Source organism: Salmo salar, chromosome ssa11 (assembly GCF_905237065.1).
Source record: "Salmo salar chromosome ssa11, Ssal_v3.1, whole genome shotgun sequence".
Lineage (NCBI taxonomy): Eukaryota > Metazoa > Chordata > Actinopteri > Salmoniformes > Salmonidae > Salmo > Salmo salar.
In genome coordinates, this window is record NC_059452.1 from 21316676 (window position 1) to 21460854 (window position 144179).

General features: G+C 44.2%; 2 protein-coding genes across 5 annotated transcripts; both read left to right on the forward strand.

Moving 5' to 3' along the window:
• Positions 1 to 262: 262 nt before the first annotated feature.
• Positions 263 to 98839, forward strand: LOC106562248 (furin-1). 4 transcript variants are annotated; one of them, XM_014127011.2, is made up of 16 exons: positions 263 to 281; positions 7139 to 7468; positions 53875 to 53973; positions 60135 to 60230; positions 63126 to 63254; positions 63447 to 63523; positions 75182 to 75270; positions 79283 to 79455; positions 81188 to 81400; positions 82716 to 82816; positions 83649 to 83752; positions 84071 to 84188; positions 89328 to 89507; positions 89610 to 89734; positions 90789 to 90917; positions 94945 to 98839. In XM_014127011.2, exons 2-16 carry the CDS (start codon positions 7256 to 7258, stop codon positions 95556 to 95558), a joined length of 2460 nt encoding a protein of 819 aa, XP_013982486.1. In that variant the 5' UTR covers positions 263 to 281; positions 7139 to 7255; the 3' UTR covers positions 95559 to 98839. The 4 variants fall into 4 exon arrangements, with proteins under 4 accessions (XP_013982486.1, XP_013982483.1, XP_013982487.1 ...); XM_014127008.2 differs by lacking the exon at positions 263 to 281 and adding an exon at positions 700 to 1422; XM_014127012.2 differs by lacking the exon at positions 263 to 281 and adding an exon at positions 703 to 869.
• An 11456-nt stretch (positions 98840 to 110295) lies between these two features.
• Positions 110296 to 142610, forward strand: LOC106562249 (tyrosine-protein kinase Fes/Fps). Its single transcript, XM_014127013.2, has 19 exons — positions 110296 to 110511; positions 112315 to 112575; positions 113669 to 113842; positions 118482 to 118578; positions 119838 to 120021; positions 122010 to 122147; positions 122259 to 122378; positions 128442 to 128564; positions 131767 to 131962; positions 136315 to 136392; positions 137372 to 137581; positions 137699 to 137821; positions 139000 to 139053; positions 139176 to 139294; positions 139396 to 139490; positions 139585 to 139708; positions 140710 to 140867; positions 141313 to 141435; positions 142095 to 142610. Exons 2-19 carry the CDS (start codon positions 112351 to 112353, stop codon positions 142244 to 142246), a joined length of 2493 nt encoding a protein of 830 aa, XP_013982488.1. The 5' UTR covers positions 110296 to 110511; positions 112315 to 112350; the 3' UTR covers positions 142247 to 142610.
• Positions 142611 to 144179: the final 1569 nt, after the last annotated feature.

Here is a 144179-nt window from a genome sequence, read left to right on the forward strand (position 1 = left end):
ATTAAAACACTTTTCAAAATTAATTTTCAATCTATTTACTAACAGGGTTGCAATTGCATTTAGCCTTGGATCAGACAAGCCAAGGAAAGTGACCAGATTGAAAAGTATAATAATGTCGTTGATTGGCTGAGTAGGCAGGCGTAATTAGGCTACAGTTTGCACCAATGGTGCGGCCTGCATGTCACGCGGTAGGCTATTCAACAGCGTGTGCATGATTACACGCTCCATCCTTTTGCAGCCATTAAATGGCAGTGAGCATCAATATACTTCAACAGAGCCAGGTGGGTTTTCCATCCTCACTTGTCTGGGCAAAGGCAATTTAAAAGGCTGGGGTGGAAGGGTTTGCTTCGTTTGAGTTCTTGAAAGGCTCCTCAGCTCAGAGCTTTTGAAAACGAATTTGTAGTGGTGCACATTACTGTTTGTTTTAGGGTTGTGAGTGAGGGCGCTATTATTTAAAACCTAAACCATAATGTTATGCATATAGGCTATATTATGATGCATATCTGATGCTCATCAAAATGAAAACATCTGGTCTTTGCACCCCCCCTAAAAAACAATTACTAACACTGTGCAGACAATATTTTTTATAGGTTATTCCAGCAGATGGCGCTATACTACTGTGTATATTACTCTTGAGCAGTAGGTGTGTCCAAATCATGTGCATTTTCTCCTTGCCCTCGTTCGCCATGACGTATTTCCTGAGGGGCTATGTGATGTGGACCCCTCAGCTGTTTTGAGAGGGTTCATACAATCATTTTTTTAGTTTTTTTGTAACCATTAACAATGTAGTATGGTAGTTGTAAGACTATATTCGATTAATTAGTATATCGAAGAAGACAGGGGATCATGCGTAATGTTAACGGGAACTGGTAAGCCTACAGAATAAACCCTCTTAAGGCATTGGAAAGTTTCCTGATAATTGAGGCGCTCATGGGGAGTTTTGTACTGGTGTGCCTTCGTTCCTGGAAGAGGCCAGACTAGTTGCTTAGTGCGAGGAGTGTGCTTTGCCTGTCATCGGTATTGCCTTGTCCCTATCAACGGAGACACTCGGGCTGTAACTGTGTCCGCCAAAATGGCATTACGAGCCTGGCTGTAACGTTAGCTGAAACATGACGCCGTCGATTTTGATCCCGGTTGTTGTTGTTCTGTGGAGTGGGTTTGTTTGAAATTATATTCCGATTACCGTCCAAATCGGAAAGATCAGAGAAACAGAAGGCTGGGATTAGACACGGGAAATATTGTGTGAAAGAGCGCGTGCTCTGAGCGCCGCAGAATCGCAGGAGGCTACATTGTATCAAGTAGATGTAGCTGATAACGCGATACAGTGTTACTTTACTGAAATACCAGCGGGAGACGATTCAAGGAACGTCTTGTATTCGAAGTTTATCGCCCAGCTGTATGCAGTTGTCAAGGACATTTGTGGTAAGTTCTCGTTTTTTTTTAGCAATAATAAGCCATTTCTGCTATGATCCACAATTGTTGTCATAAAATATGAAACTTGAATGGTTTAGTGAAACGTGGGAACTTTTTGGGCCACGAGCAGAAGTTTTATTTTATAGCCTAACTGGGCATGTTGACTCACTGGTATAACGGCCAAAAGAGGAGATATTCACTGTTTTGCGACCAACTTTAAGAAAGACCTCTTGAAATACTTTTTCATTTGAATTGTAGCTCGGCTCCTTAGGATTTGAAGAAGGATCTATTCGGTGGAGTAAACGCTATTACTGTAGCTTTGCTAATGTATATGATTAATCATTTTTCATGGTAATTTAACACTTATGGCAGAGAATATTCATTATCTGCAAGCAACATACAGTGGAGTGTTAAAGGAGCTCAAGACAAGACAGGATATTGTAGTATGCTGTAAATGTTAAAACCTTAGGACCTGGATACTCTGTGATACAAATGTATTGTTTTCATCACGTATTCAAGTGATTATCACCTCTAAGTGTCCCTATCATGTCTCCGTGTTAGTGTGTGTCAGAGCACAGCAGTCCCCTTGGAGTTCCATTTTTCCTATCGGAAAAATGCAAATTGTGCAAATAACCACTGGGCTCTGTGAAAGTTTGTTCCTGTTTAAGATTACTTGACTTTCTAGCCATTCCTCAACTCCAGAGCCAGTGGCCATGTTTTGATTGCTAGTAGGGAGATCTGACACCTCTGGCAGGGAAAATGCTGAAGGATTCTAACCTTGGGCACTGCTCTGTGGTTTGCCAATGTTATCTCCTGTCAAGGGCAATAGCAGCATCACCACCCCCATCTGCAGTTTGACTTACACTTTGTGAAATTATCACCCTAGAATGTGATGTGTTTTCCATTTGGCCTTTGGTAACCCTTATAGATAATTTCAAGCAGTTATGAAATGTATGACTACTTGCTGATTTTGATTCACATCTATCTGTTAACACTTGTGCAGCTTTATAATATTTGCTGCCAAACCTTTTGACGTATGATATCATTTACGCTGCTAACACTTATGAGCACTGGCAGCAAAATGGCTGGTTTCCCACTTTCTGCTGCGAACAGTAAAGTAGTTGAGCTTTTGTTATTCCACGGTGTATGGTTTTTATACTGACATTAAACTCCGGCTGAACGGTTGAGTGCCCAGATGAGGTCACTAGGGGTGGGTGTACTTTGAGCCATGCATGTCTGTGAACGTTAAAGGGAGGCTTGGGGAAGGTGCACACCTCTGTCTGCGTGTGTGCTGCCTCCGCATCAGATCGGACTGCATCAGAATCACAACAACAACATTAGTCTGAAGCTCAAAGGTGAGCTGCATATCTTACAGCTTTTTTCCCCCTTGAAAGTGTTATGCTGTTAAAACTGTAGTTTTCTTTAGGGCATTCAGAGAAAACCCAGTGAGTTTAATCAACATTTCATTCAGATAAGTATTTTGTCTTGTTTGCAGCCTCTTAAATTGGAATGTTTTGGTCTCTGGGCTCAACAAAAACAAGTTTTTTGTTGTTGTTGTTGCCAGAAGCTAATTACCACTGGTGTAGCAGGTTTTAAACCAATGCTTGATCTGGACCTCTGCATTGTGTCTTTAGCATTGCAAATAATTCTGAGTGTATCCTAAATCTTTGGGCACAAAGAAGCTTTGGTGTGCTCGAATAAATAACTTAACTAACCGTAGAGAATCAGACTGATTCGTGCCCATCTCAGAGGAATGGTCTGACTTTACAGACTGTCTAACTTTGATTGCTGCTCTGATAGCACTGGCTGCAGTTGGCAGAGAACTCCTCTCATAGTTGTGGCAGCACCACAGCTCTTCTTACCTGCAGGGTTCCACATGCACTGAGGTTTAGGGAACAATGGGACAACTAGTGTATCTGGGTGTGATATAATGGCTTTCGTGTGGCTTAAATGTTTCTCATTTCTGAGCTAAGGCTTTTTCATTTTTTTGCCAGGCAATTTTTTTCTCAACCTTTTCTGTGACACTAGTAATGTCAGTCGTCATTGTGGAATAATTGGAATGTCAGTTTCTTGTTTCTTGAGCTGTCAATCCGGGCACATTCCTGCTATTGTAACGTTGTGGTTCTTTCTGCCATTTATAGTTAAAGTTAAAATTGCATTGTATTTGGTGGCTTTGGCCAAGCGTTCTGTCAGAATAATACATCCGTTCTGAAAGCTGAAGTTGTTCCATCTGAGTTTTCATACTGGTACATTTTGTAGAGTTGTTTTTTAATTGTTTAGTGATGAAAAGATTCATCACCCCCTCTAAAATATAATGATGTTGCCGGCCAGTATGACAGCAAAACAAGGCATTACATAAAGTGGAAATGTTGCTGCTTGTTAGGTGGGTATGTTTTGTCGGGCCTATTGTAACAGCTGTAACAGAACACACTGTCTGGAGCACTGGACAGGGATTTGACGGCCACTCTGCCAATGGATTCACAAACCCTAGTGACTAGTAGTATTTCAACTCGGTCTTTGAAAAGTTCTCATTGAATGAAATAACCTGGAATGCATCAAATGTTTAATCAGATAATTATTTTGTCTTGTTTGTGGCCTCTTAAACTGTAATGTTATGGTCGCTGTTGAACTCAATAAACAAGTTGTTTTGCCATAATCTAATAATCACTCTGACCATGTGGTTGAGCAGGATTTAAGACGATGCTTATCTGGACCTCTGCATTAGAGGTTGACCGATTATGATTTTTCAACGCTGATACCGATTAATCGGCCAAATGTTAATTTTTTTATAATTATTTTTTGTTGTATTTTTTATTTTTAAATAATTTTTACAAATATGTATTTTTGTAATAATGACAATTACAACAATACTGAATGAACACTTATTTTAACTTAATACATAAATAAAATCAATTTAGTCTCAATTAAATAATGAAATATGTTCAATTTGGTTTAAATAATGCAAAAACAGTGTTGGAGAAGAAAGTAAAAGTGCAATATGTGCCATGTAAGAAAGCTAACATTTAAGTTCCTTGCTCAGAACATGAGAACATATGAAAGCTGGTGGTTCCTTTTAACATGAGTCTGCAATATTCCCAGTTAAGAAGTTTTAGGTTGTAGTCATTATAGGAATTATGGAGCGTTGACTATTTCTAAACCATTTGTATTTCATATACCTTTGACTATTGGATGTTCTTATAGGCACTATAGTATTGCCAGCCCAATCTCGTGAGTTGATAGGCTTGAAGTCATAAACAGTGCTGTGCTACAAGCATCGGGAAGAGCTGCTGGCAAACGCAGGAAAGAGCCTGCTGCTGCCTACCACCGCTCAGTCAGACTGCTCTATCAAATCATAGACTTAATATAATAAACACACAGAAATACAAGCCTTAGGTCATTAATATGGTCAAATCCGCAAACTATCATTTCAAAAACAAAATGTTTTTTCTTTCAGTGAAATACGGAACCGTTCCGTATTTTATCTAACGGGTTGTATCCCTAAGTCTAAATATTGCTGTTACATTGCACAACCTTCAATGTTATGTCATAATTATGTACAATTCTGGCCAATTAATTACAGTCTTTGTTAGGAAGAAATGGTTTTCACACAGTTCGCAACAAGCCAGGCGGCACAAACTACTGCATATACCCTGACGCGAATGCGCTTTTGTTAAATCATCACACGTTTGGTGAAGTAGGCAGTGATTCGATGATAAATTAACAGGCACCGCATTGATTATATGCAACGCAGGACAACCATTTATAGTTAACTAGTGATTATGTTAATATTGATTGTTTTTTATGAGAAGTTTAGTGCTAGCTAGCAACTTACCTTGGCTCCTTGCTGCACTCGCATAACATGTGGTCAGCCTGTTACGCAGTCTCCTCGTGGATTGCAATGTAATCGGCGTAATACCGATTTGTTATGAAAACTTGAAATGGGCCATAATTAATCGGCCATGCCGATTAATCGGTCGACCTCTACTCTGCATTGTGTCGACCTCTACTCTGCATTGTGTCTTTAGTATTGCATATAATTCTGTAAGTGGATCATAAATCTTTGGGCATGAAGAAGTTTTGGTGTGCCCGAATAAATGTTTATTTTATGTAATATTATTTGTGATGGAATTAGGATACTATAGTACAAATTTAAACATTTTTGTCATGAGTAAGTGTATGAGTCAGGAGGGATTTTTCCTCATATCTATACATTTTCTGAAAGGTGCAGTCAGAAGTAGTTTTATAGCTAGATCAGTATTGAAGAGATTTTAACTGTGCCATGCTACTTTGTACTTCTGCCTGATATTTTTTTTATCTTTAATGGGTTGAATCCTCCAGGATTTTCACCCAGCTTCTCATTCAGCATATTCATGCCATGCAACACTATCTCTCTGCTTTGTTTCTGCATTTCAAGACATTGTCTTTTTTCCAGCCGATCTGTAATTTGCATTTATTGGGTTTCAATTGCCAAAAGTGCTTCAAAGGGGAGCTGAGCCTTGCATGTTTTTTCATATTTTCTTCTTTCAAATTTCCTGTGTGGAACTTGAGCCTCCAAGGTTCCTCAGCCAGAGCCCTATCCCAGCTGAGGTCTCATAACTGACTGACTGCCAATGGCTAACACTCATCCTCATAGGAGAGATTTCAGCTGTTCATCCCATCACTCTCTCTCTCTCTCGGACTCGCTCCGTGACTCATCATCATCCAATTTCCTTTTGAAAGACAGAGCTGGAAATTAAATGTTATGTTTGATGAAATATCTTCTTGGAAGGTTGAGGAACAGGTAGGGACAGTGTTCTTTGTAGCTTTTTGGGGAGGTAATGGAAGAACGGAGATCTCAAAGCAGCCTCAACCACATTCTCTGAAGTCAGCAGGCTACATTTCTTAATTGGTTTCACTCTGAACACCTCTCATACTAGTGGCTAGGGATATCTATGGGGTTGGACAGTTACTTTTTTTTCATGATTCCAGTTCAGAATGCTCTTTACTTGGAGAAGTTTGTCTGAAATTGGAGTGCCAAGTTTTCTCATGAGTGAAAACCTAGACTAGTCATTGCTGGGTGACTTCTAGTCATTGCTGTACAAAAGTCTTCTACCTTGGCTTACAGAAGGAGAGTGAGAGGGGAAGTAGAGTTGTACATGTGTGATCATAAGCTTTGCATTATACATGGTAAGAGACATCCACTTCTCCACCACCTCCAGTGCTGAGAAAAGCCAAGAAGCAAAGTTAGGAGGAAAGTAATACCGGATTTGTTATTAGTTTGTCAGGTGAACAGGCTGTTGAAAAGTCTGCCACACACAAACCATCTGCATTTGCAATCAACATTTTCATGCTATATAAATTGGTATGGACTCTGTTTCCTTCAACTAATGATTGTTGTTTTCTTTCAAAGTGCCTTTTGTAATTCCAAATACAATCCGTATTTAATTGTCGTAGCTTCACTGAAAGACCTTGGACTCCTTTAACTCAAAAGTAATTCAAGTCTGTTGTTAATCTGGTATTGTTCCCCTGTAAATGTTGATATCTTCACATCACTCTGCTCTCCTTTGGTAATGCTGTTGTCATGGTTGCAATGTAACAAGTCAGCAAACGTTGGCAGGATTGACTTCCCTCTGACATTACATGCTGCTTCAGCTCACTATTACAGCACTCTGAATAGAAGTTGTAAGAGTTGTTTTTCTCATTGTGCTGAGCGCTGCTACATGTTTAACTCTCTCTTTCTTCTTAGGTGATCCCGGTGCAGTGACTGTCCTGTGCTGTCTCTCTGCGCCCCTGTATGTCCCCCGGCCACCCCCGGCCTATCATAAAGACGCTAAGCTCAGGGACTGCGCTGCTGTAGGACCCCATGGCTCTGGGCCTTCCATCCTCCTCCATGGGCCCCTGGTCCCGGCTTGCTGAGCGGCTGCTGTTGGGGCCCCTGCTGGTCTTGCTGGTGTCTGGGCTGGGCATGGCCCTTGGTCAGAGGGTTTACACCAACACATGGGCCGTCCACATCGCTGGAGGACCAGACGAGGCTGACCGCATTGCCAGTAAACATGGCTTCGTCAACCATGGCAATGTGAGTTGTTGGGGATTCTTCACCCTCTTTTTTTGTTTGTCTCTGTGTGTTTTGTCTAAGTGAATAATTAGGGAACACCTACTGCAGAAAGTGCTGCTCTATACCGCTTTTCCCACATTGCCTGTTAGTGCCAAAATACCTGACCTCAAATTGGCTTAAGTATTTATTAGACTTGGAAGTTGCCAGCCTCTGAGGCACCTGGAACCAATTTAATTATTTCACTTTTCTAGAGCAGAAAATATACTCATCTTTAAAAAAATATTATATATCGGAGTAATATCGACAGTGTTTGGTATTTATGTCCCATATAACTTGTAAAATGCAGTGCTTCCTCTGGAGATTTAGGCTAAATATTAGTTTACCAGAGGCAGCGGTCCTTTTAGAAACCCTTTGACTGTTTAGTTTCAGTTCATCCATTCCAGAGAAAAGACTAAACACAGTTACCTGAACGACTGCAGCATTGCCTTTCTGGGTAAGATGTCTCTTCTGTTACTCTTACAGAGAGTGGCTGACCACAACCTCCATACCAATCAAATCACATTTTATTGGTCACATACACGTGTTTAGCAGATGTTATTGCGGGTGTAGTGAAATGCTTCAATCATACACCTGTGTGTGTCTGTGGAGATTTCTGCATTGTCCTGAAAGCGTCACTCATCACTCTGCTTTTCACACAGCTTTTGATCTCATTGCTTAAGGGGAGGAGGCCTTCAAAGTGTCCCATATGCTCAGCCTGCTGTTTTGTTTGTGGTAAATGAGTTCATCAGAAAAATGGCCTCCCGCCTCTCTCTGACACGTTAGCATTCTCAACACTAACACAGTCTTCCATGCTTTTTAGTTTCTGCTCAATGAAACATCCCACAAACTTTTTTCTGTGGTGGTCTTCCTTTGTCGCAGATGAGTCAAGTCATGGTACATTTCATGTGGCGTTACCAGAACTTCTTCCCTCGCGTCTCCTCAATGCGCTGTGTTGTGGCATTGTTTGCATAGCGGAGCTGTGTGTTTGTCAGGAACAGATGATCCTACAGGAGCTTCCTGACCGGAACGCCCAATCAGAGCGTGGGTGAGATGGGACTTTGAACTATGAATTGCACAGTGTGGCTGAGGGAAGTCTAACAGGCAGTGACAGGAATGAGACTCCAATCCTATGAGCAGCACCACCAGGGTTTAGGTTTTCACTTTTCCTCTCCTTCCTTCCGTTTTGAGGACAATCTATGAATAATTAAGCTCTCCTTGGGATAGTTTGTTGTTGGTGCCCCAGTGGGGGGGCGGGAGAAGAGAGAGAGAATGAAACATTTCCTGTTTGTAAGTGGGCCATTATATTCTCTGGTTGCTCCATCAGAAGACTTCAATGTGGGCATGATGAGTAGAATTACTTTGTTTTTGTTGCCTCTGGTCTTTTTGCATCCATTTCAAATGTAATGTTATAGCTTCCTTCCTGGTTATGCTGTATCCTGCTAGGCAACTAGATCTCACGTCTTCCAGTTAGAGATCATTCATGATGCATCTGGTCATGGAATAGATCTGAGTGTAAGATAATATTATTCCGGTGACATAAGGTGATACCTTTTTAGTTGGGTGTTTTATCATTCTGACATGTCTCTCTGTAATAGTTTCCATACAGATTTGTTTTGTATGCTGCCTACTGTGGAAATGTAGTGGCTGTCAGTCAATTTCCTTTAAAATGCCCTTTTGCTTAAAGGTCTATTTTTATACTAATGCCATGGGCAATAATGTTGATTTATCAAATAATGATCTGAACCACATAGTAAACATCAGCGTAGCCCTTTTTAGAGCTCAGACGGACTCAATAAAGGTTGCAAATGGGGGGGGGAGAGAATCATTCAATGGTTTCTGAAAACTCACCGGAGAGAGATTAATCCCTTTGGGGAAAATATGTTGGGAAAATAACTGGGGAGGATTGTGAATTCACTAGCTAGTGAGCGAACACAAAATGGTTTCAAGAAAATCGGATCCTTTTTAGTTGATTTCTTTATAATATGTTTACATTGCATCCATGAACAGATTATATTTTGGGCTATGGGAAGGTCAGATGATAAACCTTCCCTCCCACTGACTCCTAGTTTGTGTTTAGTGGGTGTATAATGTCAGTAATTGGTAGTGGTGTGGAATTGTAGGCTGACGTGTGGGTTACTGATTGGTTCTAACGGAAAGGGGATCCAGTAATTCTTCCTTCTGAGGGAATCGAAGGAGAGTTTAATCAGCCTGCCCTGCCAGTGTGACCGGTGACTGGCCCTAACATGTGGTAGGTAGGTTACCTCTGTAGCAGTCAGCCAACCAGGGACAGTAGTGGATATCTGGGGGGCCCGGTAAGAGTGTAGCTCCTTCTTCCACACCAACTGACCCCTCTTTCCCCTGTGTGATATTGACAGTAATTGAAGAGCTTGGTCAGACATGAAGCCAGGCTTCCTGACCTGGGGCAGGCTTGGCCTGTGGGTCTCTCTGTTGACAGATGTTAGGCCTCTCAATTTTAAAGACCCCACCACTCTTCACAGGGCATCCATTTTTGATTATGGCCCTGTATTCCGACAGCATTTCTTACCGATCATCAGGAATGTTGTTGACTAATCAGCAATCTCACTGTGAAATGTCCAATGGCTTTGTTTTTACTATGATTACTGGTAAGCCATTAACTATGTGCTGGCCATAAGGGAGTAAGGAATCCAGACATGACCATTAGAGACACTTACTCAGACTGTGTCCAGGAAACTGCGAGCTGTGTGTGGGCGTCTGTCTGTATGACTGCTGAGTAAATTTGTCCCATCACCATAAAGGGATCTGAACATGTTGGAGACTTAAAAAGCTGTTTTGAGCCAAAATGGTGAAAAGTTTTGGGCCTCTGTTCGGTTGACCAAAGCCAAGTTTAGCCAAGCCTCATTGGTCAGATCACTAACTCAGCTAATGTGCTTTACTCTGACCTTTTACTCTGGCAAAAACAACACTATTTTCTGTACATGGTTATACCTGGCCCAGCCCCAGACTTACAGCGGGAAGGGACATGCTGTAATGACAACACTTCAGCTTTTATAAGCTCTTGTCCTCCACTTTAGAGTTGTCAGAGTCTGGAAATGGAGTCTGAAATGTAGTTACATTTTTCTCTCCGCAGCAGTGTGGTATTGGAGTCTTCTCAGACATTTAGATTGCTCTTCCGTTGCCCTCGGGACTCTTCTTGAGGAATAAGGCAGCCAACTTCCTCAATACAAGCATGGCACTTCTGTGGTGTTTGCACCCCCTCTTATGGTATATATTTGGCCTTCATGTTTACTCAATTGCAGTGTGCTCCAGTTAGAGGACAAGGTTGACCCTGTCATGCTGTTAGCTTTCACACTGCAAGTGAGTACTCAGTCACTGTGTGTGATATTATAACGCTACCTTCTCCAATGTGGCTACAGGAAAACCACAGTGTTTTGACATCAGCATAGGCTGATGTAAACACATTATCTTGACATTCAGATCAGCCACCTCACTGGTAGTTTCTACATGCCTCATCCTCTGTCTCTTATCAGCTTGGTTACGCACTGCGTGACCTTAACTCTCTCAGACCCAAATCAAAAACCTGCCGGGAGGAAAAGGCCTTTCACAGGGTGACGTGGCATGAAACCTGCAAACGTAGAAATTCCCAGCCAATGTGTCCCTGGAAGATTGACCATCGCACCTAGAGCAGCACTGACTACAGCTGTGTTTTGTTTTGTGGACAAGGCAAGGCCACGGCATCAGGCAAGGTTGATGACTTGATGGGCTGTTGATGCAGCGTGTGCAGCCCCCTCCCCCTCATTAAAGTAGACCATCAGGCAAAGGAGAGGGGGCCAACTGGGCACTAAAAGTGAGCGGGAGCGAGGAGCTCTGTATGACCTGCTTGGCTGAATGAAGTGTGAGATGATTGGAGTATGGTAATGAGGGGAGCAGTGTTTTTAAATTTGGGGGGGGTGCTGTGGTGTAGAGCAGCGAGTCGAAGGGCGGGTGCTGAACTCGCCCTAGGTGGTTATGTGTGTGGTAAGGTCATGCTGGGGGTGTTCCGTCCCTCTGTATTTTGAAGGCCTTCTGGACTCATCTCATTACCATGTGGATCAGTGTGAGAATGTGTTCATCTGCTTTATCTATCTGTATAGAAGGCCATGGCTAGAGCCCACAGCTGCATGGACAGAGGGCCTACAGAACCATGACTACACCTTACTACATGGAACAGTCCCATCTGTTCAGCCAACAGTACATTTATGTGCGGTATCTGAAAGGAGATAATACCATCTTGCAGAGATTCTCTATTGAAATAGTCATACTTAATGATCTTCCTGATGCAGTGAGGCATCCATCGCCAGTCATTGTGCAAAAGCAATTGTAGTAGATCTCAAATCAAAGTTTATTTGTCACGTGCGCCGAATACAACAGGTGTAGACCTTACAGTGAAATGCTCACTTACAGGCTCTAACCAACAGTGCGAAAAAAATAAGAAAAAAAAGGTGTGTGTGTAAGTAAAGAAAAAGACATTTGAAAAGAAGAGTAGGAAGGCTATATACAGACACTGGTTAGTCAGGCTTATTGAGGTAGTTTGTACTTGTGGTTATGGTTAAAGTGACTATGCAAAAATGATGAACAGAGAGTAGCAGGGGGAGGGCACCCAATGCAAATAGTCCGGGCAACCATTTGGTTACCTGTTCAGGAGTCTTATGGCTTGGGGGTAAAAACTGTTGAGAAGCTTTTTGTCCTAGACTTGGCACTCTGGTAACGCTTGCCATGTGGTAGTAGAGACAATAGTCTATTACTGGGGTGGCTGGAGTCTTTGACAATTTTCAAGACCTTCCTCTGACACCGCCTGGTGTAGAGGTCCTGGATGGCAGGCAGCTTTGCCCCAGTGATGTACTAGGCCGTACACACTACCCTCTGTAGTGCCTTGCGGTCGGAGGCCTAGCAATTGCCGTACCAGGCAGTGATGCAACCAGTGAGGATGCTGTTGCAGCTGTAGAGCCTTTTGAGGATCTCAGGACCCATGCCAAAGCTTTTTAGTTTCCTGAGGGGGAATAGGCTTTGTCTTGCCCTCTTCACAACTGTCTTGGGGTGTTTGAACCATTCTAATTTGTTGTTGATGTGGACACCCAGGAATTTGAAGCTCTCAACCTGCTCTACTACAGCCCTGTCGATCTCTGCTCAAAGCAGTTATTCTGGCTTCCCTGGACTGATGGTGAAGGAAATGAGGGTTGCGTGAGCAGGACCTGGTGAGGAATGGCCTGCCCCAGCTGTGGTGTGGGGCTGTTGTGTGCAGGTGTTGTATTGAAGTGGAGGGAGGGCAGGGGGATCACAGGCTGCAGCTGAGGGGGTTTTATGACCCCCCCCCCCCTGATTGTCCCTGTAGAGTTCCCCTCCACTCCACCCCTGGGACTCAGCAGCTCTGGCCCCTGGCTGTTTTTTTACAGCAATGGGCCACTGATGTCTCTGTTAAAAACACAAGCACCTTTTTCTAATTTCACTGTTAAAAGTGGATTTGATAGGTGGCCAAATGGCCCGAGAATATTTTTCTCGTTGCGTGCTAGAGCTCTCCGAGAATGCAGGTGTACTGCAGTAGTTGGCGTTTCTCAACCTTAGGTGTTGCCTAAGCTCTGTCTGGCCTGCCTGAGACGCCTCTACCCCCTCATGCCTGAGACGCCTCTACCCCCTCATGCCTGAGACGCCTCTACCCCCTCATGCCTGAGACGCCTCTACCCCCTCATGCCTGAGACTTGAGTCCTGGTGTTAAACCTGTCCCTCTGCTGGAATAGTCTGCTATTTCTGGGGCTTACCTTGTCTCGTGTGGTTTACTGCCCCTGCCTGGCTTAATGGTCTCATCTCTCTGGTCCTCTTTCTATCTACTCCTGATTAAAGACATCTATCCACAGTCAATTACTGTCATTATAGAGTGATTCACCCTGGCTTTTATAACATGGGTGACCTTTTGGCACTGTCATTGGGTTGGGGTAAGTCGACTAGCAGAAGTTACACACACTTGTATATGAAGTTGAGAGCTGTTTGAAAAGCAGTGTTTGCATGATGGATGTGTCTTTTCTCCACCAACTTTCATAGTTCCCAGGAATTTAGAACAGGTTTGTGCTGTTTTCCTTTTCGAGGAGTGATGCAAATGCCTTGCTGCTGGTGTACAGATCTTTAACAAAAACTGCCTTTTCTGTCCTATTTTCTTTAATGACAACGTCATTTGATTATTAATAGACAGATGTGGGAAGGAAGCTGATTAATAAATAAATGCCTCATCGTTTCCTGCACACGCACATCAAAGTAGAATCCAGCGTTTCTCAGAACCCTGCCGTTTCCTTTTTTCTCAAAGAGCGCTGTGGTTTCTGTCACTAATGACTGATGTGAACGCTTCCTGTGTTCAGGGTGTAAGCTAGGATGAGGAAGTGCAAGGTGGGGTACTCTTATTAGAGAAGGTCAGATCTCTTCATCTTTATGATAGGAAGTACAGGAGCCTCCAGTTCATTCCACTGATTCAACCTCCAACTCTGTGCCTGTATTGTGTTAAAAGTACTCTATCCCTTCTGTACTACGTGGAACCACAGCGCACAAGGCCAACATTAAACCCATACATGATCTAATGGGGAAGGATGGTCTATCGCTGCCATCATGAGACAGGCTGATTCTAATCAGTGCTGGTACAGACCAGCACCATGACTGGGCATGACTAGTGTTACTGGGGGGCGTTTCCATCTAAAAGGACCCATGAGCATCAACATGTGAAGTTCATAGACTCTTCGCCTTCATTTGACACGGGCCTATCCTTTTTGAGAAATTAAGGCATATACATTTTTCAACCATTTTCCATCCTACAAATTAGGAATGAGCAAATGCTTATCAGTAACAGAATGACTGCAATTGAACTGGCTACAATGGGAAATGACAGTCACAAACCACAGTTGGGTCACCTGCTACTGTCCTTCCTTCCACTGGCGGACTGTTATGTTCAGCTCATAACTTTTTATTTTCTTTATTTTTAAATATTTTTGTCTGGTGGTCAAAGCAAGACTGAAAACTCTGGACAACCCCTCCCTGTCCCTCTCCCTCTTCTCTCTCTCTCTCCAGTTAAAGGGTGCATTCCTCTGCCTCCGCATTGCTGATGCCTGCCGCATCTTACAACACCTAGATAGGTATTTTATCAGCTAGCCACATATGTTATAACAATCTGTCAGTTGGTGACAGTCAATGACGTGCCATGCAATCAGCGTCTGAACTGTATGCACCTGCTACCTACACTGTTTCCATTTACTGAAACAAGCATCTTCACCGACAGACACTGGATGTCCATGGACGTTGAAAAGTAGTTAGTTGAAATTTGGTCAATCCAACCTGGCTGACCAGATCTGAACCAATCATAGACGTCTGTTTGGACAGTACAGCAGTGCACACGGGAGTGGAGTACAGTCTAATGTACTATACTGAACATATCTACTGTACTCTACTCTGCTCTACTATGATGTCCAAACTTGTGAAAAACAGATGTATATGATTGGTTCAGATTTGGTCTGGTCCGGGCCAACCAAATGTGCTCTTGTTTGGGGGCGGAGCTCTTTATAATAATAGCCAGTGTGTAGATTAATACCCAAATATTTGAAATATTTCTCCCAAATGTCTACCTTTGTGTACCAATTCAGGCTACATCACCATGAAGATAATCATATTCATATCCATAATTATGAATTTCTGTATAGTACAACTCATGGACCAATGATGTAATTCTTTCACCGGATGTGAATCCACTTCAGCTACTGTAGTTCAGTAACCAAAATACATTTTGTTACAAGGTGTCATGTCATAGCTGACAACCCATTCTTTCTGCGGACTTAATAATAATTCGTAGCAGATATATTTTAGTTTTTGGAAGAAGTTATTTTTCTGTAATTCTGTTACCAAACTTTGCATCTGCGCATTTCTTCCAGTAATTGTGTTTTTGTGACATTTTCTGTGTAAATTGTTCAAAGTAGTCCTTGTGTTTTAGAGTTATGGTTTGTTAAACATTGAAATTGGTTTTTCTTTGGCATACATTTTAAAGTGAAAAATCTGAGTCAAAGCATAATTCTGTTATTGTGTAATTGCCCTGGGAAAGATTTGACATCAATTTCCTAAAGGCATGGCTAACTATGGCAGGCTAAGGCCTATACACTACATGTAGCAAGACTGGAGGCCTATCTGTGCACAACAGGCATCCAGAGTGTTTATCTGTTAGATTCCCCATCTGTATAGTTCTTGTTTTCGCTGTAGACTTCTCTGTTCTGTTGTCAGAAGTCTCTCTGCTCTGTCTCCTTCCCAGTGCTTTTACATTTGTTTTGATCTTGTGATTGTGCGAAATGACAAGATCATTTTCATGCAAGGTAATGCAGAACACATCCGGATGCTCATCTCTTTAGCAGTTGATCTCTGGCATAGAGATGGACAATGAGGACTAGAAGATTGTAAGTGCGCATTGCAGCGGTGCCAAATTACTGTTGGTTCCAAATGTCCATGGGCATATTGTAGTGCAGTGCCAGAACTCCCTGCACCTACTGTAAATCACCAGGCCTGGTGCCAGTGAGGACAGATGAACGCTTGCCGCTGCAGAAAAACACTATGTAAGCACACACACACACACACACACACGCATGCTCTGCTATGTTGACCGAAGTTGGTTTTGATAAATAGCTTTTCCATGTCTCAAATCGGACAGAGGGCAATCTTGAACGATATAAATATAATCCAGTGTTCATGGGAACTGTGTATTTCCAACTCTTCAAGTCTTTCTACTAGCTGCTGGACCTGGGCCACTCCACCAGCCATAAATCATCTGTGACCCTTTTTGTTTTACTCTTGATGCTTTCTCTAGCCCCTAAAATGTAGCTATGGGTAATGTGGAACAGAACCTCAGGCTCAAATACAAGAGGCTGGACTCACATAGGCCATAATTGGTCCCTGGGGAGTCCAGGCTATTGACTGGGAGGCAACAGGGGTTTGAAGTGATTTGCTGGAGAGTGAGGAATGAGGAAGTTATTGGGAGAGGGCGACAGGGAGAAAATGGCGTGCTGATGGGCTTTGAGGCGCCACTAGGCAGAATGCAGCTCTATTCCACAAAGGTGCTTTCTCCTGTGCACAGCACCAGTTCAGGTCCTAAACATAACTGAACTCACCCCTATCATGCTCCCTCACCCCTCTTCATACAATCTCTCTCAAACACCAACTCCACTTCAACCCCTTGCCTCTCACGGCCTGAACACAAGGACTCTCTCATGATATGGTTTCTTGGAGAAACTGTTAGCGCCCGGTGTGGTGTGGTGGCTTTGTTGACTTACGAGTTACCACTCCCTTGGTTGGGGAGACTGTATTGCAAACACTTTGGCTATAGATCTGCTGTGGTAAGTATTGCATTATGGCTTTGCAGTGTTTTGTAACATGGCAAACTTGTGCAATTGCTGTGTCAATCTTTAACAGGCCTGTGCCTGTGCTGTGGACTCGGCTGTGGCCTACTTTAGCCAATGAGAGCTGACGGGTCTAAGGGAGCGTGCGGCTTCTATACAGCCAGAGCAGGATGCCTCTTAGACACTCTGCAGCTTTGTATTGCTGTAATGATATCACCGCGACCGTGGCTCTTAGACCTAACCATGGGAGTTGGCCCTTTGAGATGGGCGGTCTCGTAGTGTAGAGAAATGAGACTTTCTCCTCCCACCTCTGAGGTGGTTAAAAGTTTACCTCTGCATTGTCTTTGGCCTTTGTTGCTCCCTATAGACGAGTGCCCCCCGTCCCCGTCCCCCCCGTCCCATCCCCCTCTCTGCTGCGCCCCCTGACATGCATATTACACTGTAAAGATATTCATCAAAGTGTCTCTGGCATCTTGCGAATGGTGGGATCAGCTTTGTTTTGCTCCGGAGTTGAGGCATGAGACATTTTGATGGTTTTGGAACGCGTATAACTTTTCGTAACCTTTTTGGTGATGAGCCTGAAGACGGAGCATTATTTAAAAGGTAAATGACATTTCATCATCTGCAAAACCATCCTCAACTTGGCCCGTGAAAACAGTCAGTAGTCGAGGGAAACGCATTGCAATAGCTGCTCTTGTTTGGTGCTGCTTAAAGAGACATGACCTGAGGTATGAAGTAAACCTCTGGACCGAGCCGGGCTGGGATGGCCGCACCCGACTCCCAAACAAGAAAAGCCAGCTGGTCAGCTCGTCAGCCTACATCAGAGGAGTGGACATCCAGATCGCCAGAGACGAGCCAGGGGAACTCCAGTGTCTGTTATTCCCCTGTTCTCCCTCAGGACAGGGATGGGTCAGGGCTGAAGGACTGAGGTGAACCACTCACAGGTCACAAGGGCTGTAACTAGAGCCAGATGTGCTGAGGGGACACAAATGACCGCACACACTTACAAACACACGAAACAGGCTGGGCCACCTCTCCTCACATCTGACAGGGATGTGTGTAGAAGGCTGTGACAGTAAGTGAATAATCGTGTAACTAAAGGTTATGGATAAAGACCTTCATGACCATTTAAAATAACCGTCAAAACGGTTTAAATAGGCTTACATCCATTTTAATATGTATTTTATTTTCATGTAGATAAAGTTGTCCTAATAGCAGGAGTGTGCTAATGATTTAAGCAATTATTTTGCTAACTTTTATGTGAACATTCTTTTATACAATGCACTTTTTCATTGCTTGCTAGAAAATAAATAAATCGGTCAAAAAAATAAAATAATTATTCAACAGCAGTCGACAAGGTTGTTCTAGCTCTGAGGCATATAATGAACTAATGTTGTGTCGTGGACAATGCGCCAATCCTCTCCAACCTGGCATGATATAATTTGATAATGAATGGTTTCTTATCCTGTTAGGGCTAGGGGGCAGTATTGACACGGCTGGATAAAAAACGTACCCGATTTAATCTGGTTACTACTCCTGCCCAGTAACTAGAATATGCATATAATTATTGGCTTTGGATAGAAAACACCCTAAAGTTTCTAAAACTGTTTGAATGGTGTCTGTGAGTATAACAGAACTCATATGGCAGGCCAAAACCTGAGAAGATTCCATGCAGGAAGTGGCCTGTCTGACAAATTGTGTTTCATCTTGGCTCTTTTTATTGAAGACTGAGGATCTTTGCAATAACGTGACACTTCCTACGGCTCCCATAGGCTCTCAGAGTCCGGGAAAAAGATGAACGATATCGAGGCAGGCTGAAACACTTTATCGCTTTTGGCAAGTGGCCGATCAGAGTACTATGGGCTTAGGCGCGTGCACGAGTCGACCAAATGCTTTATTTTCTTTTGTCTGTTTACCTAAACGCAGATTCCTGGTCGGAATATTATCGCTTTTTTATGAGAAAAATGGCATAAACATTTATTTTAAACAGCGGTTGACATGCTTCGAAGTACGGTAATGGAATATTTAGAATTTTTTTTGTTACGAATTGCGCCATGCTCATCACCCTTATTTACCCTTTCGGATAGTGTCTTGAACGCACGAACAAAACGCCGCTATTTGGATATAACGATGGATTATTTTGGACCAAACCAACATTTGTTATTGAAGTAGAAGTCCTGGGAGTGCATTCTGACGAAGACAGCAAAGGTAATAACATTTTTCTTATAGAAAATCTGACTTTGGTGAGTGCTAAACTTGCTGGGTGTCTAAATAGCTAGCCCTGTGATGCCGGGCTATCTACTGAGAATATTGCAAAATGTGCTTTCACCGAAAAGCTATTTTAAAATCGGACATATCGAGTGCATAGAGGAGTTCTGTATCTATAATTCTTAAAATAATTGTTATGCTTTTTGTGAACGTTTATCGTGAGTAATTTAGTAAATTCACCGGCAGTATTCGGTGGGAATGCTAGTCACATGCTAGTCACATGCTAATGTAAAAAGCTGGTTTTTGATATAAATATGAACTTGATTGAACAAAACATGCATTATTGTATAACATAATGTCCTAGGGTTGTCATCTGATGAAGATCATCAAAGGTTAGTGCTACATTTAGCTGTGGTTTGGGTTTATGTGACATTATATGCTAGCTTGAAAAATGGGTGTGTGATTATTTCTGGCTGGGTACTCTGCTGACATAATCTAATGTTTTTCTTTCGTTGTAAAGCCTTTTTGAAATCGGACAGTCTGGTTAGATTAACAAGTCTTGTCTTTAAAATGGTGTAAAATAGTCATATGTTTGAAAAATTGAAGTTTTAGCATTTTTGAGGAATTTGAATAACGCGCCACGGGATTACACTGGCTGTTGCGTAGGTGGGACGATTTGGTGCCACCTAGCCCAAAGAGGTTAATTTATAGACTAATCAATGCTGATCAGGCCCGGTTCTGGCCGATATGTCGCCTTAGGCGAGAAAGAAAAATTGCCGCCCTCCTATCCCTGCCAAGTAGAGTAGTATCCTAGGCCTGTGTCGGCCTGCAATGCATTTTTACGAATGCCCATGTGGTAGCCTCACGTTTGAAAAACAGGCAATTTAATGTTAATCCCTGTCATTTGGTTATATTCATTTCTGTGAATGCATGTATTATTTACCGTTCTCATGCCTGCTGCGTGCAAAATGTAGGAAAGTGCCCATTTGGCAATGTCTGATTTCTTTCATAATTCACCACCTCCACCACTAATAAGCTGAGCTTCCCAGTCATTTTTTCTTCACCTCACACAATGTTAACGAAGTCTATTTCTCACATCTGTTGCAAAAGATAGTTCCTTAGTATTTGAAAAATCTTTCCAACACTCCTGGGCCTCTCTAATCACCAAGCCTCAGTGTGAAAGAGCAAAATATCATGATCTGAAAATTCCATATCCAGTGGAAATGTCATTAAAAAATGTAATCTGTCTCGAGCTCACTGGTGCGGAAAACTCTGAAGGCCCAGAATAAGGTAGTTGATACAATGTTTCAAGTTTGTTAGCACCAGCTTCTGGCCGGACCCAGTTGATGATTTGATACAATGTTGCACTTCACTAGCAATAGCTCAAGTCAAAGTGAGGCAGGGAAGTGGAGTAGAGAGATGAATGTGATAACCAGAAAAATAGTTTTTCTTCTGTTTTTCTTTGTCTGCTTTAGGCCTATGTATTTTACTTAGTTCACAGTGGAAGTTATAGGCCTACTGCTGCACTGGCCTAATATGCCATCTCTGAGTTCTATGCGTTCATTTCTTTAGCCACCAATGGACCACAGTGTATCAATGTGTCCAAATGGCAGAGGCTGGTGCTCTCGCCTTAGTTGAATTTGAACATTTGAGATTCTTTTTACATTTTACTTCATAATTTTATGATTAACCACGTGACAATGATTTTAGAAATAAAAATGTTATTGAAATGAAACTGTTTCACAATAATGTACATAATAAATAATAACTGTCATGCAGATCGGTAGAAATGGTAGGATACATTGTAATCTTCTCCAAACTTCCCCTGAAAAGAACCCGCGTCAATCAAAGCCACCAGCATATGTCAGACACGAGCAAATATTTATCCTTTCCTTAAAACGTATGAAAAAACCTAGGCCTACCTTGGGCTTTCCGGATAGGCTATAAGATAATGAATCGACAAGGAAAGTATGAAGGCGACAGCTATGTTGTAGTATGAAGATGAAGTTGACGACAATTAAAATGGAAACAAATACACGCAACATGTCCATAGCCTATTTATCAGCGATGCTGATTATTGAGGGGGAGTATGTTGGAAAGATGTTTTAAATACTGTAAGGAAATATACTGCTCAAAAAAATAAAGGGAACACTTAAACAACACATCCTAGATCTGAATGAAATAAATCATCTTATTAAATACTTTTTTCTTTACATAGTTGAATGTGCTGACAACAAAATCACACAAAAATAATCAATGGAAATCCAATTTATCAACCCATGGAGGTCTGGATTTGGAGTCACACTCAAAATTAAAGTGGAAAACCACACTACAGGCTGATCCAACTTTTGATGTAATGTCCTTAAAACAAGTCAAAATGAGTAGTGTGTGTGTGTGGCCTCCACGTGCCTGTATGACCTCCCTACAACGCCTAGGCATGCTCCTGATGAGGTGGCGGATGGTCTCCTGAGGGATCTCCTCCCAGACCTGGACTAAAGCATCCGCCAACTCCTGGACAGTCTGTGGTGCAACGTGGCGTTGGTGGATGGAGCGAGACATGATGTCCCAGATGTGCTCGAATGGATTCAGGTCTGGGGAACGGGCGGGCCAGTCCATAGCATCAATGCCTTCCTCTTGCAGGAACTGCTGACACACTCCAGCCACATGAGGTCTAGCATTGTCTTGCATTAGGAGGAACCCAGGGCCAACCGCACCAGCATATGGTCTCACAAGGGGTCTGAGGATCTCATCTCGGTACCTAATGGCAGTCAGGCTACATCTGGCGAGCACATGGAGGGCTGTGCGGCCCCCCAAAGAAATGCCACCCCACACCATGACTGACCCACCGCCAAACCGGTCATGCTGGAGGATGTTGCGGGCAGCAGAACGTTCTCCACGGCGTCTCCAGACTCTGTCACGTCTGTTACATGTGCTCAGTATTCAACCTGCTTTCATCTTTTCGAAGAGCACAGGGCGCCAGCGGCGAATTTGCCAATCTTGGTGTTCTCTGGCAAATGCCAAACGTCCTGCACGGTGTTGGGCTGTAAGCACAACCCCCACCTGTGGACGTCGGGCCCTCATACCACCCTCATGGAGTCTGTTTCTTACCGTTTGAGCAGACGCATGCACATTTGTGGCCTGCTGGAGGTCATTTTGCAGGGCTCTGGCAGTGCTTCTCCTGCTCCTCCTCGCACAAAGGCGGAGGTAGCGGTCCTGCTGTTGGGTTGTTGCCCTCCTACGGCCTCATCCACGTCTCCTGATGTACTGGCCTGTCTCCTGGTAGCGCCTCCATGCTCTGGACACTACGCTGACAGACACAGCAAACCTTCTTGCCACAGCTCGCATTGATGTGCCATCCTGGATGAGCTGCACTACCTGAGCCACTTGTGTGGGTTGTAGACTCCGTCTCATGCTACCACTAGAGTGAAAGCACCGCCAGCATTCAAAAGTGACCAAAACATCAGCCAGGAAGCATAGGAACTTAGAAGTGGTCTGTGGTCCCCACCTGCAGAACCACTCCTTTATTGGGGGTGTCTTGCTAATTGCCTATAATTTCCACCTGTTGTCTATTCCATTTGCACAACAGCATGTGACATTTATTGTCAATCAGTGTTTCTTCCTAAGTGGACAGTTTGATTTCACAGAAGTGTGATTGACTTGGAGTTACATTGTGTTGTTTAAGTGTTCCCTTTATTTTTTTGAGCAGTGTATAATAATCTGGATGTTGACTTACTGTGTGAGGTGAAGACAAAATGGCTGAGAAGGCCAGCTTATTAGTGGTGGTGAGTTTAGACAATCAGACATCCCCTAAATGGGCACTTTCCTACATTTGACATTTGCATGAAGCAGGCCAGGTACTTCTATGCATGCTCAGGCGCGCACGCCCCATCGACATTAACGAGACAGAGAAACCAGACATGCTCATTGCTCACATGGAGCGCTTAAATGATGGTATGAAATAAACCAAAATGTGTTTCTCACAATTGTAGCAAACGATGTCTCCTCAACGAGAATGATAATGGTAAATAACTGTAGTTAATGCATGCATTAACAGTAATTAATGTAACCAAATGAAGAGGGATTAACGGTACATTTACTAGGCCTACTGGTGTCATGTAATGGGGAATTGATTAAAAAAAAATAAACCATCAAAGGGCAAACAATTCACACAATGAATACGCAAGAATTGGCAGAAGACGGCTGAGCGCATGCATTCTGGAGAGCGATGCCATTCTTTGCCACCCCCCCATTCTTCTTGTTGCAACATCTTAAATTGTACTGAAGACACATTTATCTTCACATTTTAGATGCTTTTTACTGACAGCCGCAACTCAATCAGCTAGACATATTGCAACACGTGCTGCGCAAATTGCAGGCTTCCGAAGTGGGCATAGGTTCTACACACTTGTGACTTCAAACAATCCACAGCTGTTTTTTTTTAAATAATAAGCCAATGATCCTCTGTGGCTCTGGTGAAGTTTTTATTTAGACTGGAGTAATTATATAATTTGGGCAAAACATCAATTTACTTTAGGGGAAGCCAGCACCCTAACAGTGCGCTGTGCACCCGCTAACTTTCATTTCCAATTCGCAAGAGGCTGAAACCAGAGATCATCTATAATAATGAGATGCTCATGTCTCCGCTCTAACAATGGGAGTCGTTGTCCCAAAGGCGGGAAGGCAGCTATGATCCCTTATGAATGTAATTTGTGTGCCATTCAAAGAATGAATGGGCAAGATTTGAAGGGGTGTCCAAAAGATGGCACCCTATACAGGGCAATGATTCCATTCACTGCCCTAGGGCATTGGGATAACTTTTTAGGCCAGAGGAAAGAGTGCCCCCTACTGGCCCTCCAACACCACTTTCAGCAGCATCTGCTCTTCCGACCAGGACCCACTGCTTAGCTTCAGAGGCAAGCCAGCAGTGGGATGCAGGGTGGTATGCTGCTGAATAGTTTCCTGTGTGTATCAAAACTGGTCCACCACTCAAGGACATCCAGCCAACTTTACATAACTGTGGGAAGCATTGGAGTCAACATGGGCCAGCATCTCTGTGGAACGCTTTTGACACCTTGAAGAGTCCATGCCACAATGAATTGAGGCTGTTACGATGTTGGGGTGGGTGGTGCAACTCAATATTAGTAATGTAATGTAATATTAGGAAGGTGTTCCTAATGTTTGGTATACTCTGTATGCCCATTCAGAAAGTTTCCTGAAATAGCCTGTCTGGACTCCCATCTCTTTAATAAGAACGCTCCTGTCATGATTTCATCTTGTAAAAAGCCTATTTTCAGTAGCTTAGGCTACATTATTTCTGTAATTTCGGTGTCCTCTTTGAAGAACATATGCTAATGCCACTGCAATCAAATGACCGCAGCAGCAGGGTTTGTGACGCAAATATTTCGGGAAAAGAGGAAGAAAACCCATCGGACCTCAGCCCTATGGGTGTGTACTACACCCATAGGTCTACTACTACCTTCTAAAGATATTAGATGGAGTCAAGGTTACAATGAAGCTGAAACTAATCACCCAAACCTCTTAGTACATACTTGTTACACGAGCAGGTGTCCACATACACATCTCTTAAAAAAAAAATCATGGGCATGAATATGGAGTTGGTCCCCCCTTTGCTGCTACAACAGCTTCTGCTCGTCTGTGAAGGCTTTCAACTAGATTTTGGAACATTGTTGCGGGTCTTGCTTCCATTCAGCCACAAGACCATTAATGAGGTCGGGCACTGATGTTTGGCGTTTAGGCCCAATCAAGTTCTGCCACACCGATCTCAACAAATCATTTCTGTATGGACCTCACTTTGCGCACGGGGACATTGTCATGCGGAAACAGGAAGGGGCTTCCCCAAACTGTAGCCACAAGGTTGGAAGCACAGAATTGTCTACAATGTCATTGTATGATGTAGCGTTAAGATTTCCCTTCACTGGAACAAAGGGGCCTAGCCTGGACCAAGAGAAACAGCCCCAGACCATTATTCCTCCCCCACCAAACTTTACAGTCCAATGGCGGCGAGCTTTACTCCACTCCAGCCGAAGTTTGGCATTGCGCATGGTGATCTAATGCTTGTGTGTGGCTGCTCGGCCATGGAAACTCATTTCATGAAGCTGAAATTGCCGAATCCACTAATTTGAAGGGGTGTCCAGACTTTCAGAAAAGTTCCCATGCTGGAGGGCCAAGGAGACTTGAGACTTCTGCTGAAGCTTGTTTTTAATACTCTGAGCTGTTGAAATGAAAACTATCAATCACGCTGATACAGTTTTAAAAGGATATTCCTCAAATATTTGGTTGTAAAGGATACAGCGTGTGGGAAGGGAAACTTGGTGTCTTTTTTGTTTCTGGCAGCTGGAGCTGGGTTCATTGTTCACTGTTGTGCAAGCGCTCAGGGAAATGGTGTTGGCTGGCGTTCAGCAGATTGAATAACTCCTGTAGGTCGCTGATGCTGGTGCATGTGGCTGGATCTAATGTCACGGACCGTCTACCCGGGACAGGAACCGCTGCCCTCAACCAGGTCCGCTTGAAACCCTGCCTGCCAGCCATCCCCTGGATGACCCAGTCTCTCACAGCCAAGCGCACACACACACACACACACACACACACACACACACACTTTGACTGTCGGAGGTGGAGCGACCGCTTGGTGTGTTTTCAAAAGGTTAACGCTTAGATCAGATAAGACTTTTACAATGACGTCTGCCTTAAAAGCCTTTTAACCAGTGTTGTGGTGGTGTAGGATGAATGCAGGGTTTGGGTGGGGTTTTGATGGTGTTTTATTGTAATAGGAGTCATGGTGGTGCGTGTGTGGGTGTCAGATCTTAGTGTAGATTTGAGCTGTCTGCACAGCACCGCTCTGTAACACTGTAGCAGAGTAGCTGGGCTCACATTTCAGCTCTCCTGTCATCATTTCCACAGAGAGATGTAACCTGGGTATCACTTTCTGCTGGGCTTATTGTGTTATGGACGTGCTGCTGCTTTATTGTAACATCATGAATGAATCAACAGGTCATACATTGCATTAAATGCTCTTACACCACACATGCACACACAGGCCTGTGTTGTGAGGAGGGCTGCTGCATTAGTCATGCCATGCTGTGTGTCTCTGGTCTCATCCTGCCCACTGCCTACACCCCAGAGAAGGCTGCTGTAGCCACACTGATACTGGCATCCTCCCTACTTGTTACACTGTCTCCCTATCTCTTCCCCCACTCTCCACCTCTCTCCTCTTACCTCTCTCTCCCGCTCTCCACCTCTACTGGCCTTCTGTGTGACACTGTCCTTTACTCCACTCTCCCCTTCTCTTCCCTATCTACAGTACTGTTCTCTACTCCGCTCTCCCCTTCTCTTCCCTATCTACAGTACTGTTCTCTACTCCGCTCTCCCCTTCTCTTCCCTATCTACAGTACTGTTCTCTACTCCGCTCTCCCCTTCTCTTCCCTATCTACAGTACTGTTCTCTACTCCGCTCTCCCCTTCTCTTCCCTATCTACAGTACTGTTCTCTACTCCGCTCTCCCCTTCTCTTCCCTATCTACAGTACTGTTCTCTACTCCGCTCTCCCCTTCTCTATCTACAGTACTGTTCTCTACTCCGCTCTCCCCTTCTCTATCTACAGTACTGTTCTCTACTCCGCTCTCCCCTTCTCTTCCCTATCTACAGTACTGTTCTCTACTCCGCTCTCCCCTTCTCTTCCCTATCTACAGTACTGTTCTCTACTCCGCTCTCCCCTTCTCTTCCCTATCTACAGTACTGTTCTCTATATTCTGAACTTTACTCTTCTCCCCTTTCCTTACTCTTCCCCCTCTTGTCCCCTATCACCTTCCCTCTCTGTTGATCATTTCACATCACACACATCACGCCATTACCTCCACACGCCACCGTACACTCACTAAACTTTGATTTGTTTTTCTATGGTTCCAGTAATGTCTTGGTATTATGCCAACTCCACAGAAATCATTATTTTAGAGGACATTTGCTCCTGAGTACACCAACTGTACAGTAGTTTATTTTATTCAGCGTTTCTTTTTGAAAGTGTTTTAGTCTTAGTGCCTTGTCGTACAGTCATCAGACTGCTGTATTAAAGCTGGCAACTTAGTCAGGATGCGACTTGATTCTGTTCCTCTGAATTCTCATTACATTTCACTAGAAAGCGTTGAAATTATTTTGATCTTGACAGCACAGTGACGAACAAAGAAAGACATGAACCCAGTCACTAAACATACCAGTAAAAACTGCTTGTATGATCTAGGAGGCTGTGTGTCTGTTCTTGTGGGTGGGTGTTTGTCTGCCTTGGTCTTTTTACAGTATCCGTTGCAGTGATGCATTTGACTGCTTGTGAATATGTTATTATCAGAGATGCAGGTTTTCCATGAAGGGACCACAGCCAAGCACCCCCCCCCACCGCCCTTTGTTTCATCAGTTGTTAATGAAAGTTGACTCTCCACTCCACATGAGCAAATTGCTTTGAAGACTGTTCTCATATTCCCTGTTTTGATTTTATTTGTGAATTCCACTCAACTTAGCTATGACAGCAATATATTTAGATTACTTTGTGTTTGTCTGGGCTTGCTATCAGTAGCCTATAGCCAGCCAGCAGCCCTGGGTGGAGAGTTGCACCCTGGGAGTTAAAATGCACTCTGGGAATCGTAGTATGCTGTGTAAAATCCATTACATTTTTATGGCGTGTAGACTATTGCAATAAAGAAGCTTCAGAAATGAGCTTCAGAGTTTTTGTTGTTTTGGAACTAAACTATTAATTTAATACAATAAATGATTTAGCTGTAATGAATAATGAATCTTAGGTCTAATGAATGTCATTTGACCAAATATTATGGCCATGAGAACTAACCCTGATAAGTATCAAATTACAATTTAAAACGGATGTAATTGTACCTTCTTTTTTATTTCTTATTTTTTTTGTATGACTCTCAGATATGATTTTTCATAAGGAAAATTCTTCTGTTAATATGGTGTTAGATTTTTGAAAAGTTATAATAGAAGATAAATTAGTTTTTCTACCCGTTATCAACATTTTGTTCAATGTTATAAATAATAAAGCCCTATGGTTATTTTGTGACTTTAGCTAATGCTGTTTTTTGCCGTGGTATGTCTTCAGTATCGATTATCGTTTCGGTATCAACTATTGGAATACAAACCTGGTATCAGTATTGAAGTCAAAATTCTGGTATCATGACGTCATAAATATATTTTGGTTGTTATGACGGTTATATTATTTTCATGACGGTCTTCATCCATAACCATCGGTTAAACGGTAATTGTGCCAGCCCTATCAGGGTCTGAAGCTGGTTTGGCTGAGAGGCAACACCACAGACTAGGACAGAAAGCTAGCAAGGTTATAATTGGTAGGCCTCAGTTCTCTCTCTCTCTCTCTCTGCTCTCTGAGAGATTCAGACTGCAGCCTTTCTCTGGAAGTCCAGCTCCCTTCCATTCCTCGACTTGCTTGTACACGAAGTAGACCACAAGGCCTGCAATTACGGTGCATGTGAAATAGCTGAGCAATGCGGCCGCCTGCGAGGGAGCTTTCCCAACCAGTCGGTTCAGTCCTCACTTCACACAGCCAAGTCAGTCGACCTCCCGCTGCTCTGCAGGCCCATAACACTGTCCCCTCAGACGCAAAACCTGCCCTCGACAAACACACTGAGACTGTGAGTGGCTCAGCTGAGACCAGAGAAACCTCTCATTGTCTGTATCAGGTTGGCTTGTTTGCCTATTTTATAACCACTGCTTCTTTGGAAGTCAAACTTCGTCTGTAAGTTGAGCAATAAGTTAGCTTACAGTAAAGAGGCTGATGAGTCATCAGGCTACAGTAAGTGTAACAGTCCTGCTTCCATCCCTCTCCTTGCCCCAACCTGGGCCTAACCAGAGTCCCTCTGAACACATCGACAACAGTCACCCACCTATCGCTCCACAAATGCCGCTGCCCTCGCAGAGCAAAGGAAACAACTTCTTAAAAGTCTGTGACGACACCGATTTGAAACGCTACGAGTGTGCACTGCTAACTAGCTAGCCATCACACACGCATATTAATGCACACTTGTACATGTGTGAAATAGGACAAATATAAGCACCCACCAAATTATGATTATTATTATTTCACACCAGTTACATAAGCAGCATTTTTCTGTTTGCATGTTCAAGCTCAGCCTCAGAGGAGGATGGTGAAGTATATTTCATGAAGGTTTGATGTCGGAGGATGAGTGTGAACTCTGATGACTGAGAAAATGGTGTAAATGTGCAATCAATGCTGTCTTTTAATGGGGGTGCTGGGCCTGCACATTCAAATGCTCCAACACCATCACTTAATTGGTTAGTGTTTTGATCCAAATGTGTCAGTTACGGTAGGTGTTGGAGCTTTTGAATGTACAAGTTCTGCTTTATTATACTACTGACTACAATAGTCTCTGAGTGGTGTTAAACCCTTAAGTTTTGGTTGGCCCTCCTGACATCTCTCACTGCTGAGCAGGAGGGTGGCTGGGGGCCAACAGTGACCTGTGACCCTGAAGCAGTTGCCATGGTGACCGGCTGGCTGGCCGCAGGGCTCAGAGTGGGGGTGCACCCTTGGGGACAGAATGGAATGTTCCCCCCGTGGGGTGACTGACCTGGCATGCCTGTACAGCACACTCCAAGTCTGAACGCCACAACCTCACAGAACACACACTACAATCACTGCCAAGAACTTTGTTCACAATGGTCTAGTACCCTGGACAAGAACATCATGTCACCGTTTTAAATAAATAAATACACCTTGATTTAACCAGGAAATCGATATTGACATCTCTTTTTTTTTGAAGTGAGTACTGGAGTTTGTCTATGGACTGCTGCTTTGACTGTGTGTCTTGTTTTCTGTTCTTGGACTTTGTCTGCTGATGAGGGGTGTCAGGTGAGGAGGCTGTTTGGCAGCTGTCTGGAGGAGAAGAGGAGAGGCTGCCAGGTGGCTCTGTGTGCTCAAGAGGACATTGAACACATCCTGTCACCACTAGGGAAGGCTCTGCCCTGCCACCCTGCTCCAGGCTCCATACCCCGCTGCCATGGTGTTTGGCAGAGCGGCAGGCTTTAGACTACTGCTGGGAAGACACCTGATTCCAGTTCTACTGAGAGACAGCAGAGCGTTTGGCTTGACTGAGTTAACAGTATGCACACACAGCCCTATCCAATCCCCACACCTCTGTGATTTTACAGGGACAAAAGCAACATGAGCTCAACTCCTGTGTTGTTTTAGTGATTCAGTGCCTGCTTGCTTTAGCTGGGCTGTGCATCTCATTTATGCGTGCTCATGTCCTGGTTCGCGCCTGTGTCTGCCATGCATCCCGGAAACAGTGTGTCTGATTGGTTTATTTGACGTTGGGCCCAATTCCGAAGTCGGTGACATCGATCTGAAGTACACCCATGTTATTAGTGTTCAGTGGGCTCCTCAGACACCAGACACTCAGTGTAGATGATGAGACTGGGGTTGTCCTCTGCTGTGCACCGCTCTCTGTATTAATAATTTTGTGTCCCTCTCCTCCCCACACAGCTCCCGTTGCCTGAATTATTTGGTTGGATGAATTTATTTATTCATTCCGGCTGCTGAGAGAAAAACTCTGTGGAAATCAAAACAAAATTGACCCAAATATGCTGGAAATGCAAATGTTTTTTCACACCGAGATGAGAAATGTGTTGATTCTCTCGGAAATAGCAATAGCGAGGTCAAGTCCTGTACCATTATCGCCCATCACTCTACCGGTTGGATGAAGCCTCTTTCATTTTAGTTTGATGAACAGCCATTCCACTCCTCCTACCTGGCTTGTGAACCAGCAAGCAACCCATTATAGGCGCTTCCTAAACATTGCATGGCTCTAAAAAACATCCTTGATGTTTACCCAGTACAGAACTGTTTGACTAATGATCAACCGATATGGACACTGCTATGCATTGTGGTTGCCCAGTGCACAAGAGGAGCAGACCAGTCTGTCAGTTTGGTCTAGTTTCCCCTGCAGCTCAGTCTATAGGCCTACACTCCCAACCAACACCTCCCCATCACTTGGCCCTCCTGCCCTCTCTGGTCTCTGTCAAAGGTTGTATTAACCAATCAGACCTCTTTGACAGTTGGCCTCCAAATGTTTCATGAACCGTGAGGCAACCGGAGCATATGTTTTACCTGCAGGCCGTGTGTGTGTGTGTGTGTGTGTGTGTGTGTGTGTGTGTGTGTGTGTGTGTGTGTGTTTGCACGCGCCCAGCTCTCTCTCAATCAGTTATCTTACATTGTGGGATTGATTGTGTTAATCCTACTGTGGATGTCAGGCAGGTGTACCACAAAGAGCTTCCCCATGCAGTGTCCTTCGGATCCAGCCCTCATTGTGCCCGGGCTAAGAGCTGGAGTTCCCACCACACCCTCTGGTATCCAGGGAAATTATCCTGTACTTACAAGATGTGCTTTTATTTCCTCCGACAGATAAATCTCCACAAAGTGCTTCTTGAAAATGACCCTCGCTTATCTATAGAAACACTATTTCCTGGAGCTTTTCCTTTGCCAACAACGTGTGATTTAATGCCACCCTGTTTGATATCTATTACAGTTTTGACTTTGGGGAGGGACTGGCGAACGCTGGGCCAACAATGCCATCCGGTGTGAGAGAACAGCCTAAACATAATACCCTGTCACTTCCACCTCCAGTCGATCATCTTCTGCTTCTGTCTCCGCCAGGGGGGTCATCAAATTACCCCAAGGCCCATCCGCTCTCACTGTACTATCACTGTAATGTTGTATGTCACCGTCTCTCTGTAGATGGAGGGGTAATACACTGAATCATCCAAATAGAGCAATGGGTTTCTGTCAGCGTCTCCGTTTGTTAGTGTGTTTTGGCTCACTCAGAGATCGCGTACGGGTGGTTTTAATGCTGAGTAGGATTATGAGTTGGATTAGTTTTGACATAACTTGTTTTGAAGACCAGACACAAACATGAGATCACATGCAGTGTGGCAGATGAATAAGCTACTACATGTTTTGTACATGTAGAGACGTCTTCTACAATCCATCTGGTGACTGGAACTTGTAGGACCAACACATCTGATGTGAGTAATGTTAAGCCTTTTCAATTTCCTCACTGTCTGTGGCAGGAAGTTCAGTTTTTGAAGTGTTTTACTTTAGATTTTGACACCCCCAAACATCCAATATTGTTGTACATAAACAATCATAATAATGTTTTAAGTCTAGCAGCTATTCTACCCCCGCCCCGCTTAACAAAGACCACACCGTTCAAGATTTGATCATAAACTGATTTTATCGTTGCAGCTTTGTCTCCATGGGAACGGGAGTAACAAACAGTCTTGGAAAGCCCATCTCCCATCTGTTGCGTACTGGGGCAGTGTGGGCAACTTTCTTTTGTCCAACTTTTCCTTCCTTCTGCCCATTTTTTACTTGCAGTGCAGTCAGAGGGAACACAATGTGAGCGGCTCTTGGAGAGGGAGGAGCACACATTGTAATGTGGGCGTAGCTGCGTGCCTTGGCAGCAGTGGAGTGGACGGACGGACTGACGGGGGGTTGGTGGGTGTTGCTCCATTTCATGTTGACTCTGTTCACCTGCAGTCAGAGGGCCTCCTGTGATTGAGATGGTGGAAAGACTAATGAAGATGGGTCATGTGGAGAGATGGAGAAAAGGAAGAGTGCTGATGAAAGAGACTGAGGAAAGGACAGACTTTTAAGACACTGCATACCTGTATATGCAATTGTTGTTGGATCGTAGGGTGAGGGCTAGGGCCATTCCCCCCAGAAATGTCCGGGAACTTGCAGGTGCCTTGGTGGAAGAGTGGGATAACATCTCACAGCAAGAACTCATGGACTGCACTAGATTTGCCAGGAGGAGATGCACTGCAGTACTTAATGCAGCTGGTGGCCACACCAGAGACTGACAGTTGCTTTTGATTTTGATCCCCCTTTGTTCAGGGACACATTATTCAATTTCCGTTAGTCACATGTCTGTGGAACATGTTCAGTTTATGTCTCAGTTGAATCTTGGTATGTCCATACAAATATTTACACATGTTAAGTTTGCTGAAAATATTTGCAGTTGACAGTGAGAGGACGTTTCTTTTTTTTTTTCTGAGTTTAGTTCAGTCACATTTAGTCTGGGTCTGCATTGGCATCCATCACTTAGTTTGAGCTCATTAGCGACTCGCTGGAGGAGAGCAGTGGAGAGCCTGTGAGACTAGGCCCATTCTAACTGTTTCTCACTCAGGGCAAGCTGCTTTTCAACTGCTTTTAATTCCCAGGGTGACGGTGACACTTCTGGAGAGCCATCTGGAAAGTCTATTATAGCTGGTCCAGACAGGGGGACCAGTTTTAGCTCCCCAGAGTAGGAGCAGTAACAGAGGTAACCTACCCCTCTGAGGAGATGGGGACGGACTACTACTTTAGAGAACTGTTAGAGGCTGTTAAGTCTCTTCCCTCAGAGGGCCCAGTGCTGCTTCCATGTTGCTGTTCTAATCCTGTTCTGTATATCCTCCTGCTCTACTCTTAGAAAGTGCCGAGGAGTGGAGAAGGGAGAGCGGAGAGCTATAAATAGATCCAGGAGTTGATCTCATTAGGCTCTGGTCTCCCCGGCCTATCATTATGACTGAACCCACCTGAGAGTTGACCCACTCGGCTCTGTGTTGGGTGATAGGAGGGGAAATTAAGTGCAACCCTGGAGAAGGAATGGGAGCCATGAATAATGAACGAGTTCATCAGGATGGCTTTAATGGCTTCTGGTCTAAGAGGAACAGTATAGTCGCCATGGATATAGTGACCAGAACCCTTCTACTCCTATCCACACACACAGTGCAGAACTCACTGTAGTGCCCTTACTTGCTGGTACCTCTGTCAGCATTGTTGCCATCTTGTGTGCAGTAATGGTAACCTTTTAAAATGTTTTTGGAATGTTGAACACTCCAGGCCACAATGACAAGTGATCAAACTGTGACACTGTTAGTGTATTTTAAAACACTCTGGTTCCACTGGCATTGCTGTGACTCACTCCTGCATTCATATTATCCCTCATGTTTATTCATCAACACACATTCATTCTGTTGAACCCAGAAGCATCTATAGCGTTACGCTGTGTATGTGCGCAGTCCCGGGAGGTACTCTCTCCATGCATGTCTACACACACAATGCCATTTGTGCCAGCGCTATAATTTCCCTGTTGCTGTGGGACGTGGCGGGCTGCTCCATGGTAATTCAGAGAGGAGCCTCGGCCTCATCTCAGATTAGATTTAGTGCTCCCTCACAGAGACCTGAGCAATCATCCAGCCTGCCCTGCTGCTGATGGGGCCAGTTCCCTGGTGTCAGAGCCTGATGTCCTCTCTCTATCTCTCTCTCTGAGCAGTAACGTGTTACTGGCTCAGGTTTAATGAAATAGAATTCCAGACATGTCAAAGTTGGAGCTTGCCCACCAGGCTGCATGAGAACATACACATTTGAATAGATTATCTCTGCACAGGGTGGATATGATGGCAATGAGGGTGACCTTTCATGTCCACAAGAATGAACAAGGGATGCAGAGCAGCTTGACTGACTTGCAAAAGACAGATTTGTAAGGCAGTCTGGGAATTGCCTCACGATACAATATTATCACAATACTTCCTGTAGGTGCCGATTATGTATTGCGATTTTCACGATTAAAATGTGCAGACCCCTTGACCTTTTCCACTTATTCTAAAATTGATTAAATTGTATTTTTTCCCTCATCAATCCTAACACAATAATCAAAAATGCCAAAGCAAAAACAGGGTTTTAGAAATGTTTGCAAATGTATTAAAAATAAAACACTGAAATATCACATTTACCTAAGTATTCAGACCCTTTACTCAGTACTTTGAAGCACCTTTGGCAGTGATTACACCCTCGAGTCTTGTGTATGACGCTACAAGCTTAGCACACCTGTATTTGGGGAGTGTCTCTCATTATTTTCTGCAGATCATCTCAAGCTCTGTCAGGTGGGATGGGGAGCGTTGCTGCACAGCTACTTTCAGGTCTCTCCAGAGATGTTCTATCGGGTTCAAGTCCGGGCTCTGGCTGGGCCACTCAAGGACATTCAGAGACTTGTCCCAAAGCCACTCCTGCGTTGTCTTGGCTGTGTGCTTAGGAGTGTTGTCCTGTTGGAAGTGGAACCTTTTCCCCAGTCTGAGGTCCTGAGCTCTCTGGAGCAGGTTTTCATCAAGGATCTCTCTGTACTTTGCTCCGTTCATCTTTGCCTTGATCCTGACTAGTCTCCCAGTCCCTGTAGCTGAAAAACATCCCCACAGCATGATGCTGCCACCACCATGCTTCACTGTAGGGATGGTGCCAGGTTTCCTCCAGAAGTGACACTTGGCGTTCAGGCAAAAGAGTTCAATCTTGGTTTCATCAGACCAAAGAATCTTGTTTCTCATGGTCTGAGAGTCTTTAGGTGCCACATTTTCATACTTGAGTAAAAGTAAAGATACCTTTTAAAAGAAAATGACTCAAGTGAAAGTCACCCAGTACAATATTACTTGAGTAAAAGTATTTGGTTTTAAATGTCCTTAAGTATCAAACGTAAAAGTATAAATCATTTGAAATTCCTTATGTTAACCTGTTGGGTCTAGGGGGCAGCATTTGCACGTCTGGATAAAAAAAATGTACCCGATTTAATCTGGTTACTAATCCTACCCAGTAACTAGAATATGCATATACTTATTATATATGGATAGAAAACACTCTAAAGTTTCTAAAACTGTTTGAATGGTGTCTGTGAGTATAACAGAACTCATTTGGCAGGCAAAACCCTGAGACATTTTCTGACAGGAAGTGGATACCTGATGTGTTGTATTGACTTTAAACCTATCCCATTGAAAAACACAGGGGCTTAGGAATATTTTGGCACTTCCTATTGCTTCCACTAGATGTCACCAGCCTTTACAAAGTGTTTTGAGTCTTCTGGAGGGAGATCTGACCGAACAAGAGCCATGGAACGATGATGTCCCATTAGACACCTGGCGCGCGTGTTCATGTTGGGTACCCTCGTTCCAATACGTTATAAAAGAGTATGCATTCGTCCACCTTGAATATTATTCATGTTCTGGTTAAAAAAGTCCCTAATGATTTATGCTATACAACGTTTGACATGTTTGAACGAACGGAAATATATTTTTTCCCCTCGTTCATGACGAGAAGTCCGGCTGGCTTACATCATGTGCTAACGAGACGGAGATTTTTGGACATAAATGATGAGCTTTTTTGAACAAAACTACATTCGTTATGGACCTGTGATACCTGGAAGTGACATCTGATGAAGAGAATCAAAGGTAATGGATTATTTACATAGTATTTTCGATTTTAGATCTCCCCAACATTACGTCTAGTCTGTATCGCAACGCGTATTTTTCTGGGCGCAGTGCTCAGATTATTGCAAAGTGTGATTTCCCAGTAAGGTTATTTTTAAATCTGGCAAGTTGATTGAGTTCAAGAGATGTAAATCTATAATTCTTTAAATGACAATATAATATTTTACCAATGTTTTCTAATTTTAATTATTTAATTTGTGACGCTGACTTGACTGCCGGTTATTGGAGGGAAACGATTTCCTCAACATCAATGCCATAGTAAAACGCTGTTTTTGGATATAAATATGAACTTGATAGAACTAAAAATGCATGCATTGTCTAACATAATGTCCTAGGAGTGTCATCTGATGGAGATTGTAAAAGGTTAGTGCATCATTTTAGCTGGTTTTATGGTTTTGGTGACCCTGTCTTTGACTTGACAAAACATTACACACAACTCTTGTAAATGTACTGTCCTAACATACTCTAAATGTATGCTTTCGCCGTAAAACCTTTTTGAAATCGTAAAACGTGGTTAGATTAAGGAGATGTTTATCTTTCAAATGGTGTAAAATAGTTGTATTTTTGAAAAATTTGAATTTTGGCATTTATTTGGATTCAAATTTGCCGCTCTTGAAATGCACCTGCTGTTGATGGAGTGCACCACGGGTGGCACGCTAGCGTCCCACCTAGCCCCAAGAGGTTAAGCAAACCAGACGGCACAATTTTCTTGGTTTTTATTTACACATTTTCAGGGGCACACTACAACACTCAGACATCATTTACAGATAAAGCATTTGTGTTTAGTAAGTGTGGCAGATCAGAGGCAGTAGGGATGACCAGGGATATTCTGTTGATAAGTGTGTAGACCATTTTCCTGTCCTCCTAAGCATTCAAAATGTAACAAGTGCTTTTGGGTGTCATGGAAATTGTAAAAAAATTAAAATAATAAATAGGAATGTGGTGAAATAAAAGTTGTCAAAAATATAAATAGTAAACTACAGATACCCCAAAAACATATTAAGTAGTACTTTCAAGTATTTTTTTACTTAAGTACTTTCCACCACTGTCTGGAGGTCTGTCAGTGACCATTGGGTCTTTGTCACCTCCGTGACCAAGGCCCTTCTCACCGGATTGTTCAATTTGGCTGGGCGGCCAGCTCTAGGAAGAGTCTTGGTGGTTCCAAACTTCTTCCATTTAAGAATGATGGAGGCCACTGTGTTCTTGGGGACATTCATTGCTGCAGAAATGTTTTGGTACCCTTCCCCAGATCTGTGCCTCGACACAATCCTGTCTCGGAGCTCTACGGACAATTCCTTTGACCTTGTGTCTTGGTTTTTGCTCTGACATACATTGTCAACTGTGGGACCTTTTTATATAGACAGGTGTGTGCCTTTCCAAATCATGTCCAGTCAATTGAATTTACCACAAGTGGAATCCAATCAAGTTGTAGAAACATTTCAAGGATGATCAATGGAAACAGGATGCACCTGAGCTCAATTTGGAGTCTCATAGCAAAGGGTCTGAATAATTATGTAAATATGGTATTTCTGTTTTTAATTTTATGAAATTTTCAAAAATTTCAAAAAACCTGTTCACTTTGTCATTATGGGGTATTGTATGTAGATTGATGAGGAAAAATATTCATTTTATAATTAAAAAATATTTTCGACCATTATTTAACTAGGCAAGTCAGTTAACAAATTCTTATTTACGATGACAGCCTAGGAACAGTGGGTTAACTGCCTTGTTCAGGGGCAGAATGACAGATTTTTACCTTGTCAGCTCGGGGATTCTATCTTGCAACCTTTCGGTTACTAGTCCAACGCTCTAACCGCTAGGCTACTTGCCGCCCCAGAATAAGGCTGTACCGTAACAAAATGTGGAAAAAGTCTAGGGGTCTGAACTTTCCGAATGCACTGTATTGCGGTAAATTTTTGTTGCGATTAAAACTGCTATTAACAGTTGGCTCACTATTTAAAAAGATGGAGAACAAGCTATTGGATGAAAAATACTGTAATTCTGACGCAGGTACTGCTGACCAGCGCTAGCTAATGCTACCTACCTACCGAGTTGAAGTATCGATATAATATTGCAATATGTAACTGTATGGATTTTTGACTTGATATGGTTGCGACTGCGAGCGAGGGAGTTTTTTTGTTTTTTGCGTTAGACGTGTGGCTGTGATTTATATAAAGGACTCTTCAGACAGACTCCTTTTAGATTTCATGCACCATGCTTGTTATATCGAAGGTTCTTTGAGTCCTTACTTCAGGCATTCCTTTCCTTATTTTTTGATTTGAATGAAAAACATGCAAATCTCAGACAGAATGGCACAGCAAGAGAAGAAAAAAGTCTCTTCCTCTTCAGATACTGCTGTTTTGAAGCTCCAGTCTCGTAAAGTAGGCCAATGGCGTGGTGGGGAGTGTTTGTGTAGTGGGGGAGTGGTAGTCTTTGTAGGGTAAGATTATGGTATATTTGTACTGTAGGCCAGGGGGGGATAGCTAGTCTGTGTAGGATGAAGATTCTATTTAGATAATTTTGTATACATTTTATAAACTGTAGTCACTCAGGTTGCGCTGGGCAAAGTAGAGCTGTGAGGCTACATGAAATGAACCCCCCCGATTCTCAGAAGGGGTTGTTATTGACTAAGTCTAGCATTCCAGATAGGCTCTTATTATATTACCTGCCCATTTAATATCAGTCACCACCACTGGGCTGGGTAGAGCTGATCCCCATTGAAGGGGCTGTGTGCTGGGTTCTGTCTGCCAGGCGTGCTGGTGTAATCTCTCGTGGACAGATTCTCGTGGACAGAGGGTTTTCATCATTGATTATTTGGATGAATCAGGATTGGGTGAAGGTGGTGCTTAAACTGATGCATTGATTTTCAAGCTTGTGTTCAGATGATAAGCGGTTTCCACTAGATTCCACAGCCACAAAGTCAGATTCATTTGAAAAAATGTGCTTTTTGGCCATTTTATCAACACATGGAATTAGTGGAAGGGAGAGGTTTGGACGAGAATTTCCGTTTGCGAGGGAGATTTCGCTGCCTAATCACAATTGTTAATGGAATTCCCCCCAGAAGTAAAACAAGAAATGACAAACTTTCGCAATATAATTTTACTTCTGGGTAACCAAGATTAGTTGTGGCGAGGTGGTTGTGTGTGTGTAGTGGTCCGGCACTTCTCAATGGAACTGGTTTAGTTGGTGTCATGTCTCCTTTGGACCTGTGTGTAGGTGTTTGCGTGGGTGGTAATGTTTGTTGGGTGGTAGTGTTTTGGATTGTGTGTGTGTGTGTGTGTGTGTGTGTGCCACGCCCCCTTTACTGCAGCTTGTTAACTCGCTGATGCACAGGCCCAGTTAATGGGGCGTCTCGGCAGAAGTGGCCCTGTATCTTTTCCTACTGTCTAGAGTAAATATTAGCTTTCCTCTGGCCACATGCTCTATCCTCATGTCTCTTCTCCTGTCTGAAGCACTTCATCCTCACTGGGTTCACAAGCGGAGAGAAAGTACAACATCTGTCCTGTTTGATTGTTATTATAATGCACCACACACATACTCTCCCATCTTGAGAAACTTATTTTATGTTCCCTATTTGGAGAAAGTATTTTTAGTGTGTATTCTTCTTAGAGCTTCTCAGTACTGCATGGACATTAAAAAGTTCAGCCTAGATAACAGAACCTCCGATGCAAGCTCCAGTTGCAAGAGGAGTATCATTTGTTTTCATGCTTGAAAATCCAGGGCACTGAATGTTTATTTTTCAGATACGGCTAAGATGGTTCGCCGTCAAACTGTGACATGAAAGTCATGATTTGATTTTATGGAGCTCTAGAAATGGTGATTCCATTCTTATCAACAAGCAGATTAAAAACAAAGGAAGGGAAACCAAGCCATGTTTCTTAGTTATTTACTTGGAGGAAACATTGAATTTATAGTAGCAGCATGAAGCCATATGTCTGTCTTTTCTGTCCGTCTGGATCTTACGCTGAAAAAGTGTGGTGGAACCGATGCCATTTCATTTTTTTTTTACATTTAATTATTTCCACTCTCAACCCCTTCACACATGTGCACACACATACGTGCATTTGCGGTCTATTATTTAAACATTGCACCTCAGGACTCAATGGCTGAAATTGCATGTTAATTTTGAACAGCAATAACTTTCCAATCTCATATCTGTGCTGCACGCTGCCTCTGTTCCCAAGGCGAACGACGGTCCAGCATTTCTAGAACGTTTGTCTTGCTTAAATGGGTCCTGGGGAGTGTGACTTAATTAAAAGCTTAAATGATATTCCCTCCTAGTGAGCACTAGGATTAGTTTTTCCTGTGGCTACTGAGCTACACTCCACCAGCTCTCCTCTGTTCATAGAAAGTCTGTTTTCTCCTTGGTGATTTGAAGTGTTCAACAGAGACTTCAGCACGTTTTGTGCAAGCTCCATTGAATTGTGACCTCCGTCTAACCATTTCAACTGTCAAAAAGACAGAAAGAGGACGTGCTCCTTTTTAAAAGGCTTTTTAGATTTAATTACGTTTTTGATTGAGGCCATTGATGTGTGGCTTTATAAAACTGTCTTACATTTTCTCTGATTCATCTTTAAAATCAAACTTTCACTCATCTGGATATTTATCCAGTGAATGTAGCCTGAACCTCCAAGGACAGTTCTTCATTTGTATTTAGAAAATGTAAAAAAAAAAAAAAGTTGTCTGTCTGTCTCTGTCTGTCTCTGTCTGTCTCTGTCTGTCTCTGTCTGTCTCTGTCTGTCTGTCTCTGTCTGTCTCTGTCTGTCTTAGGTAGGCAAGATAAAGCAAAGCAGTTTGACACATACAACAACACAGTTACACATGGAGTAAAACAAACATACAGTAGAAAAATAAGTCTATATACAATGTGAGCAAATGAGGTGAGATAAGGGAGGTAAAGGCAAAAAAAGGCCATGGTGGCAAAGTAAATACAATATAGCAAGTAAAACACTGGAATGGTAGATATGTAGTGGAAGAAAGTGCAAAGTAGAAATAATGGGGTACAAATAGAGATAATGGGGTGCAAAGGACCTAAATAAATACAGTAGGGGAAGGGGTAGTTGTTTAGGTTAAATTATAGATGGGCTATGTACAGGTGCAGTGATCTATGAGCTGCTCTGACAGCTGGTACTTAAAGCTAGTGAGGGAGATATGAGTCTCCAGCTTCAGAGATTTTTGTAGTTCGTTCCAGTCATTGGCAGCAGAGAACTGGAATGAGAGGCGGCCAAAGGAGGAATTGGCCAAACATCTCAATAGACCAGCTATTATTCTCAATACTGTTCAATTTCAGACTTGTATGGGATGTTAACGCTCGATACAGCAGTCAACTGGTCAAATCTGGTCGAGATGATAGAACCTTTGTGGGAGTACAGATGGTCACATTAGTCTGATACGTTGCTTGGTCATGGAATATTCTAAACACGGTCTTGTATAAACTTTTAATTTACAATCCAAAATGGGTAAATAACGTTTGAGTTGTCACAAAGTCAGTATGCTCATTAAAGAAGTATTTAACACTCTGGGCCTTTTGTGAATTTCCCTTAGATTACAGCTGTCACCTCTGTACAATTTAGAGTAATCTCCCGTAGTTGTTAATGGTCAGTGTTTGTGCGAGGCCAGCTGTTTGAGCCCTCAAAGGACCAGTCAACTTTAACCTTTGACCTTTACTCACCCCCTAACTGTAATGCTCCTGAAAACACTATGCACTTCAACATTGGAGGACGATGTATTGGGTCAGTGTCAGTTATTTAAAACGTGTGTTGAGTCAAGTTGCCTTTATGTATCGTTTCCCCTTATCACTTGACTGGCCACAGTGTTCCAAAGCACAACACTGGTGATGTAGAAGTGTCCCATCTGCTGAGTTCTCAGGTGCTCAGCCGTATTGATCTGGCTGTAATTGATTATGATGGAGTCTGAAGATAAAGGCTTCTGTTAAACCGTGGCTGGGCTTTTGCAGGGCCCCGTAATTGCATATGCACGCTGTCCCTGTGCTTATCGCCCTGCTTTCTCCCAGCACCATACAGCTCGGTCAGCTTAAAGACCTCGGCAACACGGCGAGTTATACCTCCAAGGACACTCCTCATCAACACCAGAGACCGACAGCCCCTGCAGCAGTTGTGCTACAACACTGTGAACTTTTTACACACCGATCCACTCCATAAAGTACACTGGTGCTCCTGCTGTCCTCCGCATGAACTTAAATAAACCCAGTGGGTTTGGCCACACGACATGCTAACAGATTGTGTGTGGTGTAGCTGACAGTGGGCTCCCACTCTCACCCCCAAACCATTGACCACCACGAATCGGAACACTTATCTTTTACCCGCAACTATACACACAACAGTTACTAAATACTTTGGCCAGAGTTGAGTTATTATTTGGTTGCTGTGGTTATTGTCATTAAAATGGCAACATTTTATCACCCAAGTCATATCTAAACCAGTTGTTCTTGTCAGCGCTATTAAATCCATTACTGTAAGCTGTTTTCAGAACAACACAGGCAGGCAGTTTACTGTTCTGAGAGTGATAAGCCCTGTCAGACAGTGCAGAGAGGAATTTGGTATCTTGTCCGGAATGGGCTGGTATGTGGATAAATCAGTGTGCTGTAGAGGGCCATATAAGGTTTCATAAACACACAGTTTATCTGGCAGGCGGACGGATGCAGTAGTATGGTACTGCCTGGCATCTCCGGGTGCTGCCGGAGTGAAGGAGAAGTTCTGTCAAAGTTGTAAGAAAATCAAATAAAGTTTTATTTGTCACATGCGTCGAATACAACAGGTGTAGACCTTACAGTGAAACGCTTACTTACAAGCCCTTAACCAACAATGCTTTAAGAAGTGAAGGAAAAAAACAAGTTAAGTAGAAAATAAAAGTAACAAGTAATTAAACGGCAGCAGCGGCTATATACAGGGGGTACAGGTACAGAGTCAATATGTGGGGGCAGCAGCGTAAGAGAGGGCTCTGGGTAGCCCTTTGATTAGCTGTAAGAAGAACAAAATGCATGTCCCCTCACTGTGTATGGCTCCCAAACCATTTATCTCAGGTAATACATTCATGTTTTGACTGGCATGCTCATCTAAATGGAAGTTTGCATGTCTGGGCCATGGTGAATGGAGGGAGGAAGGTTGGTATTTATTTGTATAATCTGGTTAGATTTGGTTGATTGTGCTAATCTGAGAGGCGTATAATCTGAAGTTTGGGGTGCTCTAATCTGGAACCAAAGACAGACCCACATTAACAACCCACTTGAGCAGACTGGAAGGAGAGCGTAAGAAGGAAAGACCGGTGGATGGTGGATGAGAGAGAGAAATGACTCCGGAAAGAGATGATTGAAAAGAGGAACCAACAAGGAGGAGGATGAGGAGAAGGCGTATTATTCTGGCAGACTGAATGGCAGAACAGACCCATCTGCCGTGTGTGGGCATATGGGCCCGGCTTGGCCCAGCCCGCCTGCCCATTATTAAGGGAAACTGCCTGTTAGCACCAACTGCAGCGTGGCCTGGATCTCTCTCTCTGCCCCCTCCGCTACCTCCCTTAGCCCCTGCTCTCAGAGCAGCAGCTGAGACAGGGTGTGGCTCCCAAGACATTCTCTAAACCTGGAGGAGGCGTTAATGTTGTAGCGCAGAATGTAAATAAGGTGGGAAATCATTTCTGGGAGATGTGTTTTTAACTTGTTCCTCTACTGGCAAGTATATGTATTTCAAAGTTTGTTGATTTTATAATAAACTTAATCTTAAGAGGTTGTTTCTAGAAATATTGGCCGTTGGCTGACCTCTGTACTAATCAAGTGATTCTATTGCGCTTCACTTGGGAAATGAATGTAGAAAATGGAGGCTGTGAATCATTTTAGATGTGTTGAGTCAAACACATTGTTCCAGATCCATACCTGTCTTTACTCTTTCCACATGCGCAGCTCTATAGCCATTGGAGCCACTCTAATCACCAGAGGTATTCCCTTCCTGAGCTCATAACTCCTCCTGGAATAGAGAAACTTTTACTTCACTTTGTTCCCATTATGCCTGCCCCTCCAATTTGTCTCCAGACATTGGGCTTTTTGTAACGCCTAATTGTGTCTACAGTCTGAAGACGCCACACCTAATGATAAGTGCATTCCCACAAGGTAAACTTGGCAGGGCTCGAGTAGAACGAACAAACAAACAACCCAACAAACATGCAGTTATTTCGGAGCCTGTTGCTCTGCATCCCAATGAGGCTGATGGATTAGCGCTCCGCTTCAGTAATGGGCTGAGAGGAGGAGTGCCAGAAGTCCCATTCTGCTTTCATCAGTGGCTCGCTGCTTCTCACATTTGTAATGGTGTCTGAGCTGGCTGTTTTCCACATTTTCCTTCCTTATCTAAACTTCTTTGGTGTGTAATTGCAGTAAATGGCCTGTTTCCCCCACAACCAACTAGTTAAAGTTTACTGCCCGAACGTGGATGCCAGATTAGATGGATGACAATAAGGATGTTATGTTTGGTTCACATGCTTACACAGAGCTAAAATAACCCAGGGGGCTTTTAGTTGTGGTGGAATGGGTTTGTGAGTCCATCCGTTCGTAAGTTTACGCGTCTTTCCAAGAGTGTGGTGTATTCTTGATGTATGTGTGTGTGCTCCCTCTCCGAGAGTGGAGTCCTCTGACTTCTACTGAAGGGTCAGGGGTCGTCTTTGAACTAATTGGGTTCGCCTCGCTCTGGTCATGACATTCTGGGGTCACACTGCTTTCAAATGTCAGCCTCCAGCCGTGTTCCATGCCAGCCAGTCCTGAGAGCAACAGAGCATCAATGCCACAGCCTCTCTACCCTTTCAACCATCTCTGCCGTAAACCTTGCCAAGGACCGTCCACCCGCACATTCTTTTGAGAACCATTCATGAATTCACCTTTTGTATACAATGACCGTACATTTCTCACATCCCAACTAAAGTCAGCGGTGAGTGTTAGTGTTAGGACATTGTTATTGCAGTTTTTAAGCTCTGTAGTTAAGAAGTTGTATTGTAAAGGCTCTTCAGTGAACTCACTTCTGATGTAGCGGAGGAGATGGCTGGGGTCTTTGTGAATGGTGGATGATCTAGAAAGGGCTGTAACATTCCGCTGCGTCAGTAGCTCTGTGATGTAGGACAGTGTGGCGTGATAAAGGGTGTTTGAAGGTAATCACAGACCGGCCATAGTGTACGGCAGCAGTTAGTCAGAGACTACGCCTGGCAGAAACCTGAAACCCCTAATTGATTCCATGGTCATGTTTTTGAGTTGACGTTTACTTTATGGCGTGCTGCTGTGCGCTTGTCTTCCGAAACATTCCACACTCTTTCAACTGTCGCCTAGCAGCAGTGAGGTTTGGCACGAACCGTCAAGACTTCAACCACTACCCATTATCTGATTTTATCAGTGTCAAACTCTCAGGCTTAAACCATTTCTCAGACCTCTATTGAATTATAAGGCCGCAGCGTTAGATAATTCTTAACCGTAATTTCCAGGCTAATGAAGCACGGTAAAGCGGATGGGCAATCACTTTAGCTGAATCAATCCGAGCTGCTTTGTTTCACGTGTCCCTTTTACTTGGCGTTGATGTGATTTAAGAGCTGCCTTAATGGACCCTGCGGCTCTCTGTTGAAGCCATATCTACATATCTCCCTCCACCTCCCTCAAGTCTTTGATCGAAGCCCACCCTCTCAGGCTGTTATCTAGGCTCACACACAATGGGGCCCTCAGCGCTCCAGGTCTTCTTCCCTTCTTTCTTTAGCTTCCTCTCTCCCCATCTCTTCCCTCTCTCTCCCTCTCTCTTCCCTCCCCATCTCTTCCCTCTCTCTCCCCATCTCTTCCCTCTCTCTCCCCATCTCTTCCCTCTCTCTCCCCATCTCTTCCCTCTCTCTCCCCATCTCTTCCCTCTCTCTCCCCATCTCTTCCCTCTCTCTCCCCATCTCTTCCCTCTCTCTCCCCATCTCTTCCCTCTCTCTCCCCATCTCTTCCCTCTCTCTCCCCATCTCTTCCCTCTCTCTCCCCATCTCTTCCCTCTCTCTCCCCTCTCTTCCCCATCTCTTCCCTCTCTCTTCCCCATCTCTTCCCTCTCTCTCCCTCTCTCTCCCTTCTCTTCCCTCTCTCTCCCCATCTCTTCCCTCTCTCTTCCCTCTCTCTCCCTCTCTCTTCCCTCTCTCTCCCCATCTCTTCCCTCTTCATCTCTGGACGGGACAATGGGCTCTGTGGAGCCGCTGATGTCAGCATTTTATTCCATTTTCAACCTGCTCTCTCATGGGTCTACATTCTGTTCTTATTCTCACACACACACACACACACACACACACACACACACACACACACACACACACACACACACACACACACACACGCCCCCTCTCCCCATCTCTTTGTTGGTGTTTGTGGTGGTGGGTCGGGCTCTGGGAGGCATCTCATTGTGAATCATGTCATATGCTCTTTCTGGGTTATTGCCTCTATTTTCCGCTGGCTGTGTTCTGAGAGGGGGGATATTTGTGTTGACCTGCTTGGAGCCAGCCTGTTTTCTGGGATTTAAATGGGAGCAAGAGGCTGAACCCCCCCCCCCGGAGTGGAGGAATGGTGTTCTATTTCCCCTCCACTGCAGCGTCTAAACGGTACTGTACTGACACTGCCAGCCAAGACAAAACGGCACAGTCACTATGTGGCCTGAAATACCCCAGCCTAAATGGGTAACTTGGTTATATAAGGGCCATACTGTAGCTGGGTCATGCTAGGCCTATTTATTCAGAATAGTCCTTCCTAGCCATGTCCCAGCCCTAGGCTTTGTCACAGCCAGGATGGACATACTGTACTATTTATTATTACATAGTCTGCCAAGATTCAGTCTGAAGTCAATCTCTGGTTTTCTAAAGCAGTACCCTCATTTGGTGTAGACCTGTTATGATCCACCTACAGTAATGTGTTAATGCTGTAGACATGTTATGATCCACCTACAGTAATGTGTTAATGCTGTAGACGTGTTATGATCCGACCGGGAAAGCATGTTTACGTTCAAAGAGAGAGAAAGTAAAAACATGGGATTCCCTCGTGCACGAGCCTCAGTCTGATGGTACTCTGACCGGCCACTATCCAAACGCGCTAATGTTTTTCAGCCAGAGGCTGGAATTACATCATTCAGCTTTTTCCCGGGTTCTGAGAGCCTATGGGAGCCGTAGGAAGTGTCACGTTACAGCAAAGATCCTCAGTTTTCAATAAACAGAGCCAAGAAGAACAAGAACTTGTCAGACAGGCCACTTCCTGTAAGGAATCTTCTCAGGTTTTGGCCTGCCATAGGAGTTCTGTTATACTCACAGACACCATTCAAACAGTTTTAGAAACTTTAGGGTGTTTTCTATCCAAAGCCAATAATTATATGCATATTCTAGTTACTGGGCAGGAGTAGTAACCAGATTAAATCGGGTACGTTTTTTATCCAGCCGTGCAAATACTGCCCCCTATCCCCAACAGGTTAATGCTGTAGACATGTTATGAGCCACCTACAGTAGTGTGTTAATGCTGTAGACATGTTATGATCCACCTACAGTAGTGTGTTAATGCTGTAGACCTGTTATGATCCACCTACAGTAGTGTGTTAATGCTGTAGACATGTTATGATCCACCTACAGTAGTGTGTTAATGCTGTAGACATGTTATGATCCACCTACAGTAGTGTGTTAATGCTGTAGACATGTTATGATCCACCTACAGTAGTGTGTTAATGCTGTAGACATGTTATGATCCACCTACAGTAGTGTGTTAATGCTGTAGACATGACACGTCTAACTGGCAGGCTTTAGTTAGCTACAGTGATTTATACACTTCCATTCTTTCTAATGAAATCATTAATTGGCCATTCAGAACCCATCAGGCTGCCATTAGGTTGAGCTCTGCTCCTTCACAAGGTCTGGGTGGGCTGTTCAGCACTCTCTCGCTCTCTCTCTCTCTCTCTCGCTCTCTCTCTCTCTGAACATTAAGCCTTTTTTCATTTTTGATTGCTGAGGGCCTCGTTTGGTCTTTCTGGTCTGACAGTGCTCCAACTTCACACTTCCTGGCTCTGTCATTCTTAGCGGGGGAGGGATTGATGCCCAGCCACACCACCAGCCTACCGTCTACCATCACATGCTGCTCTGTCATTAGGAAAGGTGCAGAGGGCATACGGAAGGTTGACTCATCAACACTGTGTGTTTTCACATATTTAGCGCAGGACTAGAGGTGTTACTGTGTGGTTCTAATAATATCTGCGCCCGCAATGACTGGACTTAGAGCAGAGGATTATGGGACAGACATGGCCTGTGCCCTGTTTAACCAGGTCTCTGTGTGTCAGACAATTTCTATTAAACATACATGGACTGTACACACACTGTGTACCAAACCATCGTACTCAGTGAGGTCGAGGCCAGGGCAGCAGCTGTGATCCTGTCGTTGACATTGTTTTAACCAGGGCCCGTAGCGCTCCACTACCCTGCGTCTGGTCGTTAGTGCAGCTCGTTCTCAATTAGTGTCGCTGTAATGCTGAGCTGTAATGCTGAGCTGTAATGCTGAGCTGTAATGCTGAGCTGTAATGCTGAGCTGTAATGCTGAGCTGTAATGCTGAGCTGTAATGCTGAGCTGTAATGCTGAGCTGTAATGCTGAGCTGTAATGCTGAGCTGTAATGCTGAGCTGTAATGCTGAGCTGTAATGCTGAGCTGTAATGCTGAGCTGTAATGCAGCGTTGTTAGGCCCTGCTGGAGTACACCAGGTTAGACTGTTCCACATCTGCCTCCCTCCCTCACTGGCTACTGTACAGGATCAGCCTGATATCATTTCTCTATGCTATTTTCCAACTGTGTGCTTTCCTTGACTTCTGTTCTGAACCAGTCCATGACTTCTGTTCTGAACCAGTCCATGACTTCTGTTCTGAACCAGTCCATGACTTCTGTTCTGAACCAGTCCATGCACTTGTGGCAAGAAACTTCTCTACATTGCGGCACTTCCTTTTTTTCAACTTTGTCTGAGCTTTCTAGAAAAGGTGTCAATGTGGGGTAGGTAGTTTCCTACTGAGCTCTGAGAGCTGCTGAAGTGTGTGGGTGTTTTGTGGTACAGTAACTCAGACAGGGTATGTTTACTGCAGCGCTGTCACCCCCTCAGAATCTCCAGGAACTTAGCTGTAACTCATGAAAATAGCTGTATAAACAGTGCTAGAGGGATTTTATATATACTGTTTGATGAATACTGGTGATCAAATTCCTTGACTTAATGGAATCACAATGAGATGAATGGATTCCTATGTATATTTTCATGAATCCATAAGTCAGAATGAATTGGATGTTTCATCCTCCAAACTTTAACACACGTGTCAAACTTATTCCACGGAGTGCCGAGTGTCTGTGGGTTTTCGCTCCTCCCTTGTAATTGATTGATGAATTAAGGTCTACTAATTAGTAAAGAACTCACCTGGTTGTCTAGGTCTTAATTGAAAAACCTGAAGACACTAGGACCTCCATGGAATCAATCTACTTTAACAGGGCATATTGTCTGGCTTCACACCCCCTCATGTATAATACGGGTGGATTTACATTTGTAAAGTATCTAGTGATCTATCCCTCTTCAACATCAGATTTGCAATTTTTCTGTTTACACTAGCCACACCACATTCCTGCATCTTGTGAGTGCAGCTATTAGCATACCGTAAATATCATAGTATATAAACAAACAAAACAAAAATTGCAATTCAAACTATACAGGTGCTTCTCAACTAAACTGTGTTGCACACTTGTTTTAATGCAATGATTCACAAATGTGTGGATACTTTTAAAAGCAAAAATGCTTCCTACTGGTATAAATGTAATTCTTGCAGGTTCGTGTGGTGTGGGAGAGCCGTTCTCTTTGCACTGTACCACTCAGAGGGGGCTAAGTCTCCAACACTACCCCCGGAGCAGGATTCCCCTCAGGGTTCCCCTTTAGGAAAATGTGGTGCCGAACATTTGACCGGAAACATTTTGAATATACCGGACATTTGAGAAATTCTCTGGACCCATATGTAACCTGATTAAGGCGTCCACCCACAGTGCGCAGAATGACAGAAATCACATTTAGAATATGGTAATTGATATTAACGGAACATGTAAGTTGAGGATTCAACGATGTGCTGTTCTTACCGAATTCTGATGTTCACTTTGAACATGTTAGAATAACTGTTCACGTTTACTTTTCCTCAGCCAACAAGACGAGTAACAAACAGCAAAATCACTGGCATATGTCATACTATAGTAAATAAGTTTAGGCTACATATTCTATTGGTCAGCTTGTCGAGAAAGAAATAACCTATTTCAAACGGACTCTGGGACAGTTGTGGGACGATAGATCCCAAATTCATACAACCAGTAAGCCTAGGCTCAGTGGCGATTTTAGAATGTAGATCTTGGTGGGGACAAAAAAATAATAATTTGGATCCATGCCAGCAAAGCCACTACACAACACTAAACAATACATTCATTGCACTATAACGGTGACAAACAGTGCCCACAAACTGTTAGGGCCTACATAACTGTCCCAACAGCAGATGGACTTAGTCAATATAACTTTGTTCAGCACTTTTGAAATGTACAGCGACAGTATTCATGTACACCGAGGAACTTAACTTTCCACCTTATCCACTGCTCTCCCGTCGATGTGGATCGGGGGTGCTCCCTTTGCTATTTCCTGAAGTCCACGATCATCTCTTTTGTTTTGTTGACATTGAGTGAGGTTATTTTCCGGACACCACATTCCAAGGGCCCTCACCACCTCTCCGTAGGCTGTCTCGTCGTTGTTGGTAATCAAGCCTACCACTGTGGTGTCGTCTGCAAACTTGATGATTGACTTTGAGGCGTGCATGGCCACGCAGTTGTGGGTGAACAGGGAGTGCAGGAGAGGGCTGAGAACGCACCTTTGTGGGGCCCAAGTGTTGAGGATCAGCGGAGTGGAGATGTTTCCTACTGTCGTGTCTTTGGCTATACCGGATTAAGTGATATGACATGCTATTCTATAAAATAATTTCTCTGTAATTAATATTACCTGATTAAGCTAATCATGTAGATGTAATTAACTAGAAAGTCGGGGCACCACAAAATAATGTTTTATAGAGCTGTTATCTTCCGAATAAACTCTTAAAGACCTGGTCATCTTTTACCTCAATAACAGTCAATATTTAATCGTCGCCTTATTCAGTCTCATCTGAAAGTTGTAATTTCTTGGTTATCTTCACGAACCCTGGCTAACAAGTTGAATCAGCAATACAAAATTTGGTTTAATTATTTATTTACTAAATGCCTAAATAATCACACAGAATTACTTCTACACAGAATGGATCATACATTGATTACAAATGATGTCATAAAGGAAAACGTCCCTAGCGGACGGAACAGATATGACGGCTGGTTACACAAAGAAAGGGGGTTGGGTTTTGAATGAAAGAGCGGGAAGACTGAGGAACAAAAAGATTTTGTCTCTATCGGGCCGTAGGCAGCTATGCTATCGTAAATACAGTATCTTAAGCATTCTAAATAACCGCCCATTTGAAAAAGGAAAAATGCAATAAATGTTTACTCTGAGCTGCGCTTCGGTAGATTGGTCATAGATTGAAGGCTGGATTGTCCAGCATGGATTTCTTGTCCTCTGAAGAATGTCTAGTAGTGAACTGGAGTGTGGTAGAATGGATACTCTGTCCGTCCTCTACTAGCCCACGTTTACAGCTGCTGTTACTAACGCAACGGTTAGTAGGTATCACTTCTTTAGTGAATAAGAGTTCAAAGTTCATACCAAGTTGCCATACTTTAAGCTCATGCTATATTCTGGCTGGTATAGTCGAAATTCATCCTTTCGGCGTGTTGATCGTCAACTTCACGTTGAAATTAGATGCTAATTTTGTTAGGTTCTTGTCGTTCAACCAGAGCTCACGCTGAGGTTGGCTTAGTTCTGTTGGTGATCTTGTCCTTTTAACGCAGGGACCGCAAGTCCTCATGTCCTTGGAACAGGAAGTTGAATATTCGTCAACGGGTTTATATAGTGGTGAAAGAAGGGCGTGTTTCATAGTTTACAACCAATGTCTGTTCACTTGGGCGGGGCCTCTGAGTGAGCAGAGTTTCTATGACAAACCGTTCACTCATTTAAGAAGCTAAAATTACATTTCATCTTTTCACAAATAGTTTCATATTTAAACATTTAAATTGCACAACAATTCCATGTGAATCTGATAACTAGAATGTCGACTTTCCAAGATACAGTTTTGTCATCTTGTCATTAGTAGTAATGTCTCAGACAACAACTGATCTGAGATCATATTCATTAAGTACCAACGCATATTTTCAACTGGTTGGATTACCGAAATATGGTTCCGCTATTGTAAACCCATTGTTTGCTTGTTTGCAGACAACGTTAAAAAGCAATGAGATCAGATCAAAATGTTTAGCTTAATGTTAATAACCTATTATAAGCGCAGCAATGCGCACAAGGCAGTAGGCTACGCAATAATGTTTGTTCCATAATGCAATTAGTGGGAAAACACCATTGTCAAAAGGGCACTGAACATGCAAGCAGTTTCATGTGAAAATATCCATTAGAAATGTACAAAGTGAGGCGACCTAATAGAGGCTACTTTGAAGCAAGGTAAGACATGCCTCGTGTATTAAAACATTTCAGGTTTCAAACGATTAAGTATATGTTTTCGAAATGCATACTGCCTCCAGCTTATTGCAAAGTAGTGTGTGGCACGCCGATGAAGCCTGCCTTCCGTTGCAGTTTGAAGCCACATTCAAGACAACTTGAAAAAAAAACAAGCTCCGACTGGGGGAAAAAAAGTAAAAATTCTAACGGTCATCCAACTCGGAATTCGAAGATCCCTGAAATCATGATTTGACCTCCTTCCCAGTTGTCTTGAAAGCACAAGACCTCAGCAGCAGTGCTTGTGCTGTATGACAGATTTTCCACTCAAAGGCTCTGTATCTGTATGCTGTACGGGTGTGATAAATAAGATACATAATGAATTTAATGTACACACACCAATTCAATTCCACTCAATTATGCAAAGTAACCTATAGACCAATTTTTAAGCATGACCAGTCTAATGTATTTACATGAACTGGTAATTCCGTCAATGAATAGGCTGAAAAGCATTATTTTACATGGATTTTTTTCTCCTACCTGCGCCAATTTTATTTATTGGCTTTTCTATTTTTTGATAGGACGAAAGCCAGCTATTACCGGGTAATGGAAAACTTGTCCCGGAGGTAGTGTGAGAGACATCCCTTAAAGAGATTCTCTTGACAATTTTTAACTACACAAGTATCTATCCTGGACCTAGTTTGTGTCATAGAAGTAGTGTAAAGAGGCCTCTTGCAAATGGAATGCCTTATCTCCCTAACATCTCCCTAAGTGATGCTGGGATTAATGACTGTGTTTGTGTGTGTCTGCAAGTATTGGGTGATAGGATTAATAATCCTATATGTATGTGTCTGTCTGCAGGTATTTGGTGACATCTATCACTTCCGGCACCGTTCTGTGGAGAAGAGGTCTCTGTCGGATCACCGAGGGGGACACGTCCGTCTACAAAAAGAGCCCCAGGTAAGACACCTTGGGAGGAGGTGTGACTGTGTGTAGATGATGGTGGGTGGGTGGGTGAGTGTATCAAAGCGGATGAGGAGGTTGAGAGTGAGTGTGCAGCAAGAGAGGGTGGAGGGATGTGAGTGTAGCGGAGGATGGGTTATATCAATAACATGACTTCACCAGCCGCAACAGAGGGTGGGGGTTGGATTGGGCTTGTTGAAAGAGGATTCATTAATCTAGAGTCATACTGTAATGCACCTCCCATTAACAACACAGGCAGTGTGAGAGAGGTGAGAGGTGATGGAGGGCAGTATGTGAAAGAGGTTGAGAGTCACTGTACTGTAGCTAGGTTGGATTTGTTAACTTACATTCCATAACATGACTGGAGGAGCCGTTGGTACTACATCACCACCTGTGGAGCGGCCATTAGGCAGGCAGCGGGGGTGAGGGTCGACGCAGAGGGGACCGCGGTGAGCTAACATCCGCAGGGCAGAGTGCCAGAGACCTGAGCTCTCATTTATCACCCGCTTTTAATGGATGTCTCTGACACCCTACATCTGCCTGGTTCGTTTCCTTTCCCTGCTTTACGTTAGGGCTGGGAGGTGAGAGCATGCTAAACATGCTACTCACATACACACACGTATACAGTGCTTGGCTATACTGTGGTGTCTAATGAGCTCATTCTCAAGCCACCTCTGAATAGATTAGGTTTAGATTAGATTTCTAATGCCTGTCATGTCTGATTTCTCTTCCACTCCTATTGTGTGTATGTAGTGTGTACTGTGGCTGTTTGAGTGATGGGGCCCTGTTTAAAAGGTCTGGGATTTAAGTGTCGCTGGGGCTGTGTGTAGTTCACTCCTCTGTGGTCTCCTGGTCTCGTGTTTCCCTCTGTAGCTCTTTATGCTCTGGCTGTGTTTCCATGGCTGTGAAAGGCGAGCGTTTGAACTGCGGCACAATGAATGTTCTGCCATCTGCAGCAGCCGCTCAGAACCGCTCCGCTGTTTGTCACTCAGCGCAGCTCAGGTCTAGATGGGAAGATCAGAGAGAGAGGGCTTGTAATGCAAACCCAGACTCATGTCCAGGAAAAGCTAACATGCACGTGCAGATATGCACACACAGTCACACTCACCGCTAGTTCCTCCCCTGACTAACTAATGTTGGTGCTGCTGTGGGCTTGTTCTGCTAATGGGGGCGGCTGGCAGTTCACATGCTGTACAAAACACAGCTTTAAAGGTATGCAGGACCTGCTGATTCAGAGGTACTCTTCCCCTCCCATGTACAAAGAACAGAGATGTGTGTGATTGAGTATGGGGGTGACTTGGTGTGAATGAACAGGACCGGTGGTACTGACATCCCCTGGGAACCCCCAATTGAAAATCCCCTGTAACTATGGAGTGTCATGGGAAGTCCATTGTGTGTTAAGGGAAGGACTAAGTGCTACTGCAGTCTGCCAGTGGACACCTCCCCTACCCAGTCCCGTTCCTGCCGACTGCAGAGAACCCATGTTTTGGTTTCCCAGCGTTATGGGAGGTCATTCAGCCAGCGAACTGTGTGGCCAAGTCTCACTGCTGTTTTGTCTTGAGCAGGCGTACAGGCCACACAATGCTTTTCCCACTATCTCCTCTTACCCTTAGCAGCACAGCACCAAAACAACACTGCTCCCGCCCCAACCCCACTCCTCCCCTCACCACTCAACTGACGGGATTTCCTCTCTCGCCGCCGCTCCATTTCCTGTTGTTGAATTCCTTTTCTCCCAGAGCACCTCAGAGAAAGGGGAGCCTCCTCTGCTCAGGTCAGGTCAGCCCTGTGGCCCACAGCAGTCACACTGGGGAGATGGATCCCAAACAAAAGCAGCAATAAACCCTGCTCAAAGACCCTCACATTACTGTGGACTAAACGGCCAGGGACTCTGCCAAAACTCAGTCTGGCTGACAGACCCCGCTGATCGGGGAGCTAATGCCTGGGCTTGGCCCGGCTGCTCATTCACATCTAATGGTGATGCATTGCTCTAATATTGTGCTGCTGTTGTAAGACTATTGCTGTAGTGAAATTGTGTTAGTTAAGCCTAAACGATATACCCATAGAAATGCCATCAATCCAGCCATCAGTATTACCACAAGTTATTCCTGGTCAGGGAAAACCCCTGGACCTAATCATTTTACAATCCATACAGCTACCTTTACTACAGCAATGTAACACTACAGCCATGCTCTGCCATGGTAATAGTACTCTAGCTGTGGTTGTTGCTTTGGTGTGGGCCAAAGGTTGTATTTTGTTTGGTTGTGTTCATGTTTGTATATGGAGGGGAAGAGGGCAGGAAGGAAGGCACAGAGACCTGTGTGCTCAGTATCTGCTGGACAGCAGTGTTTAACCAAGCAGCCGGGGTCCTGTATGTGAATGGTCTGGAGCGAGGAGAAAAGCCGTCTCAGATAGCTGGCATCCGGACCCATTTATAATGGAGATCTTATCTGTTAACTGCTAGCTGGTTCTCTCTGTTCTGTTCCACCTCACTCGGTCTGTTTAAGAATTCCCGGAGACTCCCTCTCTGACTCGCTCCAATTTTTCCCTTTTCAAACATTTGCTTAATTATCTCTGTTTGCGATAGGGAAACTCTGGCAAAGGCCTTTAAGCGTAATGAACATTGGAAACGTCTGTCTGTCTTGACTGAGGATCGGATGGTAATCTGTTGTAAACTATAAACTCAGAGACAAAGTTAACTTCTCTTGTCTTATTGTGTTGATTTTAAATCCATCCATTCAAAATGTTTATTCACTCCCTGTCTCAAATGAAAAACACAAGCCTCATTAATGCTGTCTTCTGGGGGTGATCCATTAGGCTAATTTCAAAAGAGCAGTGCTATGGAAAGGATTGGTTGCGCCATGTGAGTTTTAGCCTTCCCATCCTCAAATCAAATGTTATTGGTCACATAGACATAGTTAGCAGATGTTAATGCGAGTGTAGCGAAATGCTTGTGCATCCTCTATGCAGTCAGGTGCTACTGATAACCCTGTGCATCTTAAGAGCGAGGATTTAGCTACTCTGGGATGCTCTCTTTCATGACTGACCTGTTTTGATCAATAACCTAAGAGATACTGACCCCCCCCCCCCCGCTGCCGCTGTCTGAGCTTAGCAGACGCTTCATTAACAGTCTAGAACCTCCCCTGGTTGAACTGGATGGAGGTTTTCCATCTGGAGCATCAAGGTAACAAACTATCAACAGTTATTTCTGGTGGTACTGTGGTTGGCAGAGTTCATGAAAGCAGTGACAGGCTCCATTGGTCAAATGCAGACTGTAAACAGTGTTGCCCTGAGTTACCATTTAGACTGTTGATTTCATGGAAAGTGAGTTTCTCTCTAATGTGCTTTGTGTGTTCTCAGTACACACACCACATAGTGAGCCCAGTACCAGCAGCTAATCTGCATGCCTGACTGAGTGTGCTAGAGCTGTGATTAAGAGGTCTTGTAGCAGGCCTTGTTAATGCCTTGTTTGCAGGAGAACGAGTCCAGACTGTGGCATGGCACAATTACAGGGGTCCTCTCCCTCCCTCGTTTGGCCCTCTCACTCTCCGCATGGTTGACCTAGCCTCATTCTGTGGCCGCCAGTAAATCGCGGAGTAAGAGACTAACAGTAAGGGGAAAACCATGTTCCTTCTGGCCATGCAATATCACTGTTTCCTTTTTGAACGTTATTTTTGATGTCGCCTCAGTCGTCATTATTCTGTGGGGAGCTGGTGAGTGGAAAGCTGACTGGTGAGTGGAAAGCTGATGACTGGTGAGTGGAAAGCTGATGACTGGTGAGTGGAAAGCTGACTGGTGAGTGGAAAGCTGATGACTGGTGAGTGGAAAGCTGGTGACTGGTGAGTGGAAAGCTGATGACTGGTGAGTGGAAAGCTGATGACTGGTGAGTGGAAAGCTGATGACTGGTGAGTGGAAAGCTGATGACTGGTGAGTGGAAAGCTGGTGACTGGTGAGTGGAAAGCTGATGACTGGTGAGTGGAAAGCTGGTGACTGGTGAGTGGAAAGCTGGTGACTGGTGAGTGGAAAGCTGGTGACTGGTGAGTGGAAAGCTGATGACTGGTGAGTGGAAAGCTGATGACTGGTGAGTGGAAAGCTGGTGACTGGTGAGTGGGGAGCTGGTGACTGGTGAGTGGGGAGCTGGTGACTGGTGAGTGGGGAGCTGGTGACTGGTGAGTGGAGAGCTGGTGACTGGTGAGTGGGGAGCTGGTGAGTGGAAAGTGTTGCTTCCTGATAGGAAGCCACATGGACTCATGGGTAATGGAGTGAAGTCGGATGGTACATCTCAGTAGTCTAACGTAGCTTCCTCATCTCCTTTCCATTACCTGAACTGACATTAAACTCGGACAGCAAATTCCTGGTAGGCATCCTGTCATTTGGCTTTCACCTACCTTAGCGTCAGTGCAGAGACGAGGAGACATGGAGGAGAAGCCTCTTGTATTGTGATGCCCCCATAGACTGACCTGGGAGAGTGGTTCAGCCTCCCTAAACCTCTTCTCCTATCCATGCCCCACTATTTCATCTGATATCCCCTGCTGTAGGACACAGACAAATCCCGCCTTGTTATCTATGTTTTCATATTGCTGCTGTGAGTACAGTAGCGCCCCACCCCCAGTCCCCCATTCTTCTTAATGTGTTGACCTTGTGAAGGGGCCACCCACTGTGGAAGCATCTGGTCCAGTGTGATTCTGTACAACTGCCAACCAGCAAGGGCCTTTCAACACTGATTCATGTAAACACATCCGATTTCTCCCCCCAATTTTTATTTTCTACTTCTGTACACCAATTATTGGTTGGAGGGCAGCGCATAAAGGTGTGTGTTGTGTCGGTAGTAACCTTGGTGTTATTGACACTTGTGGTTTGAGCTGTTGGCAGAGAGGGGGCTACTGTGGTTCCTGGTTGACCTTCATGCCTGCCTCTCTGTCCTTGCAGCAGTCTCGTCTCCCTGCTGCAGCTTCTCTTCCACACCCTTCTCTCCACTTCCCCCTCTGCCTGCGTCCCTTTCAGCCACTCCACTGTACGGGGAGACAGCAGCCCGTAGAGGGGGTGTCGTTGTGTGCAATCTGCCTCTGTCCACACTTTCTGCCGCACGCCGGATGGAACTCCCAGAGAAGAATCGCTCAAATCAAATCACATTTTATTGGTCGTTTACAGTTTCTAGCTCCAACAGCGCAGTAATACCTGGCAAAAATAATAAATAAAACACAATGAACACGTAATCCAGAAAAATCCCTCCCTGCTTACTGTTATTACCAAGGCTTTGTGTGGGGAGGCAGAGCACAGCGAGGAGGGAGACTGAGGACAAAGACTGGGTGTCGTTGTGTGTGTGTGTGTGTGTGTGTATATCCTCCTTTCTATGTTGTGTTTTTTTGGTTTGTGTGTCTGTCTGCGTTAATGTGATTTTTTTTTGTGTGTGTGGCCCCCTATCTGACCTCATCTAGCAGTTGTAATTAGTCTCAGCCTAGGCCGTCGTTAGGCTCGGTCTCTAATGAGGAGCTCCTGAAACACATGTTAGAACTGCTGTTGCCTTTATCTCTCTCTGCTGTCATCCTGCTCTGCTTGCTGAAACTAGATTTCTCTTTCATTCGGGGCAAACGGTGACCCTCATGTTCCCTCCTGCTCATCGTTATTCCTTATACCCTGTACTAATGGTCTTCCTCTGGTATATTGAGTGCCGTATTAGCACGGTTACTTCAGTAATGGCCCTCCTGGTTGAAATCCCTGTTACTAGTGGAGTAGTGGCATTCCCATCCGCATATTAGCATGGTGAGCGAGTCTACTTAAAGATGGAATCCGCAGTAGGGGAAACGGCGTCTCTGTCTGCCCCACGTTATTGTTATTGTTTTTGTTTTGATGACGAAGTGGATGTGAGGAGTGTCGCCCAATGTGGTCCAAAAATTGCAGTACACATTGCTGCTTCTCACTAGTACAATGTCTAATGAAGAAAAAAATAACAGTTTGCAATAACTTGTTGTAGTTTTGCGAACGAATGTGGTCGTTTCACCATTAAGGATTCCAGCTTTAATGGAGTACCCAAGCTGAATGTAATCACGTCTCTCTGTTTGATGTCACTTTAATGGAGTACCCAAGCTGAATGTAATCACGTCTCTCTGTTTGATGCCATGACTGATGCCTCTCTCTCCGTGTGTGTGTGTGTTCCTCAGGTGACATGGGCAGAACAGCAGGTGGTGAAGAGTAGGAAGAAGAGAGACATCTACACAGAGCCCTCAGACCCCAAGTTTACCCAGCAGTGGTACCTGGTGAGTAGACCAAGTCTGGCTGACGTTTAACAGTCTTTATCGCTTTATTATCTCTCAATAGGAAAAATATGAGGAAGAATGTGTCTCAAATGCGTAGGGAGAGAAATCAATACCCACTCTCAGCGCTTCATTGCTGTCATAAATAAGCCACAATGGCTTCCTCAGTGTATGGACTGACATTTCAGAAACATCCTCTCGGACAACTTCAGACTACTGCCCATCACTGAAGCCACGGTGTTGTCAGGAGACACAGTTCAAACCTCTTCTCAGTTGATCAGTAATTCCTCCTGCTCTATAGAGCCAGTCTCTTTATTAAAAGGGAAATGACATAAGAGCCCATACAGTGGCACAGCAGTGCCCAGCGCTCTGTTTGATCGCTCTGCCCGTTCTCAATAACTCAGTGGATAGTTCCCTGTTGGCTGAGTAAAAAAATAAACTTTGCTCTATTCAATAGACTGTATTAATACATGGCGGCTCTTTGTCTGAAGGAGTGGATGCGATTAAGCGTCTTGGTTGATGCAGAATGGACTGCTTAATGACCATGGTCTTTTAGGAGTCCATTATCAGAACGACATACACATTTGGGTTTCCAGTCTTAAATTGAATTCATCTATTTATTTTATTCCCCAGACAATGGCACAGTCCCCGAACGAGGCAGTGAATACAAATAAAGGACTGAAAGTAAACCAGTCTCAGTTATTGACTGTATGCATCATCTTAAATGCAAAGTGATGCACTTTGACTTAGAGAAGGTTACACAGTCTGATCCAGTGGTCCGTGAACGAAACGGTGAGATAAACAAGTTGTGATTTCTCTTCACTTTGCTCCACCTTTAATTAGTCTCGAAGAAGGTTCAAGGCAATATAAAAGAGTTGATTGTAATTCTCAACAAACAAACATTCCTCGCTTATTCTACAACACGCTCACGCTGGAGCTGAAGCAAATCCAATTTCGCCCCATGTCCCCGAGCTGTTGTTGGGGGGGGGGGGCGGCTGACTTCACCAGTGTGACTAGCTACATTTAATTCCCCTCCGGTGTTCACAGCTCTGTCGCACACAGCTCTGTCGCACACAGCTCGCTAGCGAACTCTCCAGGCACACTGATTTGACTTAAGCAGTTTACTATCACACTACAGAGGGAGGCAGGGAACCCGGGGCCCTGCGATGGAGAAGTATGGAGAGGTACAGCTGGTGCTGCTTGTGGTTAGTGGGTTTAGTAAGGCTACTGTGGAGTGAGGTATGAGGAGTAGAGAGTATGCAATGAGATGGTTGTGAGGGTGTAAGGAGTGTAAAAAGGGTATTTAGTTTTAGTGGGAGCATGTAGCTGTAGCAAAGGTATAATGTTGTGGTGTTTATAAGGGTGTAGTGTGCATGTAACAAGGGTGCAGTCAGGCAAAGCAGTGTTCTAGATGGGGTGCTGTTGTATGAGCATCTGAGAGCCGAGTCTGGGAGCCGAGTCTGGGAGCCGAGTCTGGGAGCCGAGTCTCAGCCCAGGTGGTTCTCGGTGGCAGATAGGATCTATGTCATCAGTTTACACTGTCTCTCTATGATAAGGACTTGGATAGACTCTGCTGCTACTTCCTCTGCTTATTCTTATGTATGACCTCAGCTCATATCACTGGTCTGTCCCTCATGGATAAAAAAAATGCTCAAGGCACAGTGTGAGATTTCGAAGGCAGGAAAGTTTGTTCATGTGCCAATATTTAATGCAGTAAGAATGGTCAATTTAGGTATAGGAAAAATACAGAAATACCAATGTCCAAGACCATTACAAGAACCTGGAGAATTTTCAGGGTAATTTCCAGATTTGAGCAGGATTTTCTGAGTGAGACGACACTGAGGGGGTTTGGTATCCGACACTGAGGGGGTTTGGTATCCGACACTGAGGGGGTTTGGTATCCGACACTGAGGGGGTTTGGTATCCGACACTGAGGGGGTTTGGTATCCGACACTGAGGGGTTTGGTATCCGACACTGAGGGGTTTGGTATCCGACACTGAGGGGGTTTGGTATCCGACACTGAGGGGGTTTGGTATCCGACACTGAGGGGGTTTGGTATCCGACACTGAGGGGGTTTGGTATCCGACACTGAGGGGGTTTGGTATCCGACACTGAGGGGGTTTGGTATCCGACACTGAAGGCCTTGGATGAGAGGAAAATAGTAGGACAGTTTTCAGACAAATTACATTAAATTGCGGCAGCATTCTAGAGAAATGGCTGTGAACTGCAAGGCATCAAACATGGTATTTGACCAAAGGTCAAGTATGATGTGGAGAGAATACCAAAAGGCTTGTGTAGAAGTCTCTGTACCATTACCCTGCTAGCTGGTTGTCCACTAACAGAGACCCTCGGGGTGGCTCTGATGAGAGATGTATGCTGGGTCTGGTCTGGGACTGATGCTACATGCTGAGTGACGAGTCTGTCTGCCTGTCTGTCTGTCTGTCTTTGTCTGCCTAGCACCACAGGATGTTGTAAGCCTGTCTAGTGCCACAGGATGCCGTCTGCCTCCCGTGGGGATTTAGTCATATTCTGTTATGATTGATGTCTAATGCAGTCTGACACATTTCTCATGGGACACACCACCCAAACACTCATCTATATATTTCTGTTTGGAGACGATCGCGGTATATTTTTTTCATTTCATATAAACAATTATAAACTGGGTGGTTCGAGCCCTGAATGATTGGCTAACAGCCGTGGTATCAAAACATGTATTTTTACTGCTCTAATTACGTTAGTAACAAGTTTATAATAGCAATAAGCTACCTCAGAGATTTGTAATATATTGCTTAATTTGATGATGCGAAGATATGTTTGATCATTTTTGTCATCTAACATGTGTCTTGTAATGGATCTTTAGACTCCATTGACTGTTCTTGGTGTTTTCTACTCCACAGTACAATGCTAATCATCGTGACCTGAATGCTAAAGGTGCATGGGAGCTGGGCTACACTGGGAAGGGAGTGGTGGTGTCCATCCTGGACGATGGTATAGAGAAGAACCACCCAGACCTTATATCAAACTATGTGAGTATCACCGTCATATTACTCCTAGCTTCAAGGCTGGGGCTGCTGCATCTCAATAGTTTAAGGTGGCTTCCTTTCCATGATCCATGTTGATGAGGAGAGGAGGCCATTTTGGACTATTGGTATTCACCCCTAGACTTTTACTCCTCTTATCATAGATGAGTGATTCTGATTGTCTCTGTCTGCCTGTAGGACCCAGACGCCAGCTATGATGTGAATGACGGAGATCCAGACCCTCAGCCACGATACACACAACTCAACGACAACCGGTAAGACCCTGATTTTAAAAAGACACTGTTTCAGTGACAGCAGAATTTCATCTCCCCGTGCCTAACTGGATTCTTTATACAGATCTACCATTGACGTCAATGCATGATTTAACATGGAAATACGAGTCACGTCGTGTGCCCATGCCACATTATGATTCAGTTCTGAGAGAAGAGATGTGTAGGATGGTTCTTATATTAGGCAATACTTAACGCAACACACAGGAAACGTCATGCCTCGACATGAATAGGTTGTTTCATTGTGGTGTCCTCCATAAAAATACTGTCATTTCTCATGCAGTCAGCTGGGTGTGTGGTTCTATTGGAGAGAGGAAGGGAGCTGGAATAGCTGGGGGGTAATGGAGTGAGTTATGGGCACCGTCACTCTGGCTTGGGTCCAGGTCTGTCAGCTGTTAGAGCAGAGCTTCTCTGAGTGAAAAGAGAAAGGGAAATGCACTCAATGAATGTGTTGAATGTGACAGTTGAGATATTTTAATAAACCGGGAGACAGATTGAAGTAGTAGACTCTTAGAGGGTCGGAGAACATCTCAATGGGTTTTGGGTCTCCCCCCCAATTGAGAGCAAACGCATGTGCTTTAGAGTCTTAAATCACCCAGCTGCTACCAGGGCATTTCTGTGGCCTAGTTAAGTGGAGTCAATCTCCTGGGATTAAGTGAATTTGAAGAAAGCAGCTTTACTGCAGTGGCCTGAGCAGATGGCATTAAGACTTGTTTACTACTGCCCCCGATGTCTTCTCTGCTGCCCCCGATGTCTTCTCTGCTGCCCTGAATTGATTGAATTAATTTCATCAGTGTTAACGAACACATCAAATCTCCTGGCTCTGGAAAGGCCTGCTCCTCTCATTCAACTCCCCTGCATGCTTCCCCTTTCTGACTTAAATTTGTGATTTTCCGTAATCTGCTGTTTTCGGGCTGCTAGCCAAATCCCCTTTTTTTTATCTTGAAGCTAACCATGCTTGGTGATGACAGGCAAAGAGGGTTATAGTTAGACGCTGGTGGAAATCAAAGGTCTCCAACTGAGACTGCATGGGTCTGGAGCAGGCACTGTCCACATGGAGGCCAGACTGGTGTAAGGAGAGATGGAGATGGCCTTAAGTAAAACGACAGTGCATATATTACTTCCTACACTAGTGTGTATAGCCATGGATCTTGAGCCTCCTGCTGTCAAGGCGAGAAAGTGAAACGGTGGAGTAAGAGCTAACGCCAATGGAGCTCTGCCACTTACCACACACACACACACACACATACACACAGAGCCATCCATTATAATTCCCCCAGCATACACACAGAGCCATACGTTATGATTCCCCCAGCATACACACAGAGCCATACGTTATGATTCCCCCAGCATACACAGAGCCATACGTTATGATTCCCCCAGCATACACACAGAGCCATACGTTATGATTCCCCCAGCATGCACACAGAGCCATCCATTATGATTCCCCCCAGCATACACACAGAGCCATACATTATGATTCCCCCAGCATACACACAGAGCCATACATTATGATTCCCCCCAGCATACACACAGAGCCATACGTTATGATTCCCCCAGCATAAACACAGAGCCATACGTTATGATTCCCCCAGCATGCACACAGAGCCATCCATTATGATTCCCCCAGCATACACAGAGCCATCCATTATGATTCCCCCAGCATACACACAGCCATCCATTATGATTCCCCCAGCATACACACAGAGCCATACATTATGATTCCCCCAGCATACACACAGAGCCATACATTATGATTCCCCCAGCATACACACAGAGCCATACATTATGATTCCCCCAGCATACACACAGAGCCATACATTATGATTCCCCCAGCATACACACAGAGCCATACATTATGATTCCCCCAGCATACACACAGAGCCATACATTATGATTCCCCCCAGCATACACACAGAGCCATACATTATGATTCCCCCCAGCATACACACAGAGCCATACATTATGATTCCCCCCAGCATACACACAGAGCCATACATTATGATTCCCCCCAGCATACACACAGAGCCATACATTATGATTCCCCCCAGCATACACACAGCCAACAGACAGTTGATTCCCCTGTCCCCCACACACAGTGCAGTAAATGCCTTTGGACTGAGAATCCTCCTGGCTTGTACTCTCCTCCCTGCCTAGCTCACCCCATCCCTTATCTCCAGCCGCCCAGCTCTGCCTCGCTTCCCCGTGGCAGGACTGAGGTGTGTGTAACTGCGTGGGGTTGGTGTAGGCGTGTGTAAACACCCTGTGGGCAGGCTGGAGCTCTGTAAGGCTGTGTAAGGGTCTGTTCCCTGCAGAAAGCCCAGCTCTGTTCACCTCCATAAAGCTCCCTTTCTTCCCCTGCGTGAGGAACACTCCTCTGCAGCAATGTGGCCATTCAGTCCCGTGTTTGTCCAAGTCAACATGTGATCTGGCCCTGTGGCTCTGCAGCCATACTGTCTTAGACCAGGATGCTCAGTCTCTCTAGGGTACTCTGCTGCGAGCTAAAATTGGAATTGAGGGGGTTTTCTTTTTATGTATTGAATGTTTCCCAAAATGCCCATCCTCAGCTGGGAGTGGCAGGCTTTAAAGCTAGGTCTAGCGCAGGATAATTTCTATAAGATTTGAACTGAGGTTCTCTTGTTATTGATTTTGCCAATGGAGGCTTTTCTGTTATTTGAGGTATTTTGGTAAAGCAGTGGGAAGTAGACTTGAGATTATTTTTTTTACATCCTGGAGGAAGTTGATTTTATCACGCGGTGCTGTAACTGCTGTACTATGGCTGATATCACGTTATTCATATTTTTAATTAAAAAGAGCCAGGGAGTTTGACTCGTGCATTACATTAAATTGGCTTGCTGCAAGATACCATCAAGGACAAGAAACTTAGATTAACTGTACTGTAGTTGTACACACATAGTAATGTAGCTGTATATTGGGTGAACATTGTGGGGATATTGCTGGTAGCAGTAAGTGCAGGTGATCATCATCTGATCACCTTTTCTCAGGCCTCCAGGGTGCCAGCGCTCTGTGTCTGTTAGTGCAAGACTGAAATACCTCTTGCTTTGTAACAGGAGGCATGTGTGTTTGTGTAGTCTTTGCTTTCAGTTTCCGCTGTATCACTGTCACATGTCAGGTTGTGTGCTCACGGCTTGAACTGTCTAGTACACACACATGTTTGTGTCTGTGCCAAGGCTGCAGGGGCCAAGGAAAATAGTTCAATTGATGTTATATAAGGTTGCATTCTGACTTATCAAATATTGCTATCAGTTAGAGGAGGAGAATGCTTGTTCTTCATTACAGCCCATCCTTCCTTTGGAACGTTAAATCCCTCTTCCTAATGTGACCGGTCGTCAGTGTTGGGAGGAAGGCTCTTTATCAGGAGCACTCCACAGAACAACCCAGGTTGATTCATTTTACAGCGTCTCAGATTAGTTACACAAGATGTTTGCTTTGTATTCCCCCTCTGCCTCTGTTCCATAAACACTGAGAGACCTTTTGTCCTGTAGGTCAACTCATTAGTCAGCTGATTAAGTAGGAGCGGGGCCAGAGCAGTTGTCCAGATTTACCTCGGGGCAGGCAGGCAGGCTAATGATCAGCTGGGGCCACTGGCCCAGCCTCAGAGAACACAAATGATTTTCTTCTCAGTAATTAATTCATGTTAGGAAAAACAGCGAGTGGAAGGAGCACCTTGTCAAGCTATCAATAGCCCAATATGGCATCTGAGAGAGAAGAGCTCTCACACAAAGACAGTCTACGGCCCAGGCTCAAATGGAACCCTATTCTCTATGTAGTGCACTGCTTTTGGCACCATTAAAAACTAGTGCACTATGGGTAATAGGGTGTCATTTTGGATTTTGAACCAGGACTTCTGTGGACTGGATGGTATTTTACAGCTTCCAATTGGACCTGCCTTAGGAAGTTTCATCATAATAGGTCTAACTTCATGTATGACCTGAAAGGACGTAATGGCTGTTAGCACTGTGCTTCTGCTCTGTAGGAAACTTTAAGTTCCACCTGTAGTTTTTCCCACATAAAAATATTTGTCTCGCTAATCTCTTTTCTTATGGTTCCGTTTGAAATATTGTGTCTTTATGGAAGTTCCACCTGTGGTTTCCCCTCGTATAAACATTTATTGTGCTAATGTTAAGACCTTTCAGGAGGCAGCTGGTTGCCATGGGGATGTGAGCACCAAATTGGCTGCATCATCCCGAAAGTTCATCAAACTGTAGCCTTATGGTTTCAGCACAACAGTATGGGAGCCATGTTCTTTCAAAACTGATAACTATGAAATATGAGTTCCAGCTAAGGAGAAAGACAAATCAGCATTCTCACAGCACAATGATGTTGTTTTAGCTTACCATGGAAATCAGCTTTCTTGTTTTATTTTAATATGCCCTTCGGTTAAGTTAGTCCAAACTTCTGGGAGGTTTGTCTCGTTCGTCTCCTAGTTTATCATTCCAACACCGTCTACAGTATCCTATCCTCAGTTTACCTTTATGTATTACTTTCTGGCCAGTTCAGTTGAAAACTGGCTTTGTCAGTGGTGTTAAGACTAGCGATGGAGATGGACGTGTCTCTGCTCCAGTAGTTCTGGTCAGGCTGACTTGCAGCTCCTCAGGTACCAGCCTCATTTCCTGCTCAACTGCAGCCCAGATGAAGGAAGGATGGAGTTGCCCATTCATACTGAGCTTAAGCTTCATTTTCCCCCTACGGGTGAGGTTTTGGGCATGGTAAGCTCATCCTAGATCCGTGCCTAATGGTAAACTCTGCCAGGAGGAACGGCCAGCTAGTGGTCTGACGGAGATGGATTATTTGACCTACTGCAGTTGTCAATTAAAGCAAGGACAAAGACAATTGACCCAACGTCATTACATAAGAGTAGAATTAGCACTTGGTCTAATTCATTGTCAGTTTTGAGTTCTAGCCTAGGATTGGGGGAGCTGATCCAAGATTTGTGCCTATCTTCCAGACTACAGTAGAGCAATTACTCAGAGTTAGTCTAATGTTTCAACGTGACTTTTGTGAGGTATTACCCTATGGGTGTACCGGAGTGCCTGGACACTGCCTGTCTGCTTTCAGTTGAGTCAGTGTTTAAGAATCTTTGAGTAGAAGGTGTTTCCTCCACACAGTGATGTGATGCAAGTAGGGCTGTCTGTTCTTTGAATGAATGCTAATCTAATGGTTAGCTTTGGGCTGGCAGCCAGCTGTAGCTGTGTGTAAGTCTGAGTCTTCTCTCCAGACATGTGTGTCTGTAATCAGATATTGCCTGTTGTGTTCAACTCATTGACATGGCTTTTTGTTGCTCTTATCCCTCTAGATAAATATCACCGTTGTGTAGAGACTGCAGAGCATTGTTACACAATTAGTCAAAGATTCAGAGGATATTATTAATGCTGTGAATAGAGTTTTGGCTCCCGCCCCTCCTTGAAACCCTAAGGATCGGAATCCCGTTCTGCGCATTTGTTATTTTACGCGCGCAGTTTTCTATGTTGCTGCTGCTCACACTCCCTTCACATTTCTCTCTTTTACTCATCCTCTTCTGAACCATGGTGATAGCCTCTGCCTCATAGTTCTGAACAGCTGAAATAAAAGCCCTGCAGCGATTTGAACGAACATTCAAGGCCATTAGGAAGGCTACAACCTTCTGTCTGTTGTAACGAATATTACAGTTCCACAAGCAGGACGCAGTCCCTACACATTGCATTGGAGCAAAAACAATTAGCATTTTGTGTGATGTAGGCTAATCTTTGTAGTTGCTGCCATATTGTAGCCACAAGCCAGAGTTGCTGAAAAAGAACACTACTTCTTTGACTGCCTGTCCGCCTCCTGCTTAGCCGATGTTTGCAATGATGACGAAACAGGAACATTAAAATCGCTAATTCGACTGCGTGTCTGTCTTGTGTTTGATATGCTGCCTAAATGGCGACATGTAACTCCCCACTTGTTGATTGCTTTTTGCCCCAATGCAAAACTCAAGTTTGTACGAACATGTTGATCATTTCTTTTTTTGTACAATGCAAATAGCTACATGTAGCCTAACTCCCCGACTGAAAACAGAGCATGAAATCACTCTTATGCTTAATAACCTACTGAGGCATGGAATGCAGTAGTTGGAACATGTCCTTTGTGTACCACATGAAGTTTGTTGGCTACACCAGACAAAGGCGTTCACCGCTGATCAAGGAGATGGAAGCGGCAGTAGAGCACTGAGCAGCAGCTAGGAAGGCAGCGGAGTGGGCGGCAGCTAGGAAGGCAGCGGAGTGGGCGGCAGCTAGGAAGGCAGCGGAGTGGGCGGCAGCTAGGAAGGCAGCGGAGTGGGCGGCAGCTAGGAAGGCAGCGGAGTGGGCGGCAGCTACCTTTTAAAAAAATCCAGCACATAAGCAGAGATCTTTAGCCACAGAAAATCGGGTTTCCAGAAAATCCAGAACCGCTGCCACTATTTTTAACCTCAAATATGAGACCATCTCGTGTGTGTGTGTGTGACTCAGACAGAGATTATAAACATTGTTATTCAACATGCCTGTAACAGATGGTCCAGGGATTGGATCAGAGCTGATCTCATTACAAACAGTAACCGTAAAACTGAAGGGAACTATAATCTGTTACTGATGATACACCTCCTCTCTACATACTGTAGTTTATCATCCCAGCACGGTGTGATTCAGAGTCTTTGTGTTGAACGTGAGTGTCAGTGTATTCTTTCATGAAATATAAGATGGAGGCCGACCCACTCACATGAGTCAGTGTCTGATCCCAGGCAAGTACATTTAGTTCATCTATATTATATAGCATTGATGGTTGTTTTATGGAAGGCGTTTTTAACTGCACACTTTACAGCAGTAATATAAAGTAGTTAAACTTTCTGTCCTCTGGTCTGTGACTGATGGTAAGTGAGTCTGCCAGTGTGTCAGATCAGTCCAGACTGTGTGTCAGGGGTATATTAAGGCTCTGTGATGTTAATTTATCTCACTGTGACTTGATGATGAATGATGCCCTCCTCCCCTGTGTGAGTGAGAGACGTCACTTTGTTCTGCCAGAGTGGAGCTCAGTGTGTTTTGATAGGCCAATTCATCTGAGCCCCCTCATATAGCCTACACCAGAACTTTGCTCAGTAACAACCTTTGTAACCACACCACAAGGTTGGGTTCAATCCCATGTCAATGCCAGGCTGAGGAAATGCAGGAAATCGAATCAATTGAAATTCAATTTTGCGGCAGGTAGCCTAGTGGTTATGAGCATTGGGCTAGTAACCGAAAGGTCACTGGTTTGAATCCCGAGCTGGCTAGGTGAAACATCTGTCAATGTGTCCTTGAGCAAGGCCCTTAACCCTACTTGCTCCTGTAAATCGCTCTGGATAAGAGTATCTGCTAAATGACTAAAATGTCAAATGTAAACTGATCATTGTCATAGAAAATCTTGGGAATGTTCTGTTTGTTTGTGTGCTTCCATTGCATCAGGAAATTAGTTGGAAGTGACCTTGACTCTGGCCAACTGGTTGAACCCCCAGTGGTTATTTGGCTGTAAGCCTGAAACATAATATTATGTCAAGACAATCATCCAAAACACACAATCAAATTTGAAGTTTTGTAATGGCCTAGTCAAAGTACAGACCTAATCCCAATTGAGATGTGACAGGACTTGAAACAAGCAGGTCATGCTTGAAAACCCATAGATGACGCTGAGTTAAAGTAGTTCTGCATGCAAGTGTATGCCTAAATTCCTCTACAGCGACGTGAGAGACTGATCAACGACTACAGGAAGCATTTGGTTGCAGCGGTGGCACAACCAGTTAGAGTGTAAGGGGGCAATTACATCGGAGCATGGACTCGACAAGGTATCGAAAGCTTTCTACAGCAATGCTGCCCCATGTTGACACTGCTTCCCACAATTGTGTCAAGTTGGCTGGATGTCCTTTGGGTGGTGGACCATTCTTGATACACACAGGAAACTGTTGTGTGAAAAACCCAGCAGTTTTGCAGTTCTTGACACAAACCGGTATGCCTGGCACCTACTGCCATAACCCATTCAAAGGCACTTAAATATTTTGTCTTGCCCATTCACCCTCTGAATGGCACACATACACAATCCATGTCTCAATTGTCTCATGGCTTAACAATCTTTCTTTAAAACCTCCCAAGGATAGGCGTCCCGCCAGCGGGACAACTTTCGGTGAAACTGGAGGGCGCGCAATTCAAATAAATAATCATAAAAATTATGGATAGTAAACATTTAGGAACATGAGTGTCTTATATCGGTTAAAAGCTTAAATTCTTGTTAATCTAACTGCACTGTCCGTTTTACAATAGACTTTACAGCGAAAGCATGCCATGCGATTGTTTGAGGACGGCGCCCCACATCAAAATATTTTTCCACCAGCACAGGTTTCATAAATTCACAAATGGCGATTTAAATATTCACCTACTTTTTAAAAATCTCTCTGATTTGTCATCCAATGGGTCCCAGCTACAACATGTAGTGTTGTTTTGTTAGATAAAATCCTTCTTTATATCCCAAAAAGTCTGTTTAGTTGGCGCCATTGATTTGAGTAATCCACTCGTTCAACATGCAGAGAAAGGAATCCAAGAAGCTACTGCTAAACTTTGTTAAAACGAGTGAAAATACATTTCTATTTAATCCTCATATACCCTAAAATGTAATTAAACTGTAATATTTCATAAGGAAAGAAGTATGTTCAATAGGAAAACGATATTAGCAGGTGCGCGTCCTCTTCGTCGCGCGCATAGTCTGATTTCCAAGTCTGTATCCCAGTACTGAAACTCATAATTCTTCCTCGTTTAGGAAGAAACAAGCCTGAAACCTTGAACAAAGACTACTGACATCCAGTGGAAGCCATAGGAATTGCGTACTGGGAGCTAGATTACATTTTTTCCCTATACGTTCTATTGGAAGAGCATGGGCTCTCCCCCCCCCAAAAATATCTGCTTGGTTTTTCTTTGTATTCTCTCCTACCATATCTATTGTGTTATCGTCTCCTACATTATTTTAACATTTCTACAAACTTCAGAGTTTTCTTTCCAATGGTACTAATTATATGCATATCCTGGCTTCAGGGCCTGAGCAACAGGCAGTTTACTTTGGGCACGTCAGTCAGGCGGAAATGGGGAAAAATGTACCTTAGCCTGAATTAACCTGTCTCCACTTCATCTACACTGATTGAAGTGGATTTAACATGTTTCATTAATAAGGCATCATAGCTTTCAGCTGAATTCACCTGGTCAGTCTGTCAGTGTTCATTCCTCCATTAAAGAAGACTTCACAAACCATTTCTTCAGCAGTTCCAGCACCTCCAAAAGCCCACTTTCACCCTAGACCAGACTGGATGACCGCAGCATGTTTGCTTTGTTCCCTCTCCATTGGCGCAGCAACCCACAGTCTGTAAAGGCCCACTCACTCGGAGGATGTGATTGACTGGGCTGCTGACCCAACCAGTTATGTCTTTCACATTCTCTGAATGAGGAGGCCAGATAAGCACATTGTGTGGCTCTGAGATGGACTGCTGCTGTGCTGCGTTGCTGGCCAGTCGACACGCCACCATTGTGTGATTCCTGGCCCTAAGATGTCTTGCAACACGAGTGACACCAAATGGTCTCGCCTGGATCATTTTCAACCTTTTTAGATATGTTCATACGCCTTTAGTGGTGCAAATGGATCAAAATGCACTTGTCTCGTGGAGAGAACATTTTGCATCAAAAGGATAGCATGTCTTAGATTCTGGAAGGTGCTCAGATTGGGATATTTTCCGTGTCCTTTGATTTTACACTAGCAACATCACATGCCAGAAGAACGTGTCAGGTCTAGGTGGATATGTATTTGTCAGAGGCAGATATGACTGGGCTCAAGACAGACTGGTGTTATAAGCTTGGGCTTGCCCTACATCCTTTCAGACATCTGAGCTGTGCCTTATCTGCTGCATCGCTGGCCTGCTTTCCTACCACTACAAAGGGATGGATCACTTACAAACATTGCCTGGACAGACTAACATACCTGCCCTGGTATGAAAGTGGAGATTAAGTTCATTGCCAATCTTCCATTGTCAGTTCACACTGATAGCGGTGTACTAGCTGCCAGCCTACATGTGTGTTTGTGTGTGTGTGTGAGTGAGAGAGTCATTCTTTAGGTGTAATCTTCAAATTTTCTTTAAATTACTTCTACACATTCTACCCTTCACTATTCAAGCATGTCGTTAAAAGGCCCTCTGGTCCTGCAGTTAATCCAGGTTCCATGACACTTGTTAGCACTCAGGGGTAACTCTGACATTAATCTTTGACTCGCAGCTCATAGCTGTGTCTAAAGAGATCTCAGATGGATTGGTTGATCCACTGCCACAGTGCAGCGTTCTCTGATCCTCTTGTTTAACGGGGCCTGGTCTCCGCCCTGTGGGTTTAATGAAGGGAATACATTAGCCTAGCCTATCGCCCATCAGTCAGGCCTGGATAAATGAGGTTAAAGTGTTGCGGAGGTTGTTTGAGTACAGCTGACCCCCCAGAATTAAATGGCAGTTACTAGACGTCCCACAGGTACTGGAGGCATTAAGTCCCTTTCATATTCTTTAATTGCTCATCGAGGGCCATGGCTAACAGCTTGCATATGCTGCTGCTTTCATAGAGCTCTGGTGGCTCAGTCTCAGTGCTCCATAGAGCCACATGCTGAGACCACATGCAAGTTATCAATGGAGGATGTCAGTCTCTTTCAGCCCACTGGGGTATTTCCCCTGGGCTATGATAGAACACCATAGTACTGGTTTATTTACTCACCCTGAATGGGAGCCTGCTGGCTGGGCTGTGTTCCTGGGCAGTGGAGCTGCTCTCTGCTGATCTTGCGTATCCTACCCCTGGCATTATCCGCTCCCACTGATTGTCCTGGGGAGCTGGTGGTTTGGAGGACGTTTAGTGTCCGTGTCCATCCGGTGGAGCAGAGCAAGCGGAGGAATGAACCTGACTGGAATGTGGTGGTCCACATTCTCCACCGATCCCCTGCAGCGCTGAGAGGGAGAGATCAAACCGGAGAGGCACAGACCCAATGAAAAGCCCTTTTGTGGAAATGGCAAATCTAATTTGTTTCCCCCACCGTAAGATGGTAGCATGTCAGCTCATTTTGCCTTTCCTTGTTGCCGGCAGGCCCCGCGGCCCCAGACTCAAGGTCAGGCCTGCTGGAAGGGAACAGTCTAGTGTTTCATGACCCTTGCTCACTGACTGACTGACTGACTGACTGACTGACTGACTGTTTTCCTCTTGGCTACAGCTGAGAGGCAGCCAGAGCCAAGGACTTGTCTACATGAGTTTGTTTTTTGTCGATGGCCATCTCAGACCACAGTATCGCAGGGAGTGCATTCCTACACAACCTCCTGAATCTGTTAATTTACTCTCTCCAAGAGCTCCATTCATAGATAATGCACACTGCCTGGAGACAATTATGTAGTTTGTAGCTAATGTACACTGTGTTTATATGGATAAATCACATCAAGATGAGGACTTATATTCTCTCCTTCCCCCCCGTTCTCTCCATCCCCATGTTCTCTCTCTCTCGTTCATTCGCTCTCTCTCGTTCTTTGTCTTTCTTTCTCGGTGTCTGTCTCTTTCCCTCCCTCCCTCCCTCCCTCTCTCCGCCTCCTTCTCCCTCCAGGCATGGGACTCGTTGTGCTGGCGAGGTGGCAGCGATGGCCAACAATGGGATCTGTGGAGTCGGGGTGGCCTACAATGCCAAGATTGGAGGTACAGTACCGTAGAACAGAGGGTGATTGATTGTCATCTCTCTCTGTTTCTCCTCCATTTTATCTTTCAATTCTTCATGTTTTCTGACTGCTATGACAGCTGAAATACGCATGTGTGCTGCCTCCGTACTATTCTGAGCTCAGTTTGAGCAGGAGTTGCTCAAGGGTAACTCTTCCTCCTCCACTTCTCGCCCGAGATGACAGTGAGGCTCACATTAGGTGTGTGTGATAATCGGTGTGCAGCGTGGCTCCTCTGAGCCCATGCCTCAGTGTAAGCGTGTGTAATCCCTTTAATTAGAGCCATCTCTTTTATCCAGTCAGTTCATGCTCATCTCATTACCCCTCTGCATGTTTTATCTCTCCATGCCGCTGCAAGTTTCCAGCTGTCACAGCCCGGCAAAATCCAACTCATAGTTTTAGTCCTTATTGGTCACATCCAATATCTGCCTGCCGCCTCTTCTCTACTGTCAGGAGTAGTACCGCCTCATTTAAACCATGAACATACATACAAGTCTTATTCGGTTAGTCGAAAAAGAAAGTCTAACAACAGAAGTTTAACAACAGTGTATGCCTCCTGCATTCAGCCTCTTCAGCACGGCTACTTCCTTTATAAAGGTAGACTCCACACTGGGCAGTGATTAACAGTGTCTGCCTTGGAACCTGCGTGTTAATGAGATGGTTAATGAGCAGCAACTTCTGCTCACCTTCCCTACTCAGAGGACAGAAACTTTCTGACCAACCACAGTCCTTCCAAGACTGCAGCAAGGGTGCCCTGTCAGGCGTAAAGGAGAGTGAAGCAGAGGAACAGCAGGGTGTGTGTGTGTGTGTGTGTGTGTGACCTACCCGCAGGCTTGGCCCAGTCTGGAAGCTGCCTGTTAATAAGTGAGTAGAAATACCCACTGCTAGAAATAAATATTTGTTTTATTTTTTTATTTCACCTTTATTTCACCAGCTAGGCTAGTTGAGAACAAGTTCTCATTTACAACTGCAACCTGGCCAAGATAAAGCATAGCAGTGTAACACAAACAACAACACAGTTACACATGGAATAAACAAACATACAGTAGGAAAAAGTATATTTACAGTGTGTGCAAATGAGGTAGGATAACGGAGGTAAGGCAATAAATAGACCATAGTGGCGAAATAATTACAATACAGCATTTAAACACTGGATAGATAGATGAGTGTACAAGTGGAGATACTGGGGTGCAAAGGAGCAAAATGAATAACAATATGGTGATGAGGTAGTTGGATGGGCTATTTTACAGATTGCTTATGTGATCTGTGAGCTGCTCTGACAGCTGATGTTTAAATTTAGTGAGGGAGATATGAGTCTCCAGCTTCAGTGGTTTTTGCAATTCGTTCCAGTCATTGGCAGCAGAGAACTGGAAGGAAAGGTGGCCGAAGGAGGAATTGGCTTTGGGGGTGACCAATGAAATATACTTGCTGGAGCACGTGCTACGTGTGGGTGCTGCTATGGTGACCAGCAAGCTGAGATAAGGCGGGGCATTACATAGCAAAGACATATAGATGACCTGGAGCCAGTGGGTTTGGTGACGAATATGAAGCGAGGGCCAGCCAACGAGAGCATACAGGTTGCAGTAGTGGGTAGTATATGGGGCTTTGGTGACAAAATGGATGGCACTGTGATAGACTGCATCCTGTTTGTTGAGTAGAGTGTTGGAGGCTATTTTGTAAGTGACATCGCCGAAGTCAAGGATCAGTAGGATAGTCAGTTTTAGGAGGGTATGTTTGGCAGTATGAGTGAAGGATGCTTTGTTGCGAAATAGGAAGCTGATTCTAGATTTAATTTTGGATTGGAGATGCTTAATATGAGTCTGGAAGGAGAGTTTACAGTCTAGCCAGACACCTAGGTATTTGTAGTTGTCCACATATTCTAATTAAGAACCGTCCAGACTAGTGATGCTGGGCGGGCGGGCAGGTGTGGGCAGTGATCGGTTGAAGAGCATGCATTTAGTTTTACTTGCATTTAAGAGCAGTTGGAGGCCACAGAAGGAGAGTTGTATGGCATTGAAGCTCGCCTGTAGATTAGGTAATAGTGTCCAAAGAAGGGCCACAAGTATAGAGAATGGTGTCGTCTGCGTAGAGGTGGATCAGAGAATCACCAGCAAGAGCGTCATCATTGATGTATACAGAGAAGAGAGTCGGCCCGAGAATTGAACCCTGTGGCACCCCCATAGAGACTGCCAGAGGTCCGGACAACAGGCCCTCCGATTTGACACACTGAACTCTATCAGAGAAGTAGTTGGTGAACCAGGCGAGGCAGTCATTTGAGAAACCAAGGCTGTTGAGTCTGCCGATAAGAATGTGGTGATTGACAAAATCGAAAGCCTTGGCCAGGTCGATGAATACGGCTGCACAGTATTGTCTCTTATCGATGGCGGTTATGATATCGTTTAGGACCTTGAGCGTGGCTGAGGTGCACCCATGACCAGCCCGGAAACCAGATTGCATAGCGGAGAAGGTACGGTGGGATTCTAAATGGTCGGTGATCTGTTTGTTAACTTGGCTTTTGAAGACCTTAGAAAGGCAGGGTAGGATAGATATAGGTCTGTAGCAGTTTGGTTCTAGAGTGTCTCCCCCTTTGAAGAGGGGGATGACCACGGCAACTTTCCAATCTTTGGGGATCTCAGACGATACGAAGGAGGTTGATCAGGCTAGTAATAGGGGTTGCAACAATTTCGGCGTATAATTTTAGAAAGAGAAGGTCCAGATTGTCTAGCCCAGCTGATTTGTAGGGGTCCAGATTTTGCAGCTCTTTCAGAACATCAGCTAACTGAATTTGGTTGAAGGAGAATTCTAGAAAGGCCATACGGTAGAGGGCTTATTGCACTGCCCCTCCACCAGCTCTCATACCATACACACTTACACAAACACAACTATGTCTTACTACACACGTGAGGACTTTTTGTGGACCAACAATTGATTCCCATTCAAAATCCTATTTTACGCCTTACCCTAAACCTAACCCTAATTCTTAACCTAACCCCTAAGATCCTTTTTTTTTTTTTTTAACAAGTGAGAGACAGAGAAATGTCCTCACTTCTCTGAATTTTATTGGTTTATTATTCTTGTGTGGCATTCTGGTACTCACAAGTATAGTAAAACATGTACACACACAGGGAGAGATTAATCTAATATCCTATCACTCTATGGCAGTGACTACCAATGAAAGGCAGGTCTTTGTCATCCCACCAGAAATCCTACCACTATTCCAGAGCACAAACTGTAAGCTCAAGCTTTGACCTTAAGATTTAGAAAGCTGTGTTGGCTTCATCCCACCAATAGAAGAATCCCTGTGTGTTGGTGGAGCTAAGGGGTAGCAGAGATGGGCGCAGGTCTATCTCCTCCTATAAAACTATTTGCTTGTTTCGTTCTGAGCTCTACGGGAACCCTGAGTCAGTGCCCTCGCCGCTGGATGCCTTTGGAGAACTTCAAAGGGCCGAACTTTGTTTACTTTAACCGGTATGAGAGCAGTATGGATAGCTTGACCCTCCATGCATCAAAGCAGCCAACACGTTTGTTTTGAAGATGTCTGCCTTCGATTTCTCAGCTTTCTGTCTGCTGGGATGGGGGTGCGGAGAGAAAGAGGATGAGGAGGCTCCGAAAACTGCCCTAGAGGCTGGCGCTAGAAAACGTTCTAAATTAAATTCAGAATCGATGGCTTTAATATACAAAAAGCGCTGGCATATCCCAATTCAAGTGTCCCTCTTCTGCAGAGGGGATTTGTGCAAAGCAAAGTCCACCCGGATTCAAACTTTTCATCTGTTTTCTTGGGAGGGAAACAGAATGTTCTCATTTATCACCTGTAAACGAACCTTCAGTATCAGCGCTTCTTCAGATCTAAGGCTTATTTATCACCAACTCTGCTGCTGACTGTTTGTTTTTCTGTGGAACACTTCCTACCAGTGGCTTTGGTATTTGAGTTTAACCTCACCTGCATTTCTCTTCAAAGAAAAGGAGTAGATGGTTATTTGTGTGTGTGTGTGTAGGAGTGCGTATGCTGGACGGCGAGGTGACCGACGTGGTGGAGGCCCAGTCTCTCAGTCTGAACCCACAGCACATCCACATCTACAGTGCCAGCTGGGGCCCCGAGGATGATGGGAAGACGGTGGATGGGCCCGCCAAGCTCGCCAAGGAGGCCTTCCTGCGTGGAGTGACCGAGGTGTGTGTGTGTGTAAATATCTGTGTGTTCTGGGCCTCAGTTGTGTGCTGCGTTCCCCCATTTCAATGCCTGCCTCACCATCAATAGTTTGTGTGTGACTTCCTCTACACACAGCCAGTAATTATGTAGTAAACTATTCAACCATTTTGAAGGACAAAGGTGGCTTGAACAACGCAAGCGCACTTCATGACCCAGTCGATTATGAATGGGGAAATTTGATTTGGTCACAGTGGACGTATCAAGCTTTCTAAACTCCACTAAGGATAAAATAATAAATGGCCTGAACAAATACTGTAGGAAAAATAATCCTCAATACAAAGCACTGAAAATATTGTACATTCATAACCACCTAAAGTGCACTTTACACAATAATTTCCCTTCACATCACTACTGTACCACAATTGTAGAAGTGATTTCAGAATCTGAGTGGGAGGATATTTGTGTTATGAGAATATCTCAATAAAACGCCAATGAGCTCAGGTCACGTGCACAATTTTTAATTTGAATGTGTAATAACAGATGTAAATAGTTGATGGGGCTTTAACGTTAGTGTGGCACGATTCAGAGAGACCGAAGTCTTAGCTACAGCTCCTCCATCTCACATGGGCATCCGGGCAGAGCATTGGCATACTGCCAACCCTGAGACAGTGACATACTGCCAACCCTGAGACGTTACCTGTGTGTGAGAGAGACAACCGCTTTTAGGCATTTTGATAACTACTTAAAGAACAGGATGCTTACTGGTCCTGGTCTTTAGTGTCAATATGAAACAGTAGCTGGTTTGCTGAAGGCTCTGTCTTTAATGGGCTTCTTACTGTATACAGCCTCCACCAAAAAAATGGGATTACAAACGCTTATACTATAGTTAAGCAATAAGGCACGAGGGGGTGTGTTTGGTCTTTGTATGTGTGAGTGGAGGGAACAGTAAGCATCCAGACTGCAGACGTATAGGGACCATATGCCAGGCTCTCTGTAGTGTACACATGGGAGCCTGCATCCATCTGATCCCAGATCTGAAGGTAAGAGGGTGTGAGAGAGCCAGTCATAAAGTAATGTAATTAAATGTAATGTAATAAAGCATAGAGCCAAGCCAGGGCCAACGGGCCATTCAGACAAAGAACCATCAGACCTTATGGGGCAAACCCCATCTGAGGGCCGTTACTGGTGCTCTGTCTGCCTCCCTTTATTACAGGCCTGTCAAATAAAAAGCATATGGCATGTAAACACATACTATTCTATAGGGAGCCATGGCGTCATCAGTAGCTCCAGTCTGTTGTTTACACTGTTCATGATGGTTGTGTGTGATGGTCAATGTGCAGAGGCTGCACCACCCAGCACAATGGAGCATTCTGTGGGACTTTGATATTTATTCACTGTGAATGCTGAATAGCACAGATGATTTATTGCTCCGGGTTTGTTGACATACGGTCCCTGTTGTGTTGTATTGCTGCCGTGGTACATTAAAGCTCTTTGGATTGAAAGCGTCTGAGTGATCACACGGTCCTGTGATGTATGGATGAGCTGAGGCAGGCCTTTCAGAGATGGACCCTGGAAATAGTTGTGCTGTAGTATCAATGGGAATCTAATTTAGATTGAATGACACTGTTCTCCCTTCTTTCATTAGCTGCACCACACCAAGATGCATGTGGTCATGTACGTCAGAAAGGCCCGTCTAGAAGTGGTTGTCTAGGTTTGTTATTGACTCTTCTGTCGGTCCCTCTCCCTCCTCTAGGGTCGTGGGGGCCTGGGCTCCATCTTTGTGTGGGCGTCAGGGAACGGCGGGCGTGAGAAGGACAGCTGTAACTGTGACGGCTACACCAACAGCATCTACACCCTGTCCATCAGCAGCTCCACCCAGAACGGTAACGTGCCCTGGTACAGCGAGGCCTGCTCCTCCACCCTCGCCACAACCTACAGCTCTGGCAACCTCAACGAGAAACAGATAGTGAGTTCAGTAGACACGTGCTCGCGCACACACACACACACACATATACACTTACAGTGGCAAATGTAGCGGGAAACATGGATTTTGATGAATAAACATGCTGAACACTCTCATTCACTCCCAGTGTGAGCGTCATGAGGAGAGCGGGAAGCATTCGTCTGTACAGTCTGAAAATGGGCATGTCAGAAAGCAGAACATTAAACTGAGTGGTGGTGTGCATGCAGGGTGGAGGAGAGTGTGAGTCGGGGCTCCTGTCCTGTGAGAGTCTTGTGCTCTGTGGTTCCAGGGCCTCAGTGGTATTATGTTGCTAACTACAATGGGAGATCACACAGCTTCCACTGAGCTTTGAAGAGGAGGAAGTCTATTTTACAGCATATTAGTCAGGGGAATGATGTGTGTGCGCTTCAGTGAGATGTAAGAATGGATGCATGGAAACTTTTGATGTATAGCCAGGGTGTGGATGTATAGAACCAGGTTGACTTGGCTCCTGGGATCCTTAGAGTATCTCAGATGGTTGAATCCGGAGCCAAAGCACTAGTCCAGACTCTCTAGCTGTACTCTAGAGGTTTGAGCGTTTCTAGATGTCCTAGTTAGCCTGTATCCTGTTGCACTTCTTTGTCGGTGTTCCTATTGGTTTTAGTGCTCCTCCTTCCAGTCAGATCGATTCTAAGCCAAATGCTTACTGGACTGTTTAGTGCTTCAAGGCAGGTTTTGTGTGTGTGTTCAGTCTAGAGGGATGACTGAGTCAGTTCTCACTGGCCTGCCTCACAGCCAGGGGCTGCAGTCTTCTCACATTGAGCAGTGACACTCTCTCTTTCCTGCCTTCCTCCTTTTCTCTCTCTTCATAAACTCTTTCTCTTCGCACTCTTTCCCACCCGCCCTCTGAGGCCCATTTGAATGAAGAACTATAAAACGTTAAAATCCCATCTCCATGTCTCCACACACACACACACACACACACACACACACACACACACACACGGGAGGAAGGAGAGCCTCTCACTAGGAGAGATTACAGTACAATACTGTATAATGGATGTTCATCCCAACCTCTTGCCATGAGGCATGCTGTGCACACATGATTAATGAATTGGTGTATGTTTCCACATTCATGATTAATCATGTTAAGCATGTGTTGATACATAAACATCTATCAAAGTAGATGGGGCTGAGTAGAATATGATTTTTATAGTGTATAACTTACTCTTACTGATTGCGTCAATAGAAAGTTCTTTATTTGCCCATATATTAGGTGTTAACATTTCAGCCCGGTATGGGCAGCACCATATCTAACTGTAAACTCTCTTCCTGTCAGGTGACAACGGACCTCAGACAGAAGTGTACTGACACCCACACGGGCACCTCCGCCTCGGCTCCACTGGCTGCTGGGATCATCGCCCTCGCACTGGAAGCCAAGTGAGTGACTCTTACCACCTGTCTGTCTATTTCTCTCTGTCTGTCTTCCTTTGGTTGTCTCCGTTTGTCTCAATGTCCCCTTGCTTGTTCCTATTTTCTTCTCTCTGATCTTGCTCTGTCTGTTTCTCTCCCTCCTTTGTGTTTTTTTTTGTCTGTTCACAAATATTTGCCATCTGAGCACACACACACACACACACACACACGCGAGATGTCTCAGAAGTTCGACAAACTCTTGGGGGAATTATTACAACTGTCTTGTAATAATGCATTGTGGATCAGAATAGATTAGTCCGTTATCTCCTATCATTCTGCTATGAACGTGTCATCAGCTCAGTACTGTAGTCTGGTTGGGGAACGGGCCACTTGTGACCAGTAAAAACCTCTAGTTCCCTGTCCATTAAAAGTGTCTGACTGTACTGCAGGGCTTTATGCAGAGCTGATGAGGTTAAAACTCACTGTTTCGCTGGGGTACTGTACACTATTTGACTGTTTTACTGTAGGCTTTTACTGTTGCTCTGCTGGGTGGAACTGCAGTAACACAGGGTTTTATACGGAGAACAGAGGAGAGTGTGGGAGAGCAGAGATGTGACTGACAGAGGGATCTCTGGTCTCAATCTTTTCAATGCAGTAACATTAAGCCTGATGTTCAACTCTTCTAGCGCACTTGGGCACCTAATGCCAATTCCTTTGCAATTTGTCGCTATGCTTTGTGGTACAGTAGGATATGTTGTAATGTCTTCATAATCATGTTAAGTGTATTTCAGATCTGGAATCTTCTATATTGATGAAAGATATGGTTTGTGTGTGTGTGTGTGTGTGTGTGTGCGCGCAGTAAAAACCTGACATGGAGGGACATGCAGCATTTGGTCGTGAGGACCTCTCATCCTGCCCACCTCCTCACCAACGACTGGAATACCAATGGGGTCGGCCGAAAAGGTACAGCGAGGCGTCCCATTAGCTGAGCTCGGCTGACCATCACTCCCGTGCCCTGCCAGTTGCACAATGGAGACTGATCTATATTGTATTTACATCAATTGATTTAAAGTTGCCTACATTAAGCAATTACAGAAAGCCAAGGCTCCAAAGTTCAAGGAGAGGTTTTACTGGGCACACAGCAGGGCACATGCAATAATCTAATAGTGAAGAGGCCCTTATTGAGTTGAAACTGGAATCGTGATGAAGTAGCCTTTCAGCAGTCTATCGATCTCTCTCTCCTTTTCCTTCTCTCTCTCTCTATCGCTCGATCTCTCTCAGTGAGCCACTCATATGGGTATGGTCTGCTTGATGCCAGTGCGATCGTGGCTCTGGCTGAGAACTGGACCAACGTTGGGCCCCAGAAAAAATGTGTGCTGTCCATGGTGGCAGAGCCCAGGTGAGCTGCACACACACACACACACACACACACACACACACACACCAGCTCTACCTGTAATACCACTCACTGTTTGGCTGGCAGGAGCACCAGTACTAGCTCTTAGGGATTCCACTGGTTTTGAGTATAGTACAGTTCACCTACCAGGTGATTAACATATAATAAACCTTTGTGATCCTTATTAGAATAGGATGCTTCAGATTGTGTGTGAGAGTGTGTCTCATCTGGGGGGGTGTTGGCTGTAGAGGTGATGAGCGCTGCTGTGTGTGGGCTGGTTTGTGATGGGCTGTAGGTGTGACAGGTGCTCATGTGGGACCAAGCTGTCATACCCCAGTGTGACTGCATGTCATGTTTCCATTCTGAGCCTGGCACCGGGGGCCCATTTGATATGCTCTGCTGGGTTCTTGTGTGTGTGTGTGTGGTAGGGTGATGATCTTTTGAGCCTGGGGGAACATGTTTAAGGGAAATAATCACTTACAGATGAGTCTCTCTCTGCTTCCATGTTCTCCACGCTTCCCTGACTGTCTCTAAACCTCTGTCGATATTTTACTCTTTCACTCTCTCACTCCTTTGCTCTTGCTCTCAGTCCCTCTCTCTCATTCTCTTTCCCTGTCTTGTGCTCCTATCTCTTCCTCTCACACTTTCTCAATATCTCTCTTTCTCTCTCCCACTCTCTCCTGTCTTTAACCCTGCCTCTGCTACATACAGTAGCTGACAGGATCCCAGCCCTGTTGTATTCTCTATGTACTGGTCCCCAGATCACAGCCTACCACTGGAGCCTGTGTGCATTGTACAGTACAAGAGGTGTTGCTTCTCCTTCACACTCTCTGACTGCTGCGGATTGGATCCTAACATTTTAAGGGCTTTAATTAGGAGGACGCGGTGTGTTTTTACACCCAGTTCACCGATTATGGCCCGTATTTTCTATTAGCTGGGCGCCACGGCTTTTGTAAAGCCTCATGCCCTCCTCTCTCTCCCCAGCCCTCCTCTCCTCCTCTGGGTTCAGTTGTTGTGGATGTGTGTAAGCTGCTAAGCGGATTGAGGGGAGTCTAGGGAGCCTGGTACTTTTCTCCTGTAGAGGACAGGGCTGCTAATCCTGTTTCAAGGCCGCAAACCCTGTGCCCTCAGCAGTCTCTCTCTCACACACTAGTCTCTCTCTCTCTCACACACTAGTCTCTCTCTCTCTCACACACTAGTCTCTCTCTCTCTCACACACTAGTCTCTCTCTCTCTCACACACTAGTCTCTCTCTCTCTCACACACTAGTCTCTCTCTCTCTCACACACTAGTCTCTCTCACACACTAGTCTCTCTCACACACTAGTCTCTCTCACACACTAGTCTCTCTCTCTCACACTAGTCTCTCTCTCTCTCACACTAGTCTCTCTCTCTCTCTCACACTAGTCTCTCTCTCTCTCTCTCTCACACTAGTCTCTCTCTCTCTCACTAGTCTCTCTCTCTCTCTCACTAGTCTCTCTCTCTCTCACACTAGTCTCTCTCTCTCTCTCACACTAGTCTCTCTCTCTCTCTCACACTAGTCTCTCTCTCTCTCTCACACTAGTCTCTCTCTCTCTCTCACACTAGTCTCTCTCTCTCTCACACTAGTCTCTCTCTCTCTCTCACACTAGTCTCTCTCTCTCTCTCACACTAGTCTCTCTCTCTCTCACACTAGTCTCTCTCTCTCTCACACTAGTCTCTCTCTCTCTCACACTAGTCTCTCTCTCTCACACTAGTCTCTCTCTCTCACACTAGTCTCTCTCTCTCTCACACTAGTCTCTCTCTCTCTCACACTAGTCTCTCTCTCTCTCACACTAGTCTCTCTCTCTCTCACACTAGTCTCTCTCTCTCTCACACTAGTCTCTCTCTCTCTCACACTAGTCTCTCTCTCTCTCACACTAGTCTCTCTCTCTCTCACACCTAGTCTCTCTCTCTCTCACACACTAGTCTCTCTCTCTCTCTCTCTCCACACTAGTCTCTCTCTCTCTCTCCACACTAGTCTCTCTCTCTCTCTCCTCACACTAGTCTCTCTCTCTCTCTCTCACACTAGTCTCTCTCTCTCTCACACACTAGTGTCTCTCTCTCTCTCTCTCTCTCTCTCACACACTAGTCTCTCTCTCTCACACTAGTCTCTCTCTCTCACACACTAGTCTCTCTCTCACACACACTAGTCTCTCTCTCACACACACTAGTCTCTCTCTCACACACACACACTAGTCTCTCTCTCACACACACTAGTCTCTCTCTCACACACACTAGTCTCTCTCTCTCTCTCTCACACACTAGTCTCTCTCTCTCTCTCACACACACTAGTCTCTCTCTCTCTCTCACACACACACTAGTCTCTCTCTCTCTCTCTCTCTCACACACACACACTAGTCTCTCTCTCTCTCTCTCTCTCTCACACACACACTAGTCTCTCTCTCTCTCTCTCTCCTCTCACACACACACTAGTCTCTCTCTCTCTCACACACTAGTCTCTCTCTCACTCACACACTAGTCTCTCTCTCTCTCACACACTAGTCTCTCTCTCTCTCTCCTCACACACTAGTCTCTCTCTCTGTCTCTCACACACACTAGTCTCTCTCTCTCTCTCACACACACACTAGTCTCTCTCTCTCTCTCTCTCTACACACACACACTAGTCTCTCTCTCTCTCTCTCTCTCTCACACACACACTAGTCTCTCTCTCTCTCTCTCTCTCTCTCTCCACACACACTAGTCTCTCTCTCACACACACTAGTCTCTCTCTCTCTCTCTCACACACTAGTCTCTCTCTCTCACACTAGTCTCTCTCTCACACTAGTCTCTCTCTCACACTAGTCTCTCTCTCACACTAGTCTCTCTCTCTCTCTCACACTAGTCTCTCTCTCTCTCTCACACTAGTCTCTCTCTCTCTCACACTAGTCTCTCTCTCTCTCACACTAGTCTCTCTCTCTCTCACACTAGTCTCTCTCTCTCTCACACACTAGTCTCTCTCTCTCTCACACACTAGTCTCTCTCTCTCTCACACACACTAGTCTCTCTCTCTCTCTCTCTCTCACACTAGTCTCTCTCTCTCTCTCTCACACTAGTCTCTCTCTCTCTCTCTCACACTAGTCTCTCTCTCTCTCTCTCTCACACACACTAGTCTCTCTCTCTCTCACACACTAGTGTCTCTCTCTCTCTCTCTCTCTCTCTCACACACTAGTCTCTCTCTCTCACACTAGTCTCTCTCTCTCACACACTAGTCTCTCTCTCACACACACTAGTCTCTCTCTCACACACACTAGTCTCTCTCTCACACACACACACTAGTCTCTCTCTCACACACTAGTCTCTCTCTCACACACACTAGTCTCTCTCTCTCTCTCTACACACTAGTCTCTCTCTCTTCTCTCACACACACTAGTCTCTCTCTCTCTCACACACACTAGTCTCTCTCTCTCTCTCTCACACACACACTAGTCTCTCTCTCTCTCTCTCTCTCTCACACACACTAGTCTCTCTCTCTCTCTCTCTCACACACACACTAGTCTCTCTCTCTCTCACACACTAGTCTCTCTCTCTCTCACACACTAGTCTCTCTCTCTCTCACACACTAGTCTCTCTCTCTCTCTCACACACTAGTCTCTCTCTCTCTCTCACACACTAGTCTCTCTCTCTCTCACACACTAGTCTCTCTCTCTCTCACACACTAGTCTCTCTCTCTCACACACACTAGTCTCTCTCTCTCTCACACACTAGTCTCTCTCTCTCTCACACACTAGTCTCTCTCTCTCTCACACACACTAGTCTCTCTCTCTCTCTCACACACTAGTCTCTCTCTCGCTCTCACACACTAGTCTCTCTCGCTCACACACACTAGTCACTCTCTCGCTCACACACACTAGTCACTCTCTCGCTCACACACACTAGTCACTCTCTCGCTCACACACACTAGTCTCTCTCTCGCTCACACACACTAGTCTCTCTCTCGCTCACACACACTAGTCTCTCTCTCGCTCACACACACTAGTCTCTCTCTCGCTCACACACACTAGTCTCTCTCTCGCTCACACACACTAGTCTCTCTTCTCGCTCACACACACTAGTCTCTCTTTCTCTCGCTCACACACACTAGTCTCTCTCTCGCTCACACACACTAGTCTCTCTCTCTCGCTCACACACACTAGTCTCTCTTTCTCTCGCTCACACACACTAGTCTCTCTTTCTCTCGCTCACACACACTAGTCTCTCTTTCTCTCGCTCGCACACACTAGTCTCTCTTTCTCTCGCTCGCACACACTAGTCTCTCTTTCTCTCGCTCGCACACACTAGTCTCTCTTTCTCTCGCTCGCACACACTAGTCTCTCTTTCTCTCGCTCGCACACACTAGTCTCTCTTTCTCTCGCTCGCACACACTAGTCTCTCTTTCTCTCGCTCGCACACACTAGTCTCTCTTTCTCTCGCTCGCACACACTAGTCTCTCTTTCTCTCGCTCGCACACACTAGTCTCTCTTTCTCTCGCTCGCACACACTAGTCTCTCTTTCTCTCGCTCGCACACACTAGTCTCTCTTTCTCTCGCTCGCACACACTAGTCTCTCTTTCTCTCGCTCGCACACACTAGTCTCTCTTTCTCTCGCTCGCACACACTAGTCTCTCTTTCTCTCGCTCGCACACACTAGTCTCTCTTTCTCTCGCTCGCTCACACTAGTCTCTCTTTCTCTCGCTCGCTCACACACACTAGTTTCTCTCGCTCGCTCACACACACTAGTTTCTCTCGCTCGCTCACACACACTAGTTTCTCTCGCTCGCTCACACACACTAGTTTCTCTCTCTCGCTCACACACACACGAGTCTCTCTCCTCTCTCTCACACACACGAGTCTCTCTCTCTCTCTCTCTCTCTCTCACACACTAGTGTCTCTCTCACACACTAGTCCAGAGTGACAGTCACACACTCATGCAGCATCACTCACACTCGGAGGACCATTATAGTCACGCACACAGATGCTGTCACATGCTCACTCCCAGCTGTGACATCTTTCTCACAGACACCAGAAGCCAGCAACATGAAAACACAAGCCACCCCAAGCCAATTGTCATCTTCAATCACTATGCTATCTTTGTGTAAATGTATGTATTTGGTCCATATATGCTGATGTGCTGTTTATCTGTGTCAGGAACATTGGGAGCCACCTGCTGATCACCAAGACAGTGGACGGCTGTGTTGGGACAGCCAACCATGTGAGCTCCCTAGAACATGCCCAGGCCCAGCTCACCCTCTCCTACAACCGCAGGGGCAACCTGGGCATCTACCTGACCAGCCCACAGGGCACCCGCTCCACACTGCTCGCTCCCAGGTACGTACAGACAGACAGACAGACAGACAGACAGACAGACAGACAGACAGACAGACAGACAGACAGACAGTGTATTACATACTTCCTGTCTCTCCTCTCCAGGCCTCATGACTACTCATCAGAGGGCTTTAATGACTGGGCTTTCATGACCACGCACTCCTGGGGCGAGGACCCCCGGGGGGAGTGGACCCTGGAGATGGTAAACGTGGCAGGGGCCAGCGACTATGGTAAGACACCTCTCATTTACTACCTTAACATATGCTATTGTTATGTCTGGAACATTGTCTGGGAGCTCAGAGAGAGAAAGAGAGAGTGACAGGGCTTCTGTTAGTGCAGCCGTGTCTGACTAGCAGTGTCACTGAAAGAATGTGTGTGTGTGTGTGTGACGGATGTATGCTTGTGATTGCATTTATCTGTGCATCATATGTGTTTGATTCATTGATGTACTGCTTGTGAAAGAGTGTGTGCATGCGCAGTAAGTGCTTGATTTATGTGTTAATGGATTTGTGTATTTCATAGTGTGCGTCAGTGCATGTACAGCATTCATGTGTTGATGATTTTGTGTGTGTGTGAGATGCTTCCAGACCGCTAACAGGGAGTGTTTTATACGCGGGGCAGCAGTGTCTGTGCCTGCAGAGCTTTCCTTTTGATCCCTTTTATACAAGCTGTCAGGCAGTCTCGCTCTAGCTCCACACACCCACTTCTAAATCAGCTTCATTAAACCAGGGAGGGTAAATCAAGCAGGGGAGTGGAGGGCCCTGCTGTCTGACCCATGCTGACCTAGGCTGAACCAGGCTGATCCAGAATAACTATGACCTAAGGCCCATCCAGGCCCTCTCAGACAATCTTTTTGGGGTTTATTTGTAGTTCTCTCTCTTGCTTTCATTTTGTTTTCTCTCTCTCACTTCTCTCTTTCTCGCGTTCCCTCCCTCCCTCTGGCTGTAGATCTCTCAGCCCCTCCCCCCCTTTCTGGGATTTAGGAAGTTGGACCCTCTCAAAGGGCTTGTCATATAAATGGCTCTCCCGGGAAGGGTTGTTCTTAACTAACGGGTCTATAGAGAAACACCTGAATGTATGCTTATACATGTAATGCTTTACTTCGAGGAATCTTTTCCTGTCATTCCATCCAGGAAATCCAAGAATATAGAAGGAGCAGGATAGAAGCTGCAGTTACAGAACCCTCCCTGAAGAGTGCCAAAGCCTTGCTGGCGTAGACGGTGGCTTGGAGATCTGTGCTGTTGTTGCTTATGTGTAACACTCTCTCTCCCTCCCTCTCTCTAGGCACTCTGACTCAGTTCACCCTGGTGCTGTATGGTACAGGCTCAGACTCTCCCAGCTCCACAGCCAAGGACCTCTCTCAGTCCAGTAACGGCAGCTGTAAGACTTTTGACCTACAGCAGATTTGCATTGGTAAGAATATTACTGTTGGTTACTGTAAGAGAATGCAGATTCTGTACCTAGGGTCTCGTAGAGCTGTGGTCTGCCCAGGCTTTTGTTTCTGCACAGCACAAATGCACCTAATTCAATCCATCATGGTCTAATGGATCAAAGTCTGCCCCACTGTGGCTCTGCAGGCCTCAGTTGCCTACCCCTAGCCTAAACCTAACCATTTAATGAACAGGTACATTTACACTGCACACTGTACAGGTAAGACCGGAGAGATGAAACTCCTATGGAAAGTGTATGGCTTGTATAGGTTAAACCCTAGAGCAGGAGGCTCCAACAGGTAGATTGTGAGCTACCAGCAGCTCGCAGTCCACCTATGATAAACTTGCCAATTAATTCTGAAAGTACATGCATTTATTTCATGTGTTCCATCGCAATCTGTCGTAAACATAAAGCTCCCGGCTACTATCCAATCAAAGGCACATTGACATTATCCCACCCCTGGTTAGCCACTGTTGACTTAAAAATCCAAATGTAACACAATATCTGGCAATTCTATTCCGGCAATATTGTTTGGTGCGCCCGTTTGTCTAATGATAGCCGGCGTCTTGTGGGTAGACAGGACTTTCCCCATAAACCTTCTCAATTAAATGTGAACAAACATTTAACCTCACAGAACTAGGCCATATCATGATTGGTTGGCCATTGCTTTGCAAACTCTGCCATGTTCTATAGATATCAAGACTTGTCTTCTGATGTGGTGTAAGCATTGACATGGACTCCATTTTTGTTGTTTCTTTATGAATAATTGTTATATTGACAGTAAAAAATACAATTAAACTGCTAGAAATGAATTCAGAAAATACAAAACATAATTTTATGGGGCCTGTTTATTAACCATTATATTACCCGGGTATATTGACAGAATGCACAAATCTTGTTCACTAAGGATCTGGGGAATGGTAGAGGAGAATAAAATAATGTGCCTATTTGAAAGCTCTAAAAAAAGAGTAGCTTGTGACATGTTTACGTTTTTAAAAGTAGCATTCATGCTAGAGGTTGGAGACCACTGCCCTAGAATAAGACTGGGAGAGACAGGAACAGTCTGACCCCTGCAGGATCCCCTGGGTATCACAATTTAACACTTGTTGGTATACTGTATCAGATAGTGAGTGGCGTAATGGCATAGATGTAGGTTGTGAAGCAAGAACTCTGGATGGTTGAGTTTGTTGATCAGCTCGTCCTCAGAGACATCTACTGCGATAAATTAAACATGGGGGCAGATTAGCGAGGACTGCATTTTCCCAGCTAAACTGACTAAGACGCACCTCCAACAACACATAATTCTGTCCCAAAACAATACTAAAAACAGGACAGGTAAAACAAAAAAAATGACATTAAGGAATGGACAACCAATGGGTTACATTGGTTTCAAGTTTGAATCCGTACATATTTGACGAGCTGATCATAGTGAAAAAGAAAATATTTCTGCGTTTGCCGTTGTGTAAACACATTGATTCTCATTGCAAATAGGCCCAGGATAACTCCTGATAAAGTTGGGTAGCTTAGTCATGGGAATCAGGACTAATAAAGCAAATGCAACTGCCTGTTTTAGGAACAGTAGGCCTACCAAATGGATGGGCATTCATAAAATTCCATTGCAGGCTGACACTGACGGCTACGCTCCGCCGACTGACGGCTACGCTCCGCCGACTGACGGCTACGCCCCGCCGACTGACGGCTACGCCCCGCCGACTGACGGCTACGCCCCGCCGACTGACGGCTACGCCCCGCCGACTGACGCCGACTGACGGCTACGCCCCGCCGACTGACGCCGACTGACGGCTACGCCCCGCCGACTGACGGCTACGCCCCGCCGACTGACGCCGACTGACGGCTACGCCCCGCCGACTGACGCCGACTGACGGCTACGCCCCGCCGCCGACTGACGCCCCGCCGCCGACTGACGGCTACGCCCCGCCGACTGACGGCTACGCCCCGCCGACTGACGGCTACGCCCCGCCGACTGACGCCGACTGACGGCTACGCCCCGCCGACTGACGCCGACTGACGCCCCGCCGCCGACTGACGGCTACGCCCCGCCGCCGACTGACGGCTACGCCCCGCCGCCTGACGCCAACGGCTACGCCCCGCCGACTGACGGCGACATCAATTAGGTGTCTTTTTTTGGTCCTGTCCAGACCAGTCTTATTTTTTATTTTTTCACACCCACGGATGTAGATTTTTGGTCGGGACCAAATCTGAACTAATTATAGACGTCTATATTTGGTTTGCTCTGGGCCTCCCGAGTGGTGCAGTGGTCTAAGGCTCGGCATCGCAGTGCTAGCTGTGCCACTAGAGATCCTGGGTTTGAGTCCAGGCTCTGTTGCAGCCGGCCGTGACCGGGAGACCCATAATTGCCCCAGCGTCTTCCAGGTTAAGGGAGGGTTTGGTCGGCATGGATGTCCTTGTCCCAACGCGCACTAGCGACTTCTGTGGCGGGCCGGGCGCAGTGCACGTTGACATGGTCGCCATGCCCTCTGACACATTGGTGTGGCTGGCTTCCGGGTTAAGTGGGCATTGTGTCAAGAAGCAGTGCGGCTTGGTTGGGATGTGTTTCGCAGGACGCACGGCTCTCGAAATTCGCCTCTCCCGAGTCCGTACGGGAGTTGCAGCGATGAGACAAGACTAACTATTAATTGGATACCACAAAGTTGGGGAGAAAAACGGGGGTGGGGGGGAAGAGACTAACAAGTTTAAACATTTGGTTTGGTCTGGACCGACCTTCATTTGGTCCAAACATAGACGGCTGGCTATAAATTACGTTTTTTCAACTTTCATTAAGAACTGAAATTTTACCTGATTTCAACGTCTGGAAAATATGTATTTTCACCTTTCATTCAGAACCTAAAATGAACCTCACTTCAACGTCTGGAAAATACTTAATTAATGGGACTATTCTAGTTTTGTGGGGGTATAGGAGGTGGGCAGGATTTTTTTTTTGGTCTCATCTAGAGCAGCAGAACGGCCAGGACCGGGCCTGGCTGTGATCAACACATTCAGCCAGTTAGCCGATGACAACTCTTATTAGTGCAGCCAGACCAGCTCTGTAGACATACTGTGTCATTTGTTGGAATTTAGTCCCTACTCCTCCCTCTTGCCTCTGTCATCAACCCCTTCTCCCTCAACACTCTGTCACTATTCCCACCCTCTTCCTCTCTCTCCCTTCCTTTTTTCCTGCTGTCCCCTTTCATTTGATCCTTCCTCTCTCTCCCACCCACTTCAACTCTTTCAACAGGGAGAGAATGACAACTGATTATGAACCAAGTAATTAGATTGGGATAATGGTCTGTCTGACCGTGTAGGCTGGGGGGGAATGGGCCTTGGGTGGATGCGGAGGGGGGGGGGGGGGGGTGGGGCCTCAGTAGCTGTGTGTGTGAGATTAGCTTTCCAAATCATTGGGGGAGATAAGGAGTTACAGGGTGCTGCTACTGAAACTACTGCGGTGATAACACACCGACACTAATGCCACTGCCAAACTGTCCACGTGGATGTGCAGACTTAGTACAGATAAATGCTTCAGAGCTTATTAGAAAGTCCATATATCTACGATATTATTTCCAACTGGGTTGGCAAAGCACTGCTCAGGGCATAGATATGCTACAGTGCATTTCTCCTCAGACTGATGAGGGATTTACACACGCTGCATTTGTCTCAGCACACAATCTGCACAGCTCATCAACACATTCACACTCTAAACAGTTTGCAGCAGGAAACTGTTAATTCTAGCAGAAGCTACATGAACATTATGCAGCTTAAGTTGAGGGAACATTCACAGGCTCATGATTTTAATGCTCCAGAATGAGGCGATGCGTAATGTGCTGCATGATTGTCATGGCAGACTATTCAAATACAGTTCACATATTTGAAGCTTTGTGCGAACTATATCCATTTATTACCGGTGGTTGTGCACTAACCGTGTTAAATGAAGAATTTGAACACCAGCAGTACTAAAATATGTCTGTTTCTCCTCTTGTCTCCTTGTATGCAGAGTGCAATGGTGGCTACTACCTCTTCCAGCAGGGCTGTGTGAGGGACTGTCCAGCCGGCTACACCGCAGGCTCCCAGCTCCTCAGTTACACCATGGGGAACTCTGTGGATCCAGCCTCGGTCCCCTCCTGCCTGCCCTGCCAAGCCCCCTGCCTGACCTGCAGCGGCCTCAGCCCCAGCGCCTGCCTCTCCTGCCCCCCTCACAGCCACCTGGACCCTGTGTCCAGCACCTGCCTGCACCTCAACCAGATCCAGAGGGAGTCCCCCGGCAACTACATGGTGGGCCAGGGCAACACCAGTCCCCGCCCAGAGCTCAGCTCGCGCCTGCCCGTCACCATCGCCGTGCTCAGCTGCATGATCATCATGGCCACCTTCGCTGGGGTGTTCGTTCTGCTGCAGCTGAGATCTGGAGTCCTGGCCAAACTGCCCTCACTGGAGGAGGCCGGCTCAGGCCTGAGGGGGGGCTTCGGCCTGGGGGGCAGCAGCAGAATGGTGTCGTACCGCGGTATCCCTACAGTGTGGGGCGACGAGGGGGTGAACACTGACTCCGACAATGATGAGTTTGACGTCCACAATGAGAAGACTGCCTTTATCAAAACACAAAGTGCTCTTTAACCCCCTCCTGTCTTCGTATTCCTGCTTTCTACAGCCTTCCCCCAATCACTCTGAGTCGTCTAATTCCGGGCTCCCTGTCCTCCTCATGGTCCCCTCTGGTTTCTCTTTCCCTGTTTCGCTCCCTCGTTCTTCCTCTCATCGGGTTTCATCCTCCAGGTTTAGTGTTCCACTCTGTAGTGGGTGACCTGATGGGAGACTGGAGTCACGCGGAACAGGGATGGCCTGGGCGTGCTCAGCGCTCGCTTCACACTCGGGTGCTTTTCTATTAAACTGTCTCTCTGTGCCCTTTCGCCCTCAATCACCATCAGACAGAGTGTTTTCTGAACACAGCCCATTTCCCGAACGGCTCCAGGGTTTCCCTGTCACAATAAACAAACCATTATTGTTTGCTCTCTCCCTGCTTTTTTTCTTCTTCATCTCCAGTTCCAGTGCAGTAGCCAGATGAGATTGTAAATTGGGGGTACACTGTGTGTGTGTGTGTGTGTGTTGAGTGGACAGCGAGATCGGGGTAGGGTCAGGTTCTGAGAAGCCACAGCAGAGTCCTCAAAGTCCCACTGTTTTGGTGAATCAGCCCCAGGCCCTCCCAGAGCTGCTGAGTGTGTCCATGCTGCAGTATGAGACTGTATCTCTCTCTCAGCTCTGGCTGGATACAAGGCTATGAGTCCATGAGACTAGCAACGCCCACTCTACCCCCAGCATGGGGGGATGGGGTTCGGGCCGAGTGCTCGCTCGTTGCCAGATCCCCAAAGATAGGTCAGCAGTTCACCCAGCTACGCCTCCACACTTTACTGGGACTCAGAATTTTGACCAAAATAATATTGCCTCTATGATTAAAACCCCATTCCCAAGAAAAAAGTACCTAGGAATAATTAAATTGGCTTTCCACTTTAGTCTTTTAATTGCTCAGCTTCTGAGGGTGAGAGTGTTAGTGAGATGCATTGTGGATGGGGCTCAGTACAGTAGAAGTGACTTAACACAAGGGCTTCTCTGAGTAGCTATACAGGTAGTGAGAGGACTGTGATAGAGAGAAGGGTTTTACGCACTGCAGAGGAGAGAGAGAGAGAATAACAAAGTCTGGCCATGATTACCAGACGGGGCACTCCACTCTCCCTATTCTGCTGCTCTTTTAATGCTGTTCATCACACACACTTAGCACTATGTTGGTCTTGTGTGTTTTTGTGTGTCTGAGTGTGTGACGGCCAAGTGTGTGAGCAGGTGTCCAGTTGAGCAAAAGGAAGGAATGAGCACATTAGGAATACTAAGGATGTGGTTGTGTTTGTAGGCTGAGTTATGATACTGGTTGGTCGATGTTGTGTCCCTGTCTGCTGTTCTTTAAAGAACTGAGGTTGGCTATAATAAGCAAACTTCTTTTAAAATGTTTTATCTGTCATTGAGACTTATCACTGCTTCTCTCCAGTCGTCATCAGACTTATCACTGCTTCTCTCCAGTCGTCATCAGACTTATCACTGCTTCTCTCCAGTCGTCATCAGGGATGTCGATGCAAACCAGAGATAATCTGTTTCATATACTTGCCAATGAATTATATCCTGAATGACACTACAGCTCAGATGTGTTCCAAGGGATTTTTTTTCTATTCAAACTATCTTTATTGAAAAACTTAAGTGAATGTTTGGCTGCATATCTTCCTTCTACAATCTGTACCTCATTAATTCATCCATTGGACAAATATTGGATCCATCCATCTTTAAAAAAAAAAAAAATTGTTGAAGTTATTGTTCATTTCCAGCAGATAATAGGGGGCTTCGCTGAGAGGGGTTGTCATAGTGACAACATGCATATAAGATTGATGCAGCTGCTCATCCCGTCCTCACTCAGATCACACAGCAACGGCAGCAGAGTATATGTGTTCCATAGCTATGATGAAGGATTATATAGGTCAAAGAGAAGGATATTTCTTTTGAACCGTAGGAGTTTTCCTTTCACTGATTTACACTTCTACAGTAATAATAAGACTGAAATGTCTTTATCTACAGTGCCAGGGCTGTAGGGCTGCGGTCTCGCTCATCTTTTTCTCTCTCCTCCCCTACTCTGTCCTGGCACAACTTAAATGTAATTTAATATATCCTGATTTATGCCCTCTGAATGGATTGTTTTTTAAGGGGGAGGGGGGGTGATCCCTATGCTTTAAATCTTATGTAATTAAAAGCATTGCTGAGGAAGAATTAATCTTCAATACACAGATTGAGGAGTTGCTATCCTCTGAGAGCAAAGTAATGACGGCCAACTTTGAGCAAAATATGTAATTATTACAAAGATGGAATAGTGTGCCATTTAGCCCTGGCTGATGTAAGGTGCTGTAATGCTGTCATTGATGATAATTTTAAGGGAACAAATTAAGAAGTAACAGAAATCCTAAGAGATTTTTCTTCCCACCAGAATTATATTTGAGCCGCTGCTGAGGCAATCATTTGAATGACCCAACGTACTTTCCCCATTTACATTGTTTCCTCTAAGTTGGTCACGCCTGAATGTGGAAATCTCTATTGCATTATAACAGTATGTCTAAGGAAACGGACAGTTGCTGGGAAAGAGGTTGTGTCCCTTGCAGTGCAGCCTCAATACTACATCTGACTGCAGCAGAGTTTCTGGCATTACCAAAGACAGGGCAATTTAGAGTTGTGTTCAGTACAGTTCTGCTCCAGATTGCTGAGCCTGAGTTAGGGAGATGATGCAATCTGCGGTTTTCTATATGCATTGATTCATAAATCAGATGAATATGTCCTTTTTTTAAGCTCTTTCTGTTATTCCTGCTTTTTAATGCAGCGAGACCTTTCCCTCTCCACCCCCTGCTTGGTGACGGTGGTGGAGCAGAGACATTCTGATGCTGAGATACAGCGTTGGATGTGGAGGGAGCAGATTGAGAATGTGTCCCATCCCCATACACTAAAGGGCTGAATGAGGCTGTGTGTGTGTGTGTGTGTTTATAACTACAGAAGAAACACACTCTTGGGGGTTAAACAGAGCTCTGGATACACCGCCCATCCAGCTCTGTCCACCTCTCCACACCTCTCCTTATGAAGTCTTTGGCCTGGGACTACATATTATACCTTACAGAAACCGTGACCTATGAATAATGTCAAAGAATGACTACCTTAGATGGGACATAACTCTAAAATAAGGCCTATTTTTGTACTATATATATATATATGGTGCAGTGTAATTTTCTTGTAATTTAAAGATTTCTTTTTGCTCTTGTTAAATTTGTCCTTTTTATTTAATTGATAGATTCTATGAAAAATAAAGATCTATGCAAACTTCAGGATTTGTCATGTGCTTTTCTATGTGATTAATGGTTGGCTGTATTTCAAGAATCAATATCTTCTGTCCAGCTAGATTGAATTGAGTAGAGTACTTTATTTCATCTGAGTGCTGTGCTCCAAGAGGGTACAATGGCAGTTCATATATAGAGTCAAAGCATAGCTCTACAGGAGTTGGACAATTGTGGTAAATGAAAGTAAAAGTATAACCTGTTTCTTACATCCGCAGTACTGTGTATCGCACCAGAAGAGCTACAGTCAGTGTCCTCGACCCAGGGTTGGGTAGGTTACTTTCTTAACAGAATCCGTAAATTACTAAACTCAGCAAAAATAGAAACATCCCTTTTTCAGGACCCTGTCTTTAAAAGATAATTCGTAAAAATCCAAATAACTTCACAGATCGTCATTGTAAAGGGTTTAAAGACAGTTTCCCATGCTTGTTCAATGAACCATAAATGAACATACACCTGTGGAACGGTCGTTAAGAAACTAACAGCTTACAGACAGTAGGCAATTAAGGTCACCGTTATGAAAACTTAGGACACTAAAGAGGCCTTTCTACTGACTCTGGAAAAACACAAAGAAAGATGCCCAGGGTCCCTACTCATCTGCGTGAACGTGCCTTAGGCATGCTGCAAGGAGGCATGAGGACTGCAGATTTGGCCAGAGCAATAAATTGCAATGTCCGTACTGTGAGACGCCTAAGACAGTGCTACAGGGAGACAGGACGGACAGCTGATCGTCCTCGCAGTGGCAGACTACGTGTAACAACACCTGCACAGGATCGGTATATCTGAACATCACACCTGCGGGACAGGTACAGGATGGCAACAACAACTGCCTGAGTTACACCAGGAATGCACAATCCCTCCATCAGTGCTCAATCTGTCCGCAATAGGCTGAGAGAGGCTGGACTGAGGGCTTGTAGGCCTGTTTTAAGGCAGGTCCTCACCAGACATCACCGGCAACAACGTCGCCTATGGGCACAAACCCACCGTCACTGGACCAGACAGCACTGGCAAAAAGTGCTCTTCACTGACGAGTCACGGTTTTGTCTCACCAGGGGTGATGGTCGGATTCGAGTTTATCGTTGAAGGAATGAGCGTTACACCGAGGCCTGTACTCTGGAGCGGGATTGATTTGGAGGTGGAGGGTACGTCATGGTCTGGGGCGGTGTGTAACAGCATCATTGGACTGAGCTTGTCAATCTCAACGCTGTGCGTTACAGGGAAGACATCCTCCTCCCTCATGTGGTACCCTTCCTGCAGGCTCATTCTGACATGACCCTCCAGCATGACAATGCCAGATACTGTTACTTTTGACCCCCTCTTTGTTCAGGGACACATTGTTCCATTTGTTAGTCACGTCTGTGGAACTTGTTCAGTTTATGTCTCAGTTGTTGAATCTTATGTTCATACAAATATTTACACATGTAAAGTTTGCTGAAAATAAACGCAGTTGTCAGTGAGAGGATGTTTCTTTTTTTTGCTGAGTTTAGTTGTCCAAAACTGTAATCAGTAACGTAACTTTTTGGCTAACGTTACCCAAACTCAGTAACGTACATTGTTACTTCTGGAATACTTTACCCTTAAGAGGGACAGGTTAACGTTTTTCGTCATGAATCTTGTTCTGGAGGCAGCTATGCAGAGTGGTCACTAATTGCCACAGTCATAAAATATGATTTTAAACCTAACATTAACCACACTGTTAATGCCGAAGCTTAAATTAAGAACTAAAACATTTTTTTTGTTTCATTAACTTGTACAATATTGACTGCAGCTGACCCATTTAGCGGAAATCGCTCAGCTCTGCGTCGAGGACAAGACTCATCTCAATAAACGTCAACCTGTTAAGATGCATTAGAAAAAAACAAATGAATATTACCAATTGAACAACATCCATTGCAGGATAAATTACAGAGTTGGCCATAAATGGATGCTGCATTTTACTTAATGGGTTGGTTACGTAGGCTTCCTCTAACCCATTGCTTTCTACTACAGATAATACGATTATGCTATATCTTTACATAAAAAACACCAGTCTGTCGGATTTCCGGTCATTCCAATGAATTTAATACCCCTTGATCTTCAAGAATAGGATTTGGAAATATAGATTAGCCAAATTGTTTTACCTCAGCATAAACCCAAAACTAAGGACTAATTAGCCTACTCTGTTGTCTATGATTTATTTTGTTGTCATGGAGGATTAATTAGGCTCATTGCTTTGAGTTGAAAAATAAATGCTGCTCTTGGAATGGCATGCTTTGAACACTCCCGAAAAGCGCTTTTTTGCATGTGAAAAATGGAACTGAGGTAAAGACAGTTTCAAGTTGGATATTCACGCTTTCAAACCATTTGAGCCCCAGACTCCAAATAAGTGTCATGATGTTGGAAAATTTGCGCACAACTTTGCACAGGTCTTATCTTCACGATTTGGACATTAATTCGCATTCCAAAGCTAATAAACATATGGAAATGTGAGCAGCATTTTGTATTCCTAGTTGAATTAGTTAGGGAGCATAAACAAAGTACAAACTTTTTATACATTCAAAATTCAATAGCTCCTTGGTCATGTGACCTGACTTTAAACAAGGTTCAATGTACGCTGACTACCCTTATATATTGCACAACCTTGAGTTTGTCCATTTTCATCTCACTCGATTTTACATGAATTTTTCAAACTAAAATGTCAATAGCTCCTTGGTCATGTGACCTACTGACCTCCAAACAAGGTTCAGAATGTCCACCGACTATGCCTTCATATCGCACACTATTGTTTGTCTACTTTCATCTCATGCTATTAGACTTAAATCTGTAAGCCTGAGACCCAGTGGGTGTGGACATTGCTGTACAGTGGACACCCACACTCAGAAGTCATTTGGAGAAAAAGAGAGTATCTGACTGAGAGTAGTTAACAGTGATTACTATTATCTGTCTAACACTCTTGTACCCTCAAACCCTTCCAGGATATTACAATCTCACACCACAGGATATTCCATGGTCCCTAGACTCCTTTCTAACAGTCCTCAAGCTTCAATAGGATAGTCAATGACTGTGTAACTGTTGAAATTCAGAGTCAATGTTATCCTTTTAGTAAGTCTTCTGGTCAGGCATAAAATGTTATCTCCAGTTTCTTGCTTTCTCAGGTCCTGCTGAGTGGACGGTATTGATGCCTTTTCAGTCTAGCTCCAGTTAGGTGTCGTCATGTGATAAGCACCACGCCACCCCTCTCCCGTTTCATAACACCCTCAAACCTTCTACCATTTGTCTACACTCCAAGAACCATGAGAACCCTCTAGCTGTAGACGCCCCCAGATCCATGACAACGGAGATTCCCATATCCATAGCCTTCTTAGCTTGTAGGTCTGAAAGCGTTTTTGTCAATATTATGTTGAAATATCAAAGACTAAGCTTTTCCTTTCAAGTCAAAGCCTTGTTTGCCTTTATACATACACATATACTACTAACTAGTTCTGTTTATTTTGACTTTGCAACATAAAAATCTTGTTGGGAGCTGTAAAAACACTTCTACAGATGTATGTTAATAAAGAAATACTACAGCTCAGTGCAATGGTAAATGTTAAGTCAGCTGTGGGATATGGACAGTAGAGGGGGATGCTGTTGTACTGACAGTCAGCACTATTTTCAGGACTTTTCTTTATGAGGGTCACAGCACTGGAGAATAACCTGGTTCTGATCCAGATGTACCAAACTCATTTGCCTGAGGGTGGCCTCATAACTGTATTTACTATTTTAGTTTGCTTGTACACTGGTCAACCTTAGGCACTGCATGCAATACTTGCTGTTGTTTGTAATAATTAGTCATGTTTTTGTCCACATTTGTTTGGAAATACGTGTAACTGTCTTTTGTCGTTGGCAAATTCAGCTGCATGGTACTGTGCCGTTAGTTGTCATGTTGTCACTAAGCTGGTTGTTGTTAGTCTAAAGCATACTTTTACAAGTTTGTTTAATATTTGCATTTATCACCCAGCTCTTTGCCTCAAGAGTCCAGTCTGCCTTTCACGGCCCTTATCGAAAAAACGACATTGTAATTACTTTGGTGTTCGAACAGAGGTGCTTAAAGGAAGGTGCACAGGTAGGCCTCATGAAAAACAATGTTTCATATGCTCTTTTTAATCACAGTAATAGGCAGTGATTTGTCAGAGTGAGCTTGATAATGTGAAATAATCCTTTTCATAGCATCACTTTCATATACTGTACATTAAGACAAATCCTTCTACTGTGAGTATTAGCACTCAGTTTACATAACTTATCCAATTTGTGAGTGTCTGCTAAATGACGTAAATGTAAATAACCTGATAATGACTTGATATTTGAGTGCATTCACAACAAGCCACCTGCAGACAACTTACAAAATGCAATAGTGCATTTGAGGGTTCCTTTTTCTGATGAAAATAGTTGTTTGATGCATGGCCTACTATTTCTAACTGGGAAAAATGAATTCCCACATCTTTTGTGTAACACCAAAATGTATAACATTCACACAACTACACGTTGATAGCTACAGTTTTTTTCCTGTGCAGTGATCAACTTACATTTTGATATCTTTTTGTATTTCTGAGTGACGTAAAGGTATCGACATAGTGATGAATTAAGTTTTAATGTCATTACAGAAAACATACAACAAAATGAAGGAGTTAACAACACATTACAAACAGAGCATGTCATGAAACTGGCAAATAAAGTTGACAATGGAAAGGAAATATTGATGATGGACAGAAATTCAGTCAACACCAACTAGATCATTACTCCAGAGACAGAGGGACAGAAGGTGAGGCAGAGGCTCTAGAGGACAGGAAAGATGACATACAAGGACGAAGAGTACTCCGGCGACAGGGACAGAACAAGTGAGTGATGCTAAAAGAATGACCAGACCAGGGGCAAAGTAATTTTACATTTCTATTAAGATGGACAGGTGGAAGAAAATAAAGCCCTTACAGGTACCTCAACTCTACAACAGCCATGGACAGATGTGCTTTATTCTGAATGTAGTAAGGTCAATCCATGCTGCACCTTGGCATTCAAATACCAGCAAATCAAAGCTAGTCACAGCCGGAAAAAAGCCTCACCTTACTTCTGTGCCTCGGCCACCTGCACCTTTCAGTCGTGTAAAGCATAATACATGTTTAAACAACAAAAAAGACCTAGCAAATATGTCAACATTGTATTCTGATTTGGTGAGGTGACACCAACGAAGTGAGAGAAGATGTAGGCCTGTAAGATATAATCGCAGAGGTGCAGTAGCAAAGGCAGCACAAAAAGGTGTCCGCAGCTACCACTACAGAGAGTTTAAAAACACATGTACAGAAGAGATGTTGGCAGGCAACATTACAAGAAGCCCTTCAAAAGATATTCTCAGTGATTGGGGCTGAAATCAGAAAGAGCACAAGGCTGCACGATGACATGATGCTAGAGCTCATGCTTGCACAAAAGGTTTTGAAGGGGTGTGCCACAACTTCAGCTACTACATCTGGATACATGCAGCACCTCTAAGTCGAGCCATTTGGCATTCACTTGTACACAGAAGAGGGTTTGAAGATCCTAGTTGAACATCTGAGAAAGCGCAGTCCAGTGTCTCTTCATCTTGATGCCACTGGTGAGGTTGTGTCTAAGATTAGCAATCAAAGTAAAATAGTTCTGTACTATGCTCTGTTCCTGCCCAGAATGGGCAAGGATAAACCCCCCTCTCCCCGTATCCGAGATGATTAGTGTTCAGCACTCCATCCCAACAATAACCTTTTGGTTAATGGAGACAGTACGCAAGGTCTCACAAATGACAAGCTGCAAGGTGAGACAGGTGGAGGCTGATTTCATCTGGGCGCTGATTGGAAGTGTATTTCTCTCATTTAACAAAGAGCTTCACTTCTTATCTAAACTGAGCCCACAGCATAGTTTGCTTGGAGGAAAAAGAAGATTGCGAAGACTTCAGTGCTCCATCTGTGCTCTGCCCACATCCTTAAGGCTGTCGGCCAGGGATTTGGGAAGAAAACAAATGACAAAGGGCTCAAAGAGTATGAAACGTTTTGCTTTGCCTTGTTGCTCAACAGCACCTCTTTCTTCAAGGCACTCAATGCCTTTAGACAAGTGTGTGCTTTTCAAATCACAACATAAAAGTCATCTTGTGGATGAATCGCAAAAGCATTTAGATGAGAGTATTGAAGTCAGACAAGGTGAAAGTGGAGGACGTGATGAGAGATTGCACTTTCTTCATAACTGTCATATCAGCAAAAAATAAAACTATGTGGACAATCTCCCTTCACACGTGAATTCATGTCAGTTCTTATACATTCGCAAAGTCTTCTGCAGGAGACACAGGCAGGGCCTGAAAATAGGTTTTTCTGCCCTGGGATAATCAATGTTCTAAAGGACACTTACATGGCCATTTTCGCCCCTATGGAGTGGGTTACTGCTGGGTGACCTTACAAGATATTGTAATGTGACCAACACAACATCGCAATCAGTGAAGTCACGGGACACCAACTGCTATGTGGAACAGTGGTTCTGGATCCTGAAGCATTCCCTTTTGCAAAAGAAGAAATTCCTCTGTCCAGCTGAATTCATTTTGAAAATGCATGCCACCCTCCAAGGAAGGTATAGGGAGCACATAATAAAACATGATCTGCCAGAATCACTGTTCACCAAATCCTCCTACCACAACAAGTCGTTGGACCAGGAAGAGGAGCAGTGGGCCATGAGACAAAGGAAAGACTCACCTCACAAGTCCAGGTCAAAGTATTCCCAGCCTCGCAGACAATTACCTGAGCCAAAGAAGAAGGGTAAAAAGAAACCAGCAGGGAAGGCACACCACGAGAAATATGAAAGCAGGGATGAGGCAACATCACTCCAAGACAGAGGCTGCAGGCCAGGTATGTTTTTTTTTTCAAATGTTAAAGGATTGTGATAGTTTGTTTTCAGTTCTTGTTTAAGCAGACAATAACTCATGCAAATGAAACACATTTAGAAATTGCAGGTCACAGCTCTGTGGCGAAGAAACAATTGCAAGGTGGTGGTTGCTGTTGTGAGGTCTACAGACAAAAAGTCCTCTTTCCTTCTCCATCATTCAGAGTTTAAAACTCTGCAGCCCCATAAATGGCTTGTGGGTGAGGTAAATACTAGTCATAACATGACAATAAGCATTTTTTTCAATCACAATTCTAAACATATCGTGGGAAAAAAATTCATACAGTATGAAGGATGAACATAGAAGTACACTGCTCAAAAAAATAAAGGGAACACTTAAACAACACAATGTAACTCCGTCAATCACACTTCTGTGAAATCAAACTGTCCACTTAGGAAGCAACACTGATTGACAATACATTTCACATGCTGTTGTGCAAATGGAATAGACAACAGGTGGAAATTATAGGCAATTAGCAAGACACCCCCAATAAAGGAGTGGTTCTGCAGGTGGGGACCACAGACCACTTCTCAGTTCCTATGCTTCCTGGCTGATGTTTTGGTCACATTTTAATGCTGGCGGTGCTTTCACTCTAGTGGTAGCATGAGACGGCGTCTACAACCCACACAAGTGGCTCAGGTAGTGCAGCTCATCCAAGATGGCACATCAATGCGAGCTGTGGCAAGAAGGTTTGCTGTGTCTGTCAGCGTAGTGTCCAGAGCATGGAGTACAGTACATCAGCCAGTACATCAGGAGACGTGGAGGAGGCCGTAGGAGGGCAACAACCCAGCAGCAGGACCGCTACCTCCGCCTTTGTGCAAGGAGGAGCAGGAGGAGCACTGCCAGAGCCTTGCAAAATGACCTCGAGCAGGCCACAAATGTGTCTGCTCAAACGGTCAGAAACAGACTCCATGAGGGTGGTATGAGGGCCTGACGTCCACAGGTGGGGGTTGTGCTTACAGCCCAACACCGTGCAGGACATTTGGCATTTGCCAGAGAACACCAAGATTGGCAAATTCGCCACTGGCGCCCTGTGCTCTTCACAGATGAAAGCAGGTTCACACTGAGCACATGTGACAGAGTCTGGAGACGCCGTGGAGAACGTTCTGCTGCCTGCAACATCCTCCCGCATGACCGGTTTGGCGGTGGGTCAGTCCTGGTGTGGGGTGGCATTTCTTTGGGGGGGGCCGCACAGCCCTCCATGTGCTCGCCAGAGGTAGCCTGACTGCCATTAGGTACCGAGATGAGATCCTCAGACCCCTTGTGAGACCATATGCTGGTGCGGTTGGCCCTGGGTTCCTCCTAATGGAAGACAATGCTAGACCTCATGTGGCTGGAGTGTGTCAGCAGTTCCTGCAAGAGCAAGGCATTGATGCTATGGACTGGCCCGCCCGTTCCCCAGACCTGAATCCAATTGAGCACATCTGGGACATCATGTCTCGCTCCATCCACCAACGCCACGTTGCACCACAGACTGTCCAGGAGTTTTATAAAATTTTTGACATGCGTTTTTCTGGATTTTTTTGTTGTTATTCTGTCTCTCACTACTCAAATAAACCTACCATTAAAATTATAGACTGATCATTTCTTTGTCAGTGGGCAAACATACAAAATCAGCAGGGGATCAAATACTTTTTTCCCTCACTGTACATGACTAGAGGATATGCAATATGGGTGTATATCCACTGCATGCTTCTTAGGTGTGTAATTGACATGACCAAGGAGCTACTGAAATTTAAAACTATGAAAAATGTACGTTACTCCATGTGATTTTACAGTACACAAACAGTGTGCAATTTATACAGTTGAAGTCGGAAGTTTACGTACACTTAGGTTAGTCACAGCCCTGATCAACTGGGCTAATTGATCAGTTCAGTGATTGCCTAAATTCAATACACCTGGTCTTCCAGATTGGTTAAATTGAAAACATGAAGTGCCTGCAGCCTACCCCTGCCCTAGAGGTATTAATCAATGCCTATGAACTGAATATTGTATGTGAATTTCCATATATCAGTGACACTAGGGTTAAATTGTTCAGCAACATGTGCAGTAAATGCTAACATGGCTTTGGTGATGAAAGGTACATAATCCATTTATTGTCATCTTCCTATCAGGTCACTGCATGCTGTGACATGGACCTGGATGGTGACATCTTCAAGCTGCCTGGCTGAAAACTGTGGCCTTCAATGGTACCAGAAGCAGGGGCCTTATGTGGGAGTACAGCAACAGTCTCTCTCTCCATGCTGTTAACATGTATTGTATGTAAATTCATACAAACAGCTACGGACGCAATCACTGACTTACAGTTGAAGTCGGAAGATTACATACACTCTGGTTGGAGTCATTAAAACTCGTTTTTCAACCACTCCACAAATTTCTTGTTAACGAACTATATTTTTGGACGTCGGTTAGGACATCTACTTTGTGCATGACAGAAGTCATTTTTCCAACAATTGTTTAGACAGATTATTTCATTTATAATTCACTGTATCACAATTCCAGTGGGTTAGAAGTTTATATACACTAAGTTGACTGTGCCTTTAAACAGCTTGGAAAATTCCAGAAAATGATGTCATGGCTTTAGAAGCTTCTGATAGGCTAGTTGACATCGTTTGAGTCAATTGGAGGTACCTGTGGATGTATTTCAAGGCCTACCTTCAAACTCAGTGCCTCTGCTTGACATCATGGGAAAATCAAAAGAAATCAGCCAAGACCTCAGAAAAGAATTGCAGACCTCCACAAGTTTGGTTCATCCTTGGGAGCAATTTCCAAACACCTGAAGGTACCATGTTCATCTGTACAAACAATAGTACGCAAGTATAAACACCATGGGACCACACAGCCGTCATACCGTTCAGGAAGGAGACGCGTTCTGTCTCCTAGAGATGAACGTACTTTGGTGTGAAAAGGGCAAATCAATCCCAGAACAACAGCAAAGGACCTTGTGAAGATGCTGGAGGAAACGGGTACAAAAGTATCTATATCCACAGTAAAACGAGTCCTATATTGACATAACCTGAAAGGCCGTTCAGCAAGGAAGAAGCCACTGCTCCAAAACCGCCATAAAAAAGCCTGACTACGGTTTGCAACTGCACATGGGGACAAAGATCGTACTTTTTGGAGAAAGGTCCTCTGGTCTGATGAAACAAAAATAGAACTGTTTGGCCATAATGACCATTATGTTTGGAGGAAAAAGGGAGACGCTTGCAAGCCGAAGAACACCATCCCAACCGTGAAGCACGGGGGTGGCAGCATCATGTTGTGGGGGTGCTTTGCTGCAGGAGGGACTGGTTCACTTCACAAAATAGATGGCTTCATGAGGAAGGAAACTTATGTGCATATATTGAAGCAACACCTCAAGACATCAGTCAGGAAGTTAAATCTTGGTCGCAAATGGGTCTTCCAAATGGACAATGACCCCAAGCATACTTCCAAAGTTGTGGCAGAATGGCTTAAGGTCAACAAAGTCAAGGTATTGGAGTGGCCATCACAAAGCCCTGACCTCAAACCTATAGAAAATTTGTGGGCAGAACTGAAAAAGCTTTCAGGGCTGTGTTCAGCACTTAAAAACCTAATAGAACGTTAAACGGAACGGAGCTCTACTGAACGACCAGTTGAAAAACAGGGAGGGGTTGGGTTGTGGGTTCAAAACGCACCGCTGCCATTTAATTATGTCACTCATTGCTTCAAGCCACACCCACTGAATGGCACAAACGTATCTCAGTCTGTTTAAAAATGTTTTGGGAAAACGTGTTCAGTACAAACCGTCCACAACTTCGCAAACGTTCAAGTGAAGTGAACGCAAATCTGGTGTACGGCACTTCAGGAACAGGGTTGCCTACCCCTGCTCTAGGGTCCTGTGGTGCAAGGTATTGGGCAACAGCTTTCTTCCAGGGCCCATATTCCCAAAGCATCTCACAGTAGGGATAATGATCTAGGACCTCCCCCTTGTCAATGTAAACTTATCATAAAATCAGTACTCTTTGTGAATATGGGCCCTGGCCTGTCAGCAATGTCCCTTCACCTGAAATACAACAAAGAAGTCATCTTTTCCTAGAGAGATTTACACTTATCAAAACGTCACGCCAGGGTAAACCTACATGAAACTCCCTTCGGGAAAATGAATGGAGGACAACGATTGGAACAATTTCCCTGTTTGCCCGCTAGGTTTTATGGTTATTATGACTCATACTGTGGTGCCCTATTCATGTCATTAACAAGTCCTTTCATTTATATTTATGGTGCATTCTTATGCATGTACATTTCATACTAATACATTTCATTGTGCTGTAGGCTGGTGTTCTGTATGTGTTGCAGGTGTTCTACAGCATTTTCAGAAAGTATAATTTTGGATCACGCGTGTCACTAAGGCAGGTAACTCTAGGCCAACCGCTGCTCAAGCTAATGATGCGTCCAATTTAGCCACCTGCTTACCTCAATTATTGTCTTCGTTTATCCACCCAGTTAATGAGATGTTATGTTCTTGAACTGTGCTGTACCAAGCCTTCCGTCCCGAAGAGGACGCAGTCACTCACCTCCCCAGTCAGTCCCGCTGTGGTAGGACAGCGCTAGCTTCCTGCTTTTATGTTTCTGATGCGAGTATGGTCGCGGAGCCAGACCTGTGATATCAGTACTAACTCACTGTAACAGTTTCTGTCGGCACAATTAATGTCTCCTCGATAAGAATCGTCATAGCCTTAAATATGCTATAAATCATTGAAACGTAGGAGTGGACTGCTTGCAATAACCTGAGGTGAGAATATTTTTTCGGACAACGTAAACTCATAGTACACTACAGTATACTTTATTGAACTATTTTAATGATAGCCTACATGGGCTATTGATAATGATACAATTTGTATCGGATTCAACAGCAAGCTACACATGCACATCTCCCTATGTAGTTAGATAAAGGATTTCGTGTGATCGAATTTAGATCAAGGTAAATTCATCAGCAGGGCGGGTTTACATGTTCAGTTGTAGGTTTCTTCAACATATTACTCATCCCTGCTGTATGTACGCAGAACAAATGTATGAATTCAACGTGCAACAATTTCAAAGATTTTACTGAGTTACAGTTAATATAAGGTAATCAGTAAATTGAAATAAATAAATTAGGCCCTAATCTATGGATTTCACATGACTGGGAGTACAGATATGCATCTCTTGGTCACAGATACCTTAAAAAAAGAAGGGGCGTCTTTTTTTTTAAGGTATCTGTGACCAAGAGATGCATATCTGTACTCCCAGTCATGTGAAATCCATAGATTAGGGCCTAATATATTTATCTGGTGTGACCATAATTTGCCTCATGCAGTGGGATACATCTCCTTCAAATAGAGTTGATCAGGCTGTTGATTGTGGCCTGTGGAATGTTGTCCCACTCCTCTTCAATAGCTTTGCGAAGTTTCTGGATATTGGCTTGAACTGGAACATGCTGTCATACACGTTTCTCCAGAGCATGCCAAACATGTTCTATTTGGTGACATGTCTGGTGAGTATGCAGGCCATGGAAGAGCTGGGACATTTTCAGCTTCCAGTAATTGTGTACAGATCCTTGCGACATGGTGACATACGTTATCATGCTGAAACATGAGGTGATGGCAGCGGATGAATCATATGGCAATGGGCCTCAGGATCTCGTCACCATATCTCTGAGCATTCAAATTTTCCATCAATAAAATGCATTTGTGTTTGTTGTTCATAGCTTATGCCTGCCCATACCATAACCCCACCGCTACCATGGGGCACTCTGTTCACAACGTTGACATCAGCAAACCACTACCCCACACGACGCCATACACGTGGTCTGCGATTGTGAGGCCAGTTGGACTTACTGTCAAGTTCTCTAAAATGACATTGGAGGCGGCTTATGGTAGATAAATGTTCTCTGGTTCAGTTCTCTGGTTACAGCTCTGCTGGACATTCCTGCAGTCAGCATTCCAATTGCACGCTCCCTCAATTCAAGAGATCAGTGGCATTGAGTTGTGTGACAAAACAGCACATTTTAGAGTGGCCTTTTTTGTCCTTGGCCATCAGGTGGATGGATTATCTTGGCAAAGGAGAGTGGTTATGGATGATGCCAGAGTTCTACAGTAGGCTGCATTATGTTAAGCCTCAAGTCCAACTTATTTTACCGTTCTTCTCTGTAATAGTATAATAACTCACTTAGTAAAATTATACTAAAACGAAAAAACAGTTTAGAGCCATGTCACACTTCTCAGCACTTCTGTATTTCAAGAGGAAGTGTTGCCTAAATGTTTTCTCCCTTTGAAATAAATCACCCAGAAGTGAAAACCTCCACATGCCACGTTTGCTTAGTTACACAAATACAACTTGTTTAAATAATCAGTTGTGTAGTTTTGGAATTATTATTTAAACACCTTAGCCTCACTAAGTTTAACTAATTCAAAGAAAGTACACCCAGAGTCTAGACTGAGAGGATAAATCCCATGCATTCTCTTTCAGTTTTTCTTTTCATCTTCCTGCACCTTATTAGCCAGGTCACGTGTGTGGTTCATTCTCTCACATCCACTCCAATGTCTACTGTCTACAGTTTGACTGGGCTCCCACTGCTCTGGGTGCAGATCTGATGGGGTTTGGGGAGGACCTGTGGTGTCCCCAGGCCCACGCGGCCCTGATGCGGCTGCAAGACTCAGAGCTACGTCTGATGGAAGTGATGAAGAAGTGGATGAGCCAGCGGTCCAAGAGCGACCGGGAGTTCTCTGTTCAGCTGCATCAGATGGCTGCCATGGTTGAGAAACTGGAGGGGCCCCAGCCTGGGGGAGGACTGGACTACATCAGCCAGCTCAACCAGGTCCTTTACGGGTCCTTCCATTTGATTGACATTTTGTTGTTGACCACACCTCTTTTGTTTTGAATGAAACTTTTTATACATATTTGCCCATCATAGAAGTGGTCAGAAAGTAACTTTTTGGACCTGAATGCCAAAATATTTAGAAGATGGAAGTGCTCAGTGTTGACCCATTTTGCATACCCCACCCCAACATGAGACATCCATGTCTTAATCACTGGAAAATATAAACGGTTGGGTTTGATAGTGACAGTTGTTTTTAAATTATACGGTCAATCTTCCATAGGAAACCTATTGAATATAGACAATAGAATAGCCATTCCTATTTAAGTTGACATTCCACGGTGTGTGGATCAGTGGCCATCTTTGTGGTTGTAATAGGAAGTATTATATTTCAATGATGTACCATCTAAATTGCAGTGGTCTGGGATATGTCCGTTCTATGAATTCTATTTCTATAATTGAAATGACACCCACCCTGTATACAAAAGTATACTGCGTCTCAACCGGTGGCGGGCACAATATAAACATCTCAGATTATGTAAAATAGGGTCTAAGCTACAACATAAACCAAAATAAAAAAACAGCGTAATTTCCTTGTTTGTAGGTAATTGATGTTAAAGGATAAAAAAGGACATTATTTTTTGTTTGACAACCCTGTTTACGTTTTTAAATTATGTCAAACTCAACCGTTTATCTTTTCCAGTGATTAAGACATGTACAGTATGCCTCATGGTAGGGTGGGGTAGGCAAAATGGGTCAACTTTGAGCACATCTCCTAAATATTTTGGCATTCCGGTCCAAAAAGTCCCTTTCTGACCACTTACTTCTACCGTGAGCAAATATGAATGGGAACTTTCATTCAGTGATTGAAATCAAATGGAATGACCCCTACACTATATCACTGGTTTTAGCAAACTCACTGGTTTAGACATTCGACCACATCCACCCCCAGCTGCAAAGTGGACTTGACATTTCAACAGTATTGATGAATTAGCATTACGTTTGATCAGTAGATAGTGATACGCAGAGTATTCTCTTTATTAATTCTATCTCTCTCTCTCTCTCTCTCTTTCTGGCCTCCTTCCTCTTTCAGTCGTGGGGTGTACTGGTGGCTCAGACGGAGAGTTTGAGTCGTGTGATGCGGCGGCAGTCTGAGGACCTGCAGGTTGGGCCTCTCAGCAAACTGACCCTGCTGATCAGAGACAAGCAGCAGCTCAGGAAGACATACGCAGAGCAGTGGAGCCAGCTCAGCCAGGAGCTCAGCAGGGTCAGACACACACACACACACACACACGACTGTACACACACACACACACACACACACACACACACACACACACACACGACTGTACACACACACACACACACACACACACACGACTGCACACATACACACACAAACAGATGAACATATCACTCTGTAAAACTCAATTTGCCCTGATAAATATTACCAGGCACTTTGTAGTCCTCCACCAAAACACCTTGTCAGTTTGCTTTCAAAATGGGAAGTAGCTTCCACTTTCACATGCTGGCTTTCAGCTATATGCTTGTGCTGGAGAAATATGCAGTAGCCTACAGTGTTGAAAAAAATCACACAAATTTACTGAGAGTGGTGCTATTTCTGCGTCTTGTTTGTACAGTGCCTTGCAAAAGTATTCATGACCCTTGGCGTTTTTCCTATTGTGTTGCATTACAACCTGAAATTTAAATAGATTTTGGGGGGGATTTCAGGTAATGGACATACACAAAATAGTCCAAATTGGGGAAGTGAAATGAAAAAAATGACTTCTTTCAAAAAATTCTAAATAAACTGAAAAGTGGTGTCTGCATATGTATTCACCCCCTTTGCTATGAATCCTCTAAATAAGAGCTGGTGCAACTAATTACCTTCAGAAGTCACATAATTAGTTAGATTGTACACAGGTGGACTTTATTTAAGTGTCACATGATCTCAGTATATATACACTTGTTCTTAAAGGCCTCAGAGTCTGCACCACCACTAAACAAGGGGCACCACCAAGCAAGCGGCACCATGAAGACCAAGGATCTCTCCAAACAGGTCAGGGACACAGTTGTGGAGAAGTACAGATCAGGGTTGGGTTATAAAAATATCTGAAACTTTGAACATCCCACGGAGCACCATTAAATCCATGAATAAAAAATGGAAAGAATATGGCACCATAACAAACCTGCCAAGAGAGGGCCACCCACCAAAACTCACGGACCAGGCAAGGAGCGCATTAATCAGAGAGGCAATAAAGAGACCAAAGATAACCCTGAAGGAGCTGCAAAGCTCCACAGCGGAGATTGTAGTATCTGTCCATAGTACCACTTTAAGCCGTACAATCCACAGAGCTGGGCTTTACGGAAGAGTGGCCAGAAAAAATCCATTGCTTAAAGAAAAAAGTAAGCAAACAGGTTTGGTGTTCGCCAAAAGGCATGTAGGAGACTCTGCAAACATATGGAAGAAGGTACTCTGGTCAGATGAGACAAAAATGTAGCTTTTTGGCCATCAAGGAAAACGCTATGTCTGGCACAAACCCAACACCTCTCATCACCCCGAGAACACCATCCCCACAGTGAAGTATGGTGGTGGCAGCATCATGCTGTGGGGATGTTTTTCATCGGCAGGGACTGGGGAACTGGTCAGAATTGAAGATGGATGCTGCTAAATACAGGGAAATTCTTGAGGGAAACCTGCTTCAGTCTTCCAGAGATTTGAGACTGGGATGGAGGTTCACCTTCCAGCAGGACAATGACCCTAAGCATACTGCTAAAGCAACACTCGAGTGGTTTAAGGGAAAACATTTAAATGTCTTGGAATGGCCTAGTCAAATCCCAGACCTCAATCCAATTGAGAATCTGTAGTATGACTTAAAGATTACTGTACACCAAGTTATGTTTTTTTGTGTTATTTCTTGTTTGTTTCACAATAAAACATATTTTGCATCTTCAAAGTGGTATGTTGTGTAAATGAAACGATACAAACCCCCCAAAAATCTATTCCCATTTCCAGGTTGTAAGGCAACAAAATAGCAAAAATGCCAAGGGGGTGAATACTTTCCCAAGCCACTGTAGCTCATACTGTATTTGGTTTGTTTGTTATGAGTTCTGATGGTTTCTTTGGTTACCACTCTATTTTAGAGACCGTATACATCTCTATGTAGAGCCTTTTGCCACTGATCTTGTCAAACAGGAAATGTACAAATAACAATCATCAAAGATCCTGTAGCACAAAGGGCTATTACTGTAAGACTATTAATATTACTATTATTAAGGCTTATTGCGCCGAAAGACCTTACTTAGGAATACTGTTATCACCTGAAACAAACAGTCAAAACAGACGGTCACCTTGTACTAATCTCTGTAACATGATGTGCTTAATACGAAGATCATGGCATAGGTTGCAAAGAAAGCTGTTTTAAACTTTGGGCTTGAAATAGTTAAATTAATCACAAATGTGTGAATTTAATGCATTCCCTTTTCACCAGTGTGGATATGCAGTAGGCGCTCCTTTTTGAGATGCAGAGCTGCACAGTTATTGTAACTTCATTAACAGACAGCACTCAGTTGAAATGAAAGCCAATGGGCTGTAACTGAGTTTGGCCATTGTTGTCTAATTGAGAATTGCTCTTGCATAGCAAATGCATTTTGATGAACAAAAGCCATCGGGGACTTTAATATGACAATAGTTTTTGCCCTTTCCGTGGTTTCTATCATTACCATATTACGGCGAGCAAATTATGTGTTCATCTTTAATGAATTCCTGGTTTATGGGTTGCAGTTTGTACATTTCCTGGGTCAGGTTTTGCCTTAGTACCTTGTACAGTGCACTACAAACAAGTCACAGGCCTAATGCAGACATCCTCTGCACTTTTGTAGTGCAAGGTATAATTAACCTTTTGTGAACTTTTGTGAAACGTCACAGCACAGTTGAAAAATATATGGCAAATAGAAATCAACTGGATGGTGTTCAGAGATAGATGGGAGGGGTTGAGTGGAGTTGAAGGATGGGATTAAAAACAAACAAGATAACTATTGTAAAATATACTGTGTCCGTAAATCAATCAATCAATCAAATGTATTTATAAAACCCTTTTTACATCAGCCGATGTCACAAAGTGCTATATAGAAACCCAGCCAAAAATCCTAAATGGCAAGCAATGCAGATGTAGAAGCACGGTGGCTAGGAAAAACTCCCTAGAAAGGCAGGTATTTAGGAAGAAATTGGAAATGATGCAGACAATTACATTGATGGAAGCCACAATCTATCTGCAATATTAAAGCTGATCTACCCCCTAAAAAATCAAAAAATCTAAAATAGTTATAATTAACCTTAGGTCAGTGGTCACCAACCGGTCGATCTCAAGGCATTCCTCGTCGATCACCAAACATTTCTGTAAATAAAACTACGATAAAGCCTTGTTCCTATTTTTTTAAGATTTGTTGGCAGTAGGTGCACTTCATTTAGCAGACCCAGTCCCGGGAAGGCAAAGTGTTCCCATTTTGAACCATTTCATGTCTGAAGGTAGAACTCTGCCTACCCGGCGGGCCTAGAGAGCAAATGAAGTGCACCGGCGTCTTCACAGAAAAGTTGATACCGTGAAATGTAAAACTTTTAAAACGATGACTATGAAGACTCAATGAGTACAGCAAAGAGCTGCTGTTTTCATGAGTAAGTTCTTGTTTAAGTTGTTATTCAGCACTGTCAACACTTTGTTCAACACTTTTTTATAAGCCATAAAATACACTTTCTCCCTACTTCCACTCATGCTACAACCAGCACTGCAGCTGCAATGAATGAGTGTAGCAAATTTTTGATAAGCTTGCATTGTTGTTATTATTAGCGGCTTGTGTCTTTTTTAATATCAAGGAATATTTATCTTTCTCTGGTCATAGGAAGAACAACATGAATTGGTACATGAGGCAGAAATAATGCAGTGTGACTTGAGTTTTGCCATCAGCTAGAAGACTGTCCTCTTTTCTAAGCGGAGGGACTGCTGCTCCCTCCCTCTCCTCAGACTGACCATCAGATGCAGGCCATCAGTCCAGTAAAAAATATATAATAATATTATGTTCACTCAGCTCACTGCCCTACAAGTACTACAACAAATGATCTATTACCAGTGTGATTATATACCTACATTTTTTAAATATAATTTCAAAATTGTCTGAGAAGAACATAATTGGCAGGGCAATTCAAGCAAAGCCAATATGCAGTGACAATGTATTGGGCCATCCAAGCCTACTGCACAAACATCATTGCTACAGAACTGTTTTTAATTGGTTAATGTTACGTAGGCTTATCTTTTTAAAGTCATGTTTAAACAGTATTTTTACCATGCATGCTCAACTTGCATTTAGACTCAGAAAGTGATCTTGACTCAGAAAAGGTTGGTGACCACTGCCTTAGATGGTGGCTAATAGAAATGTTAAGGGTAAAAAAAATGCAGTCAAACCAGTTTCTGTTACCAGGGCCTCTCTGACGTCACCGACTTCCTGTGTGCTTCTACCTCTGAGTTGAGAGGTGTTGGGACTCAGGCCTGTAGGGTCTGGGTCCCGGTCTTTCCTGTCTGGTCTTTCTCCTCTCTCTTGTCTGTCTGTGTTGTCTAAGAGGTGGCAAAGCTGGGGTCAAACAAAACCTTGCATTGTGAAGGCACTCCCGCTTTTAACAAACCACACCCGTATCACTTGTTTGTACAGTATCATCTCCACTCCATCTCCCCTCCTTTCCCTCTCTGAGGACAGTGCTCTGTGGTTAGATCACAGGATGAGTAGAAATGTATTTGAGGACTCTCATTGTCCTCAGAGAGTGGCTGAATATCTCTCTACTCATCCCATTTGTTCTTCAATTTATGCACCTTGTTTGGATGAGGTAACACTAATATACCCTTTCCATTTGTCAGGTGACCCAGACAGAGCTGGAGAGGCTGAAGGCCAGCTACAGACAGCTGGTGAGGGATGCAGCGCAGGCAAAGAGGAAGTACCAGGAGGCCAGTAAAGGTGGGGAAGCTCACTCTGTCTGGCTCTGTCTCATTTCTCCAAACAGCACAGAGATACTCTCACTTTGACTGGCTGAAAGGATTACATTCTGGACAACAGATGCTCTTTACCTCCTGACAGGGGCGAAAATCTGATATCAACTTTGGAGGGGACAATTACATGAAATTTTCTCAAGAGCAATTCCTGAGGGGGACACCAAAAGTAGTGCTGTAACACATAGCCTACATTGTAATATGGTAAATGTATATTGAGGGACCAAAGAAATAAGGTGTTTGCCGTACTCCTAACTACCGGTACCCAAAACTACACAACTAATCACAACAGCAATACCATTGCCTTTAACAAATCTTAGTTCAGTCACCAGTTTAAGTTGAGAGTGGGGGTATCCATGGCATTTTCCAATTATGTTCCTATTTTACAAGTCAAAAAAATTGAGAACCTTTCATAATGTTGCCAAACAAAGACTCAACAAACTTACCTGAGACTCCCTGTCTCTGCCAGTCTGTCCCTGCATATCTGTCCCCAACTCTGCTGTCTGTGTGCCATCTGTTGCCTGCTCTGCCTAATGACATCATTGTGAAACATTTCCATTAGAATTTCATCTGACTTACATCTTGACTTACATCATCTGCATGCTGATCTTGGAATAAATTGACGATAGCAAAGATTCCATCTTTGACGATGCCACATAAATGGAATAGGTACTAGCTAGCTTAATAGTTAATATTTGCGCGCTAGCTCTGCATATTCAGCTAGTGTGTGTGCACGATTGACTGGATGAACCTCACGTCAGTTACGTGCATTGAGTGCCTTTCAGACAGTAGACACGACCCCTCTGTTATCTTGCCAACTAAGGAAATGGCAGTGGATCAAACCATTGTGAGGCAAAGGGTGGGGGGGTCGCAATCTTTTGAAACTTAAAAACGCGCTATTAAGTGTCTATAATCAGCACAATTGCTTTCATTGCGTATTATTAATATTATTTAAGTTACATAGTTATGTTTCAGTGATATATTGGGGGGGACAAATCATATTTTTCCCAGGATGGGGGGGTCGTGTCCCCCCTGACCCCCCCGGGATTTCCGACCCTGCCTCCTGATAGTTCTGTTTAGACAACTGGTGTCCTAATGATTCACCAAATTAACACAGTTGATCATATTAGTAGTGACTATTTGTCATGTGTATTGTTTTTCCATTCTATGCTACATTTGTGTGTGTTCTACTGATATATATATATATAGTGTCTTATGTTTGTTTAGATAAAGAGCGTGAGCGTGCGAGGGAGCGCTATGTGAAGGCTACTCTGAGGCTCCATGAGCTTCATAATGAGTATGTGCTGTCAGTCAGAGCAGCCCAGGTGTACCATCAGCACCACTACAGCCAGGCCCAACCTGCCCTGCTCATGGCACTACAGAGGCTACAGCAGGAGATGGTACTCGTACTGTAAGTGTGTGTGTGTGAGGGGAAAGCACAACTCTGTCAGTGATGATCATATTGCGTGTGTGTCCAGCGTGGAAGGAAAGTACTGTGACTATGGTCATCCCATTGTTACACTGCATGGTTTTGTATCTCACCTAATATCCTTCCCTTTTGATAAGAATTCAAGCACTCTCATGGGAAGTTTGATATAATCGTTTTTGGCTGTTGTCCAAACCCACGTAATGTAGTCAATACTGGCCCTGGAGACCCACAGGGTGTGCAGGCTTTTGTTTCAGCCGAGTACTATACATACAGTGCCTTCGGAAAATATTCAGACCCCTTAACTTTTTCTACATTTTATTACGTTACAGCCTTATTCTAAAATTGATTAAATAAAACAATTTCCTCAGCAATCTGTTTTTTATACATTTTTGCACAATAAAAACTGAAATATCTTATTTAGATAAATATTCAGACCCTTTGCTATGAGACTCGAAATTGAGCTCAGGTGCATCCTGTTTCCATTGATCTTCCTTGATGTTTCTACAACTTGATTGGAGTCCACCTGTGGTAAATTAAAATGATTGGACATGATTTGGAAAGGCACACACCTGTCTATATAAGGTTCCACAGTTGACAGTGCATGTCAAAGCAAAAACCAAGCCATGATGTCGAAGGAATTGTCCGTAGAGCTCTGAGACAGGATTGTGTTGGCACAGATCTGGGGAAGGCTACCAAAACATTTATGCAGCATTGAAGGTCCCCAAGAACACAGTGGCCTCCATAATTCTTAATTGGAAGAAGTTCGGAACCGCCAAGACTCTTCCTAGTGCTGTCCAAACTGAGCAATCGGGGGAGAAGGGCCTTGAACGGGAATGTGACCAAGAACCCGATGGTCACTCTGACAGAGCTCTAGAGTTCCTCTGTTGAGATTGGAGAACCTTCCAGAAGGACAACCAACTCTGCAGCACTCCATCAATTAGGCCTTTATGGTAGAGTGGCCAGACAGAAGCCACTCCTCAGCAAAAGGCACATGACAGCCCGATTGGAATTTGCCAAAAGGCACCTAAAGACTCTCAGACCATGAGAAACAAGATTCTCTAGTCTGATGAAACCAAGATTGAACTCTTTGGTCTGAATGCCAAGTGTCACGTCTGGAGGAAACCTGGCACCATCCCTACGGTGAAGCGTGGTGGCAACATCATGCTGTGGGGATGTTTTTCAGCAGCAGGGACTGGGAAACTAGTCAGGATTGAGGAAAAGATGAACGGATCAAAGTACAGAGAGATCCTTGATGAAAATGTGCTCTAGAGAGCTCAGGATCTCAAACTGGGGTGAATGTTCACCTTCCAACAGGACAACGACCCTAAGCACACAGCCAAGACAACGCAGGAGTGGCTTTGGGACAAGTCTCTGAATGTCCTTTAGTGGCCCGGCCTTGAACCCAATCGAGCATCTCTGGAGAGACCTGAAAATGGCTGTGCAGAAACACTCCCCATCCAGCCTGACAGAGCTTGAGAGGATCTGCTGAGAAGAACGGGAGAAACTCCCCAAATACAGGTGTGCCAAGCTTGTAGCGTCATACCCAAGAAGATTGAGCCTGTAACCGCTGCCAAAGGTGCTTCAACAAAGTACTGAGTAAAGGGTCTGAATACTTATGTAAATGTGATATTTCAGTTTTTTTTGTTGATGAATTAGCAAAAAATGTCTAAACAGTTGTTGCTTTGTCATTATGGGGTATTGTGTGTAGATTGATGAGGGGAAAAAATGATGTAATCAATTTTAGAATAAGGCTGTAACCTAACAAATGTGGAAAAAGTCAAGGGGTCTGAATACTTTCTGAAGGCACTGTACCTATTTAATAACGGATCTTCAAGCCTTTGATTAGATGAAGCAGGTGCGTTAGTGCTGAGCTAGAAGAAGCCTGCACACCCAGTGGGTCCCCAGACCAGGGTTGAATTATACTGCCCTGACCTCTCTACCTGACCTTAAACTTTTTCCCTGTAACCCAGGAAGGAGATCCTGCAGGAGTACTATGACATGTCGAGTATGCTCCAACAGGAGGTAGTATCTGTCCACGAGGAGATGTCTACTGCTCTGAAGGCCATAGAGCCACACAGAGAGTACGAGAGCTTCATCCAGCAGAACAGGTATTCAGCTGCAAGTTGCTCTGGATAAGAGAATCTGCTAAATGACTAAAATGTAAATATTCTGATCTTAGTGCAGTCAAGAGGCTGAAAAGTTTCACCATGTGTGTTCAGGTCTGTAGGGGAGGTTCCGGTGTGTGTGGAGTTTGACTCTGGTCTTCTGGAGAACACAGATCGACTAAAGACTGGAGAGCTGGAACTAAATGAGCTTACAGTGGAGGGGATCCAACACAGGTTAGTTTATACGCACACACAGAAACAGCGCAATCAAAAAGTATTCAGACCCCTTGACCTTTTCCCCATTTTGTTAAGATACAGCCTTATTTTAAAATGTATTCATTATTTTTTCCCCTCATCAATTTACATACAATACCCCATAATGACACAGTGAAAACAGGTTTTTATCATTTTTTGCACATTTATAAAAACAGAAATACCTTATTTACATAAGTATTCAGAACCTTTGCTATGAGACTCGAAATTGAGATCAGGTGCATCCTGTTTCCATTGATCATGCTTGAGATGTTTCTACAACTTGATTGGATTCCACCTGTGGACATTATTTGGAAAGGCACACACCTGTCTATACAGTATAAGATCCCACAGTTGACAGTGCGTGTCAGAGAAAAACCAAGCCATGAGGTCGAAGAAATTGTCCATAGAGCTCCGAGACAGGATTGTGTCGAGGCACAGATCTGGGGAAGGGTACAAAAACATTTCTGCATCTTTGAAGGTCCCCAAGAACAGTGGCCTCCATCATTCTTAAATGGAAGAAGTTTGGAACCACCAAGACTCGACCGAAAGCTGGCCACTCAGCCAAACTGCGCAATCAGGGAATAAGGGCCTTGGTCAGGGAGGTGACCAAGAACCCGATGGTCACTCTGACAGAGCTCCAGAGTTCCTCTGTGGAGATTGGAGAACCCTCCAGAAGGAGTCTCTGCAGCGCTCCACCAATCAAGCCTTTATGGTAGAATGGCCAGACGGAAGCCACTCCTCAGTAAAAGGCACATAACAGCCCGCTTGGAGTTTGCCAAAAGGCACCTAAAGACTCTCAGATCATGAGAAACAAGATTGTCTGGCCTGATGAAACCAAGATTGAACTCTTTGGCCTGAAGCATGATGGTGGCAGCATCGAGCTGTGGGGATGTTTTTCAGCAGCAGGGACTGGGAGACTAGTTAGGATTGAGGGAAAGATAAACGGAGCAAAGTACTGAGAGATCCTTGATGAAAACCTGTTCCAGACTGCTCAGGACCTCTGACTGAGGCGAAGGTTCACCTTCCAACAGGACAACTACCTTAAGCACACAGCCAAGACAACGCAGCAGTGGCTTTGGGACACGTCTGAATGTCTTTCAGTGGCCCAGCCAGAGCCCGGACTTGAACCCGATCGAACATCTCTGGAGAGACCTATTCTCCCCATCCAGCCTGACAGAGCTTGAGAGGGTCTGCTGAGAAGAATGGGAAAAACTCCCTAAATACAGGTGTGCCAAGCTTGTAGCATCATACCAAGGAAGACTCAAGGCTGTCATCGCTGCCAAAGGTGCTTCAACAGAGTACTGATTACAGCCCTTTAGGGATAGGGGGCAGTATTGACAATTTCGGGAAAAATATGTGCCCATATTAAACTGCCTCCTACTCAAACTCGGAAGCTAGGATATGCATATTATTAGTAGATTTGGATAGAAAACACTCTGAAGTTTCTAAAACTGTTTGAATGATGTCTGTGAGTATAACAGAACTCATATGGCAAGCAAAAACCTGAGAGAAATCCTACCAGGAAGTGGAAATATGGATGCATGGGCTCTCTTCAAGTCATTTCCTATTGAACACACAGTGACGTAGTAATAATTGTGCACTTCCTAAGGCTTCCACTAGATGTCAACAGTCTTTAGAAAGTTGTTTGAGGCGTCTACGATGAACAGAGACCGAATGAGAAGGCTGGGAAGTTGGTCACCCAGGGAAGGACATCACTTCATTGGCGCGCATTCACGAGAGAGGTAGCTCTGTTCCAAAACGTTTTTCAAGACACAGGAACTGTCCGGTTGAAATATTACTGAATCTTCACATTCTAAAGGCCCTAAAGATTGATGTTTTACAACGTTTGACGTGTTTGAACGAACGTAAATATAACTTTTTTTTAACTTTTCGTTGTGACATTGTCCGCGCGCTTCCTACATTTGGAGTAGCTGAACTGAACGCGCGAACAACAAGGAGTTATTTGGACATAAATTATGGAGTTTATCGAACAAAACAACATTTATTGTGGACCTGGGATTCCTGGAAGTGCCTTCTGATGAAGATCATCAAAGGTAAGGGAATATTTCTAATGCAATTTATGATTTTAGATGACTCCAAAATGGCGGCTATCTGTATTGCCTAGTATATTTTTCTGAGCTCAGTACTCAGATTATTGCAGAGTGCTTTCCTCGTGAAGCTTTTTTGAAATCTTTCACAGCGTTAGCATAAAGGAGATGTTCATCTATAATTCTTTGAATGACAGTTTAATATTTTATCAACGTTTATGACAAGTATTTTTGTAAATTGTGGCGCTGATTCACCCTCAGTATGAGGTAAAATATTTTCTGAACGCGCCAATGTAAAATGCTGTTTTTATATATAAATATGAACTTTATCGAGCCAAAAAATGCATGTATTGTGTATCATGATGTCCTAGGAGTGTCATCTGATGAAGATCGTCAAAGGTTAGTGCTGCATTTAGCTGTGTTTTGGGTATTTGTGATGCATGTAGTTGCTTTGAAAATGGCTGTGTGGTTATGTGTGTCGATGTACTCTCCCAACATAATCTAATGTTTTTGCTTTCACTGTAAAGCCTTTTTGAAATCGGACAACGTGGTTCGATTCAGGAGAAGTGTATCTATGTTTGAGAAAAATAAATTATTAGATTTGTGGTTTTGCATATGGCACTCTGATTTTTCACTAAACTCGGTCCCGGTTACGGGATTGTTGTCGCAAGAGGTTTTAAGGGTCTGAATACTTGTGATATTTCTGTTTACATTTTTTTATAAATTAGCAAACATTTCTAAAAACCAGTTTTTGCTTTGTCATTATGGGGTATTGTGTTTAGATTGATGAGGATACTTTTTTTTATCCATTTTTGAAAAAGTCTGTAATATAACAAATATATATATATATAGGGAACACTTAAACAACACAATGTACCTCCAAGTCAATCACACTTCTGTGAAATCAAACTGTCCACTTAGGAAGCAACACTGATTGACAATACATTTCATATGCTGTTGTGCAAATGGAATAGACAACAGGTGGAAATTATAGTCAATTAGCAAGACACCCCCAATAAAGGAGTGGTTCTGCAGGTGGGGACCACAGACCACTTCTCAGTTCCTATGCTTCCTGGCTGATGTTTTGGTCACTTTTGAATGCTGGCGGTGCTTTCACTCTAGTGGTAGCATGAGACGGCGTCTACAACCCACACAAGTGGCTCAGGTAGTGCAGCTCATCCAGGATGGCACATCAATGCGAGCTGTGGCAAGAAGGTTTGCTGTGTCTGTCAGCGTAGTGTCCAGAGCATGGAGGCGCTACCAGGAGACAGGCCAGTACATCAGGAGACGTGGAGGAGGCCGTAGGAGGGCAACAACCCAGCAGCAGGACCGCTACCTTCGCCTTTGTGCAAGGAGGAGCAGGAGAAGCACTGCCAGAGCCCTGCAAAATGACCTCCAGCAGGCCACAAATGTGCATGTGTCTGCTCAAACGGTCAGAAACAGACTCCATGAGGGTGGTATGAGGGCCCGACGTCCACAGGTGGGGGTTGTGCTTACAGCCCAACACCGTGCAGGACGTTTGGCATTTGCCAGAGAACACCAAGATTGGCAAATTCACCACTGGCGCCCTGTGCTCTTCACAGATGAAAGCAGGTTCACACTGAGCACATGTGACAGACGTGACAGAGTCTGGAGACGCCGTGGAGAACGTTCTGCTGCCTGCAACATCCTCCAGCATGACCGGTTTGGCGGTGGGTCAGTCCTGGTGTGAGGTGGCATTTCTTTGGGGGGCCGCACAGCCCTCCATGTGCTCGCCAGAGGTAGCCTGACTGCCATTAGGTACCGAGATGAGATCCTCAGACCCCTTGTGAGACCATATGCTGGTGCGGTTGGCCCTGGGTTCCTCCTAATGCAAGACAATGCTAGACCTCATGTGGCTGGAGTGTGTCAGCATTTCCTGCAAGAGGAAGGCATTGATGCTATGGACTGGCCCGCCCGTTCCCCAGACCTGAATCCAATTGAGCACATCTGGGACATCATGTCTCGCTCCATCCACCAACGCCACGTTGCACCACAGACTGTCCAGGAGTTGGCGGATGCTTTAGTCCAGGTCTGGGAGGAGATCCCTCAGGAGACCATCTGCCACCTCATCAGGAGCATGCCCAGGCGTTGTAGGGAGGTCATACAGGCACGTGGAGGCCACACACACTACTGAGCCTCATTTTGACTTGTTTTAAGGACATTACATCAAAGTTGGATCAGCCTGTAGTGTGGTTTTCCACTTTAATTTTGAGTGTGACTCCAAATCCAGACCTCCATGGGTTGATAAATTGGATTTCCATTGATTATTTTTGTGTGATTTTGTTGTCAGCACATTCAACTATGTAAAGAAAAAAGTATTTAATAAGATTATTTCTTTCATTCAGATCTAGGATGTGTTGTTGAAGTGTTCCCTTTATTTTTTTGAGCAGTATATATACATACATACACACACACACACACACACACACACACTAACACACACACACACACACACACACACACACTCACTCACTCTACCGGTCAAAAGTTTTAGAACACCTACTCATTCAAGGGTTTTTCTTTATTTTTTACTATTTTCTACATTGTATAATAATAATGAAGACATCAAAGCTATGAAATTGCACATATAGAATTATGTAGTAACCAAAAAAGTGTTAAGTAAATGAACAAATATTTTAGCTTCTTCAAAGTAGCCACCCTTTGCCTTGATTACAGCTTTGCAGATTCTTGGCGTTCTCTCAATCAGCTTCACCTGGAATGCTTTTTCAATTGGGTTGAGGTCGGGTGATTGTGGAGGTCAGGTCATCTGATGCAGCACTCATCATTCTCCTTCTTGGTCAAATAGCCCTTACACAGCCTGGAGGTGTGTTAGGTTATTGTCCGTTGAAAAACAAATGGTAGTCCCACTAAACACAAACCAGATGGGATGGCGTATCTCTGCAGAAACTGTGGTAGCCATGCTGGTTAAGTGTGCCTTGAATTCTAAATAAATTACTGACAGTGTCACCAGCAAAGGACCATCACACTTCCTCCTCCATGCTTCACGGTGGGAACTACACATGCAGAGATCATCCGTTAATTTACTCTGCATCTCAAATTTGGACTCATCAGACCAAAGGACAGATTTCCACCGGTCTAATGTCCATTGCTCGTGTTTCTTGGCCCAAGCAAGTCTCTTCTTCTTATTGGTGTCCTTTAGTAGTGGTTTCTTTGCAGCAATTCGACCAGCAATTCGTCTGATTCACGCAGTCTCCTCTGAACAGTTGATGTTGAGATGTCTGTTACTTGAACTCTGTGAAGCACTTATTTGGGCTGCAATTTCTGATGCTGGTAACTCTAATGAACTATTCTCTGTATCAGAGGTAACTCTGGGTCTTCCTTTCCTGTGGCGGTCCTCATGAGAGCCAGTTTAATCATAGCGCTTGATGGTTTTTACGACTGCACTTGAAGAAACTTTTAAAGTTCTTGAAATTGTCCAGATTAAAGTAATGTCTTTGCTTATTTGAGCTGTTCTTCTGTATACCACCCCTACTTTGTCACAACACAACTGATTTGGCTCAAACGCATTATGGAAAGAAATTCCACAAATTAACTTTTATCAAGGCACACCTGTTAATTGAAATGCATTCCAGGTGATTACCTCGTGAAGCTGGTTGAGAGAATGGCAAGAGTGTGCAAAGCTGTCATCTAGGCAATGGGTGGCTACTTTGAAGAATTTCAAATATAAAATATATTTTGATTTGTTTAACTCTTTTTTTTGATTATTTCATGATTCCATATGTGTTATTTCATAGTTTTGATGTCTTCACTATTATTCTACCATGTAGAAAATAGTTTAAAAAAAGAACTGTTATAAGTAGGTGGGTTTAAACTTTTGACTGGTACTGTGTGTATATATATGACACACACACACACACACACACACACACACACACACACACAATCTCAACACCAACAACACATTTCACCCCTTCATCCCCTTTCTCTCCCCATGTCTCTCCCCCTCTACCAGGTTGACTGCAGTGGAAGAGGAACTGCTGTCTCTTGCTGGTAATGTGGTTTCCCAACAGGCCGCAGTCAACCAGCTGGAGTTGGAGCTGGAGGCAGAGGAAGAGGGCATCAAACGGGGTCAGAGGTGAGGTGATATCCACAGGAAGGTCCAACTTTACATGGGCAAGTGTACTTGGTAAGCACTTAGGCAGATGTAGTGTAATTAGATAGTACTTACAGCTGTTATACATAATAATATGATAATTTATCCTGGGTAAACAGAATAGAATTCTATTTCTTTGGTCTGAACCAGGATAAAGTTGGCTCTGGCTGCACCAAACCACTGACTGGGAAAAAAAAGAGTAATGAATTTTGGCATTGATCTGCATCATTTTTTGCAGTGTGTTGGTATTTTTGCAGTGTGTTGATCTCTCAACGGTGGTGTTCATCTGCAGAGTAGTTTAGGCTGCTCTCCGCTCCTCTCTGCTGTGGCTGGCTAAGCTGGCTGCTCTCTGGGGACAGACTCATTATGCCTTATATATAACATGGTGGGTGATATGAGGAGACTTTTCAAGTTCTCCTCTCATTTGTCTTGGTTTAGATGCCTGTCCGTTGTTACAGTGAGGGGAAAAAAGTATTTGATCTCCTGCTGATTTTGTATGTTTGCCCACTGACAAAGAAATTATCAGTCTATAATTTTAATGGTAGGTTTATTTGAACAGTGAGAGACAGAATAACAACAACAAAAATCCAGAAAAACGCATGTAAAAAATGTTATAAAATGATTTGCATTTTAATGAGGGAAATAAATATTTGACCCCCTCTCAATCAGAAAGATTTCTGGCTCCCAGGTGTCTTTTATAAAGGCAACGAGCTGAGATTAGGAGCACACTCTTAAAGGGAGTGCTCTTAATCTCAGTTTGTACCTGTATAAAAGACACCTGTCCACAGAAGCAATCAATCAATCAAATTCCAAACTCTCCACCATGGCCAAGAGCAAAGAGCTCTCCAAGGATGTCAGGGACAAGATTGTAGACCTACACAAGGCTGGAATGGACTACAAGACCATCGCCAAGGTGCTTGGTGAGAAGGTGACAACAGTTGGTGCGATTATTCGCAAATGGAAGAAACACAAAATAACTGTCAAACTCCCTCGGCCTGGGGCTCCATGCAAGATCTCACCTCGTGGAGTTGCACTGATCATGAGAACGGTGAGGAATCAGCCCAGAACTACACGGGAGGATCTTGTCAATGATATCAAGGCAGCTGGGACTATAGTCACCAAGAAAACAATTGGTAACACACTATGCCGTGAAGGACTGAAATCCTGCAGCGCCCGCAAGGTCCCCCTGCTCAAGAAAGCACATATACATGCCCGTCTGAAGTTTGCCAATGAACATCCGAATGATTCAGAGGACAGTGTTGTGGTCAGATGAGACCAAAATTGAGCTTTTTGGCATCAACTCAACTCGCCATGTTTGGAGGAGGAGGAATGCTGCCTATGACCCCAAGAACACCATCCCCACCATCAAACATGGAGGTGGAAACATTATGCTTTGGGGGGTTTTTCTGCTAAGGGGACAGGACAACTTCACCGCATCAAAGGGACGATGGACGGGGCCATGTACCGTCAAATCTTGGGTGAGAACCTCCTTCCCTCAGCCATGGCATTGAAAATGGGTCATGGATGGGTATTCCAGCATGACAATGACCCAAAACACACGGTCAAGGCAACAAAGGAGTGGCTTAAGAAGAAGCACATTAAGGTCCTGGAGTGGCCTAGCCAGTCTCCAGAACTTAATCCTATAGAAAATCTGTGGAGGGAGCTGAAGGTTCGAGTTGCCAAACGTCAGCCTCAAAACCTTAATGACTTGGAGAAGATCTGCAAAGAGGAGTGGGACGAAATCCCTCCTGAGATGTGTGCAAACCTGGTGTCCAACTACAAGAAACGTCTGACCTCTGTGATTGCCAACAAGGGTTTTGCCACCAAGTTCTAAGTCATGTTTTGCAGAGGGGTCAAATACTTATTTCCCTCATTAAAGTGCAAATCATTTTATAACATTTTTGACATGCGTTTTTCTGGATTTTTTTTGTTATTCTGTCTCTCACTGTTCAAATAAACCTACCATTAAAATTATAGACTGATCATTTCTTTGTCAGTGGGCAGACGTACAAAATCAGCAGGGGATCAAATACTTTTTTCCCTCACTGTATTAGAAGTTACTAATAAGCTCTTAGTGCATAGATGGAGCAGCTGTGTTGACTGACACTAGCCTAATGTTCACCGGTGCTGAGGGAAACATGCCTCTCCTTAAGGAGTCATGGGTTTGATGAAACACTTTGGAAATCAACAGATACAGACTGAATGCTTCCTGGATTAGTAAATAACTGTTTTACCCAAGTGGTGATGTTAGTTAATGTAGCAGTGTAATATTTGAATGCTAAGTAAGGAAGAATTTTGTCCACAAATATACACACATTTCTATTATATGTAAAATGTTTATGATTAGTGAATGCCATCATGTATTTATTTTGTTAGATACTCCCTATTAGCTAAAATGTATATTTTTATTAAGCCATTTTAGCTGTCGCGCTAGCTGTTTGGTTCAAACAGATTCACAAATCATGGGAATTTGTCACACTATGAAGACGTCTCTCTACAAGGCACTTGCCAGGGCTGGTCTGCTCCCGCCATAGCTAAAGCCAGTGTGAGAAACGTGCTAACAAACATTTGTGCTTTGAACTAAATAAATACTGCACTCTGACCCAGAAAACCTCTTCACTAGATTCATGATAGTGTTGTTAGACAAAGCAAGGAAAGTGAACTTCAAAACCTGATGTAGTTTTATTGGAATTTGCAGCTGTTGTTAAGTAATACATCTGCTACCTTCTGACATGACTTACTGCATCTTTAATCCTACTTCTCCCATATAGAATATCTCATTTAAACTATACTGTTGGTGACTGCCCTGCGGAAGTGATATGGCTAAGGTGTAGGAGATGGGCCAGTTAACCAGCATTCTTGTGTAAAAACATCGGGCATGTCAGTTATGCTGTAAATATGTTGACAGTGAGGCGACAGTTGCTAAACATCACTATGGACCGCATTGCATCATGTGTTTCTCGATCATATACCTGCATCAAATTATGCTCTTATTTGGGTTTCAGATCTTTTTTAAATTACCGCAGTTTCTTCACTTGTGAAGTTGATTGATCCATACCTCATTGAAAATGAATTTGTGTATTTTGTAGAATTGTTGCTATATGTTGTAATGGAAACACATTGTTCCACAGTATCATCACAATGCTTTAATTGATGAGCTGACAGGCTGCTTCTCTCTCTGCAGGGTTTACCAGTTCAGTAAGAGGCATGCGCTGGAGGAGAGCCGACAGCAGGTGATGCTGTCCCTGGGAGCTAGAACCAGGCTGGAGGCCCAGAGGTTGCTGCTGAAGGGGAAGCTGGAATGGCTGGGATCCAGTGAACCCCCACCTGCCCTGGGGCTGGAAGAGGACCGTATCTCCCTCTCCTCCATCACCTCTAGTGTAGGTCTCCTCTCTCACTCTCTCTCTCTCTCAAACACACGCACACACACCCTCTGCATATCTGATCCCTGCCACTCATCTGAAAGAGATACCATGCTTCCTGTGGTTGAGATGATCTCTGTCCCTTGCGTCTGTTTCATTGTCTTGTCTCGTATGGGAACCTGACCTGTGATTGCACTCATTGTGTAAGATGTTGTAAAACATGTTGTTATTGGCTCTTGTTCGTTTCTAGTTCTCCATTGTGTGTTCAGAATTCAGGTTCTACTCATTCATTACAGTGCCTTCCAAAGTATTCACCCCCTTGGCGTTTTTCCTATTTTGTTGCATTACAACCTGTAATTTAAATGGATTTTTATTTGGATTTCATGTAATGGACATGCAGAAAATAATCCAAATTGGTGAAGTGAAATGAAAAAAATAACTTGTTTCAAAAAATTCAAAGAAATAAAAAACAGAAAAGTGGTGCGTGCATATGTATTCACCCCCTGTGCTATGAAGCCCCTAAATAAGATCTGGTGCAACCAATTACCTTCAGAAGTCACATAATTAATTAAATAAAGTCCACCTGTGTGTGTCACCTGATCTGTCACATGATATCAGTGCATATGTACACCTGTTCTGAAAGGCCCCAGAGTCTGCAACACCACTAAGCAAGGGGCACCATGAAGATCAAGGTGCTCTCCAAATGGGTCAGAGACAAAGTTGTGGAGAAGTACAGATCAGGGTTGGGTTATAAAAAAAATATCAGAAACTTTTAACATCCCACGGAGCACCATTAAATCCATTATTAAAAAATGGAAAGAACATGGCACCACATCAAACCTGCCAAGAGAGGGCCGCTCACCAAAACTCACAGACCAGGCAAGGAGGGCATTAATCAGAGAGGCAACAAAGAGACCAAAGATAACCCTGAAGGAGCTGCAAAGCTCCACAGTGGAGATTGGAGTATCTGTCCATAGGACCACTTTAAGCCGTACACTCCACAGAGCTGGCCTTTACGGAAGAGTGGCCAAAAAAAAGCCATTGCTTAAAGAAAAAAATAAGCAAACACGTTTGGGGTTCGCCAAAAGGCATGTGGGAGACTCCCCAAACATATGGAAGTTACTCTGGTCAGATAAGACTAAAATTTAGCTTTTTGGCCATCAAGGAAAACGCTATGTCTGGCACAAACCCAACACCTCTCATCACCCCGAGAACACCATCCCCACAGTGAAGTATGGTGGTGGCAGCATCATGCTGTGGGGATGTTTTTCATCGGTAGGGACTGGGAAACTGGTCAGAATTGAATGATGGATGGCGCTAAATACAGGGAAATTCTTGAGGGAAACCTGTTTCAGTCTTCCAGAGATTTGAGACTGGGACGGAGGTTCACCTTCCAGCAGGACAATGACCCTAAGCATACTGCTAAAGCAACACTCAAGTGGTTTAAGGGAAAACATTGAAATGTCTTGGAATGGCCTAGTCAAATCCCAGACCTCAATCCAATTGAGAATCTGTGGTATGACTTAAAGATTGCTGTACACCAGCAGGAACCCATCCAACTTGAAGGAGCTGGAGCAGTTTTGCCTTGAAGAATGGGCAAAAATCCCAGTGGATAGATGTGCCAAGCTTATAGAGACATCCCAAGAGACTTGCAGCTGTAATTGCTGCAAAAGGTGGCTCTACAAAGTATTGACTTTGGGGGGGGTGAATAGTTATGCACCCTCAAGTTTTCTGTTTTTTTTTTGTCTTATTTCTTGTTTGTTTCACAATAAAAAAGATGTTGCATCTTCAAAGTGGCATGTTGTGTAAATCAAATGATACAAACCCCCCAATAATCTATTTTAATTCCAGGTTGTAAGGCAACAAAATAGGAAAAATGCCAAGGGGGGTGAATACTTTCCCATGGCACTGTATCAGATGTGATTGTTGTGTACTTTAGTTTGTTAGCTTGGTAGTTTGCTGCTTTCTAAGTTCTACAAATACATCATCACTAAAACATGAATGTACTGTGGGCTGATGAAAATCACTGGGCGATATGTAAAAGCTTTTGAAATCCCATTGTTTGAAAACGAAAGAAATTAAACAAAAGGTTAATTGGTTTGTCGTTCCCTATATATACACACACACAGTAGTACCAGATGACTAAAGTGAATTGCATCAATGTTCCCACGCAGGTTGTGTTGTAACCCTGATGTTATGGGTATTTGTAAAATGCCACCATGTAAAATGCCACACAAGCACTAAAATGTGAAGTTCATTGGAGCACATCAAATTTGGTGTGAAATGAAAGCTGAGTCTATTGTTATAAAGGTATTTATAACATGTTCAACCATTTTCCATCCTAAATATTAGGAATAAGCAAAGGCTGCTAAAGATGGCTAAATAGCCATAATACTGCTAAATGGTTACCTGGACTATCTGCATTGACTCTATCTTGCACTGACTCTATGCACACTCACAATATTATATACACACTATGTATAGACTCACCCATAAACATTACACTGACAGGCTCACACAAACCCATTCACATACACTACATACATACACACACACACACATACACACCGACGCCATACACACATCATTTCACAATCATCATATGCTGCTACTCTGTTCTTTATTTTACTCTTATTGTTATCTATTCTGATGCCTAGTCACTTTACCCTGCCTTTATGTACACATCTACCTCAAATACCTCAAATACCTTGTACCCCTGCTCAGTGAAATGTATGAAATTGTATGAAATGTATGCATTCACTACTGTAAGTCGCTCTGGATAAGAGCGTCTGCTAAATGACTAAAATGTAAATGTAAAAATGTAGTGGTACTCCCTTTATTCAGCTTCATTCTTGTGTTACTATTTGTATTTTTCTTATTTTCTTCTAACTGTGCATCGTTGGGAAGAGCTCCTGAGATAGAGTTTCACAGTAGTCTACACGTGACAAATACAAATTGATTTGATTGAGTACAGCACAGTACAGTAAAGAAAAGTAGAGTATAGGTCAGTACTGTACTTTACAGTATAGTAGAGTTTAGTACAGTACAGTAGAGCACACTAGAGTAGAGTACAGTATAATTTACTGTATAGTACTATACTGCACTGTACTGAACTCTACTCTGCTAAACTGTGATGTACAAACTTGTGAAACATAGACGTCTATGATTGGTACAGATTTGGTGCGGTCCGGACCAACCAAATGTCGTCTTGTTTTGGGGCGGCGCTCATTAGAATAATAGCCAGTATGTAGAATAATACCCAAACATGCAAAGGAGGATATAAAATGTTTCTACCTTTGTGTACCTATTCAGGATACATCACCATGAAGAGAATGCCATTCATGATTATGCATTTCTGTATAGTACAGTTCAGGCACCCATGATGTCATTATGTTACCATCACTCTGTTACTGGGTGGGAATCCACTTCACTTACTGTAGTTCAATATCCAAAATATAGATTTTTTTCAAACTCAAGGTATCATGTTATAGCTGACACCCCAATCTTTCTGCAAACATCTTAGTAGATATTTAGTAGAGTATTTAAGAGTTTTTGTAGTATTTAGTAGATATTTAAGAGTTTTTGGAAAACGTGGTCACATAAAAAAACTGAAGTGGATTTTACCGTCATTCTGTTAACAAACTTTACATCTGCACTGTTCTTCCAGTAAATGTGTTTTTGTAAAATTCTGTGGAAATGTTTAAAAGTACTGCTTGTGCATAGAGTTGTATGACTTGTTTAACTTTGCAGTCAATGGTTTTTGTTTGGCATACTTTTAAAGTAAAAAATCTCAGCGTCATTCTGCTGCCATGGAATTGCCCTTATGTAACCTTCCAGTTCAACTAGAAGGCATCTGAACTACAGACTGACTCAACCAGTCTGTTCTGTACTGAGGACAACCTATCCTCCTGTCTCGTTCAGACACAACCAGTCTGTTCTGTACTGAGGACAACCTATCCTCCTGTCTCGTTCAGACACAACCAGTCTGTTCTGTAATGAGGACAACCTATCCTCCTGTCTCGTTCAGACACAGCCATCTCTATTGTAACAGAGGCATGATTGAGGATCTTGGTGATTTGCATACTTTGCTGTCTGTCATGGTGTTGACTCAAGTGCATTCCTTCACTCATTTTCATAGTGCTGTTTTATCCAGATCCGCCCTAAAGCAAACAAGTATTTTCTTCTTTGATATTCTCTACTCATCATTTTTGTAATGTTTTGTGAAATTCTCTCCTCTGTGGATTACGTTGTGTTTCTGAGTGCTGTTGCATGTTGTTGTTATTATTAACACAGTGATGATGAGCATTCCTGGTGATGATGAGCCTTCCTAAAAGAGAGGTTGAGGATGGTTGTGCTCTGTGTTGTTTCAGGAGAGGGACGGCCTCAGAAACCTCAGTGTGGACGGCGTCATAAGCCACCTCAGCGGCCTGTTCAAACCCAAATACACGGTCAGTGATGTAACATACAGTGTTCAGAAATAGTCAGCTATGGTCATACATAGTACACAGTTATGGTCATACCGCTGATGCAGCATACACAATCTGTTATGTTCATCCACGGTCAACTGTGGTCATTCATTGTCAATGAGGCGTCAATTGCGATCACCCCTGTCACAGATGGACCTGTTCTGTTTTCACCCACCTGCTGCCTTTGATGTCTCTGTCTATTCAAACAACTCAAGTCAGACAAACAGTTCCCTTGTCAAACAGCGATTGGCCGTGTTTTCTCTGTAAGCCTAACTGTTCAGAGTAGGACTCCAGTAGTAAAACGCCTTGTTTCTCATCTGGCTTTCCTCTTTATCTATCTTATCTCTAGAGTTGTTTGTTTACAATGTTGTAGTATGCGTTATCTTGTCATCTGAACAGTAGTATCTTTTTGAATTGGCGCCATGTTGTCTGTAGTAAAAAAAATTACTAGGTATCCGTGTGTGGTCTTCAGAGATACAAAATACACTGCTCAAAAACAATACAATGTATCTCCTGATCAATGTTGTTGGTAGCTGTATCTTCCTTGTATCTAGTCTCTTTAGCAGTGTATTGTTACTGTCTATGTATTGTTCTGTGATGTAGTGGTAACAAAGTTGATGGGTAAACTCTGATCGCCGGTTGTGGTGAAAAATGTAACCCTTCCTATTCTTTCAATGCATTTTTCCGCAAAAGGTGTGTAAACTGTTGGGCAAACAAAGGTGTGTAACTGTGTTGACTTGTTTACCCTCCACTACACCACTGGATGTACTTTAGTAGTATTTGTTCCCCTGTGCTGAATCTCATCTAGAGATACACGTGTGAGACTCATGCATCTCAAACCGCACTAATCTCCCATTGAAATCAATCTATGGTTTATGAATGAGTCTCACAGTGGGCGCTGCATGCGCAGGTCCCTCCTTACCTGGCCCCTCATTGACCTTGCTGTGTGAACCCCCTCCAGGTGCCCCCTGCCCTGTCCCCAGTCCCAGAGGTAGAGCGCCCCCTGGAGCAGCAGAACTGGTACCACGGAGTCATTCCCAGGCTGGAAGTCCAGGAGCTGCTGAGGAGTGATGGAGACTTCCTGGTCAGACAGAGTCAGGGCAAACAGGAGTATGTCCTCTCTGTCCACTGGGCTGGCTCTTGCAGGCACTTCCTTATCCAGAGCACAGACGTGAGTGTGTGTGTGTGTGTGTGTGTGTGTGTGTGTGTGTGTGTGTGTGTGTGTGTGTGTGTATTTACAGTATGATCATGTCTGTACAGTTTGTATAGTTATAAAGTGTGTGTTTAGAATATGTACCGCCTGGATGGAGAGGGATTCCACACCGTTCCCATGCTGATGAACCACCTGGTCTCGTCACACCAACACGTCACCAAGAGGTCCGACATTGTCCTGAAGAGACCTGTCCTAAAGGTAACGCACCTGCTACACACACACACACACACACACACACACACACACACACACACACACACACACACACACACACACACACACACACACACACACACACACACACACACACACACACACAGGTCAACTGTAATCTGTTGTAGATCCTGTTTTACCTTCGTTGAAAAGTCCCTTGTTTTGTTTTGTGTTTAATTCAAGGTTCCCCAATGCTTTATTTGTCTAAGTATTTCTTAGATATTAACGTTATTAGTTTCACTTATCTAAATAAGGATTACATTACACTCCCACATGTTTAGTTATCTTTCTCTAGTAGTTCTGTAATTACATAATGGACTCCTTTATTTGTTACATACAATTTTATCTCAGATGGTGTTTTAAATCTGTCCACAGTAAAAACCCTCAGTTGCCCTTCTCATTCTGTGCTGTGGGACATGTGGCTGTTGGTTAATGCTTCCAACAGGTTGAGAATAACGATGCGGCCATCAATTAAGTCTGGGGCCTAGCAGAGTGTAGTTAATGGTCCCCGTGTCTCCGGTCCTGTGTGCTGGTGTTGGGTGGACCTGTGGGTTTAACTTTGTCTGTGGGAGGAGGGAGATGTGTGAGTCAGGGGGTGCTCTTGTATGCATGTATGTATGTAGGCCTATGTTTTATGTGTGTGTGTGTGGAATAGCGACTTTGTAGTGTGTGCAAAACACTGTGTGTGCCTGCATGCGCGCAAGCTTCTATTACACCTCTCCTGAGCATGTTGGGAGTGAATGGGCTCGGAACACACCTGCTCTGCTCACCACTCTGTGTAGCAGCTGTCTCAGCGTTAGGATCCATCGGATTTTAATGAGCTCCCAAGATCCACATACTCATACCTTCTCTCCACCCTCCTCCAGAGTGCTATACATACCACACTCACATGTTCTCTATAGAGTCTAGAGCTGCATGCATACTGTACTACCACCATACTGCCCATCAAAAGAGCTCCAGTGTTTTGCACACACTACAAGGTCTCCATTCTACACACACACACACACACACACACACACTGTACACATACACTATTTTACACAATGCAGTTTTAGAAGTTGGTCCGAAATGCTTCTACCAGACTGCAAAGTCAATCTAACCATTCAGAAGGAACAGCAGCACTGGTATCTCTGATTGGTTCCTCTCTATCTCCCTCCCTCCAGGACAAGTGGGTTCTGGAACACGATGATGTCATCCTGGGGCAGAGCATTGGCCGGGTGAGCTCACCACCCGTGGAATGTCTGTTTGGAGTTATGAGAGGCTCTAATTGTCAGGTTGGCATTCTGTTTCTGTTTTAGCCAAGATCCAGAATGAAACCTGATGTGTGTCTGTTGTCCAGGGTAACTTTGGGGAGGTGTACAGTGGCCGTCTGCTTTCTGATAACACCCCTGTAGCTGTGAAAGCCTGCAGAGAGAACCTGGCCCCAGAACACAAGAACAGGTTCCTTATGGAGGCCAGGTCAGTCTGTTTCTTTCTCTCCCTCTTCCTCTCTCGTTCTCTTTCTGTCTCTCTCTCATTCACATTTGACCTTGCTCTCTCTCTTTCTCTCTGCTGCGCAGGATCCTGAAGCAGTATGACCATCCTAACATAGTGAAGCTGATTGGTGTCTGCACACAGAAACAACCCATCTATATCATTATGGAGCTGGTACAAGGTGAGCCAATCTGTCAGGGGCCTTTACACTCTAACCACAGCTACAGTACATTCTATCATTACAATCGACTAATAAAGTGTGTGTGTTCTGCCAGGGGGAGACTTCCTGTCCTTCCTGCGCTGTGAAGGTCACAACCTGAAGTCAAGTATGCTGGTGAAAATGGCAGAGAATGTGGCATCTGGCATGGAGTATCTGGAGAGCAAGAAATGCATCCACCGGTGAGAGGCTAGGGAGATGGATCTAGTCTTCTCAGATATGGAGCTGTATGAAGGCTGCCATACAATATGACAAGATTACATTTCCTTTGATTGCACAATTTATTCTAGATGATGAAACAGTGAGGTTTTTGGGACAGTGAAGTTAACACAGTGTGTAGGGGCTACTGGAGCCTGTAGTGTAGGAATGACCCTAGGAGTGTTAAGCTGCTGTGTCTCTGAGGAGGTAGTAGAGGAGCAGAGGACTTAGGGCTCAGAGCCCTGGCTCCTGGCTCATCAGAGGAGTGCTGGATAATTAACCCAGAAGGAACACATCCAGGCTGGATGCTCCAGCCCCCGTTACCCTCTAACACTCCTCCTAACACTGCATGTCAAACTGCCTCCGCTCACTACTATACCCTGCATCAGGGAGCCCACAGATGACAAGAGTGGCTGATTTTCTCTCACTTATTTATCGGCTGTCATTTGCTTCCTTCACTGGCTCTCTCTCTGGCTCTCTCTCTCTCTGACTCTCTCTCTCTCTGGCTCTCTCTCTCTCTCTGGCTCTCTCTCTCTCTGACTCTCTCTCTCTCTGGCTCTCTCTCTCTCTGACTCTCTCTCTCTCTGGCTCTCTCTCTCTCTCTCTGGCTCTCTCTCTCTCTCTGGCTCTCTCTCTCTCTCTCTCTGGCTCTCTCTCTCTCTCTGGCTCTCTCTCTCTCTCTCTGGCTCTCTCTCTCTCTCTTCTCTCTCTGGCTCTCTCTCTCTCTCTGGCTCTCTCTCTCTCTCTCTCTCTCTGGCTCTCTCTCTCTCTCTCTGGCTCTCTCTCTCTCTCTCTGGCTCTCTCTCTCTCTCTGTCTCTCTCTCTCTCTCTCTGTCTGTCTGTCTGTCTGTCTGTCTGTCTGTCTGTCTGTCTGTCTGTCTGTCTGTCTGTCTGTCTGTCTGTCTGTCTGTCTGTCTGTCTGTCTGTCTGTCTGTCTGTCTGTCTGTCTGTCTGTCTTTCTTTTCCTCTCTCTCTCTCTCTGCAGGGACCTGGCAGCCCGTAACTGTCTGGTGGGAGAACAGAGCAGGGTGAAGATAAGTGACTTTGGGATGTCTCGCGAGCAGCAGGACGGGGTCTACTCTGCCGCGGGGGGCCTCAAACAGATCCCTATCAAATGGACAGCCCCCGAAGCCCTCAACTATGGTACCTGGCTCTGCCCCGCGGCCACAACACTCACAACCATCCCTCTCTCCCCTCTTCTCTTTATTCATAAATCTCTATCTGCATATCCCAAGGCTAGAGAACTCACTAAACATGGCAACAACCTGTCAACCCAGACATCATTCCGTACTCTGATCAGTGTACTGCTTTTGTATTTCTCTGAAATGTCATCTATAACAGACACACGCTGAACTGTGCTCTCTGGGGTTGGAGTGCTGGCGAAACACAGAAGAGTTCTGTCAGAATAAAAGTCAGAACATACCTTTTGGGGCTTAGAGGAAGCTTCATTTTCAAAACTATCACTACTTTTCTCAGGCTGTGATTGTGGAATAGTGTGCTGTAGTACAGTTGAATAGGTAATGCATCTCAACAGGATCAACATCAAATGTAATAGCTGTCTCAATGCTGCTCCCTGCCTGTGTTCCAGGGAGGTACACCACGGAGAGTGACGTGTGGAGTTTTGGAGTTCTCCTATGGGAGATATTCTCCAGGGGAGTCACCCCCTACACCAGCATGACCAACCAGCAGACACGGGACGAGGTGGAGAAAGGTACAGCGAGTCATTGAGATTTCTAACACATGAGTCAGAATTTGCTCTGTAGGAGTTTCAAGTTTTAATGTCACATGAACAAGTGCAGTGAAGTGACTTTCTTGCAAACTCAAATCTCAACAATGCAATAATCAATAACAATGTAATACTAGACAAAAAACCACGAGAAATATGAGGAACACAATAAGTACGTAAGAATATTATATACAGGGTCAATTCCAATACCATGTTTACAATGTGCAGGGATACTGGAGTGATGGAGGTAGATATGTATAGGGGTAAGGTGACAAGGCATCAGTATAAAATAAACAGAGTAGCAGCTGCTTGTATGTGAGTTGGTGTGTGTGTCGAGTCAGTATAAATGTATGTGCATATTATGTGTGAGTGAGCAGTTGGAGTGAGTGTGTAAGACTCTGTGAATGGGCATAGACAGTGCAAAAATAAAAAGGTCAATAAGGATACAGGGTTAACTCAGTCTGTGTAACTAGTTTAAGAGTGGAGATGCAACATTATAGAAGTGTATAGAACAGACATGACTCTGGGTAGAATATGGAGTTAGGTCAGCTCTATACAGGAGTCCAAAACATTACACCCCTCTAGATTGACCCCAGGTGAAGCCAACCTGATGTCCAATCATGTTCTCCTGTCCCGCCTCCTAGGATACCGGATGCTAGCCCCAAACTCCTGTCCTCCAGATGTGTATGCCATTATGTGTCGCTGCTGGCAGTACGACAGCAGGAACCGGCCGTCCTTCAGCAAACTCAGGACCGAACTCAGTGCTTTGTACCACAAAGTGTCCTTACTCAAGTGACTTGTTTGATTCTCTTTTACCTTTTCATATGGAGTAGATGTTGCCTTTATTTAATATACATTGATTATAGAGAACCAGATGCTATGTGATCTTGAATTGACCATATTTAAGTAGTGATAATCCACAAGGCTGTGAGCCCACAGGTAGTATAAGTACACAGGACGTGTGTATTGTAAACATTAGTACCATATTCTACAAATAGAATATTCTATATCTGGTGAATGTTGCTATTGTTTACTGTATTACACTACTGTAAATGTTCAAATTTAATGTTCCTATTATATCAGCTTGAAATAGTTGATGGGATCTTTTTCTCTGTTGTCTTGTCTTTTTTATTAAACACTGAACAAAAATGTGAACGCAACATGTAAAGTGTTGGTCTCATTTTTCATGAGCTGAAATAAAAGATCCTGGAATTTGTCCATATGCAAAAAATGTATTTCTCTCAAATGTTGTGCAGAAATATGATTACATCCCTATTAATTAATGAGCCTTTCTCCTTTGCCAAGATAATTAAATCACCTGACAGGTGTGGCATATCAAGAAGCTGAATAAACAGCATGATCATTACACAGGTGCACCTTGTGCTGGGAACAATAAAAGGTTACTAAAATGTGCAGGTCTGTCACACAACACAATGCCACAGATGTCTCAAGTTTTGAGGGAGTGCACAATTGGCAGGCTGACTGCATGAATGTCCACCAGAGCTGTTGCCATTTCTCTACCATAAGCTCTCTCCAACGTCATTTTAGAGAATTAGGCAGGAGATCCAACCGGCCTCACGACTGCAGACCACGTGTAACCGCGCCAGCCCGGGACCTCCAAATCTGGCTTCTTCACTTGCGGGATCGTATGAGACCAGCCATCCAGACAGCTGATGAAACTGTGGGTTTGCACAACCTAAGTTTCTGACAGTTTGTGCAGAAATTCTATCTCAGGGAAGCTCATCTGCATGCTCGTCATCCTCACCAGGGACTTGACCTACTGCAGCTTGACGTTGTAACTGACTTCAGTGGGCAAATGCTCAGCTTCGATAGCTACTGGCACCCTGGAGAAGTGTGCTCTTCACGGATGAATCCCAGTTTCAGCTGTACCGGGCAGTCAGCAGACCGCGTGTATGGTGTCATGTGGGCGAGCGATTTGCTGATCAACATTCTGAACACTGCCCCATGGTGGCAGTGAGGTTATTGTATGGGCATGCATAAGCTATGGACAATGAGCACAATTGTATTTTATCGATGGCAATTTGAATTCACAGAGATACCGTGACAAGATCCTGAGGCCCATTGTCATGCCATTCATCCATCACCTCATGTTTCAGCATTATAATGCATGGCCCCATGTCGCAAGGATCTGTACACAATTCCTGGAAGCTGAAAATGTCCCAGTTCTTCCCTGGCCTGCATACTCACCAGATATGTCACCCATTGAGCACGTTTGGGTTGCTCTGGAGCGACGTGTTCGACAGCATGTTCCAAGTTTCCGCCAAAATCAAGCAACTTCGCACAGCCATTGAAGAAGAGTGGGACAACATTCCACAGGCCACAATCGACAGCCTGACCAACACTATACGAAGGAGATGTGTCGCGCTGCATGAGGCAAATGATGTTCACACCAGATGCTGACTGGCTTTCGGATCCACATCCCCTACCTTTTTTTAAGGTATCTGTGACCAACAGATGGATATCTGTACTCCCAGTCAGGTGAAATCCATAGATTAGGGCCTAATTTATTTATTTAAATGGACTGATTTATATGATCTGTAACTCACTGTAATTCAGTACAATCTTTGAAATTGTTGCATATTGCGTTTCTGTTTTTGTTCAGTGTATTTAAATGAATTCATATCTTCTGATCATCATGATGCCTGTGTTTTCTACTCCTTTTTAAAAGGTGGCCACTAGAGAACAGCGATGTGTGTCAGACTGATCCA

What these genes read in the sequence shown, in the direction of transcription:
- LOC106562248 (XM_014127011.2), top strand. Translation starts at nt 7,256, where the DNA reads ATGGCTCTGGGCCTTCCATCCTCCTCCATGGGCCCCTGGTCCCGGCTT. An exon ending in TCCTGCGTGGAGTGACCGAG is followed by an intron (nt 79,456 to 81,187) that starts GTGTGTGTGTGT and finishes TCCCTCCTCTAG; the next exon opens with GGTCGTGGGGGCCTGGGCTC. An exon ending in CCTACAGCAGATTTGCATTG is followed by an intron (nt 90,918 to 94,944) that starts GTAAGAATATTA and finishes CCTTGTATGCAG; the next exon opens with AGTGCAATGGTGGCTACTAC.
- LOC106562249 (XM_014127013.2), top strand. Translation starts at nt 112,351, where the DNA reads ATGGGGTTTGGGGAGGACCTGTGGTGTCCCCAGGCCCACGCGGCCCTG. An exon ending in TCAGCCAGGAGCTCAGCAGG is followed by an intron (nt 113,843 to 118,481) that starts GTCAGACACACA and finishes TCCATTTGTCAG; the next exon opens with GTGACCCAGACAGAGCTGGA. An exon ending in CCCCGAAGCCCTCAACTATG is followed by an intron (nt 140,868 to 141,312) that starts GTACCTGGCTCT and finishes CCTGTGTTCCAG; the next exon opens with GGAGGTACACCACGGAGAGT.